General features: G+C 59.9%; 4 protein-coding genes across 8 annotated transcripts; 2 read left to right on the forward strand and 2 right to left on the reverse strand.

The window, feature by feature from the left end:
• The first annotated feature begins 8,838 nt into the window (after window positions 1-8,838).
• On the forward strand, window positions 8,839-59,800 carry BAIAP2 (BAR/IMD domain containing adaptor protein 2). 5 transcript variants are annotated; one of them, XM_065911035.1, is made up of 14 exons: window positions 8,839-8,876; window positions 10,418-10,504; window positions 32,078-32,139; window positions 32,623-32,694; window positions 33,269-33,406; window positions 42,077-42,229; window positions 44,921-45,145; window positions 45,294-45,495; window positions 46,148-46,349; window positions 46,856-46,924; window positions 47,272-47,434; window positions 49,230-49,264; window positions 51,732-51,779; window positions 58,182-59,800. In XM_065911035.1, exons 1-13 carry the CDS (start codon window positions 8,846-8,848, stop codon window positions 51,757-51,759), a joined length of 1,467 nt encoding a protein of 488 aa, XP_065767107.1. In that variant the 5' UTR covers window positions 8,839-8,845; the 3' UTR covers window positions 51,760-51,779; window positions 58,182-59,800. The 5 variants fall into 5 exon arrangements, with proteins under 5 accessions (XP_065767107.1, XP_065767105.1, XP_065767106.1 ...); XM_065911033.1 differs by lacking the exon at window positions 51,732-51,779 and having other exon boundaries at window positions 8,840-8,876; window positions 58,182-59,798; XM_065911034.1 differs by lacking the exons at window positions 51,732-51,779; window positions 58,182-59,800 and adding an exon at window positions 49,895-51,387 and having other exon boundaries at window positions 8,841-8,876.
• A 7-nt stretch (window positions 59,801-59,807) lies between these two features.
• AATK (apoptosis associated tyrosine kinase) lies at window positions 59,808-93,681 on the reverse strand. The gene is made up of 14 exons (XM_065911031.1): window positions 93,570-93,681; window positions 76,221-76,354; window positions 73,120-73,267; window positions 70,594-70,673; window positions 69,864-69,982; window positions 69,580-69,667; window positions 68,487-68,620; window positions 67,111-67,195; window positions 66,915-67,036; window positions 65,405-65,554; window positions 62,286-64,947; window positions 62,047-62,194; window positions 61,575-61,760; window positions 59,808-60,741 (listed from the first exon to the last, which is right to left on the reverse strand). The coding sequence occupies exons 2-14, from the start codon at window positions 76,263-76,265 to the stop codon at window positions 60,701-60,703; spliced, it is 4,008 nt and encodes a 1,335-aa protein (XP_065767103.1). The 5' UTR covers window positions 76,266-76,354; window positions 93,570-93,681; the 3' UTR covers window positions 59,808-60,700.
• Window positions 93,682-110,031: 16,350 nt separating this feature from the next.
• Window positions 110,032-111,936, forward strand: PVALEF (parvalbumin like EF-hand containing). Its single transcript, XM_065910505.1, is given in 5 exon segments — window positions 110,032-110,137; window positions 110,292-110,452; window positions 110,708-110,739; window positions 110,741-110,811; window positions 111,890-111,936. Coding segments are annotated over 5 exon segments (417 nt in total).
• Window positions 111,937-112,648: 712 nt separating this feature from the next.
• CEP131 (centrosomal protein 131) lies at window positions 112,649-134,567 on the reverse strand. Its single transcript, XM_065909075.1, has 27 exons — window positions 134,366-134,567; window positions 131,749-131,937; window positions 130,894-131,003; window positions 130,335-130,449; window positions 129,909-130,036; window positions 129,572-129,688; window positions 128,948-129,103; window positions 127,567-127,684; window positions 127,097-127,213; window positions 126,745-126,895; window positions 126,127-126,221; window positions 125,483-125,665; window positions 124,940-125,116; window positions 124,736-124,861; window positions 124,501-124,626; window positions 123,340-123,456; window positions 122,825-122,927; window positions 121,924-122,125; window positions 121,476-121,583; window positions 121,271-121,388; window positions 120,853-120,927; window positions 119,860-120,002; window positions 119,603-119,780; window positions 119,320-119,516; window positions 118,542-118,602; window positions 118,322-118,461; window positions 112,649-112,669 (listed from the first exon to the last, which is right to left on the reverse strand). The coding sequence occupies exons 2-26, from the start codon at window positions 131,920-131,922 to the stop codon at window positions 118,387-118,389; spliced, it is 3,270 nt and encodes a 1,089-aa protein (XP_065765147.1). The 5' UTR covers window positions 131,923-131,937; window positions 134,366-134,567; the 3' UTR covers window positions 112,649-112,669; window positions 118,322-118,386.
• Window positions 134,568-137,674: the final 3,107 nt, after the last annotated feature.

Here is a 137,674-nt window from a genome sequence, read left to right on the forward strand (position 1 = left end):
GAGCAGTCAAAGGGCCTCCTGCAAACCCTCAGGATGTGTGTGAGAGGGCCATGTGTCCTCTATGGCCAGTACCCTGAGTTGTGAGGCCCTGGGAATGGTTGGACCACAAGGAGGAGTCGGGGCCACCAGTTGGAACAGAGTATCTTTTTCTTGCTTGGGAAATTGGTTTTCTAGTTATGAAAACAGTTCTTTTAGAATTATTTGGACAGATGTTTTAAAAGTTGTATGTCAAATGCACATGAAATAAATTGGCAAGATTTTCCTAAAACCTCTCTAGATTCATTCAGAGTCTGACTCTAAGGAGCTTTGGTTCAGCTCACAGTTGTTCGTGTCAGAGCATCCCCTGAGCCCCACCTCTGGCCGTCCAGGTGTTGGTCATGGCGGGGTGGGGGAGTTCTTTCCAAGCTCTCAGACCCTTGTTCTGCCACTTTGTTTGCTGACATTTTGTTCCTTGATCGGAGAAGTTTCCCCCACAGTAGCCAGGATCTCTGTTCCTTCTTAGTCGCTAAGTGGTGTGTGGACGTAACGTCCCCGCTCAGCCAAGCTAGGGACAGCCATCAGGCAGGCCTGTGCGGGTGATGACACACACGTAACGGGTTGTGAAACTTGCTAGGATTTCACAGGTGACTGTGCTGTGAAAGAAGTCGACATCTTGACATCAGAATGAGGGTGGGAGTTTGGTAGGAGAGAGGGCATGCCCCCATCCCTGGGAGCTAGACTTCCATCCAGCAGGGCATTTGTGTCTCCAGGAGTCAAGCGTGGGCAGAGCTGACCTGCTGAGCCAGAGTGGCCTTTGCTGTTTCCAGCAGGGCTGTTCAAAGAAGGGGGTGTAGTGAAGGCTGAAGTGTCGCTGATGTGGCCCAGGTGGAGGGAACCAGGGGTCTCTCTACACCCACTGCTCCTCTGAGCCCACTCTGGGGCCAGTGGAGCCCCCTCTGACCTAGCGGACAGCCTGGCAGAAGCGATCTGTTGTCCACACCTCCATTTCTTCCTTCCTGCCCCTCCCACAGAAGTCATGTCGTTTGCACTCCAGGGGACTGATGGCGCTCAGGCCATGGCCAGCCCTGCCCTTGAGGATCCAGGACCTTGCTGGTCACAGCTGGGAGGCAGCCGGGGCCGCAGTCCGGTCCAGGCAGGCGGCCTGGTTGCAGGCTTCTTGCACAGGTCCCACCAGGCAGGGGACCATGAGGCTGGCTGCCGGGCCCGGACGGTCTCACGTGCTCTCATTCTGGCTCTGTGCTGGCGGAGGTGCTCTGGCCACCTGGGGTTTTGCGGTTGGCTGGTAATCCTGAATGATTGTGAAGAGCCTTCAGTGGGCCACTCTCCAGGTACCATGCTGGGAGTGGTGTGTGACCTTGTTTATCTCTACGCTGCTTCACGAGGGGCCCTGGGCGTCCCAGCGTGTGGAGGAGCCTCCAAGATGTGAAGCAGTGTGTCCCAGCCCAGCCCGGGTGCTCGACTGAGCTGGAGCTGGAACCAGGCCTGCCCTGTGGCTTCAAACCTGTTTTGTTTTTCCACTTGGGGGTCCTGCGGGCTTCAGGTGCCACCATTTCCTCTTTCACAATTAGCTGGAGCAGAGAACCCTTCCTGGCCACAGGGAGCATTAGGCTTTCAGGATGGAAAGTTCTTGGAGGAGCAGGTAATCCATGGTGAGGGCAGGGAGGCCCAGGCGAGGCCTCTGTTGTCGCTGTCTGATTTCCCGGGTGCCGAGGAACCTGTGTTCCCGCCAGCACGACAGCCTACTGGGCTGGCTCATTCCACCCAGCGGAGGAAGGCAGGAAGCAAGAGGAGCACAGCTCCAGAGTGTCCGGGGCTGTGTCCTTGCTTGCTCATTGAGGTTCCTCATCCAGCAAGGAGTCCAGCCTTGTGAAACTCAGATCAGAGCCTTCCCGGGGACAAGGACAGGTCAGGAGCCCTGGAATGTTCTAACCAGTCAAGCAGTAAACAAACGATAAGAGAACTGATGGCTGGGTCTTCACAGGGCAAGCGGGGATTGGTCCAGTCATTGGGTCTGCTCGGGCTACCAAACAAAGCACCATGTGTGCCTGAACAACAGACAGGTGTGTCTCGTCTGAAGCCTGGAGGCCGGGATCCAGGTGTGAGCAGGGTGGTTCCTCCTGGGCCCGTGGAGGCTGACTTCTGCCTGTGTCCTCACATGGTCATCCCTCTGTGTGTCTGTGTCCTGATCTTTTCTTAGAAGGAGTAGTTCTGTGCACTTGGGGTCCATCCCCATGACCTCGTTTTTACCTGCATTGTCCTTGGTGATTGTTTTTGGAGGGCGTCTTTACAATGAGATGCTGCGGCTGGGCCTAACACCTGAATCTTTAGGGGAGGAATTCAGTCCCTGACACCAGGCAGTTGTGGGCCCCCCACCCCAAGGTGGAGCAGGCTAGTACCTGGGGGTCATCCTGGGTGCTACTGTTTGAATCACAGGGACCTGTGTGTTTCCAGCACCTGAAGGTTTCCGTGTTACTCAGTCAGATGGCAGCTCTCAGTTCTTAACACTGTGAGGACTTTCCCAGGAGCACACTGGCTTTGCCATGATAGTGACTAGGGGAGCCTGGACTCCAGCTTAGCACTGACCCGGCACAGAAAGAGTTGGGAGGCATGTGCCCTGGGGCCTGGCCGAGCAGCTGGGGCAGGTATGGCTGGGCCTGGACACTGGAAGATGTCTGGGGCCTACTGGGCCATGCCCCACCAAAGTCAGGACTGGCCAGAGGTGCCTCTGGATAGGAAGGAAGTGGCTGGGCTGGCAGGGCCTGTGTTTGGACCCTGCTCTGCGACTCCTGGTCTAATGGATTTGCCCAGTTCCTGCGGGGGCGGCTCTCCCAGTGGGACAGTCCCCAGTCAGTGCCACTGGACCCCTTCCCCAGCCTGAGCCCACTTAGGGCTTCCTGCCCCCGGGACCTGTTCCAGGAGGGGCCAGGCTGGAGGCATCTGAGGATCCAGGTACCAAGAGAGAGCTGGGGTGAGAGTTGGGTATCCTCAGCCCTAGGAGTCAGTGATGATGCCTGGTCCCTGCAGGGAGCAGGGGACTTGGGGGGCCCTGCGAGCTTGGCAGCTCCTTCCTCACCTTGCACGGTCCATGCCGTTCCCCCACCCTCGGACTCGGACCAGGAGAGTTGGCCCGAGTTTGTCTTTCTCCTGGTGTCGCCTAGCCTGAGGCGCAGGGCCCACAGGGGTAACGGGCTGTGTTCCCCGGTGTCACTCTGGGCTCCGTGTCCAAGACACAAGTTGTCACTTTGTTCTAATGCTGGTGACTTCCCCAGAAGCTGACGGAGGCTGAGAACCTCCATTTTGCTGCTGAGCAGCCCTGGTGCCTTGGTTCCTGAGGCCGGGTCCTCTTGCGTGCGCCCTCCTCGGGAGGCTGTGGCAAGCTTGGCCGCTCCCTGCCCTGGTGGGACCCTGGCCCGTGCCCCCCCTGGAGGTTGTTGGGCTGAGAATGCACATGTTGGGTGGGGGCTCTTCTCCGTGGGGCATCTCCTGGGCGTGGGGGAGGGGAGCCTGGCACCGTTGCAGTGAAACCGGGCTCTGTGGAGCACTGTTTGGTGTGTTCTTGTTCCTTCGCGGCCTTTTCTGCAGCCACCGCCAGCTTTGGCTCTCCCGTCCTCCCCTCAGGCCATTTCATGTGGAAGTGGAAGCCGAGTCCGCTGTTTCTCAAGTGCAAACCCATTGTCGTCTTCTCTCTGGCTGGAGCCAAGAGAGCTCCAGCTCAAGACCCGCCTCCTTCAGGAAACCTTCCCCGCGCTCTCGGAACTTCCCCAGCTGACTTCCTTCCTTTGAGGAAGGTCCCCAGGACAGAGGTCCCAGTGATCATAGGGGAGCAGAGGCAGGAGTCATGCAGCGCTGCCCCAAGAGGCCAGACTCTCTGTCTCAGGAGGGTGATCCCTCATGCCCCTCTCACCCCACCCCTCCTTCAGTGTGAGCCGGGCCCTCTGCCCAGAGCCTCACGCAGTTGGTGCCCTGGAGGGGGGCAGCAGCCTCAGGCGAGGACAGCCTCCTTTGAGGAACGCCGCCAGCTTTCCCCAGCAGAGCGTGGATGGTGACACCCAACCGGGTGGGTTGTTGGCCCCAAAGCTGGTGCCCGTTCTGCCTGTGACAGAGGTAGGATGTGTGGGCTGGTGCTCGGGAGTAGTCAGGCCCTTGGAGGCTGAGGCCGTGTGTCTGGGGAGAGTGGATGAGGCAGGCACCAGGTGTCCTGGCATCAGCCTTTGCCCTTATGTTGCTAGAACGTGGCTCCTAAGGGAGCCCAGGGCAGGCCGAGTTGCCGGGTAGCACCTGGTTCTATCCTGCCTGCCTTGACGGCCTGCCTGGAGAACACTAAGGCCTGTATGGAGAGTGGGACAAGCTGGGTTGTGTGGCCAACCTGCATTGAAGCTGGGACTGGCTCTACCAGGACCCAGAAGACTGGCTCCTAGCCTCCCTGAACCTCCTCCTGTCCATCCGTAAAGTGGACAGCATCACCAGTCCAGTGAGGACTTGGGGTGATGAGGGTGTAAGGCCGCCCCCCCACCCAGGCCACCGGTGGAGTCCAGTGTGGTCTCATTGCCTGAGTTTTTCCTTCCAAAGTTTGAGTGTGTAGAGAGGGCGCAGCCTGGCTTGACCGCAGCACACATGCACACACCCACATGTGCACACACGTGCACGTGTGCATGGGGCGCAGGCGGACCCCCGGGCCCCGTCTTCCTAGACTGCACGAGAACTGGAGGGGAAACAGGAGGCACGTCACTTCCCTGAGCAGAGAAGCTTTGCTCTTTGTTTGTGGCAGTCCTGCCAGGAGAGTTTTGGAGGGGTTTGTCACCAGGAGGCAGAGCTGAGGGATAAACAGAATCCCCAGGATGGCGAGCGGGGGACCCTGGGCGCGGGCACAGCCGGAGCACAGTCCCTTGGCAGAGCTCCCTCACTCCTCATGACCCCAAGGTGGAGATGGGGCTGTCCTGCTGCCCTTTGTCCTCACTGGCCGGGCAGACCTGTGACCCAAGTCAGTCAAAACGGCGTCACTGCGCAGGCGCTGGGATGCCCAGGAGCCAGCCGGGCAGGAAGGCTCCTGGGGACCTGCCCATGCAGCCAGGCCTGGCCCCTCCCACTGACGCCCGTAGAAATGCAGGGCTGGGGGGCCCCAGGTGGGGGTGGGGCTGACCCTGCCTTGGAGATTTGCCTTAAGGCCTGGATTCCTGGGACCGCAGGGTGGCAGGAACATGGGCTGTGTGACATCTCGGCAAGAGGGCCACCAGGAACTGCGCCAAGCTCGCAAGTGTCTAGCAGGGACCCCTTCTCTTCCTGACCCTTCTGGAGCGTGTGTGCAGTGGGGCTGGCAGGGAGCCCTTGTGGCAGCCCCGCTCCCTGCTGGCACCTTGTAGATCCTGAGCCAGCCAGGGAGTAAGTAAAAGAAGATGCTGGTTCTGAACATGGCACTCAGCCCAGGACCCCTGTGAGGGGGCAGGCCCGGTCGCCATGTGCCACAGTGCCACACTTGAAGGGGTTTGGTCTCACTTGCGCAGCCCAGGCCTGAGTTTGCAGAAGGCGCTGGTCATTGCCCATGTCATTGGGTCTCTGTCCTGGCTGCAGGGAAGTGATTTTGGTGCAGGGCCTCTCCTGAGCACCCCCGAGTTCCACAACAGGTGTGAGGTTGGCCTCATGGTACAGAGAGGTGTGTGCGAGGAGGCCGCCCTCCTGGCCTGGACTTCGGTTGCACACGCCCTTTGGCATCAGTGAGGAAGCAAGCTCCCGTCTCCAGCCCCGGCACGTGCTGTGGGTTTGAATCTCAACTCCCTCCATCCTTCCAGTGAAGTCCCACAGAACGACGCCATCGTTCCCTCACTTATGAAAAAGTAACAGGTAGCGGAGCCCTGGGGCCTTCCTGGCCTGCTCACCAGGCCTCTGTTGGCCTCTGACTTGCCCCTCTGGGGTCCTGCGATGTGTGGAGGGGCTGCGCAGGCCCCTAGTTAGGGGAGCGCTCATTTGCAGTGGGGGTGCCAGGGTCCCACTGCAGGTCTCTGAGGGTAGGTTTGGGCCTGTCACAGGCCTGGGGACATCATGGCCTCCTGGGTCCAAGAGCGTCTGCCTGAGCCCTGGGACAGCCTTGGGCTCAGGCCCTGAGAGGGCCCGCTCCCACAGGGAGGTCCCCACGGGGAGGAGCCCCACCAGAGGGGCTGAGCCCTTCTCAGGCCTCCAGGGTCCCTCCGGACAAGATGGTCTTGGACCTGGCCTGTGTCTGGTGGTCGCAGTTCTGAGCACTCAGTGACCTGGAGGCAGCTGGGAGCCCGCTCTCCCACCAGGGCGGTGTCGGTGAGGAGCTGGAAGGAAGGACAGCTCTCCGGCCAGGGCGGGAGGGCCTCCTGCTTCCCCAGCCCCACAGCGTTTAGGTCGCTGCCCCTGCCTCAGGCAGGCGAGTCAGCAGCACCTGTGTGAGCAGGCAGTGCCCTGCCCAGGGGACCTGGCCGGCACCCCAGCGCCCCTCCTGCCCTGCCCCCTCGCACCCACATTCCTCGTGCATGAGCTCAGCTGCTGCACTAAGGAAGCGAAACCTGGCGGCTGTCCCCATGTGTCACTGGGCGGGTGTGGTCAGGCTGCTGCGGTGACCCCCTCTGTTGGCCTGGGCAGCCGCAGGCTGTTTTCTGCTGTCACTCAGGATGTTTGGGGCTCCGGGTGGGAGCTGCGGAGCCTCCTCTTCTGCCCTGGGGGGTAGCCCTAGAGCTCTGCACCCCGGGTCGGCTCTCACAGGCCCCCCCACCCCAGGGCTCTGTCTCAGCTCCATGCCTATCACTGCAGTGAGACACACATCTTACACTGAAACTGCATGCATACACACACACATATACACACTCACTTGTGTGCACGTCTGGAACACAGAATCGGGGTCAGAAGCTACCCTCACTAGGTCTATACTCTGCTTCGGGTCCATTTCCTTTGGACAAACAAACACATGCACCCGCCAGCATTTCTCTGCCCCAATGCAGGTTCGGGTGGTGTTGAGCAGCGAGGCGGAGGGCTCAGCCAGCCTGTGCGTGCACCCTCAACAGACAGTCTAACCTGGGGCCCCTCCGCAGCCTTCCTGGACACCAGTCCCTCGTTCACTGCCTGTTACCTGACACCCTGCCCTGACTCCAAGGCTCTCCTTGGGTTGGATGAATCTAGACCCAGGTTCTCCACCAGAGTGGTCTCCAGACCACTGAGCTCCGTCCCTCATTGTGATGGGGCCAGCTTTCCACTGAACCTTCACCTCTTAGGTTTCTGAGCAGCTCTGAGGAGTGGCCTGCATCTGAGTAGTCTTGGCTATGATCTGGTCTCCTTGGAGCAGCCAAGGGGTACATTTCCTTTTGAAATGTATCAGATGGACCCTTAGCTTCCCATCCTGTTCAGAGAAAGAGGCATCCCCACCACGGGCTGTGAGGCTGGGGGTTGGCCATTACGGCACCACTTTTGCCTGTTCTTCCCTCCCACCACCCTTTCCCTGGCTCCTGCCATCCTGCGCCTGACACCAGCAGGCCCTGGCCTCGGGGCCTTTACACGCACCTGCCTGAAGCCCTCCTCTGTCGACAACATGGTTCTCTCCCCGGTGTCCCCTCTGGGCTGAGCCGTGTCCTTCCCTCCTGTTCTCCGGGCGTGGGATCCTGCCCAGTGTGTGAAGTGGGCCTGTCTCCCCCCCCCAGGACTTGGTCCTTTGAGTCACTGCCGTGTCCCCCGTGTGCCTCAGCCCTGCTGCAGCACATGGCAGGTGCCCATCCCTTTGCCTTGTCCAGAAAGGAAGGTGCACCTGACCTGTGAATTGGGGCACATGTTGGGTGTGATCCCACAGCCCTCCTTGGAATCTGTGTTGGTCCTGCTGACTGAGGGCCAGGAACATGGAGGAGAGCGGGGCTGGGACTGCCTGTGTGCCAGGTGGGCAGGGGCTGGCACTGCCCATGTTCATGCAGAAGCGCCTGGGCCTCCATGGTCTGCCCACAGGGCCAGGCGACTTCCCCTCCTTGGCGGCGTTTGTCTCTTACCCTCAGGAAAGATCAGACGCACATCACAATAACTGACCCGGAGATGTGGGATGTGGCTGAGACAGGGTTTTCCTTAAAAGTCCCTTGTGGTGTTCTCGCTGGCTGGGGCTGGCACCCGACCGTCAGGGCACATTACCCAGTGGAGCTCACATTTGGCTGTTGTTTGTGTGCGCCTGTTTTTATGCCTCGTAATTAAAACATTTATTTGGCCTTCACAGTGAAAATCTGATTTCTTCAATCTAAGAACTGGTGCTATTGGCACCAAGACTTGAGTCCATCGGGTGCGCGGATCCAGAGCTGCTGGCTTATTCATCGTGCGGTGTTTGCAATCAGGCTGCGCGTTGCTCTAATCAGAGCTGATGTTTGGTAATTGATGTGTTGAGTGAAGATCGTGGTGGGAGGGGGCTCCAGGCGGCGATGAGCCTTTTGTGTGTGGCCTGCTAGGGGCCTTCCTCACTGACTCAGCCCTGCCAGATGGGGTAATGGCTCCTCAGCGTAGCATGTCTGAGTGCCAACTATATGCCGGGCATGGCCCCATGCATCCTGCACATGCTCACTTATTTGATCTGCCAGGCCCTGATGGAGCAGGTTCTGACCTTTCCCCCATTGTACAGGTGTTGGTACTGAGGCTGTGGAACGTCACTTGTCAGAGGACATTCAGCAGGGACCAAGCTGCAGTTTGGACCCGAAGCCCGGCTGTGGCTTCGTGGGCTCGACCCACGTATGACACCTGCGTGATTTTCCCCTCACCATTCAGGCCTCCAAGCGGCCAGGTGTCTTGCCCCTAAATGCTGTTCTCTGCTCTCTTCCAGACCATCATGGAACAGTTCAACCCCAGCCTGCGGAACTTCATCGCCATGGGCAAGAACTACGAGAAGGCGCTGGCAGGTGAGGCCTACGGGTGGGAGTGAGGATGTCTGAGCAGGTGGACAGCTTCACAGGCCCTGATGAGGGACGGACAAAGATGTTTCCAGAAGCCCGACATGGCTGAGCAAGGGTGTAGGCCGTAAGTGCTGCACCACAGAGGCCCGTGATGTTCTGTGCACACCGTGGACACAGGGCCAACTCTGGAAGTGGGTGGGTCAGCCAGCATGTTTCAGGCCGATAGTGGTTCATTTCCTGAAAGAAACATCCAAGGACATGTCTCACCCCTGTGGGCTTTCTCTTGGAGTGACGTCACGTCATTCTCCGCCGTGCAGGTCGTCGGCCTTGGGGGAACCCCTCACGGCCCGCCTGGGCTCCAGCTCCCATGCCCTAGTTGCTTGGATGTGAGGCACATGCCTCCTTCCAGGCCTCTCATCATTACCCCACCATGAGTTCTGTGTGGACCGGGGTGGGAGGAGGTCTGAAGGCGTCCTCCCCTCCCTGTTTTCCTGGACCTCCCCAAGGGACAGAGCCCCTCAACAGCCCTCGGCCTCCCCAAGGCCAGGCCGGGACTCTCTAGGCTTTCCTGTGTTGAGTGAAGATCGTGGTGGGAGGGGGCTCCAGGCGGCGATGAGCCTTTTGTGTGTGGCCTGCTAGGGGCCTTCCTCACTGACTCAAGCAGCGGGCACTCCAGCCCCTGGGGCACGGAGCCCGCACGAGCTCCCGACTGCGTGCACTTAATTGAAAACTACCTAAATAAAATTTGATTGAGTGCCCAGTTATAAGCCCCTAACTGGATTCTGGAGAAAACGGATTAGAAATTGTAATTATGGTGGATGCTCCCCACGGCCCCACTCTGGAGGTGCCCTCGTTCTCCTTCCAGCCTGAAGGGTGGTGTGGAGGGGGCTCCTCCAATGAAGGGGTTTGTAGACACTCCCAAGGTTTTTGAAGGGTCTTTTGAGTTCCTGAAGGAAGCTCTGTCCTGGGCAGCAGCCCCCGGGCTTGGTCCCAGGAAGTCAGCTGGCTTGGAGCTTGCCGTCGAAATCCCCCGCAAAGTCAGGTCCGCCTCTGGTTTGAGCAGAAGTCGCCGTGGGAAGTGGTGTGTGAGGCCCCACCCCCCACCCCCAGCCTGCTGCCTTTAGCCTGATTTGAGTGTGTGACTCACTCCCACTTGCACGGCTCAACCCTGAGACACAGGACATTGTCAGAGCCCTCAGCCCAGGCTGGCTGGGGGTGGTCTTCCTGTCGAAGCAACTTCGCAGGTCTCCACCCAGAGGTTGGTGCTCCTCTCGTCAGGGACACCGGGCCTTGTGGTCATGGTGGCACCCTGTAATTTGACTGGATTAACTCTGGACCTGAACAGTACACTGTGTCCTTAGAGAACGTGCTCTCAGCTTTGGGACAAGAGAACGTCAACAAGAGACGGGCGGAGGTCCTGCCCCGGCTGGAGCCTGCTGGGCGCAGGGAAGACAGCTGCGTGGCAGGCGGGCAGGGTGGCCGAGTAGGTGCTGCAGGTGGTAATTTCCTCATGAGGGAAGTAACCACCCCTTCCTCTCCTCTCTCAGGTGTGACGTATGCTGCCAAAGGCTATTTTGACGCCCTGGTGAAGATGGGCGAGCTGGCCAGTGAGAGCCAGGGCTCCAAAGAACTCGGTAAGACCCTGAAACGTGGCAGAGACCCCGGAGGTCCCTGCAGTCGGATGTCCCCAGGCAGATCAGGGACCCCACCCTGTGTTTGGTCCTTCTTTCATTTGGGGTCATGTTTTCCCTGTCCAGTAAGAAAAGACTTCCTAAACTGATAGACGATAGTTGCCCTCGGAGCTAGTGAGGGCTGTGGGGTGCATAGGGTGCACCGGGCGGCTCCAGGTCCCCTTAGAAGCGTGGTTTGGGGATGAGCAGACAGGCAGATCCACATTTATAGGTGTTTGTGGCAAAACTTGAATTGGCTGGCATAGAGGAGCCATGTGAAAAGGTGGACTCAGGTGATGGCCTTTGATGGTGTGGGGAAATGTTTCTGGTGTAAAAATTAGTGAGAAAAGGTACACAATCTTGGCATGGTGTGACCAGATTTTGTAAAAATACCCTGGGAACATGCTTATCTCATGATGGAGACCCCGGAAGCTTAACAAGTGGAGTTTCTGGGTGTGATTCTTTTCTTTCCACTTTTTCTGTGTTTGACACCTTTCCAACAGGAGGTCATATTTCTTTTATAATCGAGGCACACGACGTGGAATTTAAAGAGCCGTGGGCTCCTCAGAGCAACTCCGGGTTCTTGGCAGGTTGGAGGGCGTTTGGTTTCTCTGTGTGCCCATTCATTCTGGCTCCCAGAGGTGCCTGCGTCTTGCCCACCACGTGGTCTTCAGCAGAGCCCGCCCACTCTCGCCAGCAGTCCACCTTCAGACTTTTCACACCATCCTGCCTTGGAAGCTGGGCCAGTCCACCACAGGGCTTTGTGGTACCCTCTGCCATTCCCTTGTCTGAGGACACGGTGGCCCAGCTGGCCCCACCGTCCCAGCCCTGAGTCAGCGCCATCCCTGGCAGGCCTGCTGTGTGTGTTGACTGCCACCCTGGCAGAGCAACAGCAGCGTCTGGGTTTCCCTGAGGCCAGTGTAAAAACCAAAGCAACTCCGGGACCTTCCTGGGCTGGGAGCAGGGGCTGGCGACCATGGAGACGAGGGCAGGCAGAGTGAGTGGCCAGGCCCAGACTCCTCATGGGGGCTGGCTGCTCACCTGGATGTGGGCCTTCACTGTTTAAAGAGCTGGCTGGTCTCCAATTCTCCAGCTCTAGGTGGTGGTGGTTTAGTTGATAAGTCGTGTTCGACTCTCGAGACCCTGTGAACTGTAGCCTGCCAGATTCTTCTGTCCCTGGGATTCTCCAGGCAAGAATACTGCAGTGGGTAGCCATTTTCTTCTCCAGAGGATCTTCCTGACCCAGGAATCAAACCGGGTCTCTGCATTGCAGGTGGATTCTTTACTGACTGAACCAGCGGGGAAGCCCTCTGTAGCTCTAGAGGGACTCTCGTGGCCTCTTGGGGATGCCGAGCCAACCTGCCCTGGACGTCAGGCCTGCAGGCTTGGCCTGGCTGGTGACATGTTGGATGTTTGGGTGGATGGAGGCCTGAACTCCTTGGTGACCAGTCATGGCTGTAAACCAGCGCTGGCTCTGAGCTCAGAGGCCACTTGTGGGCCCCGCCTGGTGCTCCTGGGCCTCCCAGCGATGGCTCCTCAGAGGAAGTTTGGGTGTTGAGTGTGAGCCTGTGTGTGTGTACACAACTCCTGTCTGTGAGAGGGGCACTTTCTTATCACGTTTGATTGTGGTGGCCGGGAGGAGACGCCCCAGGGTGAGGGTGGACACGTGCAAATCTGTGTGAGATTCTCGAATTTCCCCTCGCTGAAGTCCTTGGGGGTTGTTACGGCAGGCCTGGTGAGCGGATGGCAGGCTCCTGCTGTGAAGTCTGCTCATGGAGGGGGCGGGGGCCACACTGGGCGTTGCAGGAGGGATGTCCCTCCTCCCACCAGTCTATTTGCTGTCTGGGCTCCGGCCTGAATCTGGGAACTTCTGGTTTACTTGTGGGTTCTTGAAATCTCTCTAGGGGTTTGTGGTCCATGGGGTCTGTCACCAAATGGGAATTCCCACTGTGTGTGTCCAGGAAGGCGCCAGCCAAGGGGAGACCCTATTTCCTCCACTCACGACAGTTCTGACACCAGATGTGGGTTTTCCAGCACCAGCGAGCCCTCCAGTGTCTGAGGACCCCAGCCAGGAGTCCCACAGCTCAGCTCACTTCTGACACCATCTCCCTGGTGTCAGTGTGGACCCTCGTCCTGAAAGACTGCACCCCCCCACCCTAGAGGCCAGCACAAATCGAGGGTCTCCGGTTCCCCACACTTCTGTCCGATTTGGCTACAAACGGGCTTCCCACCACTCCCTCCTCGGGTCTGGCTGTGTGCTGGAACAGCTCACAGAACTCAGGGGCAGGCTTACTGTCTTAAGGATGTCATGAAGGACCCAGATGAGCGGCCAGAGGAGCAGATGCCCAGGGCAAGGTCTGGGAGGGTGCCGAGCGCAGAAGCTTCTGTCCCTGTGGAGTTGGGGTGCCCTACCCTCCCAGTATGTGGGTGTGTCCACCACCCTGGAAGCTGTCTGAACCCCGTGTTTAAGGAGTTTCCAGGCATGAGCAGTTGTTAGCTCAGCCTCCAGCCCCTGTCCTAGAGGATGGGGTAGGGCCTCTACTTCTGATGCTGGCTGTAGCTGGGTCTTCCTGGTGACCAGCCCCCATCCAGGAGCCCAGGCAGAGTTGCCTCTTTGGAACAAAGGACGTTGCTATCACCAGGAGATAACGGGATTAGGAGCTCCATATCAGGAAGTTGGGGGGTAGGGGGGAGGCAGAGACCAGCGTGCCTGTCTTCTCACATCATTGCTCAGTTTTTTCTTTAGGTAACAGCTTTATCAGGACATAATTCACATGCCATACGGTTACCACTGAAAGTGTACAACTCTGTGTTTTCTAGTATATTCAGGAAGTTGTGCACCCATCACAGCTGTCTCATTCGCAAACTTTTCTTCATCCCAGAAATGCAAGCAGTCCTCGTTAGCAGTCACTGCCCCTCCCCCAGCCCATGGAAGCCGCTGACCTGGTGTCTGTGTCCATGGCTTTGCCTGGATGTTTCACACAGAAGAAAGCAAGCACTGACCCTTGGTGACCCGTTTGCTTCCAGCTTCTTTCAGTTGAAGAGGGTGTCTTCTAAGTGCATCTGTGTTGTAGCGTGTGTCAGCTCCGTTCTTTTTATGGCTGAATAATACTCCCTTGTCCACACAAGGGAATACTCTTCCATTCCCCAGCTGATGAACATCAGGGCTGTTTCCACATTTTGACCAGTTTCAATGCTGTTGGTGTCAGCAGTCAGCACAGATGTGTGTGGACACTTTGTATATCCCTGGAAGGGGAACTGCTGAGTCACACGGTCACGGTCGGGTTGAATTTTTATTAAAGCAGCACACACGCGGGTTTAAAAATAAGTCCCCCTGCCCCCCACATGCCTGAGGCCCACTTAGCCCTGCATATTGTCTGCCTGTGTTTGCTTCCATACGTGTAAACAGGCAAATTTGTGCTGTTTCTTCTGTTTCATTTTGGACATTATTTAATGAATCTTTTTTCTAGAGGATTTGGATTTAGCGTTTTTATATTGCTCCTCTCTCCCCACCCAAGAGAACAATGACAACTTTAATCAGTGCCCAACATAGCCTTTGTACGGTGCTGGCGGGAACCCTCAGCTCAGAACAGTCTGCCCACAGCACAGCGGACAGCAGGTCTGAAATGGAAGCCTGATGAGACAGACATGAGTGCACACTTGCCCAGGTAGCACACACCTGCCCAGGTAGTGATCAGCCCCGGAGAAAACCTCCTGCCTCTCTCGCTCCATGCCCGCCCCATTCCAGACAACCACTGTCGTGCGTTCTGCCCTGAGACTTGGCGTGCATTTGCTGGAGTTTCTATGAATTGACCCGTGTAGTGTGTGCTGTGCTCTCTTGAGTTTGGCCTCTTTTATCTCATGATTGTTTTGAAAGCCATCCCAGGGTTACACACACCTCCAGACCATCCTGCCTTCACGACGAGTAGTTTCCGCTGTGTGGACGTGCCCTGTTGTTTATACGTCCTTCTGTTGACGGACATCTGGGTTGTTTCCAGTTTGGGGCATTTCCACATCTATGAACTAATGACTTCGGGCATCTTTTCCTGTGCTGTTTGCTGTTTATCTTCTTCGGTGAAATGTCTCTTCAGGTCTTTGTGCCCTTGTTTTGGTTGGGGTTTTGTCTTCTGATTGAGTGTTTTAGGTAGATGTGCTCGGCGGAACCGAGCTGCCGTCTATGGGGTTGCACAGAGTCGGACACGACTGAGGCAACTTAGCAGCAGCAGCAGCTCTGTCGGATACACTTTGCAAATATTTTCTCCCAAACCCATTGGCCTTTCATTTTTGTCACAGTAGTTTTAGAACAGAAATGTTTAGTTTGTTTTTGTTTTGTTTTGTTTTTTTTTTTAGAAATGTTTAGTTTTAATGAAGTCCAGTTGAGTGATATTTTTTTTCCTGAGCTGTGGTCCATAGGCTTTCATTACTATTTTGACAGCTTTGTTTTTCCTAGAGTTAATAACTACCTGCCTTCATTTGCATAGTTGTCAGTTTGCAATCATGAACTCGGTCCCAAACCCGAGACTGCACTCTGGGGTTCCTCCCAGCTGGCAGTGGTCCCGTTAACCTGGCTACTTCTCCCCCTCTTGGAACCTGCCTCCTGGAGCCCCCCACACCCCCAGGGCCAGTGGCTGGGCTGTGCATGCATGGACCACCCTTCTCCAGCCTGGGACTCCGTTTTCTGCGTCCTGGGTCCTGTCTTACTTCCTCAGTTAGGGCGACCATCCTTCCTTTTAGTGGTTCCTCAGCAGGAAAAGGGGAAACATATTTCTGAACGCATGTCTGTCTGTGGATGTTTCTCTGTCTCATGCTGATGGCTTAGAATTCCAGGTGGAAGTTCACACCCCTCAGAGTTGGAAGGCATCACTTCCTTTCCTCTGACTCCCAGTGTTGCTGTCTTCAGTGTCTTGGTGGCTCATTTTTTTTTTTTCTTTAATGTGAGTTTTCTGTTTTCCCCCTTCTGGAAGCTTTTGGGGTCCTTATCCTTGGGTAGGTGCTATGAAATTTCCAGATATCGCTCCAGTGTGTATGTTGAGGGAGAGAGCCCCAGGGGGCCTGGAAAATGGAGCATCCCAAGGGTAAAGGAGGCATACGAACTCCGGAGCCATGGGAAGGGTAACGGGGGCTGGGGTTAAGCTGCAGCCCCAACCTGAGGACAGCGAGGGCACCGCGAGGGGTGGAGGACAGGAGCAAGGGTACGTCCACAAGTGCAGGGTGGACGAGAAGGAGGCACCCTGGGAGAGGTGGGAAAGTCTAGAACCAAGGAAGGGAGCAAGACTGAGGGTGGGAGTGGGGCTTCGCCCTTGGGAAGCCGGGTTTGTACGGCCTGCTTGTCATCTCTGCGCTGGGATCCACCGGTCTGCAGCAGCAGGCGCTGTGCTTTCACAGCTGTAGAGTATTTCATGAACATGTAACGAACACAGTGTGTTTCTCAGTCCTCTTGTCCAGTACCCAGGTTATTCCCCAGGGCAGGGGATGGGGCTGGGCTCCCACTCTGAGCAAGCTGGTCCTTGGGACCGTGATGCTGACCAAGCCCACCACGGGTGAGCTTCACGCGGTTCCACAACAGCCATGTCCTGGGTCTCTCCTTCCTGGCTTTGCCGTCCTCCCACATGACCCACATGATGATCCACAGTGCTCCCATCTGAGTGAGGCTGGGCACCACCGCCTTCTGCTCCCGTGCCCTCCTCTGTGTGGGCAAGTCTGACCCTGCAGGCCACCCCACTCCCAGGTGCCCAGGCAGCAGCTCTGGGCCACCTGGCTCCTGGACAGGAGGGGAAGACCAACCCAGGACCAGCATCTTGGACACAGCAGAATGACAGTTTGCACCTGGTTATAGCTCGGGCTATGCTGGGCACCCATGTACCAGGGGTGGACAATCCAGCCCAGGGGGGTGCCTATACTGGGGCTGCCCTGCAGTCACTTGCTGAGAAAGTCAAGGACTCTGGGTCCTTCTGCGCTGCTTACTTCTGCTCCCTGCTTGAAGACTCTGGTAGAAATGGTAGAGATTTTCAGATTTGGGACCCTTTGCTCGTGGCGGTAATGTGGCAGGGAAGGGGTACGCTGGTGCATTTTGGCCACTATCCTCGTGAAACTATCGCTTAGGAAACGTTCTCTTTGCAGCTCTTTGGGCCCATTGGCTCTGCCTGCAGCTCTGGGTGTCTGTATGAACTCCCCCTCCCCCAGTGCTGATCAGGACCCTGGGGAGGGGGGCCTGTGCTGATGACCGAATGATCCTGAATCGTGGATATTCATTGACAGGCTGTTTGGTCTGGCACGTAGCTCATGTTTATAGATGTCTGTAACGTTTGAAGAGAACTTATATCCCCCAACTAGTCCCTGATTCTGGGTGCAAGGTTCCTAACTGTGTTCAGATCTTCAGCACTTCCACTTCCTAATTAATAAGTAAGAGAGGTGTCCGTCTTACTCCCTAGGATGGTGGGCTCCTTGGTTTCTCTGTACGGTTTTTGCTTTACGTGTTTTCTAGCTGTGTTACTAAGTGCATAAACTGCGAGTTACATGCAGTTGTGTTTTCCCGACGAGCTGAACTTTGCGAGGGGACCCCTGTCCCCACCAGTCCCGTTTTCAGTCTGTTTTGTTTCATGCTGAGTTCGTTTTCCTCCGCCCTTCCTGTCTGCAACCCAGGGGAAAAGCTCAGTTTCTGACCACTTTCTTCTCAGCAGACCTTCCTCCCCTGCGTGGGAGAGAAGAGATGTGGGACCTCTACTTTCCCAGGGACGAGCCAGAGCCCTCAAGGGGAAGCCTCCGGGGAAGCGATGCTCCAGCCGAGGTGTGGCAGCAGCCTGGAGGGAGCTCTGTTCGCACTGGCGGCGTCCCAGGCTGGGCGCCAGGCTCCTGACCAGAGACGTCATCTTGATGGGGCTTCGTCTGCCTTCTCACAGCCCGCTTTCCGCCGGGATCCCTCTGGGTGTGGCCCCTGGCGGCTGTGGGGTCAGGGATCGCCAGCCAAGCAGTGGCAGACACCCTGGCCACTCCCCTCACCCTCCTTTTTCTGCCAATCCCTGCCCTGTTCTTCGGGTTCTTCCTGCCTTTTCTTTCCCACGAAGGGCAGGAGCTGTAGGGCTCAGGCTTTGCTCCCAGAGCTGGCAGTCTGCTAGGATGGTGTGGGATTCAGCCATGCCGACCCTGAGTGGACCAAACCCCCTCATCTCCCTGCGAGCCCTGGGCCCTGTCCTTCCTGCGTAGAATGAGGATCTTGAGCAGCACAGAGCCCTCAACACCACCATGGCAGCCGACCGTGTACTCCCCAGGGCTGGACCTCTCGTCGCCGGGGCAGAGGCTTCTGCTGTGTGGTCTCCTGCGCTGAGCAAGGCTGAGGCCCATGGAGGTCAGAGGTCAGAGCCCAGTCGCCGTGAGGCAGCTGAGCGGCAGCAGCTGTCCCTTTGTTCCCCTTTCCCGTGGAGAGCGAGTGGCCGCTTGGCCTTTGGTCCAGCAGCTGGGAAAGTGGCCTGAGGCTGCAGTTGCAGACCTCACAGCAGAGACGACCTCTCATCCTCACTCTGCCTGGCTTTGGATCGGCTTTGATAGGCAGGCGGCTTAGCCGGGGTGCCGGGATGGCCGCCTTTCCCATCACCTCACCTCCCTCCTGTCCCCTGCTGGCAGCCACCCACACTTGCGGTCGGCGTGTCCCTGGACCGCCACCCTCCCCGCCCTGTCCGGGCATGCCCGGGGCCTCCCGCAGCGGGGAATGATGTTGCTGGTCTGTGTACTTGGGTCTAAGGCCCCATCTACTCCCTCTCCTCACGGCTTTCCATGCTCGTGGGGCTCACCGGCAGCTCAGGGCAGGGGGCATGTGCTATCTGGGTCCAGGGCTCTAGGCCAGTCCCCACTGTGTGCAGAGCTGCGCCTTCCCCAGGCCAGGGAGCCAAGAGGGTGACCCCAATCACGGCACTCTGTGAAGGCTCACGCTCCAAGCTCATAGACCACGAATTAGGGGGTTGCTGAGATCTGGAAGTGAAAATGTTCATCCTCCTGCTTCTCCATCTACCTGGAGGCCGCAGGCTAGAGGGGGCAGGTGTCCCTTTGCTGGCCACAGCAGGGTGGGTGTGCCCCGCTCTCCCCGCCCCCTGACACGGGCAGCCTGAGATGCCAGTGTGGTGGGGAGCTCGAGGCAGAGCGTGGGTCTGTGCTCTGGTGTGGGCTCCGGGCCTGGTCGGGGAGGTCAGGTCTCCAGGTCAACTCCTTTTGCCCTGAAGGGGGCCAGTGCAGGAGCCATCCCACCCTAGGTGCTGTCAGCACTACTGTGTGCCCTCCAGGCTGTCCCACTGCCTTAAGCTTTAAGTAACAGGGTCCCTCAATCATGTCAGAGAGCAGGTGGGGACCCCCCCAGTGCCCGTCCCCTGCTGGCAGAGGCCAGGTATGGCGTCTCACCCATGCCCTGTGACTGCTCCCCTGGGGTGAGCGCAGTGGCTCCTCCTCACTTCTCCACCCAGCCTCCCTGTGAGCTGTCCCCAGGCCCTGCTGAAAGCACACATCCCCCAGTCCAGGCAGTGAACAGGCTGGCTTCCAGACCTTCTCTTCCACCCTCACGTCCACTTGTGCAGAATTAGCGTCTGTCTTGCTAGCTGGTTTCTTCCCCAGTGTTGGCTCCTCGGGGTGCCACCGTGGCTCTTGATCTGGTTCTTTGCGCAGGCGAGGCCGCCGTCCCATCCCCCTGACAGCCGTGCCACCATGTGCAGCAGCCCCCAGGGACCTGGCACACCTGAACGTGTCCTGCCCACTGGGCAGCCGTCTGCAGCCAGGCCCCTGGCTCCGCTCCCCAAAATGACTGTGCAGAGTAGAGCTGAGCCCAGCACGGGCAGGAGTGGGAGGTGGAGGCCAGGGTCCCCGTGCACCTGGGCTGCGGGCACAGGGTGCCCATGTGGGCAGGTGACTCAGGTGCTCTGTGCTGCAATCGTTCATGCACGATGGGGGTCAGCTAGCTCCTGTGGCTGTGCAGGAGGCTGAAGTGACACCCCCAGGAGCACTCTAGGCTTTCCTGGCTGGCAGCGCTGACATGAGGCCGTCATCTGCAGTGAAGGGCCCAACCTGCCCGGAGCCCTCTGTTTCCTTGGTGTGTGGCCGAGTTTCACAGCGGGCCCATCCCTCCAGAGCCACTGTCCGGGGCCTGTGCTCAGAGCCTCACCCTGGCCATCTTGTCTGTCTGTGCAGCTGAGGGCCAGTGACTGAGCAGCTGTTTTGTTTGGCCCTCACCATCTCCTGAGGCCTCTGTTGTTTTCTCTGCCTTTGAAGAGCCCGCTTGTTTGTGAACCCAGGCGTGTTCATACTTGCAGGTGCCCTAAGTACCCAGATCTGTCCTGGTGCCCAGGAGAGGGCAGGAGCTCCCTGCTGGGCGGGGCCTCGGGGTGGGAGGCAGCTCCCCTGAACCTGAAACTGGGCCAGGTTTGACCGTGAGTCACTGGATTAAGGTGTGGCCTGAACACTCCCCTGGGAGTTTGGCTGCTGTCCATGCCCAGCTGCCCAAGTGAAGAACAGAGGCGGGCCATCCCATGCCACCTTTGTAGACTTGCTCCGTGGGGACCCGGCTACCTCTTTTGGTTCCTGCTAATGCCGCCAACTTTCCCACGACTGCCTCATGCTTAGAGGCCTGAGGTGGCCAGTCCCTGCGTGCAGGTCACTGCAATGCAGGGGCCATATGGCCCCAAGGACCTTCACGACTATTACCGGATGATTCCATTCACAGAGATGGTTCTGAGATGGCACCACAGGTCATCCACAGATTGGGGGGCTGCCTGCCACGTTGGCTGCTGTGCCTTCCGGGAGGTTGTCGGGCTATATCATGGTCCCTTCCACATCAGGCAGAGCTGGTCACACCTGGCCAGGGAGCCTGAGTGTGTCCCAGCCTCCTCTGCAGGTGGGTGACAGTCTATCACATCCACCTTCTGTCAGATCCTAACAACAGGACATGACTGTGACTGCTGGACCCTCCTGACAAGACGCCGCTTGGAGGACTTATTAGAGCCTGCAGTGGGAGCCGTGTTCATTTCACATCCCTGAGGGTCCCCACTTGGGACCGTGTCACCCCACTCTGTGGTCCCATGCTGGCCACAGGCCCCTGTGTAGGATGGCGTCCCCAGGCCAGCCTGGAGTGGACGTCTTACCTACATCCTGCCTTCACCTCCCCTCCACAGCTGGAACACCACTGCACATGGAGGCGCTCTCCCTGACCCCCAGGGGGAGTGGCCGGCACACAGTCCCCAGAGCCCCAGGACCAGGGTCTCTGCTCTCTTGGCCTCCTTCAGGCCTCTTGACACCAGGCAGGACTTTTGTGGTGTTTCTGCCTCTGTGCTCGACTTTGTGTAGATGCTAGACAGATCAGAGGGGCTGAGCAGGGATGGGGGGCTGCAGTCTGAGGGCCTCCTGGACTCACACACCGGGCGTGAAGGGCTGGGGGCTCCAGTGTATCCACTTTGCCCGCCCCGGTGAGAGCTTTATGGGGCCGGCTCAAGCCTGTGTCGGGAGGGATTAATAAACATCTTAATTGGATCTGCCTGTTCTTGGTGGCTTTGGCTGTAGCAGGAGAGATGGCTCAGCGTGTTTTCATGCTTCCTCGGTGTCCGAGGGCCCCCTCTGGGGTGGCGACATCCGCAGGTTACAGCAGTGCGTGACTGGGTCTTCTGAAGACAGGCGGGGGACCCCGGGCCCTCTGACCTGGTTCCTGGGGGTCCTGCTGGGGAGGAGGGGAAGGGGGCCCTCGGCTGCGTTCATGCTGGTGGTGATGAGGGGCTGACGGAGTCTGTGAGGACCAGGCCTGGGCCTTATTCCTGCCGAGGGGGGACGTGTGGCCTGTCCAGGGTCTGCAGCCAGAGGCCCACCGAGGTGCAGCAGCACGCGCACGAAGTCTCTCCCGGCCTGGCCAGTCTGACTCGAGGGCCTGCGTGTCTGGAGGGCGCTGGGGGCCCCCAGTCCTGTGACCCCACCATGTCTCCCCCCGAATTGAGGTACCGCCTGCAGTGTGTGCTCAGTCTGCAGTCCCCCACCCCCACCCTGCAGGTGAGAGTGAGGGAGGGAGGGATCCTTTGTTGATCCTTTGTTGACCTGGTGCAACCAGGGTCTGCCTGGACCAAGGGGAGAGGACACCAGGTTGACCTGAAGTTCCTGCCTCCCTGTCACCCAGGCTCAACCCGTGTGCTCCACAGCCTCCCATCATCCAGTTCCTTGAAGCTGCATCCCCAGCTGGCCTGAGTGGCCAACCTGAGAACCCTGAGTGTGACCGTGGATGCCTGAGAGCATGTGAATCGGCCAGGGAGGCGTCCAAATGTATATCTGGTTCCAGGAGGTGTGGGGCAGGCTTGAGCTTCTGAGATACGAGCAGACTACCAGAGTGGCCGAAGTCAGTCCAAGACTGACCCAGTGCAGGTAGGGCGGAGGCCAGCCCAGAGGGTTGGGCCACATGTGGTCTGCACCTTGTTCCACAACACCCTGGTGCCCGGTGTCCAGCTGTGAGCACAGTACTGACCTCAAGGAGCCATCTGGTCTTGCTCCGCTCCAGAGCGGCAGCCAGGGAGGGTCACTGTCCGCTGTCATCACCATGGTAACAGCCATTGATTTTTGTCCTGGTTACCCCTCTGGCCACCTGCCATGTTTTGCCATTTTATAGGCAGGAGAAGAACGCTGCTTCTCCCAGGGACGAGCTGGCAGCTTTGAGGCCAGCAGGGAGGATGGGAGGTTGGTGGCTGATCCCAGAGGGGTCCCCCGATGCTGTCTAAGCTCCGCGTCCCATCCTGGTGGCTCCCACAGCCGGCGCGACATCTCCGCAGCCCCTTGGCTGTCTGTCTTCCTGGAACCAGAGCTCTGTATTCGTGCCTTGTTCAGGCGTATGCTAATTAGCTCTCAGAGGCGCCTTTCCGCTCTGGAAGCCACTAGAATAATTGAGCATTATGGAAATTTGCTTTAGAAGGCTTCAGTAGGCGGTGGGTGCTCCCAGCCAAGTTTGAGCAGCTGACCCCTTGGCTCAGAGCCCCTTGGCCACCGGCAGGGGCCGCAAGCTCCGGCTCCTCCTGGAATGACAGATCCTCAAGAAATGAGTGTTTTGGCCCCTCGGTCGCCGCCAGTGGCCCAGAGTTACACCTGATGGTGCGTCCTGCTCGCTGGGTTGAAATCTAGCTCTGGGAGGACAGGGCTGGAGTTCTGGTCTCCAAGGAGGGTCGGAGACCTTCTCTGTGCCCTGAGCACCATCTGGGGCTGCTGAGGACTACTCCGGCCTAGGGCTCTGCCTGGGAGGAGGTAAGGAACGCCAGCAACCCCGCCCACTGCACCGGAGCGCACACGTTAGGCCCGTGATTGCAGTCACGGCCCTGCAGTCTCAGTCTCGCCTCTGGCTAGGGTGCTCGTGTCCTGGGTTGGCACAGCTTGACGTCTGCTGGGGGCGGGGAGCAGCAGGTTACAGGACTGGCCTTCCGGGCTGCGGCCACCCAGGGAGCCCGTAGGGACCCACACGGGCAGGGACTCTGCGCTGGACATTCCTGTCTTTCCCACGTGTTCAGATCCGTCCTAGAAGCCTCGTGCGCTGGGAGTGCCCAGTGTGGTCTGGGATCACTGGATATTGCCCAGGTCCAGGCAGCTGGGGAGCCGGGTCCTCATCAGTGTCCCCCACATTCGTATTGCTGCTGAAGATACCCACTTTCTTGTTGCATTAGCTCCCCTGAACCCCAACACTGTGCCTTCCCAGGAGCCCCTCAACCCTGTGCTCTTGTCCACAGGGCCCTGTGCAAGGCCCATCTCATGACCAGGGTCAGAGACGGGCACAGTCCTCTTTCGGTGGGAAGGACACGGGTATGGGGTGGGGTGGTGAGGAAGAGAGCACACAGCCGGGACCCCTGCCCAGGCCGGACATGGTCACCAGGGAAGAAGGGCATAGACTGAAGAGAAAGGCCACCACAGGTGGGTGGCACCCTCCTGCCTGCGAGGGCTGGGCTCCACAGAAGGATGTCCTGTCTTGCTGCCCAGTTTCTGAACCACTGCACCTGCCCTCCTCCTGCTTCAAGAAGGAGGGTGTGGTGGGACCTCTGATGTCTAGATGGATGGTACCCAGCTTCTTGGCTGTCGAGGTCACTGTTACTGATGGGGGCAGACACTTGCCCAGCTCTTTCTCTGGGGCGGGGACTGTGCCGTGAGCTTTGCCAGTCCAGCCTCCTAATCAAGAGATCTGTGGTCTCACTGATTTCATCCTGGGATGGGGTACAGATGTGTACACGTAACCAATGAGACAGGTCAGCCCAGGCCTGGAGCCCTGTTCCTGGGATGCCCAGACTGTTGGAGCCTGTCAGCCCCTGGTCGCCCCGGTGATGGACATCCGCCAGCTGGTGGACACACAGCGGGGTGGAGGCTGGTCTGTGCTCTGGGGGATGGTCCTGCTATGTGGCACTGGGTCCCTGGGGAGGCCCGTCCATAGTGGTTATTGGACTCCCTCCCTACCCCCCAGCCAGGGCTCAGCCCGCCTGCGTCTTCCAGAGATGGGAAGTGCCCTCTATGACCTCCCCCACCGTGGGGCCCCAGCCTCCTCCTCCTGCTCATGTAAATCAGGTTTTAGAATTTTCACTGGTTGCCCCCTGGACACTGATACTGGAAGCATTGCTCCCCTGTGATGGTCACAGTGTTGTGGAGGGGGGACTGGCCCTCCATGCAGTGTGCCCAGCCTTGGGGTCTGGCAGCCAGGTGAGGACTGCTCCTTCATCCCATGCTGTCGCTAACCTTTGCTGGGGGTCAGCTCAGGCCACTGGCCGTCTCCATGGGAGCCAATGCGAAACTGGTTTCCTCAGGCCTGTGTTGCTTTGGCAAAAAAACATGTTCTTTTTTAAGCTTAAGTGGGTGAGAACTCAAATCCTTCCTGAAATCCTGTCTTCACTCCTTTGGGATAAGGAGCCTAGTGTTGTGGCCTGGGAGGGGGCCTCAAGTGGAGTCTGGCCCCCTCGGTTCACAGAAGGGGGAGTGGAGCTGCAAAGATGCCGGCCTGTGAACGGCCGGACCCTGGGGACAAGGCCCACCCCTCCCACCATCCTGGCTTGTTCCCAGTCTCCCAGATCCACACTCCCCCTCAGCTTCTTGTCATTTGCAGATTATAAGAACATGTATTTTTTTTTTTTTTTTTTTTTGCAAAAAAAAGAAAAGCAGACTGTCTTTAAAAATGTCAGCGTTGTCAGAGATGCAAGTGGAGAGGACTCTTCTGGATTTAAGAGGCTGAAAACTCCCGACTCCCGGAGGAGAGATAAGAATTCTGGTGCCGCTGGAGGTTAATTCCTCGTAACCCGTGATTTAGCCTGTTTATGACTGACTTGTTCCAGATGCTCACGGAGCAGCGTTTAGATAAACAGAACGCTGATTTATTGAGAGAAAGACCTGAAGAGCTGGGTGTGAGGTCCCAGCTTGGGGAGTAGCTCTCAGGTGGTGGCATGTCAGGGCACCAGGCCCCGCGATGCGGGCGCTGATGGAGGAGGATCTGTGTCGGTGGCCACCCTCCCTAGGTCAGGATGGCCGCGGGCCGGTGCACACAAGTCATGATCTCCAACTGTAGAAGCCGACGTGCTGGCCACACCACAGTGCCCACTACTGTCTTGGATGGTTCAGCCAAAAAGTATGTGCGTGGTACATAATGTACGTGTGTTGGGAAGAGAGCTGGGGAGCCTGGTGGAGGGTGAGTGGGTACCTGCTTTGCTATTTTTGCAGCTTTTGGGGGGTTTGGAGGGTGGGGCTGGGAGAAGTGTGTTCCGTCTTCTCAGCGCTGTTGAGGACAGATTGACGGTCCCGTTGATCGCAGGGCCGTGGATGGAACCTCTGGGTGTGGCTGTAGAACCGGCCTCCATTCAGGTCCCCTAAGAGTCAACATTCAGTGCCCTGGGGGACAGCCTGGTGTCTTGTGGAGCTCAGGTGGGAGGCAGGGCTGCACCTGGGCTGAGCTTGGGCTTAAGAATCAGTGAGATGAGCCTCCCCACCGAACTCCGCCCTGCCATCTCTGGATCATCCAGGGCCACAGGCCTCCTTTGTCCTCCTGGCCCGCAGGTGGCTCTCCTTCCTGACCTGCCTGGCCCACTTGCCTTTCACCCCACCCCATTCCTCACCGGTCCATGGTTTGTCTGCCTCTCCCGAGAAAGAGCATGGCCACCATGGAGGCAGGGCCTCTGGTTAACCGTCTCACCTTCAGCGGCACCTGCATGGAACACGTGCTCACGAAACAACCGTCAGAGGGGTAAGATGAAGGTGAGCGAGTGCCCCAGGCTGCGAGCAGGTCACCTTCGTCACAGTAACAACTCCCACATCAAGACACCAGCCTACAGTTTCTAGAGTCTGTGCCTTTGAAAAATCTGGTACATGTAACTTTCTCTAGTCTCCTGGCCTCTTTCATCTTTTCCCAAAGATCCCAGTTTGGGGAAACACTTGAATGTTTCTGAGATCTGAGATGTCAGCGGTGGGTCCTACATCCCCGAACATGTGTAACGTGAGTGAAGACATCTAACTTCTGACTCTTGCTGCTCCTCGAGTATCACAGCGGGGCCCCGCCCTTTGGGTGTCCAGACCTGGCCTCCTGTGGGCCTTGGTCCTGCTCACACTGCTCAGCTCAGGGTCTGCCCCGCTGCCGTCCTCCCAGGCGTGGGGCCTTCCCACACCAGGGCCCCCTTTTCCTCAGCCGTGCCCTCACCTTCCAGTACATCCCCACACTGCCTCTGTGCTGGCGGGGTCTCTAGTTTATGCCTTCTCCTCCCCTTGGTGGGGTGCCTTTAGGCCCCAGGGGCTGGCCAGCACTCACCCTGGCTGATGCCGGGCCCTTCCACCTTGTGCTTGTACTGAGGTTCTTGCCAGGGGCTGTGCACCGTTCTTAAGAATCTGTTGGGAATGTCTTTGCATCAGTGGTAAAACCGAAGCAGAGTGACAGTCCTGGCACTCTCCCTGGCTCTCCATCCCTGGGTTTGGTAGAAGCCAGCTCCTACTGGGGGGCCAGTGGGGGCAGTCTCCCCTGGGGACAGCCCTCGCCCTCCTGGCTGAGCTCTGAAGCAAGAGGGATGCTGAGTCACCCCGACTTGCTGGAGAGGCAGGCTCCTCGTTGTGGAATCAATTCCTATTAGTATCTGCAGCGTTGTCTTCCCAGGAGATTTGGACAAGCCTGGAGCAGGGAGCAGGACCCGCAGAGATGGCAGTGGCCAGTGCCTGGGAGGGGCGCTGGCTCTGGAGGAACCTGGGAGGGCCTGGCAGCACTGAGGCTCCAGCCCCTGACGTGGTCACGGTGCTGGCCAGAGGCCCCCTCTTTACTCAACTACCCTCCCCCTGCCAGGATCTGCTGGCTGGTGGACTTTCTTTCTCTAAGAAGATGGGAAAAACCTCAAAAATCATGTTGTCAAAAATCATGTTGTGAAGATTGTTTACAAACAGAATATAGGGTTGTTATAAAACTGCTTCCTAAAGAAAGAGCTGATTGTCACAGCAGCAGTGTTTGTAACAGCCCAAAAGTGGAAACACCCAAATGTCCACTGGCAGACATCAGTGGATGACTAGGTAAAGTGTGGCCCCTTCCCTGGAATGTCATCCGATTGGGGCGGGAATGAAGCCCTGACACAGGGCCACCGGTGAGCCTCAAAAACCACAACGCTCGGCGAAGAAGCTGGACACAAAGGTCTGTGTCATGGGATCCCGTTGATAGGAAACACCCTGAACAGGGAGATCCGTATAGACACTAGATGAGTGGTTGCCCGAGGCTGGAGGGAAAGGGGAGTGACTGCTGATGGGGACAGGTTTCTGGAGTGATGAGAACCTTCTGGAATTAGGAGCGGCGGTTGCCCGACCTTGTGACTGCCCTTGAGGACAGAGTGGCCGGTTGCGGGCCCCACAGACCTGGGCTCCCCAGCCCGCCCTGCCCAGCCACCCTGGCTCCAGTGCTGTGCCCCTGTTGGGGGCCACGTCCCTACTAGGAGGCTAGACCAGTTCTTTCTGCGTCTGTCACCCGGGATAAGGCCACTACCTTGGGGGCCAAGGGCCCTGCCTGGCTCCCAAGGCCACCACCCTGCCTCTTTTCAGGGGTCCACACACCATCTGCAGGACGCTCGGGCTTCCTAGCCCCAGGTGTACAGAGCAGAGGGGTGGCGACTGTCCTGATCTTGTCCTGTCCTAGTTGCACCAGCCTTACTGTGATGGAGGGAAAGGTGGTGACCGGCACATCGCCTGTGTCTGTGAGGAAGCACAGCTCGTGTGCTGGTGTGTGTGTGTGTGTGTGTGTGTGTGTGCGCGCGTGCGCTGGTGTGTGTGTGTGTGTGTGGCGCATGTGTGCACTGCCCCAGCCCCCGCCTTCCCCTGGGGGCAGGGAGCTGCCGTGTGTGCCGGATTCCACTCTTAACCCAAAGCCGGGAGGCGGGTGTTTAATGAGGTTACCGGGAATACCAGGAATTTTTAAACTCCGGTGCTGAAGGGTGTGCAGCCGGAGGTGACTCACCCCTGACCTGGCGGCCTCCTCGCAGGGTAAACACTGGGTGGCGGGGCTGAGGAGGGCGTCGCCCGGTTCTCAGGTGCCTGTCTGGGTTTCTGACGTGGTTCTGTCCTGGGTGAAGCCCCGTGGCACCCGTGTGTGCCCTTCTCCTGTCTCTGCTCCCGGCGGGCCACTCTCGAACCCTCCTCAGTGCCAGGGTGGTCTGCCCACTGCCCCCACTGCAGCACCCGGGGGCCTGGCCACCTGCCCACCACCCCCCATGTTCACACGTCCCGGGACCCTGGCAGTCCCACCAGGGGGTAGCGCTTGAGCTGGTTACCCTGCTCGCCGCTGTTTGCTCTGGTGAGGCCAGGTTTGCGCTGCTATCTTAAACCTGGTTTTTTGAGTTCAAGGCCCACCTGCACTGTCGACCCGGACCTGGATTCCCAAACAGGCCTGGTTCAAAGCCCGCAGCCTCCTCCTCCCTGGGCGGGGTGGGCCTGCGAAGGTGTGCCCCCTCGTGCTGTCCTTTGAACTCAGAGAAGCGGGGAGGTGCGCAGAACCCAGGGACAGGATGTGGCTCTGGCTGGCCGCCTGGCTCCAAGGACCCAGAAGGCACTTGAGTAAAAAAGGACCAGTGAGTGTCCACGCTGATGCCTGAGGCTCCCTGCTTTTCTGGGGAGCCGAGTTCGGGGCACAGCCTCATCCCCGGACAGAGTGACCATCCCCTGCAGCCGGCCCAGTGCCCCGACCGTGCTCTGGGTCCACTGCCCAGTGGCTTGCACACACACACCACCACCTTGCAGACGTGTTCACGGGACTTACTGCAGCGGCATGTAAAACGCACTGTGTAAGTTCCCTGTGTGGACTGACTTGTGCAACCACTGACTTGCAGCTCAGAGCCATTTGCCAGTTCCCCACATGTACCCCCGGGACAGGGGGATCTCTGGCGAGCAGAGGCAATGGGGTGTGTCCCAGTACATTGATGGAGCATGGGGTGTAGGGGCCAGAATCTCCACATACTCTTCTTGGCAACAAAAATTCCTTTTTTTTAAGGGATTTGCTGTTTGTTGTTGTTTCTGCTGTTTTTCAAACATTCTTGAATTGGTTGTGTACGGCCTTTTAAGGAGATACGTGTTTTCATTTTGAGTCGGATGTTAATTTATGATTCTGGGGCCTCAAGTATGTCCAGCAGCGCCACTTGCTCTGTCTTATTTATGGACTTCGTGTCACTTGAGAGAGTCCTTGGGGCCCGAGGGTGACCTGTGGGTCCGGACTTCGATGCACACCATTCTTAACACAGTTCAGCATCCCCACGGAGCAGATCAGATCTGGGGGGCCTCACCCCGCTCGGGAGCTGCAGGTCTGTGCCAGGTGGGTCAGGGTGGCGGCAGCCTGGCCTTGTCCCCTGGGCTGCCCACTTGTATTTGTCTCTGTGGTTCCTTTTTCAGCCAAGGATGGGGACCAGGAACCTTCCGTCCCCTGTTGTCCTTGGCCAGGGGAGAAGTGGATCAGGGCTCGGAGAGGATGAGTGAGACTCGAGCCATATCCTGCTGGGGCAGGTCGACCTCAGCTCAGCCCTGGGCGTGTGGTTGACCATCAGCCATGCTGACCATGGGCGGCCACAGTGGAGGCGGCACCTTCCTGCCCCCAGGCACCCTGCGCCAGACGGCACCATCAGACACAAAGTCAGGCTGCTCTTTGGACCCTGAGGGAAGTGACTCCCAGGGACTCTTGATCCCAAACGGGTGTCGCCGGCGTCCTGGTGGCTCAGTAACATTTATCACCTTGGGTTGGGGGTTATGTCCCAGGAGCTCCGGGCTCTGCCCCCGTTCTGGCACCTCCCCGCCCCGCCCTCTCATTCCCCACTCGTGGGTGAGCGTGGTCCTGGAGGCAGACCCTGCGTGGCCCAGCCCTGGTCCCCCCGGTCCCTTAGCTTCCTGGAGCTGCTTATCTACAGGAACATCGCCCTGGGGTGCTGCTGGGAGAGAGAGGGGAGATGGAGGCTCACGCACACAGCCACAAGTGTGCCCACTCCACACCCACGCGCAACATGGCCACACACTCTCACACCCACTCTCTCTGCATTCACGCAGGCACTCACTCCCACACACGCTCACACACACACACACCCTGTGTACCCGCATGCACACGCCTTCCCCCACTCACACCCACACAGACACTGCGTTCACACCCACGTGCTTGCTCACGCTCATGCTCTGTGGCGCGGGCCCTGCCTGCGAGCACCCTTCGCAGCCTCAGGCTGGGCCTGGGCTTCTTCCTCTCTCCACAGCAGCCGTGCACAGCCTGCTGCCTTTGGTGCCAGCCTGGGGTCTGTGTTTCCTCACGTGCTGCCTAGGAGGGGGTCTCCCCTCCACTGGCACAAGCAGCAGGCTGGACATTTAGCCCAGGGCCTGGTAAGCCCCAGCCATGTGTGATCTGACCTCATGACCAAGGGGACCTGCCAACACGCTTGTGGCTCCCTTTTTGACCTCACGGTTTGCAGGATCTTCGTTCCCAGATTAGGGATTGAACCTGTGCCCTCAGCAGTAAGATCACCGAGTCCTAACCACTAGACAACCAGGAAAACCACCCCCGCCCCCAATGTCTCTTGATGGGGACACGCGGTTGGCTTTGCCTGTTCCCTAGCACATGACGGCTCCTCCCAGCTGCCAGATAACCCTGGGGCTCCTTCAGAGGCGCTCCCGTCTCTTCCTCCTCCCTCAACAGACATCCATGTGTCTGAGGCAAAACCAGTCTTTTGGGAACTCAGTCCAGCGGCACCCTGAGAGGGAGAACTCAGAACTCAGACAGGAGGCAGGGCACCTGATGGCTGGAGAGGCTGCCCTTGTTCAAACAACAGGGAGAGACCCTGGGAGGCAGGGCTCCAGGGCCTGCAGGGTGGAGGTGGGCACCGCCGCCGCCTAACAGCCCACTGACCTTGGGCAGCCTGCCCCAAGGATTGGTGGAGATCTGACCACATGTGGCCAGTGGTCACCGTGCCCTGTGGTCATCAGGGCTGAGAGCAGCTGGTAGAATGGCCCGAGGACCAGGAGGAGCTGGCCTCCCCCAGATCCTGCCGTGCTTCTCGGAGGGAACATGACCCCGGGTATCACCTGCGTGCCATCCGTGTGACCTTGGAGGGCAGACAGCATCATCCCTTTAGGGCAGGAGCCACAGGAACTGTTCTGCTTTCTAGGAAGCCTTATGGAGACCAGGGGTTCTCCTCATGGCTGCCCACCCAAAGAATTCTCTGGATCATGTGAATCTGCGTGGCCTGGCCATGAGGGGAGGGACATCCTGGTGTAAGCAGCACCTCCGGGACAGTTAGTCAGCAGGTCCCGAGGGCAGGGACGTGCCTTCCTCCATGTGGCCACAGTGTGTGGTAGCACCTGTTTAGCAAATACTCGCCAATGAAATGAATGCAGCCCACACTGCCCGTTCCAGACCCACTCTCTGCGGAGGAGGAAGTGAGCCATTTGTCCAGGGAGGTCCTTTGTGCTGACTTGGTGGGTGTGGGCAGTGGCCCTGAGGATCATTGGAGGCAGTTGCTGTGTGTGCCCCAGCCTGGAGCTTCTATACCATAGTGTAGATTTGGGGTGCTGGGTGTTGGGGCTCTGCTGACCATAGTGTGTATTGAGCCATAGGGTCCTTCCCTCCACAGTCACCCCCCCCTTCCACACCATGTCCTAGGACACAAGGGCTGCTCATCGAGGCTGCCTGGGCCCAAGGTGGGTGGGCCAGTGGTAGTTGGTGCCTGTGAGTGAGAGGAGATGCCGGTGCTCGTGGGATCGCATGCAGGGTTGAAACCTGCAAAAGTAGGGCCTCTCATCTGACCTCTGCCATGAACCTCAGCTCCAATGCAGACACCCGCAAGCCCCCAGAGACACCAAGGAACTGTGCATACTTGTTGTTCTAGAATTTCCCATCTCCTCTGGGTGGCATCACCTGGAGAGGCACCCCTCCCCCTGCCCCCAGCGCACCCCTGCCTGCCTGCCAGTTCCCAGACCATGGCAACCCCAGTGCCTGGCCCACCGGTGCGTGCTCCCCAACTGTGGAAGGGTGATGGGGTAGTGATTCTGAGGCTCTCACTTCCCTTCTGCTTTTCTCTCCGGCCATCTGCCTTCCAGGGGATGTTCTCTTCCAGATGGCCGAAGTCCACAGACAGATTCAGAATCAGCTGGAAGAAATGGTGAGTCGCAGCCTCCCAGGGAGGCCGGGGGAGGGAGGGGCAGCTGCAGGTGGGCAGGTGCTGTTGGAGGGGAAAGGAGGAGGCGAGTGTGTGCTTCTCTGTGCATGCCCTAGGGAGGCATGTGCCGCCCTGTGGTCACGCTCGGGTCTGGGGCATACCTAGGGCCCAAGACAGAAGTCACATGTGAAGGAGGTGACGATCGTGGGGCATAGGGGTATACAGAAGGACCTGGGAGAACAGGGCACAGGCCAGATGGGGTCTTACACTCAGCTGGCCATGAGGGGAGGCTCCAGTTCAGCACTCTCTCCTGGGGCCACCTGGTTCCACCAGGGTCATTGGCTCACGGGTCAGACAAGCTCCTCTCTTCCATGGGGGTACCCAGCGTCCTGGGCACCCTTGTCTTTGTGACCGGCCCCCTCTCCCATTCGGCTCCTCCCTCAGGCTGTACGTCAACGCTGACCTTTGTTTTCTCTCCATACCCAGCTGAAGTCTTTTCACAATGAGCTGCTCACGCAGCTGGAGCAGAAGGTGGAGCTGGACTCCAGGTACCTGAGTGTAAGTAGCCCACCCGTACCTGCTGGTCCACCTGCCCTGCTCAGGCTCTGTGTAAACACTTCCCTTGGTCCAAGGGGTTTTCAGCTTCCCGTGAGCTCTGCATCCTGTAGTTTCCTGCAGCTCCTCTGACATTCGTGCCCCTTTGCGACTACCCATGGGTGGACTCCTGCATCGGATGCCCTATGTGCCCTGATCCTCTGCCCATGCCTCTCAGCTGCTCTTAGTAACAACAATGATGTGTAGCGGCCATCATGTGGAACCTGCACGAACTCTTCTGATCTGCTGTCATGAGTTTCCTTGTCCTGTCCCCTCCCCCAGGTCGACCAGAAGGGCGAGGGGCCTGACTGCCAAGTGTTCATTACATGAATTCACACCCTTCCAGCCCTGGGTGGGAGAGGAGGCCCAGCTGGTGGTCCCAGCCCTGATCTTTATCTCCAGGGTGCGCAGAGCTGAGGCCTCAGGTTTGCAGCTGCGCAAGTGCTGCCATCCCTGGGCTCGGGCCACTGTGGCCCTGTGGAGAGTGGGAGGGGTACACTGGCTCATTGCCCACATTGTTTTGGCATTCATTTCTCAGGCTGCACTGAAGAAATACCAGACGGAGCAGAGGAGCAAAGGTGATGCACTGGACAAGTGCCAAGCTGAGCTGAAGAAACTCCGCAAAAAGAGCCAAGGGAGCAAAAACCCCCAGAAATACTCGGACAAGGAGCTGCAGGTAAGACTCGGCTGCATGTGCCGGGCGCTCTGCCTGCTGGGGCACGCCAGAGGGCTCAGGCCCCTGCTACAGTGTCAGGACTCTTGGTCCTTTCAGAGAGCAATGAAGGGCAGGCCCTCCTGATAGATCAGACCCAGGCTCCACTCTCCTGGGGGATTTCCGGTGGGGGTGCCCTACATCCCAGAGCTAGCAGGACGGCAGCCCTGTCCTGCAGCCACGGTGGGTGCCATGGCTCTCTGCCAAAGGAGCAGAACCCACAGGGAACCTTCCCGCCTCAGAGAGAGACCTCAGACCGCTACTCTGATTGAGTCACAAATGCCTATGCCCAGCATGGGCTCAGAGCCTCCAGCAGGCAGACACTGCCCGGTTCAGCATCTCGGGAGCCCTGCGTTATGAGGCAGATGGCGTTGCAGGACATGGGAGGGGCAGCCCTGGTTGCAGGCATTGTGTGCTGGGGTGGGGGCAAGGAATCAGGACAACGCAGCCTGTGACAGGCATGGCCCCAATACACCTGACTCACCAGAACCCCGCCGCCAATTGACATAGATTGGGCCCAGACGCTGCTCTCCAAGGTCATGCGTCCGAGGAGGAGAAGCAGGACAGCCACCCCCTGACCTGGTCAGCAGTGGAAGCTTCCCCTGGGCACAGGCATGGGGTGACCTCTGGCGTGCACTCCTCTGCTCCTAACGCCCTGCTCTTCCTGCCAGCCATCAGGGCAGCAAGTCTGGAGGCACCACGTACACCATTGGGGCCTCCCTGCATGGCATGCACCCTGGTGCCAACACCACTGCCCTCAAGCGCCTCTGGAGCCCTCAAGGGCCACGAGGCTGGTCCTGGCCACTTGAGTAAGGCGTGGACAAGCAGGCGCCCTGCTCCCCCGGAGCGATCCGGCCTCTGCGCCCTCTGCGCCTGGGGCTCCCGTGGGGAGGATGGGCAGGGGGCACCAGTTAAGTACCGCAACCCGCCATGCGGGAAGCAGCCACGCCTGCAGGGGAGCGGGCTTCTGCAGCCCCTTCCTCAGGAGTTTCTCACCGAGTTGCAGTAATGACCCAGCTCCCGCCTCTCAGTAGCGTCTTTCACTTTCCCAAGCCCACCTCTACCCCTCTTCTCTACCTGCCCCTTAACCTCCTGAGGGTGCTATTGCAGTGTTAATAGCCTCAGTTATTCTAGTCAGGGGCTGGGTAGGGCTGTGTTCCGCCCTGTCCCTCCCGGTGTCCAGCTCAGGCTGCTCGCGTGGTGACAGGCAGTACGTGACGTTGTTCCAGGTGTCCTCTAAGGGCGGGAAGCAGAGCAGCAGTCCGACAGGTGTTTCTTGTTCCCTGGTGACACTGAACCTGAGAGGCCAGGCTGGGGGTCCTCAGAGTCCCTCACCCCGTGTCGTTCAGCAGGGGGCGGGCGCTTCGTGTGCTCTGAGCCGGTGGAAGGCATGCGGCTGCCTGTCCTATGGATGGTTCTGGTCTGTCTGGTGGCCTTGTGGGGATGCCCAGCCCACCCGGGCATCTGAGGGCCCCCAGCACCTGAGGCTCTTCTTTTGATTCTTGAAATCTTTGCAGACCTGACCCAGGAGCCAGGATCTGATGTCTGCTTTGAGGTGTGGCTGCTGGGGGCTGGGAGGGCCCTGGAACCTTCTGGTGTGACAGCCCTCCTCTCCCCACTGTTTCCCCCAGAGGAAGTGCCTGGCTGGCAGAGCAGGTGTGCTGAGTTTGCCTGGCCCTTCACCTTAGCCAAGGTCCTGCGAGTCACAGGAAACAGCTTGTTAAAGATTCTTTTAGTGGGGGAGAGCAGGACTCTGCTCTCCCCGTCTTGTTTCTTAGAATGCCCCTCCACCTCCAAGGCTCCCTCTCAGGCCGCGCAGTAGCAGACGAGCCGTGGGGGCAGCTCCGTCCATCCAGACGGTAGTTCACGGCCCTGCCCTGGAGAGCCCGGCCTCACCTGGACCATAGTAGACCCAGCTGCTAGACCTGCTTGCTGCAAGCAGGTGTCTTTGTGCACCATCACCGAGTGGGGGTGGATTCCGGACTGAGGATCCCTGGGGAGGTGGGGAAGGACCCCAGGCACCAGAGACCCCCTGCTCCCTCGGAGCCTCTGTGTCCCGAGTCTCTTGCACCCTGTGGACCTTCACCGGGGTCTGGGCTGTGTGTGGCCCCACGGGCAGTGTGTGCAGATAGTCGTGGTCCCAGGCCCCATGCTGGCACAGGGGCCCCGCCTGGGCATCCCCGAGCCACAGCCTGGGCTGACCTGAGCTCTGACAGCCCTTGGCAGAGGAGATGGGACCCCCAGGCTGATGGAGCCCCTGCGGCTCTGGTGCAGCCCAGGGCTCCCACAGGCGGGTGACTCATGCTTCCAAGACCGGCGGACTTGCCTGTGTCAATCTCTGGGGTCACCTGTGAGCCTTCTGGAGCCCCTGGCCCACGTGTTCCGCTTCTGACTAGAGCTCAGTGTGGACAGGACACTCAGCAGGGAGGGTAGAGAGGCTTCTGGCACCTGCCAGGCAGAGGTCGACCCACAGCGCCTCTGCTGCCGCGTGGCCCGTCTGCACTGGGCACTGAGGTGGGGCTGTGCCCGCGGGTCACGCTCCAGGGTGGTGTGGGGGGAGACTGACGGCCAGTCAGCCTGTGACGGGTTCCCCATGAGGGGGGCTGGGTCAGAGCCGGCCAGCTTCAGGAACTGCTGGTAATTGAGACTGTGTTTTGGGATTTCCATGAACAGAACTGATTTTAGGTCAGGAAATAGGCACTTAGAGGCATTTGGGGCGCAAACTAGGACGCAGGCTTCTTTCTAGAAGTAGTGAGCACACCACGTGCTGACCATGCGGCGCGGTCACCCTCCACACCTCTGGTCACCGTGGCGCTCACAGGCGCTGACAGAGCGCCACAGGGGGCGGTCGGTGGAGGACGCACCCTGTGTCTGACAGTGTGGTCACAGGTCTCGCCTGGCGTCCTGTCTCTGGCCCGGGGTACTCCTCCCCAGGCGTGGGTGCATAGCTGTGTTGTAGCCTCACCGTCAGGTTCTCCAAGCTTCAAGGTGATTCTGATGGGCAGCTGGCCCCCCAGCTGGTCGGTGGTCTCGGTGGCTTCTGACAGAAGGGTCTGGGCTGAGGTGTGGCTGTGCCATGAGCCGTCCCAGGTGAAGCACTGTGGGAAGGTGAGCTGGCCAGGCTCTGGGTGCACGTCCCCCTTACAGATCCTGCAGGACTGGCCAAGGATTTCTTCCATTTCTGTTTCCCTTGGCCCCACCCCCAGCCCAGCTCTGATTAGGTAGGAGTCCTTGTCCTCCGAGGGGCATCATGACTGTTAGAAAACCCAGCAGTCAGCGTGCCTTTGGGATTCACATTGGTGTGTGATGTGTGACCAGCAGGGGTCATGGGGACACAGCATGTCCTTCCTGCCCGTTTGCAGGCTCTGAGGGAGGGGCCGCTAAGACCGCAAGGAGCGGTGAGAGCCCAGGAAGAGAAGGCTGGAGGCAGATGGGTGGGCATAGATGTGGGGCAGGGTCACACCCAGTATGGGCCAAACTGGCTTCCTGAGTGCAGCGGACCAGGGCCCTTGACCATCCCTGCCAGCCGAGCACCAGGTCCTTGGCAGCCTGGTCCTTGGAGCTGCTGACCCTGGCAGGCTCCTGCTGTCAGGAGGGCAGATGGCCCAGCCACCCCAGCCCACCCACCCACCTGAGGTTGGGGTTGCCGGGGGACCCAGAGCTGCTGGGAGCCCCGCTTGCGTCCTGAGCCGTCCTTCGCCCTCCCTCTCTGAGATGCCGGGAGCCAGGCCTTGGGTGTTCTGGCTGTGGGGTGTGGGCTGTCGCAGGGGCCTGTGTTGACTGAAGCAGGCGGTTCCGGTAGTCGGCTCCCCCTCCCCGGGCTCCCTTGTTCCAGGAGGCACATCCAGATTGCGGTCTGAGAAAGGGGAGAGATTCGTTCTATTTAAAGGGATGTGTAATTAACAAAGCAAAAACAAAATAACCATAATTTAGATCTTCAAAAAAGATAATGGCAGAGGCTGGTCCCGATAACACGTGAGGTTTGACGGCAGTGGTTTAAGCCCCTTGTATGTCTGCTGTTCTCATTTTAAAGAGCTCTTCAGTGCAAAAGGCATCTATGGACAAGACATCCCAGCAGTGGGACGTCTTCTTTCCTTGGAGTATAAGCAGAGGTCCTCTGGGTAAAAGCAACTGAAAAGCCAAGTATCCTCTTAGGGCTTCTGTGTCCAGAGATGGCATCAGCTGCTCATTCCTCTGGGGGACTTTGCCCCCCCCGCCACCCCGTACCTACTCCCAATCCCCCAGATCAAGCCCCCCAGTGGGCTGCCTGGCTGGATAACACCATGAGAAATCTGGAGCGTCTTCTGCTTTCAGAGCTGGGAGGACTTTGGGGGGCAGTGCCAGGCACATGGCACCTGTCTTTCTGCACTGAGAGGCGGACACTTAATAAATGTGATACGGGACAAGCGTTTTACTGGGCAGAACATGTCTAGAGTGTTATTTAAACACGTAATCATTACAGCAGATACTAGTGAGGTGTGTTGTGTTTGTTTCTTTCCTGCTGAGTCTTTGAAATTGGGTGTGAATTCCGTACCTGCACAACCTCTGGGGTCACGTGAGGAGGGGCTGCCATTACGGGTGGTGACATTCTGGCTTAGCCCCTGAGGAACCTGAGGCCCGAAGGCACCAGAGACTTGGCCACCCAGCAGGTGGGCACGGGAGCCCAGGCTCCGTCCTCCTCCAGGTCCCAGGGCAGCCCAGCAGACCCCAGGCCCAGGTGGCGTGGATCCCCAAAGCCCCTGGGCTCCCCAGCAGCCACCGAAGGCCTTGACTCAGGGTGCTTGCAGATTACTAAGACCTGTCCCCTTGGGCCTCAAGGCCTTTGTCAGTGTGTCCTGCCCACTGGTGTGGACAGAAGTGGCCCCACATTCCCTCCTGGGGTCTGGGCGCAGGGATGCTGTGGGCACGCCCCTCCCAGCATATTCTTCCTGGACTCCGGTGGGTGAGTGCACTGGACAGGGCGTGGGCGGTGGGGTCTGTTTGGTCATGGAACCCTTTGCTGATCTAGTGATGGTTGTGGGCCCCTTCTCGGGAAAATGGGCAGCCCAGATCCGTGTCTCCTGAGAGGGGCACTGTGCTCTCTGCCTGAGAATGTGCCCACAGCATTTGCCCTGTACTGCTGACTGCTGGCTTTTCTGCCTGCTCGCCTACGGGAAGGAGGGTGCACTTGCCCTCGACTCAGCCTTGGTCCCCAGCCCTGCTCGGAGCTTTTGTGCTTAGAGATTCTTAACAATCCGCTGAACCGAAGGCTGGCCGTCCTGTTCTTGGCCTGGGTGCAGGGTGCATCAGACCGGAGAGGGACACAGGTCTGGTCAGCGGGCTCCAGGGAAGCCACTGGCTGCCCCCAGAACGTACCCAGTGACTGGATGCAGCTGGAGGCATCCCATTCCGGCTGTTCCTTCCTGTCCATCACAGCTGCCTGGGTGCCCGCCTTGTCTCCTTGGAGTGATGGTTACGGACAGTGACAGCTGAGGGCCACGGATCCCACTGTCACTCCCCAGCTGCAGCGGTTAGGGATCTCATGCCGGTTCTGAGAAATTTGGAGAAACGTGGGAAAACTGGGTGGCCTATCAGGTGAGGGAGACCAGAGCCCCGGGTGTTTTCTAGAGCGCCCCTCCCCCGCTCTGAGTCACCGGCCCGCTCCGCAGAGGAGACGTGTGTCCTGATCACTTTTGTCTTCTCGGATTACAGGGCTGTTCAGCCCAGGGTGACTAAGTGGGAGCGTTCCGTGGGTCTTAAATGCTTTCAGCTGGGTGTTTCTATAGTGCCGTCACCATAGCACCCGCTAAGCCAGGAGCAGGGGTAGGGGGTGGGGAGGCAGGACGCTGGGAGCCTGGCCACGGTGCCCGCCTGCGGTGGGGACAGGCTCAGACCATTTTCTGTGGCCTGTTTGGAACTCCTCAGGGCTGTTGGGTGAGGCTCGTTCGGTCCCAGAGAGTGCAGGCACTCCTGCATGTTTGGGAATGTCCCCTGCCCACAGCAGCCAGTGTGACCTGGGGCGTCCTCCTCTCCCACCTCTTCAGAAGCAAAGCTCCTCACTTGGCCTGGATTTCTAGGGTCTGCCCTTCAAAGTGGTGGCCTCTCTCTGCAAGGAGGCAGCGCTGGGGAAGGAGGTCAGGAGGGCCAGCAGTCATTCCTCGACAGAAGTGGCAACCTGGGTCCTGGCCGGATGCGGGGTGAGGAGGAAGGGGCAGCTCTCCTGGGCTGGGCACCCCAGCCAAGGCGACATCTCTCCTGCCCCGTCCTGGGCAGGTGTGGTCCTGGAAAGACACTGCGTGACTCCGGGAGCCCCCAGGTCCCTGCCTGAGACCTGAGCTGCTTCTGGCTGTTCTGGGGGCTCATTTGAGTAAATGGAAATCTTAAAAATAAACCGCCGCTTCCTCCCCTGGCATGGGAGGCTGCCACGCAGCTAATGAGGCCAGCGCCCCGTGCCAGCTTGCCCAGAGCCGGTTTCTCTCCCCTCCAGGGAGCGGGAACATTGAGGTGAAAGACGTTACCGCAGCCTGAAAACCCAGAAACCGGCTGCAGGACAGACAGGGCCGCCGGGCGGCACGAGGGGGAGCCGTCCTCGGCAGCGGGCTCAGGGCGGGTGGACCCGGGGGGCCCGCGTCCCGGTTTACACCGCTGTCCTGGGGTAACCGCTCACGGAGGTGCCTTCCCCTGCCCCCAGGGTCTCTTTAGGTGACCGCGGGTGCCTCCTTTGGGCCTTCCTTCTTGAGGCTCTGTGCTGATTTCTCAGGGTCTCAGCCTCTCTTACCCAGTCACCCCACACCCACCCTGCCTCCCAGGCCTGCCTGGCGCTGGAGCGGCCCCCAGGAGGGCGGGAGGTGGTGACTCCAGGGACCAGTTGACTGGGGCTTTTACTGGGGTTAAACCCCAAACTTCTCCTTCTAGAGCTTTGCAGAGACTCTAGAAGCCCCTTAGGGGGCTCTCGGGATCACAGCCAAGCCCAGATGCGCCCGTGTACTCGAGAACAGGCTGAGGGAGGCATCTTTGTTCAGGGCTGGTTGAAGCCTGCAAAGCCACACCGATGTTCCACTGTCCCCCAGAGTGGGTAGAACAGCCACGGAGCAGAGTGGGCGGGGGCCGTCTAGGGGTTTCAGTCTAGTACCAGGTACTGCTTAGGTGATGGGGCACGGGCAGCAGGGGCCTGCATCAGCGTCCCCGTCTCTGAGCGAGCCCTGCCCCTTCCAGGCCCTTGTGTCCAGCGGGTGTTCCCACCCTCAGGCCTCTTGTCCACACGGGGGCTTCGGGGTGTGAGCCAGCCCCTTGGTGGGCGGCACCTAAGGGGTCCTTCCACACAGCACGGCCTTGCCCACCGTGGCACCCCGCATCTGCAGACTCCCCTGCTTCCTGGAGGAGCCACTCTGCAGGCTGGAGGGGCAGAGGCTGGAGGTCTGGGTATGCACGTGTTTCATAACGTGGGGCTCCAGGGCGGGGGGCGGGGGGGCGGGGGTTGGAAGCAGCCAGCAGGGCTGCCCTGAGGGCCTGTCCCCTCCTGCTCGGACTTTGTCCCCGGGCACACCTCGTGGCCTGGCCAGCCCTGCGGCTGCTCCAGAGGACCAGGGCAGAATCCTCCAGGGTAGGGGAGTGGGCTGGCCACGTGGAGGCCCATTTAAGCTGCTCTCTCAGGGCGAGGAGAGTGGGGTTCAGTGTTGAAGGCAGGGTGGTCTACAGGTGCAGGGGAGCAGAATCTCTGTGCTGGTAAGAGTGCTGGGCAGGCAGGCTCACGCTGGCAGAGCCTTGTGCTGGGGACAGCGCTGGGGACGACCCACGCCCAGCAGGCATTTGCCCTCCAGCTGAGTGCCGCTACGAGGTGGGGGGCAGGGAGGGGCCAGGAACAGCCTGCACTGCGCCCACCCAGCTCTGCACCGCCCACCCACGCTGAGTCAGAGCTGTGGGGGGAGGCGGTGAGTCAGGCGGGGGAGGCCGCCCCCTCGTGGCCCGGGTCTGCCCCTGCCGGAGGACGGGGCTTGATTCTGTGAAGGCTGGTCCCCTGGCCAGCCGGGGCCATGGAAAGGGATCCCAGTTCGGGACAGAGGAGTCTGTGCCCCTTGTGGAGCGCGGGGTGGGCGTGGAGGAGAGAGGGGAGACAGGGAGGGGGCTGGAAGGGTCTCCTGTGTCCCAGAGGCGGGGCCGCACACAGGCGGAGGACCCGCAGGCCTCACTGGGACAGCTGCCCCTGGTCTTGCTGGGACTGTTACTGGAACTTTCCATCCTGCAGAACCAGAGCGTATTCTGGCGTGCCCTAGCATCGCACTGTGTGCTCTGCCCACCCCCGAGGGATCCGCGCGTGAACTAGTCATTCTCGAGTGCACAGTGCCAGCTGAGCTGTCCTGGTCTTCCGACTATAAGGATGGCTTTTATGGTTGGTGTCGGGGTCTGAGGGAGGTGCCACACCAGCCTCACCGGGCAGTCTGCCACGTGGTCCCCCACGTGCAGCTGCCAGGGCACCAGGGGCCGTGGCTCAGCAGGGCAGCCTCATGGCCACAGTGAGTCACACAGCCAAGCGCCCACCCCAGTGGGCTGGTGGGGAGGTGTGCTCCCCTCCACAGCCTGTGGCGCTGCTCAGAATGGGAAGTGATGGGGTGTTGTCCCGCTGCGGGCTCATGTACCTCTCCCACCCACCCCCAGTACATCGACGCCATCGGCAACAAGCAGGGTGAGCTGGAGAGCTACGTGTCCGACGGTTACAAGACCGCCCTCACCGAGGAGAGGAGGAGGTTCTGCTTCCTGGTGGAGAAGCAGTGCGCCGTGGCCAAGAACTCCGCCGCCTACCACTCCAAGGTGGGTGCCTGCTCTGCGCGGGGTTGGGCCCTCATTGGCACACACTGCCTCCCTGAGGAACACGGGGGCGTGCCCCACCTTGAGCTGTGAGGAGGGAACACTGTGCTGAGCGTCCCGTGCATTTTCGATCTTCTCGGGGGAGAGTTCTGGAAGGACAGTTACCAGGTCAAGGTTGCAGATGTTTTACAACTCCCAGTAGAAATTGCCAGGTGCTTTTTTTGAGAGCAATTACACCAGTAACTCAAGCTTTCCTGGTGACTCTGACAGTTAAGAATCTGCCTGCAATGCAGGAGACCAGGGTTCAACCCCTGGATCAGGATAATCCCTTGGAGAAGGGAATGACAGCCTACTCCAGTGTTCTTGCCTAGAGAATTTCATGAACAGAGGAGCCTGGCGAGTTACAGTCCACGGGGTCGCAAAGAGTGAGACATGACTGAACAACTAACACTTCAACTTTCACTGTTCATATCGCTCCTCCAGGGAGCGAGCTCTTTTTTGGAGGCACTGCAGTGCCAACACCTATAGAGGCTGGCGTAGCCCCCTGAGGCCAGCAAGACCCAGAGGACACATCTCCACTGCAAAAACAGTTTCAGTGGGATTTGTGTTCCCTGTAGTCCACAGGTAGGAACTGGAGTGGGGTCAGAGCTGTCAGCTAGAACATTCCAGAAAGTTCTGAGAGTTTAGGTGTGGTTTGGCAACCCAAATCAACCAGGGAGGCCCTCATTTGTGTCCTTTTTCCATAAAGGGGTTCTGGGGGCAGCACTTCACATGTGTTTGATCCGACTCAGCTTCTGGTCCCCAGGCTGGGGCTGCCCAGGGGACAGATGCCCTCAGCCTCCACGGAGAGGCTTCTGCCTGCCTGGGCCTGCTGCTGCCACAGGTGCAGCGCACGGACAGTGACGGGCCTTGTGTCCTCTGCAGGGTCGGGGTGGGGCCACCCTGCCGCGTGAGACTTTGCGTTCAGGTCCTGTGCCTGGAGGGCTGGCTGGCAGCAGGGAGGCGCTTGCTAGAGCCGCAGTGCTCCGGCAGGGCCGCCGCAGCGCCCACGCGGCTCCAGCAGCCGTGCGGCAGGCGTGTGCGCCCTCTGGCGGCCGCTGGGCCCTGTGGCTGCTCAGGGAGAGCGCGGACTCATCTGTGCTGGAAGGAAGGCAGGAAAGCCATCCTTTTCCAGGATGCCACCACCTCTGTCTCCTGCGGGGTTGCAGATCTTGTTTATGTGAGATGACTTCCCAGGAAACTGGACCCCCAGGAGGTTTGAGAAAGGCACAGGCCCTGGGTCTGGGGCACCAGGGCGTGAAGGCAGGACCCCACCTGCTATTCCAACCAACAGGCAGCCAGCATTTCCCTGGTGCCTGGGTTCAGGCCTAACAATGGCAGGGCAATCATCTGAGTGGGAGCCCTGAGTTATCCCTGTTGGTGCGGGTCCCTGCTGACCCAGTTTCTCAGCACCAGCCCAGACCCATGAACTATTCCTTTCAGCCATGGGCTGGATTGTAACTGTCTTCAGTTTTGGCCATTGCACCGGGAACGTGGCCGCTGACATGTAAACCAACTGACCTGGCTGTTTTCCAGTTAAACGTTCCATGCAGATGAGCAGCCAGCCCTCATGCAGTGTCTGCTGGCCCGTGGTCTAAACCAGAAGGTGGTGGGGAGACCCTGGCCTGCCGAAGGGCTGTTTGTCCAGCATCTTCCAGTTTTCTTATGTGGGCGCCACCTCCCTGCCCCAGACAGAGGCCAAAAGAAGTGGGAAGATAAGTGAGGAGAGACAGTGAGGGCTGGACAGACCCATCCGAGGTCCTGGAGACCTTGACTGCCCTCAGCTCCACCCGGGGTGGGTCTGGGATCTGCATGGAAACACAGTTATATCACGTGTTGCATGTAGGGTAGCCCACTTTGGCCAGAGGGCCAGGACGGGGGAGGCACAGCCATTTCCAGGGCCCTAAGTGTGTCCATGCCGTGGATTCAGGACCCCTGAATGGACTGCAGGGGATCTCAGGCTAGTATGTTGCTTTTGGCCACACCTGCATCCTGGGACCCTGCTCAGGCCTGTGGCTTCCTCGTGCTTTGTCAGATCCTTGGGCCTATGGTCCCCTGTGTCCTGGGCAGACTCTGGAACACTGGAGGGACAGCTGGGCTCGAGGGCCCCGGGTTAGGGGCCAGACCACAGTTGGGCCCTGGGCAGCTCTGTTCCTTCCCCACAGTCCCCTCTCGGTCCCTGTGAGGTTTCCTGGCCCTCAAGTCTGCCTGAACAGCACTCTTCCTACTACCTCATGGTTGGCCCACAAAGAGCCTATTCCTGTTCTGTGGCTGAACACGGGAGCCCCTGTTCTTTCAATTCCCTCAGGCCCCTGGGGAGGTTCCTCTCGGGTCAGGCCTTGGTTTGACCTCATTCTGAGGGGTCTCTCAGCTGGGGGGCTCACTGTACCATATCCGGCCCCTTTCCCAGGTCTTAGAGGTGTCTCACCTGGTGGAGGCACCCCACCTGGCAAAGAGCAGCCCCAGCCAAGTGTGCCCACCTGGGGTCGGGTGTGTCTCTTCAGGAGCCACCTGGTACCAGCTGGGAGCCGAGGGGCGGTGTCTGTGAGGTGGGCGAGAGGCCCTGGCCTCTCCCGGCCCTGCAGGGAGGCCCCTTGGCTGCGGGAGCCTGAGGCTGGCCCTCACGCCCGCCCTGTTCGGCTGCTTCCACTCCAGGGCAAGGAGCTGCTGGCACAGAAGCTGCCGCTATGGCAGCAGGCCTGCGCCGACCCCAACAAGATCCCCGACCGCGCCGTGCAGCTGATGCAGCAGATGGGCAACAGTAACGGCTCCATCCTCCCCAGTGGCCTGTCGGCCTCCAAGTCCAACCTGGTCATCTCAGACCCCATTCCGGGGGCCAAGCCCCTGCCGGTGCCCCCCGAGCTGGCCCCGTTTGTGGGGGTAAGTCCTTGCTGCGGAAAGTTCTGTGGGTGTGGGGAGGGTGGTTCCCCTCGCTGCCGGTGGTTGGCGCCCTGGGGCTCCCTAACAGGGGGCCTTGCCGGCCCGGGCCCTCCTGCCACACCACACCCACGCCATCCCTTCTCGACAGCGGCTGTCTGCCCAGGAGAACGCACCCGTCATGAACGGCGTCTCGGGCCCAGACAGCGAGGACTACAACCCGTGGGCTGACCGCAAGGCCGCCCAGCCCAAGTCCACGTCTCCCCCGCAGTCTCAGAGCAAGTTGAGCGACTCCTACTCCAACACGCTTCCTGTGCGCAAGAGCGTGGCGCCCAAGAACAGCTACGCCACCAGTAAGCACTCCACTGGGGCCCTGGGTCCACCCAACCCATAGCAGTCATGACATCCCTGAGGGGAGGCTGGGGGGAGCCCGGAAGCTCACGGGCACGCGTGTGTGCAGCACCCTGGGTACCGCTTTGAGATTTCCATCCTGGATCCTTGAGCTTGACTGGGCTTTTCTGCTCAGTGAGTGTGGTAGGGCAGGGCGGTGCAGGGATGCCAGCAGCTCAGCCAGTGACAAGAGCCCGTGAGGGACACTGAGAGCACCTTGCTGACCGTGGGACCATTCCTGTCCCCGCCTCCAGCCCGTCTGCCAAGGCCGGCACTCCCCATCCTGCAGCCCCACCAGTGGGCCTTAGCCTGTGAGGTCTCCGCATTAGCAGATGGGAAAGCTGAGGCCTCAGGCCCAGAGAACTGCCCCAGCTAAGGGGCAGCAGGTCAGAGGCCGCATCCACATGCACCCCAGCTCCCAGCTCCTTCCGGAGTCTGAGCCAGACAGCCCTGGAGGCCTGGCAGTCATCCATCAGGGTGGACTGTCCAACTCCAGGCCCACCTGGGGGCTCCGAGTGTCTCACAGTCAGACAGCCGAGCTGATGGGAGGATGACCGCACCCTTCCCTGCTCGGGACGGAGATCCCCCTCACACCTGCCCTGTTGTTCCCGGCAGCTGAGAACAAGACCCTGCCACGCTCGAGTTCCATGGCCGCTGGCCTGGAGCGCAACGGCCGCATGCGGGTGAAGGCCATTTTCTCCCACGCGGCCGGAGACAACAGCACCCTACTGAGCTTCAAGGAGGGCGACCTCATCACCCTGCTGGTGCCCGAGGCCCGAGATGGCTGGCACTATGGAGAGAGCGAGAAGACCAAGATGTGAGTCTGGCGGGGGCGTCAGCCTCCTGACCCGGGTCTCTGCGTCCTGGCTCTGGGTCCTCCTTCAGACCGATTATCCAGGTCCCACGGGTCCATTAGGAGGGACAGACATGGCCGCAGGCCCCTACCAGCCCTTGCTTCCACGTCCCTTGACTCAGCCTGGCACCCCACCTATGCGCATGGCACCCTCCCCGTGGCCCCGTGGTGGCTCCAGGCAGCGTCTCCTGTTGGTGCCATGGCTTTGCAGCCATGTGGAGCTGAGCCAGGAATCCCATCATGCTTGTTGAAGAAGTTAGAGCCCTGCTCAGTCCTGGCACCTTTGCTCACTCACAGCCTCACTCCCCTCCAGGGCAGGGTGGCTCAGAGCTGGATGGATGCCCGAGTGGGGTCTCCTGGTCTTCCTGGAGTGTGTGCACACGCCCCCTCCTCAGATGCGTGCAGCTGGGCTGGGGAGCGGGTGGGACCTGGGGCCAGAGGACGTGCTCTGACGGGGCCTCCTCTTCCAGGCGGGGCTGGTTTCCCTTCTCCTACACCCGAGTCCTGGACAACGATGGCGGGGACAGGTTGCACATGAGGTGAGCATGCTGACGGGGCAGGTGGCTTGTAGCTCGGGGCAGGGGCTGCATGTCTGAGACCCTTGGGTCCAGGGGTGTGGAGGTGCTGTGAGGGGTGGAAGTGTCTGAGCTGTGTGGGGAGGGGGGGCTCACCTGAGATGTCAGCAAGCGTGACTCGGCTCCCACACCACCCCCCCCCCCCAGCAGGCCTCACACTCTGCTCTTACGAGGGGGTGGGGTGGGGGCCAGGGGAGGCCCAGGCCCACCCGGGCAGCACCACTGCCGCCTTCTGTTCCTCCCTCCTTGGGGGGCCAAGGGGCGCAGGGAGCCCAGGCGGGCCTGGCTGACCGCCCTGCCCACCCCCACAGCCTGCAGCAGGGCAAGAGCAGCAGCACGGGCAACCTCCTGGACAAGGAGGACCTGGCCCTCCCGCCGCCCGACTACGGGACGTCCTCCCGGGCCTTCCCCACCCAGACGGCCGGCACCTTCAAGCAGAGGCCCTACAGCGTGGCCGTGCCCGCCTTCTCCCAGGTGAGTGCAGGGCCACGGCGGGGGCTGAAGGTGGGTGGGTTCAGGGTGCCTCCACCAGAAGGCCTGGTGCTCTGGGGGGTTTGGACTTGGCCTTCACACTGCTGTGGTGGCCTGCTCAGGGGTCACGGCCCAGCATCCTCTCTAGTCTCAGGGCTCCAGGGACGCACAGAGGCCCCTCTGCCCGCCCTCCTCTCAGCCTGGGGATCACTCTGAACGCCACCTCTTGGGAGGAGGAGCCCCTTCTCTGAGACCCAGGAGGCTCCTGCCGTCGTGGGTCTGAGTGTAGATGGGTGGCTGCCTTGTCTCTGCCTGAGAGGTGACCAGAACCTTCTAGTTAGCGTGTGTCTGGGCTCTTAGGAGGCAGGGCCAGCATGTGTGGTCAGCCTACCTGGAACCAGGGAGCCAGGGGGAAAAGATCAAGGCTTGGGTACCTGGCGGGTCCTCCCGTGCAGGGTGGTCTTCAGGTCAAGGTGGGACTGGGATGTGAGTGTAGACGGTGCCCCCAGCTCTGCCTGGGAAGCTCGTGGGTGGGAGAGGGCCCAGACTTCCAGGACTTCCAGGACGTTTGCTGTGGTGGCATGATGGGCAGGGGCCAGCAACTTTGTTCCATGCTGGCCTCCAGGTGGGGGCCTCACTCCATCTCGGGGCCGGGGAACCCAGGTGGGGGGAGAGGAATCAAAGAGCACTCCTGTTTCTCTAGAATTTGGGCAGCCAGAGAGTTGACCCAACAGCGGGGGGTGGGGGCGCTCCCGGGGGCTCCCGTGTTGACAGCGTGACGTCAGAAGCGGGCAGGGCAGGGAAGGGCTCTGGGTGCGTGGTGGCCGACTCGCCCTGTCCAGATGTCTGTGTGTGTGTCCCGAGTGGCCTCACCCACCCCTCCCTGCCATCAGGAGGGCTTAGCTAGTGCTATATGAGGTGTCCAGGGTGTCTTCAGAGAATTGATGATTAGGCTCAGGGAACACGTGATTTAAGATTACTTAGGTGGTGGGTGGGGCAAGGCCGGGTGGTGTGGCTGGGTCTTTGGATGGAACATTTTGGAGATGGTGAGGCTGGGTCAGGACTAATGGCAGGGAGGGCAAGGCTGATCCAGCCTTGGGGAGGCATGGCACCTCAGTGGTCATGGGGCCGGCCTGCAAGACACCCCAGTCCCTCTCCAGCCCTAACAGGCCCCATGGCACAGCTGGCCAGGCCTGGAGGGGTCTGATCACTGCTTGCCGCTCTTGCAGCCCAGTCTTTGGACTTGGTTTTGAGGCTGAGAGAGCTGAGGAGGGTGTCCCCAGTACCCCTCAGTGACTCTGGGGCAGCAGCTTCTTTGGGGCCAGGCAGCTATATAGTGGGCATGTTGGGGCTCAGGGGAATGCTTGGCCCAGGGTCCAGCACAGGCTTGCGTGAGGCAGGCTGCCTTCCCTGCATCAGCCTCTGCCAGCCCAGCTTCCCCACCCAGACCCCACCCTCCACTATCCACCCTCCACGGTTTCAGGCTCTCTGTTCCCCAGGAAACCCTTACATACCAGGTTTTTAATCACATGACCCACACGGCTGAAGGGCCACAGGGAACATGTGCGGAAGGGGGTCATCAGGTGACCTGTCTTGTGTGAGCTCTCCGTCAGCCACTGGCCAGATGAGGACGCATCCCTGTGAATCAGGAAGGGCCCTGCTGGGGGTGGGAGGGGCCCTTCATGTTCTCAGCCGCAGGCAGCATCACACACCCTGGGATCAGGAGGGGCCCCCGTCCTGCAGACCCCGCCTCAGCCCCTGGTTCCCCAGCCTGACCTGCTTCTGTCTTCCTCACCAGGGTCTGGATGATTATGGGGCACGGGCCGTGAGCAGGTAAGAGATTTTCAGACTCGTCTTCGGGAGCTGTGGGCGGTGGGGAGCCATCCCACCGGAAACTGGAGTCGGGTGGTCCCTCTCCAGGCCTGCTTGGTTGGGGCCGGGCTGGAGACCACAGTGTCTCCACTCCAAGACAGTGAGCAGGGCCTGGGGCGCCTGGTCTCTGACCCTCACCCCGCTGTGCCCTCCCCAGTCCGCTCTGTAGGGCAGGACCCTCAGTGCAGGATGCCCTGACCCCTGGCAGCAGCTGGGGGTCCCTGGATATCGCCTGTTGGGGGAAGTGGCCCCTCCCGGAGCTGCCTTCACGCTCCCCTTGTGGGTGGGTGGGATCCAGGCCTGGCCCTGTGCCCAGGCTGGAGCCAGGGACCCACTGCAGCCGCTCTTGGGCCCCTCATTCTCTCCTGGGGGGGCCTCCGGGCTGCCCACCGCCGCCGCGCGACCCCTTGGCTGGTTGCTCTGCGGCCCAGCTCTTTCCTGGCAGCCAGGCGGGGGGCTCGTCTGCCCCCTGTGCCCCTGACCGGGGCCCTGGCCCGGGCTCTGGGGGTTCCCGCCCCCGCTCCCTGAGGACCAGCTGGCCGGCCGCGGGGACGCGTGTGGCCCGGCAGCTGTCCTCTGCTTTGTTCGCAGCGGCAGCGGCACGCTGGTGTCCACAGTGTGAGGACGCTGACCGGGCAGCCGCTCGAAGAGCCCCGCCGCCCCCGCCCCCGTCTGTCTGTCTCCATCGGTTTCCTCCTCCGCTCTCGTTGGTTTCTTCCTCAGTCGTTTTTCTTTCCCACTTGCCCACTCCCCGCCTTTGGTTGGTGACCCCAGACTCTGTGATCCCCCAGGGTCCATGGTGCTGCCCCATACCTGCTCCCCGTGTTTACACACCCGCCCCCGGCTCCCTGTGTGTCCCGCCAGGCGGGGCCTGCCGCCAGGCAGCGCGGGCAGGGCGTCCTCACCGCAGCCCCCCTTCCACCGCCGTACTCACAATGCGCTGTCCCTCTTTGAAGGCTCACCATGAGCCAGGTCTAAAGTTTGAAGAAAAAGAAAAATTCAAAAAAAAAAACAACAAAAAGGTGAAAAACAGGAAAAGGACTTCTTTTTTTCCTGAACAACAAAAACATATGCATGGACTCCGGTGTACGTACTGTTATCTCGCATCCGACCCCCCAGCGCACACTGGCATCTGTGTCGGGAGAGGGGGGTGCTGGGGGCTCCAAGAGGCTCTGGACCCAGGGGGCGCCCCTCCAGGCCGCACCCAGAGAGGGGCTGGGGCCAAGCTGGGGGGGCCTCCTGAGGAAGCTGGCCGCTCCTGTGAGGGAGGCCCCGGCCCTGCCCGCCCGCCCGCCCGCCGGGCCCCTGACGGCTCCCTGGTCCCGGACGCCGCTGAACAATGTGCAGACCAGAGCGCGGTGCCAGCCTCGGGCACCATGGCCGTGACCGCACAGGGCGCTGGTGGGGAGGGGGCCCAGCCGCACTCGGACATTCCAAAGACCTCCAGAGACCACCCCCGCCCCCACGTGTTCTGGAAATCGTTTCTCTGACCCGCCCATGTCGGAGTGAGGGCGGCTCCGGGCGCCTCCCCGCACCCGCCCCGTCCTCCCTAAACGCTCTCGTGTGTCTCGGTGGCTTCAGAAGCAGACACGCTGGACCCACTGGCTCCTGCTGTTGCCCTTCACGCCTTGAATCTGGGAAGTGAGCGAGGGCGCAGCCGCTCCACCCTTCCCACCGCAGGAGCCCCGTGAAGCTGTGGACCTTTTTCTGATGTGATTTAGCCAAACCCTCCCGCCCCCTCCTGTGGACTAGGACGTGCCTGGTAGCGTGTGTGAGAGAAGCAGCTCAAGACGCAGACAGACCCTGTTTTATAATTTAAGGAGAAAACAAAGCCAGAACACGGACCTTTGTAAAAAAAAAAAAAAAGAACCTTCTATGTTGGTGTTCTAATTTTGCTAAAAGATCTCAAATCCAGGGGATTCCATGCTCAATGGATGAATGTAGACACAAACCCGCAAAACTTGTATGAAGATGTAAAAGTGCTGAAAATATTTTTCCTGTTTCCTTTCCCTTTTTTTTTTTTTTAATCTGAATTGTGCCCTGTACTGCAGTTGTTTGAATAAAAGTTTTATTTATTGCATCCAGTTGAGTGTGCGCCTCCTTCCAGCCCTGCTGCGTGCTTCTGGGCTGTGTGCAAGCCTGGCCACCTCGCCAACAGAATGAGGTGCAGACAGTCGCATTGGCCCACATGTCTCTCCCTGGGCACAGCTGGGGAGGCCCCTGCCCCGGTGAGAGTCACGTGGGTTTGATCCCGGGATGCCCTCCCAGGGCTGGACAACCAGCTCTGCCCTGCGTTCAGTGGGTCTGGCTCCAGGCAGCGTGCCTAACTGCCAGGAGCCCCCATCCTCCGTCCAGCTTGCGTCCCCTCGGGGTCCTCAGTGCTCCCACCCCTCTACCTGCACCAACCAAGCCTTGTGTTTCCTTGCAGTGCCGATGTGGAAGTGGCCAGATTTTGAGCGGCCCCTGACTAGAGTTAGTAAGTTGCCCTGGTTTTCTTGTGCTGGTCAGCCTGTGTTCCCAGCAGCTCCGGAGACCCTCTGACCCAGGCCAGAGCAGGGTCTGGGGTCTGCTGAGCCTGCCTCCGCTCTCGGCTCCGGCCTTCGCTTCCCTTGGACCTGTCCTTGGGCTCTCGGGTTTCCTCTCTCTGGAAGCTGGCGGGTCTGGCCTGGCCCTCTGTCTGGGTTCCCTGTGCCTCTGCTGGGTGCTTTGGCCACAATCGGGGTGGAGCCTGGTGATCAGCTGCCAGGCTGGCTTTGGGCTCCTTGGGCTGAGTGCCCTTCAGACCAGTCTCTGGGCATGGATCTGAACCTGGCCTGGCTGGCTCCTGGGCTGGTGAGTATTAAAGTCCCTCAAGGGCTAGGGACCAGGACGGGTCTGGGGACAGTGCCATGGCTGTGGAGAGAGCCACAGGTACGCGCGGGGGAGCAGGCGCACACCTCTGCCCGGCAGTTGGTGGCTCTGCTGCCCGTCATGCCCATGCACACATCCCCTCTGCCCTAACGTGGCCAAGGGGCTACGTCAGGCTTTCCAGCTTCCACCCCAGTGGCCACCTCTAACTCCCACTTGGTGATGGTCCTTTCCCTGGTGCCCCTGGAAAGCAAGCACCGGCAGCCAGGTGGGGAGAGCCCACCGCTCTGGGCGCCTGTGCCTGGGTCAGGGCCGCGCTGCTCCCTCCGTCCCACCCCAACCCTGTTCCCTGGGAAGATTGCCACGTGAAGCTGGCACATGGCCCTTTACAAAGACGGCAGTCCCTTCACCCCCTTGCTTGTCACCGTGATGCTGACCTCCCTATGGGCAGCTGGGCCACTCTAGCAAGGCCTGGACCCTCCCTCTTCTTTGCTGCCTTTGTTAGGTTTGGGTTTGGGTTTGGTTTTGGCCACACTGCGTGGCTTGTGAGATCTTGGCTCCCCATCCAGAGATCAAACCCAGGCCCCTGGCTGTGGGAGTGCAGAGTCCTAACTACTGAACCACAAGTAGTTTATCTGTTGTTTGGTGTTTATTTATGTTGCTACCCTTCTCCTGAGCTGCAGTGTGATTCCTGAATAACTGGAGACGAGTGCTCCTCAGATCACGGTGTGGGGGGAAATGACTTGGACGGCGGCTTAGCACGAGCATCCTGGGCCCTCCTTCTCCCCTGCCTCTGTCCCTCCCGTGACGAGATGCTCTTGAGACACCTGCATCTCCTGCCCCCAGCCGAGCAGCCCCCACTCTGCTGCCCTTGTGGTCCCTCTGAGTTATCAGGGCCCAGCAGATCTGCTCCCCTGGAGGTACTGAAAGGGGGTGAAGGCCCAGGGAGGCTGGTGCGGCCTCTGCCTGGAGCAGAGCCCCAGGGGTACGGTGAACTGGGGAGCGCACAGCCCAGCGGCCGCGGGGCCTGCCTGTCCTGGTGGTTCTCCCAGGGCAGGGGGGGTCACAAGGCGCTGCTGGTTGGCTGCGGGACCTTGCTCGGCTTTGCCCAAGCTCACAGCTCTGGGGAAGAGACCAAATCAAGTCCAGAAGGGCCGACGTTCTGAAGCTATGGAAGACACGTGGTAAGAGAAAACCGTCTGGGCCAAGTTGGAATACGCGCTGTAACTGCCCTCCATGCCTCCTGCTCCGAAATCGCTCCAGGGTACAAGCTGCACTTCGTGCTTCCTGGGTGTTCTCAGAACCACCTCTTTTCTCATTCAAGAAGTGGATTCAGAAGATAACCCAAGGCGATTCCCCCAAATCCTCAGTGACCAACGTCTTCGGGAGGCTGAACCCGAATGCTGCTCGGCTGCAAGGGTCCCACCCTGTCAGGCCAGGCGGTCTGCAGAGGACTGGGCAGTGGGGACAAGGGGCAGGGAGCTGGCTCACTCCTGCCTTCACCACACCCAGGACTTCAAGCCTGCCCCCATCCAAGAATGCAAATGGATTCCATGTAAAAGCTGCCACTGTCCCCATGTCCCTGCTCAGGAGGGGGACAGAACCCAGCCCCTCTTCCTCTGCCAGAGTGCTTCGTGGCCCTCCTTGGGGGAAGAGCCCTGGCATCCTGACAGCTCTGACCCTCGCACACTCCGACATCTCCCGTTTGGGTTAAGAGGCGCTTGTTCCGGGTCTGGGTGGTCTGCTGTTGACTGGCCCCAGCATCCGCCCCTGGCCGTGACAGACATTTGCAGGACAGGAAGATCAACAGTGGCCCCAGTCCAAATCTTGTCCTGTTTTGTCATCCCACCATTGACCCCAGCCACCCCCCCTGGGTCACTAAGGTGTTCTTGGAATGGCTTATAAGCTTGTTCTTTCACAGAATGTTCCAGAAGGTAGTGGGCACCCATGGAGGCCTTGCCCTTTCCTCTGGTGCTAAAGGGTAGGGGTGTCCCACCCTGGGGTCTCTGGCCAGGGCTTGCAGGAGAGAGTTGCTCCAGAGGCCTGGAGCAATTGCAGCAGCCACCTGCTTCCTCTAATCTTGCAGGCTGTACACGGCACATGCTTCCACGGACACACTGTTTTCCCTGCAGACTGTACACAGCACACGCTTCCACGGACACACTGTTTTCCCTGCAGACTGTACACAGCACACGCTTCCACGGTCACACTGTTTTCCCTGCAGGGTGTACACAGCACACGCTTCCACGGTCACACTGTTTTCCCTGCAGGTGTACACAGCACACACTTCCGCGGTCACACTGTTTTCCCTGCAGGCTGTACACAGCACACACTTCCGCGGTCATGCTGTTTTCCCTGCAGGCTGTACACAGCACACACTTCCGCGGTCACACTGTTTTCCCTGCAGGCTGTACACAGCACACACTTCCACGGTCACACTGTTTTCCCTGCGGGGTGTACACAGCACACACTTCCACGGTCACACTGTTTTCCCTTCAGGCTGTACACGGCACACGCTTCCACGGACACACTGTTTTCCCTGCAGACTGTACACAGCACACACTTCCACGGACACACTGTTTTCCCTGCAGACTGTACACAGCACACGCTTCCACGGTCACACTGTTTTCCCTGCAGGGTGTACACAGCACACGCTTCCACGGTCACACTGTTTTCCCTGCAGGTGTACACAGCACACACTTCCGCGGTCACACTGTTTTCCCTGCAGGCTGTACACAGCACACACTTCCGCGGTCACACTGTTTTCCCTGCAGGCTGTACACAGCACACACTTCCACGGTCACACTGTTTTCCCTGCGGGGTGTACACAGCACACACTTCCACGGTCACACTGTTTTCCCTTCAGGCTGTACACGGCACACGCTTCCACGGTCACACTGTTTTCCCTTCAGGCTGTACACAGCACACACTTCCACGGTCACGCTGTTTTCCCTGCAGGGTGTACACAGCACACGCTTCCACGGTCACACTGTTTTCCCTGCAGGGTGTACACAGCACACACTTCCACGGTCACGCTGTTTTCCCTGCAGGGTGTACACAGCACACGCTTCCACGGTCACACTGTTTTCCCTGCAGGGTGTACACGGCTCACGCTTCCACGGTCACACTGTTTTCCCTGCCGGGTGTACACGGCACACGCTTCCGCGGTCACACTGTTTTCCCTGCAGGGTGTACACAGCACACGCTTCCACGGTCACACTGTTTCGGGCAAGGAGATAAAGACAGTTGGCTCAGAGCCAGGCAGCCTCTTGGGGAAGATCTTCCTGGTGCAGGTGACACTGTGGATTTGCCACCAATCCTTTTTTTAAATTGAAGTGTAGTTGATTTATAGTGCTGTGTTAATTTCTGTCATATCGCAAAGTGATTATTTTATACATATATATATTCTTTTTTATATTCTTTTTTGATAGTTTATCATAGGGTACTTAATCGCCTGCGCTACTGTAGGACCTTGTTTATCCATTCTGTAAATAATAATTTTCAACTGTTAATCCCAAACTCTGGATCCATCCCTCCTCCCCCTTGGCAACCACACCTCTGTTCTCTATGAGTCTATTTCTCTTTTGTAGGTAAATTCATTTGTATCATTTTTTAAATTCTACTTATAAGTGGTATCATATGACATGTCTTTCTGATTTACTTAGTATAATTTCTAAGTCTATTCATGTTGCTGCAAAATAGCATCATTCCATTCTTTTTATGACTGAGTAATATTCCATTGTATATATAATCATTTTTAATTTATTCATCTGTCAATGGACATTTAGGTTTTTCTGTGTCTTGGCTATTGTGAATAGTACTGCTATGAACATAGGGGTCCGTGTATCTTTTTGAATTCCAGTTTCCTTGGGATATATTTGCTCAGGAGTGGGATATTACTAGATCACATGGCAACTCTAGTTTAGTTTTTTGAGGAGCCTCCATACTGTTTCCCATAGTGTCCGTACCAATTTCACTCTACCATTTCTTATTTGTAGACTTCCTAATGAGTTTGGTACCTCAGTGTAGTTTTGATTTGCATTTCTCTAATAATTAGTGATGTTGAGCATCTTTGCTCATGTCTCTTAGCCATCTGTGTGTCTTCTTTGGACAAACATCTACTTAGGTCTTCTGTCCATTTATTGATTGGGTTGTTTGTTGTTGAGGTACATGAGCTGCTCGTATATTTTGGAAGTTAAGCCTTTGTCAGTCATATTATTTGCAGATGTTTTCTCCCAGTCCATAGGTTGTCTGTTTACGGTTTCCTTTGTGCAAAAGTTGGTAAGTTTGATTAGGTCCCATTGATTTGTTTTTGCTATTGCTTGTTTCCTTGGGAGACTAAGAAAACATTGATACGGTTTATATCAGAATATTTTGCCTATGCTTTCTTCTAGGAGTTTTATGGTGTCATGTCTTATATTTAAGTCTTTAAACCATTTTGAGTTTTGTTTTTGTATAGGGTGTGAGGGTGCATTCTAACTTCGATGACTTACATAAGGCTGGTCACCGACCCTTTCTGATGAGACTGATGGGACACACTTGGCCAGCGCACCCTTCTGGCCCCCACTCTAATCAGCACATGTGCCATCCTCCCTTCTCTGGGTCCCCGGCTCTGGATGGACAAACCTGCCCCACTTCTAGGCCCCCCGGGACTGCCTGCCCTGACCCTGGCTAGGGACACCCAAGGACATAGAGTCCTCCTCCAGGACCAGAGTCCCATCAGGGCAGCAGCCCCCATGGCTGCCTTGCACCCTGTCCCAGGGGCCATGACCCTGGTCACAGCAGAACTGCCAGGCAGTCCCTGCCCGAAGCATATCTGCACAGACCAGAACCAAGGAGACCAGCGAGGCCCTGAGGGAGGGAGCCCGCGGCCCCACCAGCTGGGTGCAGATGGGCCAAGGCAGGGGTGGAACCGAGACCGACATGGGTGCTGCCAACTGTCGGGCAGCATCTTGGAGACGCGGAAGCCACGCTGTGCTGTGTTGGCCTCTTCTCCCTAGTTGTCCCTTAAACAGCTGAGTCCAACGTGCCTCAGTGTTTCAGAAAGTGCCAGGTCCTCAGGCGAACACGAGGGTGCCCCTCCTCGTGCTCCCTTCCTGGGCACCTAGATGGAGTGCCTGCCCAGCTCCCACGGACGCCCGGCCACGCCGGAGGCCACTGCCGCCCCAGGTAACGGCTCCGTTCGTGCTGAGCCCTCTGTGTCCTCCGTGCCATCTGTGCTGCCACCCCGGCACTGCCTGCTGTCCTGTGTCATCCCCGCCCCGGGTGGTCCTCTGAGCCCACTGGGAATGCGAGGAGGAGCGGCCTCTGTGAGCTTGAGGCCAGACGCCGGCCCCACCGTGTGCTCCCCTCGTTCTGTCTCAGCCCCTTGTCTGGCGCATCTGTCTGTCCATCCACCGCCGTCTTAGCACCCAGGGGTGGACACAGCTCCTCTCTGAGGAGACCGTCAGCCCCTCTGCAGGGGCTGTGGGCGTCCACCCCTGCCAGCCCCTTCGCCACGACTGTGCCTGCGCCTTCCGTCTGTCGTGTGGGTGTGGGGCCGGCCGCTCCGGGCCCCCGGGCTGCATGGGCCGGGCTTGTGCGCTCTGCTGAGCTGTCTGTGTGTCGATGGCCGTGTCCTTGCAGACGGGCTCAGGTGCTGCTCAGGCAGGTGGCGGGGGGGACACTGGGCCTTGCAGGGTGTTCTGCACGCTGAGCTTGGATGCAGCTCGTGGGGGACTGCCTCAGGCCACAAAGAAAGGACTGGGGCACATGTGGAGGGAGCAGAGGGCCCCCTACGCTGACCCACCCTGCCCTGGAAGGGTCTGCGGTTCAAGGCAAGACAGGTTTTGGGAGCAGAGGGTGGTGCACTGGGGCTCTGCTGGCCTTGCAGGCGAGGCCAGTTCCTGGCTCTTGCCAGTGGCCTCCACTACCCCCAGCTCTGAGCTGGGAGGCTGACCGGGGGTGGGGTTGGGTGCTCTCCACAGCCATGGGGCAGCACTCAGTGCCTCTCCTGAAAACCACTGAAACAGCTCTTCTCTCCTCTCCCCAGGAACCCCTTCGCCAGCGTCCAGCTAAAGCCGACAGTGACCAATGACAGGTCTGCCCCGCTCCTCAGCTGACCGCTGCGTCTGCGCCCACCGCCTGTGGGGACCCCTGCCCTGCCCTGTAACCTGTTTTGTTACAATAGGCTTGTTTCCTGTTAGAGAATTCCCTCCTTCCAAACCCTTCTGCCCCCACCTCAGTCTAGTCTGGGCTGGACCCTGGCTCTTGCCACAGGGTCAGGAGGTGGCACCTGGACCGTGCTTGAGGAGAATGAGGGGGGCTGGCCCCGGGCCCTGGGGCCAACTTTTCGGGCCAGGGATGTCTGTTGTGTAGGCCGGGGAGCCTCCAGGGTGCATGGAAGGCCATCCCATCGGCTTGTAGCTGAAGGGGAGCCCCTGTCCGGTCAATCACAAGGCCACTCACCTGTGCGTGCCTGCAGGCAGGACACAAGGGCGCGGGGAGCGGAGGGTCTGCCCCTTTTTCTCAGAAGACGGATTTATTAAGAACACGTAACCTCCTGGCAGCCTCTTGCCTGGGGCTCTGCTGGGTCTCCCTGTGCCCACTGGCAGTTTGGGGGGCTTCTCCCTACCCATACCCAAACTCCTACCCAGAAATGGCTGCAGGGGCCTGCCTCTCCTCCCTGGCCCCAAGGAGGGGGTCAATGTTGTGTCCTGGGTCCCCGAGCTGTGTGCCATTGAGGCGGTCCTGGCCCAGGACGTCTGGGTGGGCTTCCCCCCTTGATGCCCTGGCTGCTTCCCTATTTCAGCTGAAATACAAGATTTTAGAAACTTTTCTGGGTCCATGGTATTTGATGTTTGAGGCTGAAATACACCCAAGCTAACCACGTTGCTGATAGCAGTCCTTACCTCAGGCGATGTCCCAGGCAGTGCTCGCTCACCTCCCAGACCCTCCAAGGAGGTGCTCAGGAGCCCTGCACCACCTTCAGCCTGCCCCCACCCCAGAACACAAAGCCGGGATGGGGTGAGGGTGCTCCAGAGGTCTCTCACCTGGCGGAAGCTGGAAGCGGGCCAGGTGGGGCAAGACGAGGTCCTAAGACAGATGGTCGAGGTGGGGGTGCACAGGTGCCCCACCTCCTCACACCCCACCTTGCTCCTGGTTCACCACCCCCTCCCCCTGCCACCCCATGCTGAGGGAAAGGGGGAAGAGCTGCCCAGAGGGGGTCCCCCTGCTCAACCTAACCTAGGCAGGGCCAGCTTACCAGGCTGGATGTGAGGGCTGCAGGCATCAGTCCCTCTGCCCTGCTCTGGGAAGACACCCCCACCCAGGCACACTGGGGGCCCAAGGTCACTGTCTCTCTCACCAAGGTGTGCCCAGGACACCGGGGTGAAGAGGGTGGCCTGCCTCCTGCACCCACCCAGTCACAAGGGACTAGAGGGACCCCCCCAACCCCCACCCCACCCAGGCCCCGTTCTGCCCAGGGCTTCATCTGCAGACTCCAAAAGAACCACACGCTTAGCATGAAGGCTTTTTCCTTAGCTTTGATTTCTCTTAAAAAACAGACAAAAAAGGAACAAGATCATTGTACCAGCATCCTAAGCCTCAAACTAATAAACAAAAACCCCAAAACAAGTCCCCGCCCACACCCCAAAAGCAACAATAAACTTTACGTCTCTTTGGCAACAATAACTTAAAAGCGTCCCATTTCAGTTCGCTCTGACAACAGCAGTTACAAAAATATTCCATGTGCTGCCCCACCCCTTCCCACTGCCCCCACTCCTGCAGCAGCAGCCCCCTGACGCTGACCGTGGGGTGCACCCACATTGCTTTGGCAGCTGGGCAGGGCTGGGCACTGCCTTGCAGAGGGGAGCCATGGGCACCTCCAGACGGGGCTGCAGCGGCAAGACTGCGACCTGAAAGCCCCCCATCTTTCGGGCTGCCCAGCTCAGCCCCTTCGCAGGGCTCCAGTGGGACCGACAGGAGCCGGCCCAGGCCCTGTAGGAAGGGAGAGCTTACGGTCTAGCTGATTCAGTGGAGGGGAAACAGCCACCGACTTGGAGCAGGGACACGTGAGCCAGGTGACCTCTTCTTGCACTGAGCAAACCCTGAACCGGCAGAAGGGGCGAAGCAGGCAGAGGCCATCCCAGCGGGCCTGTGCCTGCCCTCTGGCCTGCAGCGGGGACACAGCGGCCTGCAGTGCACCATAGGAACCATGGGCAGGGCCAAGCAGTCTGACAGCAGGGGCCAGGGCGGAGGGGGCAGCCGCGGGGGGTGGGGGGGGGGTTGTAGGGCATCCCTAGGGGCTAGCAGCAAACCCAAGTGTCCAGGACAGATCTTGCCCCCCAGGGCAGCACGGACTGCCGTGCACAGATGCGCCACCGTCCAGGGCCAGAGAGGGGCCTCATCCCGCCCTGCTCCTGCAGGGTGCGGCAAGGGGGTCACCAAAGCGCTGGAAGCTGCTGCTGCTGACCACGGCCAGGATCAAAGTCCCCACCACTCAGTCCATCCTCGCTGCTGCCAGGGACAGGACCAGCAGAGGCTCCAAGGGGGGCAGGGGCCGCCTGGGGCTCAAGCCTCTTTACAGCTGCCCCCAGCACCTGCTGCAGGACCTGGCAAACACATGTGTGTTTGAGGAAACACGGGATTCAGGGACTCCCACCTGGCCTCGATCCCTGGCTTAGGGGCCACTGAACAGCTGAGGCTGCAACAGGCCTACCAGCCTGCTTGTCTAGGTGGGAGCTAATATAACCTTCCTACTGCATCACCAAGCACCTGGCCCAACAAAACTCAGCATTAGGCCTCTGAAATTCTCCTAACAGACCCAAACAGTACTGGGCTGGCCAGGGTCACACACCCGCCTCCTGGTGAGCTGTGCTTGCTCAGACATCCATTAAGGACACTGTGTGACAGGCGGGCAGGTCTTTCCCTAGTAGCTGCAGCCACAGGTCAAGGGCAGCTGGGGGAAGGGCTGGGTCTGCCTGGGGGACAAGACGACTAAGGGCATCCTAGTGGAGCTGAGCTTTCTGGGAAGCCCAGCAGAAATGGGAGTGGGAGGTGAGGGCAGCTGGGCAGGGATGAGCCCACTTGGTCTGAGGCTGACAGGAGCTTGGAAGGAGGGGTGAGCTAAGGCCCCTAAGTAGGGCCTGAACCACCTGGGAACCTGAACCACCACCACCACCACCTCCCCTGGACAAGGGCCATCAGATCTGAGATGTACTGGGAGGGGGCGGGCACCTAGCCTAGTCCTAGGAGGGCCCAGTCAGCTCTGTCTGGGGCACTACATCTCCCCAGGGAAGAGAGGACACACGCCAAGGTGGCCACAACAAACAGGCCAGACGTGACTTGACCTCTCCGAGCCTCCGTTCCCCCATCTGAAAACTGAGCTTGTCCAGAAAACAAGAAATAATGAGCACAGGGCCTCGGCGCCCAACAGGTGCCTTACCTCCCACGGACCCGGAGTCCGAGTCGGAGACATGCGTGATGGAGAAGCGGGACGCAGGCGCTGGTGACACGGTGAAGCGCGAGAAGGGGCTGGGCGCGACGGACTTGGGAGTCTCGGCGGGGATGCGCGAGGCCGGCTCCTGGGCCGGCGTCAGCATGAGACCATCATTCCACTCGAACTCTCCGTCTGCGAGAAACCTGTAGTCAGTTGTGGATGGGATGGGGAGACCCCGCCCAGAGTGTAATGTCACGCCCCGCCTCCACCAGTGTCCGCCCCTCCGCCTCACCCCGCCTCCACAAGGGCCCGCCCCTCTGCTTCGCCCCGCCTCCACCAGGGCCCGCCCCTCCGCCTCGCCACGCCTCCACCAGGGCCCGCCCCTCCGCCTCGCCACGCCTCCACCAGGGCCCGCCCCTCCGCCTCGCCACGCCTCCACCAGGGCCCGCCCCTCTGCCTCGCCCCGCCCCTAGCTCACCCTGTTCAGTCGCAGGGCCTTCCGGGGAGGGGTCAGCCCGCCGTGTCCGGCAGGAGGCACTGGGGGAGCCTGGGCTGCCCGGTGGGAACGTGGGGGGTGACTCCTTGGCACCAGGGAAGGGCTCCCCGAGCTCTCGGGTGGGGCTTTCCTGGGGGAATCAAAGCGGCAGTTGTCACCCAAGGCTTCCAGTCCCACCGCAGACCCCCTCTCCCCACGCTAAGCCCAGGGCGGCTGCCCACCTGGTCAAAGAGGTAGACAGTGACGTCGTCGAAGAAGGACACAGCTTTCTTCTTGCGCTCCAGGTCCTCGCAGAAGGCCTCGGACAGCAGGCTCGGCATCTTAAGCAGACTGCGCAGGTTGCGCGCGCTCTGGCTCTCCGCCACCACCACTGGCACGGGCGGCACCTCCTCCTCGCTCTCTTCGCTCGGCTCCTGGATGCTGTAGCAGCGGAGCTCTTCGTCCGACTCATCGCTGTCCTCGCTGTCCTCCTCTTCCTCCTCCGGCCGCCCCTCCGGGGCCGCGGGGAGTCCGGGCAAGGTCAGGCAGAGCGGGGTTCTGGAGGCACCTGGGCCCCCCGTCTGTTCCTGCAGGTTCGACCCTGACAGCAGTCCCAGGGTCTCCTGGGGCTCTGGGCGGTGGCTTTCTGAGCTTGGCCGGACTGGAGTCAGCAAGAAAATCTTAGAACTCACGGGGTTGGGCACGGGCGGCACCTGGACTGGGTCTTGGGGCCAGGGAGGCTCCTGCCTGGGGCCTGTGGGGCAGGCGCTTGGCTCTGGGGAAGAGTCCTCAGGCAGTGACAGTGGCAGTGGTGGCACCTCCCTGGGGCCAGCGCCCTGTGCCTCCCCGGGGACCCCCAGCTCAGGGGAGGGCTGTGCAGGCTGCAGCCTGGGGCTCTTCGGATTTTCCAGATCAGGCTCCGGCCTGGGGACTGGGACACCTCCATGCTTCTCCTTGGGACCCACAGGGGGCTCTGGCTCCGTGTCCAGGTCTGAGAAGTAGGCAGAGTCACGGTAGGGATTCTTCTCGCTGAGGCCAACTAGGGAGGCAGAGAGCCGAGTCTCGGGCCCCGGGCTCTCACCCTCTGAGGCCAGCTCCCCAAAGGCCTCGGGCTCACAGGGCTCATGCGCCTCCTTGAGTATGAACTCCGGGGACTCGTAGTTCTCCGTGTCATAGCCGCTGTCCAGGGCTCGGAGCTGCCCACCAGGGGTGCTGACAGCTGATGGGCTGAAGACCTCACAGCCGCCATCACTGGCCGAGGATGGGATGTCCAGGGAGTCCAAGGAGTCAGGGGTCCCCACCTGCTTCTGCAGGGAGCGGAAAGCTGGTGTCACGTCTAGTTTCTCAGCCTGTGGGCCGTCGCTGGACAAGTCAGTGAATACACCAGAAGTGGCCTCGGTCGTGTCATCGTCTTCACTCCCTGGAGCCTCCAGCTCAGGGGAGCTGCTACCACTGTCGCTGTTGAGGGTCTGGGCTGGCTCAGTGGCAGGTGCCTGGCTGCCAGTGGGCGTGGGTGAGGCAGGCAGGGTGGGCGGGGTGCTGGCCTCCTCGGAAGGAAGTGGGGCTCCCTCTTGGGATGGGGATGGGATGGAGGGAAGGGGCAGTTGGAGTCCAGCAGACCCCTCGGCCTCCTCTGCAAGCCTGGGCTCTGCCTGGGGGCTGTCACCCCTGCTTATGGCTGCCTCTGTCCAGGGGGAGGCGACCAGGCAGGGGGCAGGTGTCAGGCCCTCAGCAGGATACAAATGGGGGAGGCCAAGGCAGTGGCCCAGCTCCTGACCCAAGGAGGCACCCTTCGGCCCAAGGAGAGACTCTCTGGGAACCTCTGGGGTCAGAGGATGGCCCAGCTCAGGGATGGCCCACAAAGTCTGCTTCACACCAGGGCAGCAGTCCGTGTAGCCTGAGAGGCCTGGGAGCCAGGATTCCGGCTCTCGACTGCCGCTGTTGTTGTTGGCAGACACGTTGGAGCTCCAGTGTCTGTACTGGGCAGCTCTGGACGCCTCAGCCTCCCCCAGCTCCTCCCCACCTGGGGATAGTCGGTCCCCAGAGCTCCGCGAGGGGGATATGCCCAGTGGGTCCTCAAAGAATGGGGGACAGAAGGCCCCCACGCCCCAGTCGATATCCTCGGCTCCAGGCTCCGCCAGCATCGGTGTCTCTGGTGAGGGTGAGCGGGAGGCGCAGGAAAGGTCACGGGAGTGGCTCTTGCATGGGTAGTAGTCGCAGTGGCCCCAGGGGCCATCCGCGGGCGGCGCGTGGCCGAGCAGCGGCTCCATGACTAGCGAGGCGGCCGTGCTCCCGTCGGAGTCTTCATCGTGGTCACTACCATCGGGGCGCAGGGCGGCGGCAAGCGTGCTGGGGGCACAGCCAGTGCAGTCGGGGTCATGGTCCGCGGCAGGCGCGGGGTCTTCCAGGCGGATGAAGTACTCGCTGCCCACCGAGGGGCTGTGAGCGCTGAGTACCGGCACCACGCCCGGGGGCGCGCCATCAGGGACACAGAGCTCCTGCAGGCGCGCTTCTCGGCCCGGGCTCAGGGCGCCCTCTGGTGGCGGAAAGGCCTCGGCGCCGCGGCCCGCTTCCCACTTGTACTCGAAGTTGAGGCCGTGGCTGGTCTCAGTCACTGTCAGCACGTCGTCGCCCTCCGCGTGGAAGCCGTCGCCAGCGAACTGTTCCAGCAGCGGGAAGGAGGAGGTGGCGAGCAGCTCACCCGTGCCCCCCAGAGCCAGGCCTGCCACCCCTAGCCCGGCACCCGCGCTGCCCCCACCGGGCCGCAGTGAGCGCCAGCGCCGCTCGAATTCCTCCTCCGCCTCGGTGGCGCCCTTGGCGCACAGGTAGGACAGTAGCAGGTGCACCTCCTCAGCCGTCGGCCGCTGCTCGGGCTGCAGCCAGCAGAACTGCATCACCTCGTACCTGCGGGAAGGGATGCCCTGGGGCTCAGCCCCTGCCTCCCTGCCACACACAGGTGGTACTGCCCAGCCAGGCCCCCAGCCCCCAAGGAGTGAGCCAGTCTGCCCCCAGCCAGTCTGGGTTCCCCTCCTGCTCACACTCAAGAGCCCCTGGGGGTAGTTAAGGGAGTCTCCTAAAATGGGCTCAGTGATGTGGGCGATGGCATGGATCAGGGCACGGTTCCCTGAGCCCATTCATCCCTGCCAGTCCTGCAGGCAAATTTGTGTTTTGGGTAAAGAAGACATTCCACCGAGGGCACGGAAGGTGGCCCAGAGGTCACTGTTAGCCAGGGGGCAGCCAGGGTGAACTGGAAACCCAGGTGGTCAGGAAGAGCCGCTTAGGCTCCAGGGACCCAGAGCACTCTCTGCCTTGGCCTTCCCGCCAGGGCCACCTCGCCCCTGCCTGGCCCCGGGGGCCTCACCAGCGGTCGGAGAGGGTCAGCTGCAGCTGAGGCTTAGGCAGCTTGAGCTGCTGTTCTCGGACAGCATAGGCCAGCACCTGCCGGTCCGAGTGGTGGGGGTAGGGCTGCGCTCCCAGTTCGAAGAGTTCCCAGATGGTCACGCCTAGGGACCTGTGAGGATGACGGCTATCAGAGGGCTGTCCAAGTGTTCTCGAAGCCTTGAGTGCCAAGGGAAGCTCCCATCATCACACCCGTGACCAGAAGACAGCGCCTTCCTTCAGTAAATGGGCAGGACGTGCCACCTGGGCAGGTCCGAGCCCATGCCCAGGGTGCCTGGACAAATAAAAGCCAGACTGGCCTCCCACCAGCCAAGTCTGTTTGTTCATTCATTCATCCCCGAGCCGGGCTGAAACTCGGACACTCCCAGGGGCAGAAGGTGCCCTGGAGAAGCTCCCAGTCCCACCAGGCTCCTGCGGAGGCTGGAGGAAGGGATTTGGGGGGCCTAGGGACACCCCAGCCAGCATGAGTGGGCCAAGGGAACTGGCCGGGCAGTCAGCGCACTGAGGGCTGGGAGAAGGCAACTGGGATCCTTCCAGTGGGTGGTGGCTTCCGCCAGGTCCTGGGGACTCCAGGCCATCCTGGGAGGCTGGGGGCACGAGGGACAGACCAGGTTTGGCAACAGAGAAGTCACAGTGGCCTTGGCCAAAGTCATCTGGGGACAGCAGTCAGTGTGGGTGAGCGAGCAGGCAGGGGAGAGTCAGCCACGTGGAGAGTCGAGCGGGGAAATGGAGTGTCCGTGTCGGGGGCAGAATTAATGGCTCAGGGGAGACCCCTGGAGGAAGGAGGGCTTGAACCCTGGATCCAGGCCCTGAGGGTTCATCAGGAGCAGAGGGAGGCCGGACAGGCCTCAGGCTGGAAGGGCACAGGAGGGGAGAGCAGAGATGGGTCAAGGCCAGGAACGGGGGACCACCATGGCCAAGCCTCTAGAGGCTGCAGTACTGGGTCCAAACACCTGCCCAGCCTAGTGCCTCCAGGCTGTGGTCACAGGAGACCCCTAGCCCCTACCCACCCCTCTCATGGGAACAGGTGCTACCACGACGCCCCATGTCTCAACTTGCTACTCTGACCCTACCATCTCCGGGCATTGGCCCAGTAGATCCTGGGAAGGGAAAGGGGGGCAGGGCTTCCTCCACAGGCCCTGCAGCTCTGCCCACCCCGCTGCCATGAGCCTTGGTCGTGGCTCCAGAACCGCCACGACCTCACCTGGGGCCGTGTTTGGCCACCTCCTACAGGGCAACAGGGCTGGACAGACAAGCACAGCCTCCCACACATGGCCTTGCCTTGAGTGGCCAGTCTGCATCCCCTCCAACACCAGGGAGCCTGCGGGTGGGCAGGTGGGACTCAGCCCCTCAGTGCCCCGGGTCCTCACGGGACATTCACTTGGCACCGGGCGGAGCTGCCGTGAGGGCTGCGGTCGCAGACAGGCAGAGCGTTGTGGCGTCCTCACGGGGACCGCCGGGCTCACACTCACCACACGTTGCTGGCCTTGGTCTGGTCCACCACCAGCAGGTTGCAGTGCACCTCGTCCACCAGCTCAGGCGCGATCCAGCGCAGCGGCACCCACAGCTGGTCAGCCGTCACGAAGTAGTCCTCCTGCTGGCACGTGGGGCAGGGTCACCCCGGGCCCGCGCGGGCAGCCCTGCCCTGGTCCAGCCCCCCCCACTCACCCTGTATTTGCCGTGAGACAGGCCGTAGTCGCCGATCTTGACCGTCAGGTCAGCCGTGAGCAGACAGTTCCTCAGAGCAAGGTCACTGGGGGGCGGGAGGGTGGGGTCAGCCGGCAGTGCCGGGTTGGGGCGCCTGGGACAGCAAGGGGACTGGGCCGCTTGTCGCCGAGGGTGTCCTGGGCTCAGTTTGGTGGGTGAGGGAAAAGGGGCATCCAAGAGCCTTCCCACCCACCCTCCCCCTGCCCAGAGCCCCAGCCTGGACATTTCGAGGGTCTGAGTGGACGGGGCAACACACATTAGAATGCAGACAAGGAAAATGAGGCCCAGGGCCGGCTGCAAGGTACCCAAGGGCTCTCCTTGGGTGGGGCCTCCCTCACTGGAAGCTGATCCACTCCCCTGCTTCTCCTCAGACACCGGTCTGCTGACCTGTCCCTTGGGGGCGCCCCAGCCCGGGGACACAGCAGTCTGCTCCGGCCCACTACACTGCCACCCTCCGCTCCCTAGAGGCAAGCGTCAGTGGAGAAATGGAGAGCCACGGGTCCTGCCCTGGCCCTGTCCACACAGGGCCCCAGGCAGGGGGTGCTGTGGAGTGCCCGCCCAGCGGGACCGCTCGTGCCCACCTTCATCTCCCACCCAAGGCCAGCCTTGGCTACTGGCTTCTCCCCTGCCTGCCTGATGGCCCCATGGGAGTCTGGAGCCCGAGACACCGGGGCAAACGTGGGCTCAGCACATCTCGGCCAAAGTGCAGCTGTGCTGGGGGCCACAGATGAGTGCTTGGGGTGGGGTGGGCTGGGCTGGGCTGGCCTGGGCTCGGCAGGCAGTCGGGAGGCTGGCAGCTGCCCTCTTCAACAAAATCACTGATGCTGGAGTTGGTGTGTCATCACTCAGCACCAGGATATTGTTGGGGAGGACGGCCCGTGTGCTGTCCGGGGCTGGCGGGGCCACGTCCATCGCCACTTCTTCAGGCACGCCCCCCTAGGCTGGACCCTGGCCCATCTTTCTGACTTTGGGGGCCAGGGCAGGAAACAGGACAGAGCCACCCCTCCCCCCAGGCCTGAGGGAGACAGAGGAGAGCGGGGGCCAGCATGGGGCCACTGGGCAGCGCTGACCACCGTGGGGACAAAGGACGGGTCTCAGCCTTACCACGTACCTGCCCAGGCTAGCCAGACAGTGCGCGTCCCCTCGATTAACCCTCCTGCAGAAGCAGGTGTCCAGCTCCCCTCTGCCTGGTGCTTTTTATTTGATAAAATCCCTTTGCATGGTGGTCCCGAGAGGCTGAACAAAGACTAACCAATTCACTGAGGGCCCCCCTCCCGAGGCCCCCAGAGCAGGGGTGGAGGCCAGACTGAGAGCCCGCGGGCCGGCCCCACCCTCACCTGTGCACATAGTTGTTGCGATGCAGGTGCAGGACTCCACAGGCCACCTCGCAGGCCATGCGCTGCAGGGTCAGGGGGTCAGGTGCCATGGACTCGGCCACCCGACAGCTCCGCAGGTAGCCCTTGAGGTCCCCCTGTCGAGAAGGGCAGCTCTGTCACCTGCCAGCGGGGAGCGGCTGCCCGCCCCCCAGGCCCTCCCTCCCCAGCAGGGCCCGTGGGAGACCAGGCATCCTGCTAACTCTGCGGGGCTACTGCTGCCCAGTGAAGGCCCTGTGTCCGCCCCCCAGAGGCCAGCCGTCAGCAGGATGATCCTACGGGCAGCAGACACTTTCCCCAAGCTGACTCCTGGCCTGAGGGCCAGCAGGGCCACATCCCACCTGCAGACTGCTGGGGCCAGGTGCTCGCGACCCCTCGGATGGTGGGCGGCAGACAGGCCACAGAGGCCGTGACGCCGAGCCTCAGAGCCGAGAGTCAGTGACCAGAGGGTCCACGGGCAACTCCCTGACCAGCTGACACCTCCCAGCTCCAAGGGGCCCCGACCATTCTGGGGAAGCCCTGGGAGTCCAGAAACAGACAGCAGGGGGGACTCACATCTGAGGAAGAGCACCTCCCTGGGGGCAGGCGGCTCAGTTGTGCATGTGTGTGTGCGCATCTGTCCATCTGTCTGTCTGTGAGGGGCCCTGCGAGACCATTAGCAGGCAGTCACTGCTGGAGACTAAAGTATGAGCGAGGCTGTGGACCAGACGTCAGGGCTTTGAGCCCCCCAAGCAGGCCGGGGTGACCCTCGGGAAAACCGCTGTGACTCTGAGCAGCACAGGCAGATGGGGACGCAGCTGCCCCCACCCCCACCCCGGGCACCATGGATGCCCAGCCAGGACAGCCGCCGTCTCTATGGCGGTGGGGTCACCTCCCTCCTCCCCCCGGCCACTTCTGGAAGGCAGTGGTGCAGGGCCACCTGGACCCCACTTTGGGGGGGTCTGAGGTCCACAGGGCGGGGCTGAGGGGTCCCCGGCTCCGCCAAGGCCCCTCTGCAGGATGCCAGTCCCATGTTCCGGAAGTGCAGGGCAGGGACTGGGGGGAGCGGGCGACTCACCATCGGGCAGAACTCCATCACCAGCAGGTAGGGCGTCACCTCGGCACACTGGGCCAGGCACTGGAGAAGGTTGCTGTGCTGCAGGGCCCTGCGGGAGCCAACAGGCCACCCCTGACTCGCACTCAGGGCAGGGAGGGGGCGAGGGGGCGGGGGGCTGGCGCTGCAGGGCCGAGGAGAGCAGAACAGCACAGAGCCTGCCTTTGTCTGCAGGGCCCGCACCCCCGCCTCCTTGGCAGTGCCCCACCCCAGCCCCTCCAGCAGAGCCGATCCCCTGGGCCACCCACCTGTAGGGCTGTGCCTCCTCCAGGAACTGCATCTGCTCTTGCACGCTGGCGCTCGCCTTCAGCTCCTTCACCACCACCTGGGTGCTGCTGATGCCCGAGTTCACCTCCCCCAGGAACACCTGCAGGGCAGGCATCGCCAGGTGGGCAGACACCACCCTCCCCAGGCTCCGCCCCCAGCCTTGCTCCTCCGGCCAAAGCTTGGCTCATTCTGCGCCTCAAGTTGAGTGTGTGCTAAGTCGCCTCAGTCATGTCCGACTCTGCAACCCCATGAACTGTAGCCCTCCAGGCTCCTCTGTCCATGGACTCCTCTAGGCCTCAATTTACTCATCTGCAAAATGGTTTCTGGATCCCTCCTAGGCAAACCCTCCTGGCTATAACACTCTATCTTTGGTGTCTGCCTCCCCCAAGGTCCCTAGCTGTTCTCAGAGCTCTGGGGGTCTGCCGTGAGGAAGACGGACCCACCGTCCCCCACCCCCTGCCTGGTGCTCAGGGCGAAGCCAGGACCCAGGCGCTGCTCCCTGTCCCTGCCCAGTCACAGGTACCTCCCAGCATGATACCAGGATCTGCGGAGAAGGGGTGCCAGACCTGGAGGCCCCCAGGGAGGGCTCAGTGGGTGCACCTTAAGAGAAGACCCCAGAACTGGGGAGGCAGCCTGCCTGCTCCACCTGCCAGGCAAAAGGGACCACGCTGCCAGCCTCTGCCCCCACTGACCCCGGGGACAGCAACTCACCTTCCCAAACCAGCCGTGGCCGATCTCCTCCAGGTACAGAAGGCTGTGCCGGCCCAGGTCTGTGGACTTGAGCAGCTGCACTGTAATAGGGCAGGGGGCTCAGGGATGCCAGCTCGGCCTCCATCATCACCCCACCTTCTCTCGCCTTTCCCCTAAAGGGGCTGCCTGCCTGGCCTGTTCTGGGAAGCCGCCCAGAGCCCCCTGCCCCCTCCTGATGGGGGCTGCCATCAGGAGCAGGGTGCCTGCTGCCCAGGGAAGCTGTGGACCTGCAAGCCACACCTGGGCATGTTTCCAAGTGGCTCTGGAAAGGCTGTGCCCCTGGCTACAGGGACAAGCCAGGCTGCAGACAGCGGACCCTGAAGCCGGGACCAGCGCATAGGCAAGGCCAAGCAGGCAGTGTGGCTGGGGCGGAGGCCTTGGGGAGGAGGGCAGTGGAGTGGCCCGTCCCCTCACCCCTGCCACAGGCTGGCATTCCAGCGCCAGGCACCCCAAAGGCTCTTTTGTTGGGGGCTGCTTGGCACAGCCCTGTACGGAACACACTGGGCCCATTCTCCTGCAGGCTGGGCCGGGTGAGGTCAGCAGGGAAGAAGGGTCAGTGAAGGCCCCAGAGGAAGGGCCAGAGCTGCTGAGCCCACCCACACGCCGCCTGTGCCCCAAGGGATTCCCCGAATTCTGCTCCCACGCTAGCTGCCCAGAGTGCCCAGGAGGCAGGCTGAGCTGGCCAGCCAGTAGACTCCAAGGGTGAGGGGCTGTTCCTGGGGACTGCAGACCCCAGGCAGTGCTGACCTCGATGCTGAGCAGAATTGGGGGTAAGGGATCCCACTGGGCCCTGAGTTCCAGGGCTCCTCCCCCTGGGCCCCAGCCTGCTGCCCCTCCATCTCCAGCCTGGGGTCTCCCCAGGCAGGCTCAGCAGCCCTGACAGTGGACCCTGGGGCAGTGATGGAGGAGAGCATGCCGACTGCCAGCCAGTGGAAAAGCTCTCTCTCCTGGCAGCTGCAGGGGGCAAGGCAGGCTGGGCCAGGGGTCTTGGGGTCTGCACCCAAGGGGCAGCACCCACGGAGTCAGGCTAGGGAGCCTGAAGACTGGGCCTGGCTGGGCCATCTTCCCCTGCAGTGTAGAGGGGTGGCCCTTGCTGCCCAGGTTTTAAATCCTTAACCTCCAGGGGGGCTACTCTCCCAGCTTCACCCAAATCTCTCTCCCTCCCCAGAAGCAGGGTACCCAACAGAGAGCAGAGCAGAGCTGTAAAATGGAAAATGTGATCACTGCCCTCCCCTGGGTCTCTGTCCCCCTCATCCCCAGAGACAGTCCCCTAAGGGATGGAAGAAGCTGAGTCTCAAAGATTCCTCAGGGTCCCAGGCACACACACTGCCAGGGGCAGTTGTCAGGCCCCGGCCAGGGGTGCAGTGTCCCCTGAGGGGACCCCTTGCTCCATACTGGCTCCTCCCGGTGTCAACACAGGCGGAGACTCCCACGGTCACCCAGGAAGGTTGGAGGGCCTCCAATAGCAGCTACCCCTCCTTCAAGATTTTATAGGGTGCTCCTGTGGGCCCTGAAATTCCTGCCTACCTGGTGAGTTCTCCTCCAGTGGGGAGCGAAAGTCATGGGGCCTGGGGGCAGAGCCCAGCCCTGTATCTTGGAAGCCCCCAGCCCAGGATGAAGGTTGGGCTCCAGGGTGGGCAGCAGTGTGGGCACGACCCAGTCAGGCCCAGAACACAAGCCGGTGGGACAGGCCGAGCATCACAGGCCCCGATGCCAACAGAGCCCCCCCCGCCCAGCGCCTGACACCCCACTCAGTGCGCCTGGAGGAGCTGGGGGCAGGCCTGGCCGTGAAGCTCTCAGGAAGGGTTCCTGGGGCTGGAGACACCCCACCTGCCTCCAGACACAACTGGGAGTTCTCAGAGCACTGGATCAGGCAAGTGAAGTAAAGTGAAGTCACTCAGTCATGTCTGACTCTTTGCGACCCCATGGACTGTAGCCTACCAGGATCCTCGGTCCAAGGGATTTTCCAGGCAAGAATACTGGAGTGGGTTGCCATTGCCTTCTCCAGGCAAAGGCAGGTGCAAAGCCCAGCTTGGCTACGGACCTTTAACCTCTATGGTTTGGGCCCTGCATCTGCCATGTTGGTGGCCACCCTGGTGGGGGACCACGGGATGGGGCGAGTGGGAAAAACAGCAAGGAAGTCAACGAGAGGCCCCGCCTGCACCTGCACACGCCCACCCAGGCCTCTCCTGCCCCCTCCCAGGGTCCTGAGCAAAAGGCTCCACCCCGAAGAGCCCCTCCCCGCAAGGGGTGGGCCCTGCCCCCGGAGCCCTCGTCCTAGGGACCACAGAGAAGCCCCTCCTCCCAGCACACCAGTGCCCCTCCCAGGACCAGACGGAGCAACCCCTGCCCCTTCGCCCAGCAGCCCCAGCTGGCCCAAGCCTGCTCACAGCGCCCCAGGTCCCAGCAGAAGGGGATACACACCAACCCCGTGCCTCCCCCGAGCCTCCCACCTGGGCCCACGGGGCGGGGGGGGCCGTCACTCACCCGAGCGCCCGGGCTGCTTGGCCATGGGCAGGGAGACCTCGGTGAGCGGCAGGACGTACACGTCAGGCCCGTTCTGAGCCGCTGCGGCCGGGGAGCCCTGTGCCGAGAAGTCGGCTGCGTACTCTTCCCCCTCGGCATTCTCAAACTCCTGGACCAAGCAGTGCACAGCGGTGAGCTCCAGGGCTCCCCAGAACGGGGAGGGTCGGGGGCAGGGCGGGGAGGGAGCAAGGGGTGCAGGCCAACTCTGAAAGGCCCCTTTCTTCCCAGGGCCCAGCTCCCACCAGCACCCCTGCCACTGCCTCCTCCACCCACCTCCTCTCCTCGGAGCAGAGAACAGACCCCGCTCCCTGCCGCCCCCTCCCCCAGGGACACCAGCTGCCCCAGGAGGGCAGGGTTTGTTTTGTGTTGGTTGGGAGGTAGGTGGGGGTTTGTCCCCGACAGGCAGAGCCTCAAGGGAGGGGCCCATGAGCCCCAGGGCAGCCGCGCCTCCCCCGGCCTCAGCCTGTCCACACCAGGCCTACCAGGCTCAGGTCGAGGCGGGCAGCACCGGCCCCTTGGTGGCAGGGAGTAGGGTGGGGTGCGTCTGGAGGCCAGCTGCCCCGGCCCATCCAGGGTCAGCCCCCTACTCGTCTCAGCACCCCACTTCCCTGCAGCCTTTGCCCTGGGTGGGGCACCCATGGTCAGTCGCTTCAGGGTCACGGCTGGAGATCCAGGACGTGGTCTCCATCACACCCCCCAACCCTGCCCCAGTGAACAAGCAACTAAGTGCCCCCACCCCTCCGGGACAAGAAGCACTCCTGACAGCCCACCTCCCCAACCAGTTCCGCCCCCGGGCAGGCGCTGCCACCTGCCACAGTCGTCTGCCTGCAGGGCCCTGGGACCTGACCCAGGCAGGCCAGCATCCATCCTGTCCCCAGGCTCCTTAAGAGCCTGGCCCTGGGCGCTATAGATCCTGGATCTGGCTGCTATGTTGAACTTTACAACCTCCCACCTGCCTCTGTCTGAGGAAGCCCCCCTCACATTCCTGAGCCATGGCCAAGTCCCCCAGGAGCCCCAGGCCAGAAGCGGAACCCCAGTTCCAGCACCACAGGCCTATCTGACCCGGACTGACCACCGCCAGGCGGGAAACAGAAGCTGAGGGTCGCAGGACTTCCACGGAGCTGCAGTGGGGCTGCCCCTGTGGAGAGGCAGCCGGCCTGGGACCCAGGAGGCCTGGGTTCCTCCCCCAGTGCTGAGACCCAAGGACCCTGCTTTCTCTGGGCCTCGATTTCCTCGGCTGCAAGGAGGAGGCTGGGAGCCCTCTGGGGTGTCCCTGCGGGCCTGGACTGCACCCTGAGACAACAGAGCCTCTGGGGGCGGGTCTACAAGGGATTCCCCCTCCCCAGGCGACCACTCTGGGGCCGTCAGAACCACTCTCCTCGCCCTGTAATCCCAGACGTGACTCTGAAGAGGGCACAGATGCCCACTCCCACCCCCAGGGGCCTGGCCCCAGCCCCAGCTGGTTACCTGACGCTGCCACCTGGAGGCCCGCCAGATGGAGCCAGCGCAGCGGGCGATCAGGTAGGACAGGGTGAGCATCGCGGCCCAGCCCCTTCCCCCAGCGCAGCTCCAGGTGGGGGAGCCCAGGCAGGGGCCCGCTGCACAGGCCGGCCCTCCCACGGAGGCGCGCTGGTGCTGGAATGTTCCGGGCACCATGTCCCCAGGAGGTGAGGAGGCCACGGGTAGGAGGGGGCCGCGCTGCCCTTGTTTGGGGCCTTGTTCTCTCAGCACCCTGAGGAGGGGCTGACTTATACAACCCGACCCGGGCCCCCGCCCCCAGCCCAGCCCTCCCCCCGCCACCGCCTCGCCTGGCGCCAGGATCCTCCAGGAAAATGCCAGCATCGCCTGGCCCAGCCCACTGTGCCTGCAGGTCAGGGAGACGGTGCATGGGCTCGGGTGTGGGCCCAAGGCTCCTGGGGCCATGGCCTTGATGCCCAGGCCCTGCGCTTCCCCGGTCCACTCCTCAGAGGGCTCAGGGAGGATGACCCGGCCATGAAGTGTGGCAGAGACACCTTGGAAAAAGGCAAGCACTGGGAGGACTCAGCTCTCCTGGCGCCCAAGTGATGAGACATGTGGGGAGGGCACTGTCTTCTAAAAGGAGGGTGGCATGGCTGCAGTGTGGTCACTTAGAATGGGAACGGTGGTGGGGGGTGGTGCTATGCTGGGCCACAGGACAGCCCTCCCCCCCGACCTTGCCGGCCCAGGAATCTGACCTCCAGCCCAGGGTGGGGCAGCTGAGGGGGCGGGAGAATGACCACAGGCAGCAAAGTCTGCAGAACTCGGCCCACGGGGCTGGGGGCAGGGGCCCTAGATGTGCTCCGCAGTTCCCAGCTTTTTCTCCTGGTCCTGCACGCTCAGAGGACCAGAAGCTGAACATGGGGGCAGCTGAGGGTACTTGTAGGATTGGGGAACAGCACCCCAGGGAATGCCCCTCAGCTACCCTCCTTAGGAGGGGCACCTCGGCCCTGGGATCCAGCCCAGGATCTTAGCCCCACCAGGGCGGCCTGAGGGAAGGCAGCTCAGCGTCCAGTCGATGTTCCAGAAACAGCAATGATGACTCCTGCTGTCCCTGCTCCGTGATTCCTACACAGTACACAATCCTTTCCTCACAGGGCAGAAAACCCCAGGGTGAGGTGACCCCAGCCAGAGAGCTGCTTGGCAAGGACGGCAAGTGTGTCTGGGCAACTCTGGTCTTCCTTTGCCGATTTGAATGAGCAGAGATTCAAGGAATTGCTGAGCACAGAGCCCCTGCCCCCCACCAAGGCCCCTCCTCACTGTCCCTGGAGGCAGAGCCCACAGAGACCCGGCCCTGAGCTGGGAGGTGATGGTAATGAGCCCCTGCCCCCATGGAGGGGACTCAAACTGGGGGAGGCAGTGGGAGGGGTCCCTGACAGCCCCTATACCTCTGTCAACCGCCCCCAGAAAAGAGGCTTATGGGGTCCCAGGCCTGGGTCTCCTTGGTCCCCAGGCGGCCCCAGGAGGGAAGGCAGGCCAGTGCCGAGTGGATGCCAGAGGGCCGGTCCTGGGGATCCTGTCCTCAGCCCCCCACCCCCAGCCCTCACCTTGAACCCGATGCCGCCCTTCTTACAGCACAGGCAGGCCAGCATGAGGGCGATGACGGTGAAGAGCCCGGAGAAGGACACGGCCACCACAGACAGGGAGGACGACCAGGAGAACTCGCTGAGCGGGGCGCCGTCTGCCGAGGGAGAGAGCGGTGACGAGCAGCTCTGCTTCCCTGTCCCAGGTGCACGCAGGGGCCAGCTGGACCCTATCCCTGGCTCTGCATTCCCCCCAGCTTGCTGTGGTCTGAGCCTCAGCACCCTCACTGTTGCTCCAAGACCCAGCACTTGGAGGCACAGCCACCAGGCCCAGGGCAGGTGGACCCTGGGGGCAGCCACGGCAGCCCAAGCATGCCATCTGCGGCCGGCCCCTGGGCACCGCACTGGCCTTGCCAGGGGACACAGGGCTGGCAGAGCTCCCATTTCTGGGGGTTCATGGACAACCCCCAGGGAGCTCAGGCTCTCAGGGCTGCAGGAACCCCCTCCCACACCAGCCCCTCTGGAGCGGGCCCCTGGGGCTGTCACATTGCCTTAGCTCTGGGGTGGCACTGGTAGAGGCCGTGAGACCTTGGGGGTGTAGGAGGGGGACCCAGGCTCCACTAAGTGGGAGAGATTGAGGACCTGGCTGCTGGCCACATGCCAGGCTCCGGGCCCGGAGACCCAAGACCTGTCTGATCTCCGAGGACGGGGATGTCCCTTTCCCCAAGAATGACAGACAGTAGAGTTCTTCCATGTAGCCTGCCGTTTCCAAGTCACCTTCTTACTGACTGCCCACCGAGGGCCCCCTAGTGTTGTCCTGAGGGCAGTGAAATCCCGTCTTCTGCAACACCTGCTCCATGTGAGTCCCTCATGGCCCACCCTCACCAGATGGGGGAAACTACAGTGCCCAGGACAGCACGACATGATCCCCCAACACACAAGCATGGCCCCCAAGCTGGGGGTTCCAAGCTGCCCTCACGCCCCCACTGAGCCAGAGCTCTGGGGAAGCTCAGATCATCTGGTGCCCACAGGACGTCATGGTCAGGACGTTGTGGGGGGGCCAGCCAGGTGTCCCCTAAACTCTGGGCCTGCAGCCCCACCCCTGGGCTGCCCCCCTGTCCCTCCACTCCAGCTCCAATATACCCCTTCCCCAAGGACTGTCTCTGTCTGCCCATGTACCATTCAGCCCCTGAGGTTTCCTGCCTGCCCCCAGCTCCTCTGCCCACTAAGCACCCCAACCTCTCAGTTCCTTATAGGTGATCCCTCAGGGCCACGTCACCCCACCCAGCACACCTGCCATCACTGGTCCCTCAGGTCACAGCAGGTCTCAGCAGCACCTCACTGGGTCCTAATGGGTATCTAGGTGGCTGCCATGCCTGTCTCCACTGAACAGGAAGAAACAGAGGCTCAGTGAGGGTGAGGAGACTGCCCGAGGCATCACAGCTGACCTCTGACTGATGTGCCTCTGCTCCCGGGGCTTCTGCGCTGCCAGCTAATGGGATATCTGGGAGGGCTTCCTGGAGGCAGTGTGAGCCCAAGAGGCTGAAACAATGGCAAGTGCGGCCTGGACCCCTGCTCAAGCCTCCGAGCTCATTCTGGATATCCACACACAGGAGAGAGAGGCAGGGCTGGGGGGACCAGGTAGGAAGGGTCACCACGGCAAGGGAAACCAGCTCAGCCTGCCCCTGGAAAAGACCTCGGAATGCGGGCTGTGTCCCCCAGTCATGTGAGCATGATACCTTCACAGGGGCCTCCACAGGCCAGGCTTCAGGTGTGCATGCATGCTGACGTGCATACGTGCATGGGCACATGTGCAAACACAACCCCCACCCACTGTGTAAGGCCGCCCATCCCCAGACTGGGCTTTCCCACCCAAACAGCCTGTACTTGCAGAGTACCAAGCTGCACTGGCTGCCGCAGGAAACCGCAAAAGCCCCCAAGGATGTGCCGTTGCCATGGTGACCCATGGGCACTAAGCGGGCTCCCCTCCCGCCACCTCCACCAGCACACGCACCCCTGAGCCTCCCTAGCCTGGCTGGTCCCGGGGCCCGGAAGGAGGCAGCAGGCAGCCGACAACCTCAGGTGGCCAGCCTTAGCCTCCAGCCTCAGTCTCCTTGATGGTGCTAGTCCTGGGGTGCAGCCCTCCTGGGGGTCCCCCCAATCCCTCTGCAGGCCCTCGTCACAGAACTGGGCTGAGGGTAGGGGTTATTCAGCATGATATTCCAGACTCAGCAGCAGAAGGAGGGTGGCAGGTGGGCCTCCCCCACCACCCAATGCCCACGTCCCTGAAAGTGGACCTGCGGGGATGGGGAGACCAAACAGACGGGCAGAGCCAGGAGTGGCTCTGAGAGGCTGCAGACTGGAATTTTCAAATCTATAAAACAAGCCAGTTTCTGGAGCCCCACCAACGCTGGAACAGTCAAAACCCTGCCCCCCGAGACTGCAGCAGGTGACAGGAATGTGACCCTCAGAGCCACTTTGCACATGAGGTCATGAGGCCTGTGGAAGCTAGGAGACTGCTCTTGGTCCCCAGGGAGCGCATGCCCTGCCCTCCGTGGTGAGGGGATGATCCTGGGGGGAGAAGGAGGGTTCCAACAGCCCCTGGGCAGCAGGCAGACCTGTCCCCTCCAGGGTCACCCCCCAGACTCCAAGGCCACACGGGGGAGCCACTCAACCGCTGCCCACACGGAGGCTTCACTCACTCAAGTCCTGCGCCCCAGCCACCCCCATGACGGAGCCGCCAACACCCTCAGCACCTCCGGCTCTGGCTTCCAGAGCCCTTCTCTGCGCCCACAGGCAGGTGCCTACAGCCCAGGCCCTGCTGGCCATGAACTCGTGAAACAGACCAAGGTCTGTTGTGTCACCACAGCATGAACACACTACAGGTACTATGTGTACACACATATGCACACGCACACACACCCTTTCTCCCAGTCCCCTCAGTAAGTCTGCTCAGGAAGTATCATCATGCCCACTTTAGAGGTAAGAAAACTGAGGCTTGAAGAAATTATGAACACATCCAAACGCCGACAGAAATGGTCCTTGAGGGCCTGGGTGGGCCCACTCCTGACTCCAGCTCACTGCCCCTCCGCCATCCGCTAAAGACGCCTACAGGGAAGGCCTCACAGGCACCCTCAGGATGGGCACCCACTAACAGCCAGGGAGACCCGTGTGGGGTCTTGCTCATGCCCCACCTCTTCCCAGAGGGCAAGAGGGGTCAGCACCCCGTTTCATTCTTGTGACAACCTCAGTGAGAGGGCTGACTGCCAGGGACGCTCTCTGTGTCAAGGGCCAGGGGGACACCCAGGACTGGAAATACCAAAAGCTATGCTGACTGACAGCGGAAAGGGAAGGGGACCAGGACCACAAAGGGCACCGCAGTCCGTCAGGTCTGAAGCTGGGGCAGTGGGGCCACGGGGAGCGGGCAGAGCAGCTGTAGGAGGGGATTCAGCTCCGCAGAGCAAATGAGCAACACCCTGCAGCCAGTACAGGGCGGGGAGCAAGAAGAGCCCGAGGTGCCACTGCAGGTGGCGGTGTCCGGGGTCATGAGCACCCGGCACACCTACGGTGCACGGGTGGGTACGGATGTATGTCTGTGTTTATGCACCTACACACGCATTCTTCCTTGCTCTGTCCCCTGAGGGAGACTTCCAGCATGACCCTGCAACCATCCCCCCAGGGCCAGGCCCCTCACACAGCAGAATGATCATGTCATCACCAGCACGACACCGCAGGGGCCCAGGAAGACGAAGGCAGCAAATGACTTTGTTGTTTGTTTCAAGAAGGAAAAACCCATTTAAACAAACCTCAGGTTGTCCAGCTCTGCAGCAGCGAGTGTCCAGCCACAGCTTTGCTCCCAGACCCTGAGCCCTTCGCCCTGCTGTGGCCTCTCACCCTAGTGTGACTATTAACCCCACTCGAGCCCAGCACAGAAGGCCCACTTCCAACCAGACCCCAAGCCCAGATGCCTGCCGCCCTGCCTTGTCCTGGGGACGACTCCACGGGCAGCGGGAGGGCAGGCCGGCTGGGTCCTGGTTCCCGCAGAGCCCACCTGAGCCGTGGCCAGGGGCACACAGGACCCTTGGCAGGGAAGCACCAACTGGTGGGGTCCTTGCTGCCCACCAGGTGGCACTCTCTGGCCGTTTTATGTCCAGCGGTTCAGCCAGCAGAGCCTTCCTGAAGACGCGGGTGAGCAAGGATTGGAATGCCAGGCCCTGGACGTGGGTGTGAAGCCCAGCACACACGTCACCCCGCCAGCTCCCTTCTGTGACCATGAGGGGCTCCAGGACTGGGGCTGGGGGCTGCAAGGCTGTCAGGCGCCAGGCTCCCTCCAGGTGGCCAGGGTAGACCCCTGGATGTGGGAAACAAAAGCTCTGCTTGGTGGTGGGAGGGATTGGCTGACATAGCGGGGTGCATGCCACTCAGGGGTCCAAGCTTGGGGCTGCTGGATCTGGGACCCACCAGCGTCCTGGCACACGGCCGCAGCTAACATCCCTTGTGACAGGAGTTCCCTAAGATGCTGCCCCGCTGGCTGGCTGTGCCTGGGCCCCATTCGGGGTTTCCCCAGGCCTCCATGGGTGTTTCTGTTCACCATCACAGGACCCACATCTGCAGCACCGTCACCAGCGGTCCCATCCCTGACCCTAAACCCTACCCCCAAAGCGGAAGGGAAGGCCAGAGCCTCCTGGCGCCCACAGCTGCGGTCCAGCCCCACAAACACAGTGGCCGTGTGTGAACAGGCACCACCTCGGAGGGCGCTGGTGGGAGCAGTGGCTCCCAGGGCAGCTCAAGGTCAGGGGCCGCAGGCTGGGGTACCCAGTGCAGCTCCAGGAAAGGGGTGGCCGGGGCCAGGGGTGACGGGGGGCCTGCTAGGCAGGGGAAGACCAGCCCCCTAAGAAGCCTCCCTTGCCTTCTGGGGCACTCGGCACTGTGGGACCCAGCTCTCTGGTTCTCCCCACCACAGATGGTTACCTGGCATGCCTGCACACCCTCGTGACCTTGTACCAGTACCAGGGGGCTCCGGGTTGTGGTGGGAAGAGGCCGCTTGCTCACCCTCCCCAGGCTGGGCTGGGGCAGCTCCAAACCAGGCTGGGAGGGACAGGCAGGACAGCGGTCCGCGCAGCAGGGCTTCCCCGGGCTGCCCCTCACCAGCTGTGTGGCCCTGAGCCTCAGCTTCCTCGTCTGGAAATGGAGCCACCCCACCCTGAGCGTGCAGTAGAGTGTCCCCTGCCCTCCGCCTCTTCAGTCCAGCCCTGGGCAAGGGGTGGAAGGGTGGGCTGAAAGGCACAATGCTGGCTGAGCAGAGGGCACACTCCTGCCCAGAGGGCCCACCAAGATTATAAAAATAACCCGTAGATGGGACCTTCCTGGGGGCCCAATGGTTGAGAATCGGCCTGCCAGTGCCGGGGATGTGGATTCGATCCCTCACGCCACAGAGCAATTGAGCCCGTGTGCCAGCACTACCGAGCCCACACTCGAGTCCACGTGTCACAGCTACTGAAGTCCGCGTGCCTAGAGCCTGTGCTCTGAAACAAGAGAAGCCAGTGCAATGAGAAGCCCAGGCACTGCAATGAAGCGTAGCCTCCACTCATCGCAACTAGAAGAAAGCCCGCAAACAGCAACGAAGACCCAGTGTGGCCAAACATTTTTTAATTAAATTAAAAAACAAACCTGCAGACCCAGGTGAAGTCCAAACCACCGAGACCACCTGGGAGTGGTCGGGGGTGGCCCTGCAGCCTGAGCCCTTGGTCGTACCCCATTCAGTGAGCCCCCCACCCTGCACCTGCCCACCTCCAGGCAGGAAACGTAGCCCCCACGAGCACCCGGATCCCAGAGTCCCTTCGGGCCCCACTTCCCCAATCTCCGTCCAGCTGGGATGGGGGAGGGCTCGCTCAGCACACACACGGCAAGGCTGGCAGGACAGCAGGAGGGCTGAGTGCTGGAAAGTTCTCTCTTAGGGTCCATTTCACTGTCCAGGTCTGCCCTGGGGCTATGCAGACCTCCTCCTGGCTGTGTCCAAGCCTCGGCGCCACCAAGGCAGGGACAGGACACTCACGGGGTGTGGCTCCCATGGAGCGGGGTGAGGCTCTCACTGCTCCGGCTCACGCCTGCCTCCTGAACCCTGGACCCTGCCTTCCAGGGTCTCCGGGGTCCACTCACTCCCCATGTGCCCCAGTCAGTCCCTGGAGCCTCCTCCCCAATCCCCAGTGGCCCGCGACACCAGAGCTGCTCTGCAAGCTTCCTTCATCTGAGCCACCCTGGGCAGGGGCAGGTGGCCTCAATCTGAGCTGCTTTAAGCAGGGACAGGTGGCCAGAGAAGCCCTTCACCGGGAGGGGGCTGGGTGGCGAGTCAGCCCCACGCACTAGGTTCCTGCCAAGCAACCGTGGGTGTCTGCACGCACCCTTCCACCGCTGCAGGGCTCACTCGCATGAAGCAGTCCCTTTCCCCTCCAGGGCACTTGCAGCTAAGGTCACTGGGCAGGCACACAGCCTGCCGTCCTGCACCAAACAAAGAAACCAAGGTGAGGAAGCTACAGACAGGAGCCTAGGGCCCCCAGTCGGGACCCCTGCCCGCTCTGTGGGCAGAACTGGGAGCAGGGGGCCAGGAGACTGGGAACAGGGCGGTGACATCACAGGGAGAAGCAGTGCTTGTGGGTGGCTGAGAGCACAGGGCAAGCCCTGGGCCCAAACCCCTGGAGGGGCCACGGCAGCCTGTAGGGCTGGAACAGGCAGGTGCTGGGCGGGGATTCTGGAAGGAAACCTCACAGGGGGCGCGGGTCTCTCGGGGAAGGGCTCCCTGAGCGCAGCTGCCAGCCCACCTCCCCACCAGCAGGGGCCATGTTTCTAGGAGTAAGAGCAACTCCTTTTTGTTGTGATTAGGCTCTATTTAATCAGATAACTTCACATGGGAAGGGAGTGAAAGTCCAGCTCCCTCACGTGAAACACAGGTTGTAAAAGCTGTCATCCTGCAATACAAATGCCCGTTAACAATCACAACAAAGGTGGTGCATGTGGAGCCACGAGGCGCCTGTCCCATCTTCCTGCCTAGGGTAGTAGGCAGGGAGCATTCACACCCTGGGGGGTTGGCAAATGTTCCCCAGCTCACCTCTGACACCCACCAGCCCCTCACAACACCCACAAACACACCCAGCAGCAAGCAGACCTGAACTGCCCCATGTCCCTGGCCACCCCTTGATCTGAGATCCCGCCTCAGCCTTGCCCTCCTGGGTGGACGATTGATGGCCGTGAACCCTGTTTTATTATCCTTTCTAAAAATAATAATTTCATCTACTGCAAAAGCGCCAGACATCAAACTCCCTGTAGACGCAGCAGGCCCATGGCCTCCATCTCTGCGGCTCAGATGGGACCCTGCCCTCCTCGCCGGCAGCTGGGGGCCTGAGCACTACTGGGCACCACCCAGCCATTGCCAAGGAAGCACCATGTTCTGTAAAACTGCACGGCCACATTTAGGAATAGGGACTCACGCTTACTGGGTGTCCCAACAGTCTCCCAGGGATGCCTTCCCTGCCAGGAAGGGCCACTTTCCAGTTTGTGATGAGCAAACGGGTTCTCAGAGAGGACCCCACCAAGGTCTCCTGGGTCTGATCTCACTCCCACCACCCAGCTTCCCCCCCAGAACTGCCCTTCTCTGGCCCTGCCCCACCACCACTCAGCCAGGCACACATAGGGGTCTGACTACAGCCTGTTTCAGGGTGACAGTCCCCCAATGCAGCTGCAGCCAGGCACATCTCCCAGAGCAGGGACCCTGGGTCCACCAATGGGCCTCCACCCCTCCCTTCCCTCCCCATCCCCCTTTGTGCTTTTCCTGCTGTTTTCAAGTTCAACACGTTCGTTTGAGGATTCCCCCTCCTGCCCTCCAGATCAACTCAACGGCCCACAGCTGGGGTAGGGAACCCAGGGGAGACAGGTGGGCCCGGAGACCCCCCAGGGCTAGGGTCCTGTGTTCCCAGGCCCTCTTTGCCTCCTGGACATCCCACAGCCCCCCATAAAACCTGGCAGGTGTTGCCTCTGGGACACTGCCCCTGCCCTGTCCCCCAAGTACATGACAGTAACATCTGCCATGCGACAGGCCCTCTCCAGGACCAGCCCAATACTGCTGAGAGGGCAGGTAAGTAAGGGGCAGGAGTAGGGTCTGGGGTCCAGGACTGGGCGCGAGTCACACCCACCTTTGGCCTTCAGTGGATGCACGTGGAAGGGGAGGAAGGACGGAAGCTGGTTTAACCTAGGGTGGGGGCTGCAGGGCCAGAACCTGGGAGACCCTTAGGGGGATACCTAGCAGAAAGCAGATCCTCCCATGGCCCACACTGGAGGTCTCAGGGCCCTTCATCAAGGGGCTTCTGTTTTGGGGGGCCTGGCCCTGCAAGTGCTACAGGAGGGATGCTCCCCAGAGCAGATGGTCGTCAGTACCCCTCTGGTGAACAACCCTCAGTGCTGGCGTTCTCGGGTCCTGGCCTTAAGTCTGTCTCCAGGGAGGGCTCTGGGGGGCTGGCAGGAAGATGGGAACAGAGCATTTGTGGGATATGGGTGCCGCTCCGGACAGATCGGGGCCAGGCCAGGCTTCTGGTAAAAGGAGTAACTTGTGGGAATTCCCTGGCAGTCCAGGGGTGGGGGCTTGGCGCTTTGTTGCTGGGGGGAAGTGGGTTCCAATCCTTGGCCAGGGAACAAAGATCCCAAAGCTGCGTGGCACAGTCAAACTTTTAAAAAACAAATTAAAAAAAAAAAAAAAAAATAGGAGTTAAAAAAAAAAAAGAAGTCACTTGCACTGCCAGTGAGTTAGGGGTAAAGTCAGGTGAGTGGAGTCCATGATAGGACTGTCACATGGCCTGGGTCACCCCACCTCCCTCATCCCTTCCCAGGCACCCATCAACAAGATCCATGGCCTTGTAACAGACGAAGCTCTAAACAGGAGAGAGAAGCTAGAAAATGTGCAGAGAGAGGGATCTTGCTTTTCTAGGTTTTAACATGCCTAAAAGCCACAATCATTAAAATCACATGGTTCTGCAGCAGAGATGGGCCAACAGGTAAGGAACAGAATCACAGCCCAGAGCCAGGCCTGGCCTGTGTGGGAGATTCCCACCCCCACCCACACAAAACACCTGGCCCCGTGACTTGAGAGCGGGCCAGGGAAATTAGCTGTCTCCTCTCAGACCACACTCCAGAATAACTTCAGATCGACATCAGTGAGTCAAATTATAGCATCTGAGAAAAAGTAGGTAAATATCAGCGTTCTTCATGGAGAGGGATTTTTAAGCTAAAAGCAATGGAAGGCATCATGAAAGATCAATGGGTTTGGACACATAAAAATGTATGTTCCATAAGTGAAAGTGGCTCAGTCATGTCTGACTCCTTGCGACCTCATGGACTATACAGCCCATGGAATTCTCCAGGCCAGAATACTGGAGTGGGTAGCCTTTCCCTTCTGCAGGGGATCTTCCCAACCCAGGGATCGAACCCATGTCTCCTGCATTGCAGGTGAATTCTTTATCAGCTGAACCGCAAGGGAAGCCCAAGAATACTGGGGTGGGGGGGAGGTAGCCTATCCCTTCTCTAGCAGATCTTCCCGACCCAGGAATTGAACCAGGGTCTCCTGCATTGCTGGCGGATTCTTTCCTAGCAGGGAAGCCCATAGAGCTCCAAATTAAAGGCAAGCAACAAACCAGGAAGAATGGTTGACGGAAAATTTGTCAGAGACTGATGTTACTACTTTGGGGGGGAACACAATCAACAAAATATAAAAATACTTTATGACCTCAAAACATACACAAGCAAACTATACACAGTCGGCCACAAACAAGGAAATACAGTTTGTCTAGTCCACAAGAAAACGTGCAGCCTCATCCACAATCAAAGAAATGAAATCACACCGGATATCAGCTTCCCGACCACAGGAGTTCTTAGAAGTTGGTGTCTGGCCAAAGCCCGCACACCAGGATCAGCTAGCTACCCAGACACCCTGGTGGATATAAGTCAGATCAGCCTTTAGAAAGCAACTTGGAGACATGCGAGAAGGCCCTGGGAGACCTGCCAACTCCCAGGCCAAGTAATTCCCAGTCTGGGAATTCAAATGAGAGAGCAGCCCGGATAGCACACAAATCCAGAATAAAAACAAAGGAAGGAGCACGTTAATGACGCAGGCAGGACTCACATCTCACAGAGATGTTCCTTCCAGTGGTGTTTATAAGAGTAAAAACAGCCTAAATAGTCACAATAAAAGAAGGATTCAATAAAAAAACAATGGTACATCTGCAAAAGAACCCATAGAGAGTGAATTTAAGGAAATGTTTTAAATAAACAAGGAAATAACAACTTTGTGCTAATTTTTAAAAAGGAAGGGAACTTCCCTGGTGGTCCAGGGTTAAGAATCTGCTTTGCAATGCAGGGGAGGTGGGTTTGATCCCTGGTCAGGGAACAAAGATCCCACATGCCTGGGGAGCAACTAAGCCCTGGAACGGCAATAGAAGATCTCACATGATGTAACTAAGACCCAACGCAGCCTAAATAAATAAATAAAAAAAATTTTTTAAGGGGAGGATACACAAGGAAACAGTTGGGCTCAAAGCAAATGCTTGTTATTTGACTATGGGGTCAAGGTTTCATGGGGGTCTCCCAAATAAATATATTTCATGAGTTTTGATATATCTCTACACCAAAATCCATCAAATCCCATACTTTAAACATGTGCAATTTAGTCTGTTTCTATTATACTTCAGTAAAGCTGAAAACAAGAGGCAGGACATAGAATTATTTATAAATCCTGATCACAACCATGTAAAAAAAAAAAGGAAGAAAATAACTCAAAATGTGAACAGTGATTGTTGTCTTGGGTGGTAGAATTCTGGGTGGTTAATACCTTCTCGTCTGCAGTTTTCATATTTTCTACAGAAAGCATGTACTACGTCTAGAATTAGATGTGTATAATTTTGTTTAATTATCACCCACACCTATCCCCATCACTCCCGCCTTTAAAGACCCCCACGGACTCACCATACAGAGACTGGAGCCCAGACCTTGTCCTGGTGTTCCAGGGTCCTGGGTCTCCACAGGTCCGTTTCTGCCGCCCACTCCCACACTCAACCCCCAGTCGGGGGAGCCTTCCTGGTTGGAGGCAAGCAAGGTTTCCCCAGGGACAGAGGTGGAAGGTGGAGGTGCCCTTGATCAGTCAAGAAAAGGATCAGAGATTCCAGGCATCCTGAGGTCAGTGGACCCACTCAAAGGGTCTCTGTTTGTGGCCACATCTCGAGGCCAGAGTGCAGGAAGGACAGCAGGTTGGACTGTGTTCTGGGTCCTGGGATGGCCCCCACACCCTCTACCTTCTCAGCCACCCCCTTCACTGTTCTTGGCTGGACCCCCTCCTCCTCCTCCCCAAGTGGGCCCAGGCTGGGCCTACACCCCTTCCCTGACCCCATCAAGGCCAACTCCAACCCCACCTCATACCCTGGTCCCCAGTTTCCTCTGGGGTCCCAGACCCCAATGGCCACCTGGCCCCAGCCCTTCCCTTGGGTGTCCTGGAGCACCTCAAACCAAACACAGCGTAGAATCCACGTCAACCTCAAGGCAGACCCGCTCCCCGGGTCCCTCCCGTCCCTTCCCCAAGTGGGATACCCCAGCTGCCTCTGGATCCCTCTTGTCCACTGCCCAAGTCCAGCCCCGCTGAGGCCCCTGAGTTCCAACCCACGGCCTTACCCTGCCCAAACTCCTCAGGGCTCTGTGGCTTCCAGGTGATTCTTCACCCAGGACTGAAGCCATCTTCCAAAAGCACCACCCGTAAGTCCTCTCCGAGCCCTCTACCTGCCCAACTGCCCTTTGGTGGCCACCCCCCTACGGCTCCTTCACCCTCGCTGTACCCTCGGCCTGGCTCGATCTCAACATCCTCGGGAGCCTGAGACACACACACTCAGGAAGCATTTCCAGTTAGCCCAGTGCCTCTGCTGGAAGAAGAAGTGAGCCATCTGAGCCACTAGGACGGCCATGATCTTCAAAGCGGAAAATAACCAGTGTTGGTGAGGATGTGAGAAAAGACGGGCCCCGGCACGGCTGGTGGAGAAGCCGTGGGTGATTTCTACAGCTCCTCCACAGCACCGCGTGTCCAGAACAAGCACGTCCAGTGGGCAGGGGCTGGGGGCTCTGGAAATAGAGCCGGAAGCTGCACAGCCCCGTGAATGTACTAACACTGAACTGTACCCTACAAAGTGATTCATTTCACGTCATATGAATTTAGGGCTTCCCAGGTGGCGCTAGTTACAAACCCACCTGCCAGTGTAGGAGACTTGAGAGACACGGGTTCGATCCTTGGGTCAGAAAGACTCCCTGGAGAAGGAAATGGCAACCCATTCCAGTATTCTTGCCTGGAGAATCCCATGAACAGGGGAGCCTGGTGGGTCACAGTCCATAGCATCACAAAGAGTAGGACATGGACAAAGCAACTTAGCATGCACACATGTGAATGTCACATGAATTTCACCTCAAAAAAAAAAAAAAAGTTAATTAGCAGTCTGACACCTATAGAGACCAAGTCAGGGGTGTGCCAACCCTGATGGGCCCCAAGAGTGGGCACCCCCAACGTGCCCCTAGATGACTCACTGCTCCCCCCAGAGCTCCTTCCGCCAAGCCCAGACAGTAAGTCTGGCTTTGGGGAGACGGCCACGCACCCCAGCATTTCCAGCGCCCCAGCCTCCCCGCCTGGAGCAGGTGCAGCCGAAGGGGGCTCACACTCAGCGTCACCAGCAGGCCTGGGGGCCCAGGCTGGGCATCTGAGGACATGCTGACACCAGTGCCCCTGTCCCCCAAGCCCGGTGATGCAAACAGGATCTTGTACAGGAAGGAGCTGTGCAACCAGGCAGGCGTCTCTGAGTTACGAGGCCGCGGCAAGCAGACAGAGGGAGGGGAGGAGCTCGGCCTGCCCAGACCGTCAGGAGCCAATCAACTGGCCCTGGTACCCCCACCTCCCGACCCCAGCTGAGGCAAGTAGCAAGAGTCTAGGGCTTCCCGGGACAGGGGCCAGCAGAAGGGGCACCCATACCCCACAAACCATCCGGAAGGCGGATCCAGCGCCAGCGGGCCCATGGGGCAGTTTCTTGGCAAATGTTTGGCCAAGGGCCCAGACATGGAAGTTCCTCCCAAGAGGAACAGAATCCTCAGATGGGGACGCGGTGGCCCTCTGCCCAGAAGAGGAAGGGAAGCAGGTCACTGAGCTTGTGTGGAGCCTCCGAGGCAGTTCCCAGGCCCACCTCATCTATGTCCTTGCTCCTCCCTCCCCCAGATGTCTGGGGGCAGGTGGAGAAACGAAAGGACACTGGTGACTGAACTCAGAGACCCGACAACTCAGATGCACTGGCCGCTGGGCCCCAGCATCCCTGCCTCCCCTGGGGCCTCCCCAGATGAAGGTGCGTCTGCAGGAGGCCCGCACCCCAAGAGCTGGCACTGCATCGGGGGCAGTCATGGACAGCCCCCAGTCCCAGCTGACAGACACCCCTTCAGGCTCACCTACCCCATCTCAGGATACAGCTCTGAGCAGGGGTGCAGCCCCCCACCTCCACAGCTGCCCAGACTCCATCCCCAGCAGGTGAGAGGGGCCCAAGGGGCACCCGGGTGGGGAGGCTGTGCCCCCTGCCCCCACCCCAGAAACTTCCAGACCCCGTCACTGCCTAGTCTGGATGACCTAATGTACAGAGACAGGTGTGGACGCCTCTGCTGCAAGGACAGAGGGGAAGGGATGGGTGAGCAGGTAATCCGGATGGTCTTGCACCCCAAGCACTGACAGGAGGGCTGGAAGGTGGGGAGCACTGCTTCCTCCAGGGAAGGGAAGTCAGATGTCCAACAGCTAAGTGGCTGCAGCCACTCTGCCGGCTTAAGAATCAACCTGAATTGAGGGATCCAGACCCAGCAAAATCCACGGACATGCGAACAAGCAGCTGGGAGGCACCACCCCGCGACAGCCACGGGTCACATGGGTCACGGTAGCTGCCCACACAGGAGGGCTCTTTTCCCAGCCCTGGACCACAGACCCTTAGCTTAGGTGGCTGGACAGTCAGTATGGCAGGCGTCAGCCCTGCTCCTGCCATCTAGCGGGGTCAGGAGCTACAATATCACCCAGAGCCTAAGAGAGAGCCCAAGGGGTCTCACCCACCAGCGGCAGAGGAGAGCCAAGGGCCTGGGCCTCCTCCCCAGAGAACCAGGGAGAAGACACACTCACACACACGCCCCCATGTCCTCACACTCACGTATACATAGGCGCATATGCACTCACACGTTTACACATGTGCTCACCTACTCCCACCCACATACTGCCCCCTACGTCCCTGTCCCTCTGTTCCCAGGGGCACTGCCACCAACACTGTCCCCCCTGCACAAACTATTTCCCCGCTGGTCCCTCCGCAACCCTGCAGGGCCCTAAGGACAACCCCCTGGGACGCCTGCCCATCCTGCTCACCTGGGGACCCTACCCTGACACCTGCGGGGCATGGGGTCACCTTGAGGGTCCTGAGTCAGATGAAGGAGTCCCTCTCACAAGCCTGGGCAGGGGAGCATTGGGGAGCAGCTGGGCAGAGGCTAGAGGCATCAAGGCTCAGACCTGGTGCAGCACTAGACCCAGGAGGCATCGCAGGAACACACTGCAGCCACAGTGAGTCTAAGAGAGGACTTGCAGGACCACCCGTCACAAGAAGGAAAAATAACACAGAATCTAATGTGCTGGCTCCCACTCCACCACCAGCTGCTCAGGGAGGAGTGGGCAGCCCAAGCCCAGAACTTCCTGCCATCCAGGCCTCCAAGTTTCTGCCTGGACCCCACTGTGGGGCAGAAAGTAGTGTGAGGCGAGCTGGGGAAGCAGGAGGGCAGGGGCAGGGCCCAGGCCAGGTGTGCCCTCAGCCGTGAGCAGGAAATCAGGCCTGGCCCTGCCCGCCCAAGCAGGCCCTACCCAGGGACTCCCTCCAGGCTGAGTGGCCCCAAGAGGAAGCAGGACCATCCCTCTGAGTCATTCATCCCCAGGGGCCAGAGACTGCCTCTTGGGGATGCCTGCCTCATGTCAAAACGATTCCAGGCAGCTTTCTGGGATTAACAAGCTAGCCTAGGGACTTCCCTGGTGGTCCAGTGGCTAAAACTCTGTGCTCCCAATGCAGGGAGCCCAGGTTCGATCTCCCGTCAGATCCCACATGCCACAACTCAGAGTTAGCATGCCACAATGAAAGATTGCACACGCTGCAACTAAGACCTGGCCAAATAAATAAATATTAAAAAAAAAAAAAAAAAAAAACTGGCCTACACCCCTGATTTTCTCGTAATGCTTAACAACCGGCTTTCTGGAAAAAAGAGACAAAAGGGGATTTCCAACGTGGAGCCTTTGCGGGCTCCTGGGGTGCAAATTCTCCCACCACAGCCCCTGTCAAGCCATCAGTCTGATGCTACTGAGCACGGGATTGGGAAAGACTCACGCCAGCGGCGCCTACACACCCTGCGGCTACTAGGGCCCCAGACCAGCGAGATGGTGAAGACGTGGAAATGCCACCCCAACGCCCATCTCTGACCAAGAGCTTGACTCCAGAACATATAAATGCCACCCACAGCTGGGCAGGCCTGGCTCCCCCAGGCAATCCCAGACGATGACTCCAAACGGCCAACAAGCCCCCAGAAGGGCACTCGAGGCGTCTCCTTGAGTGTGAGTCAGGCTGGGGGAAGAGGTGAGTCAGGCTGCCCCGCGGTGCTCCTGGAACAGCTCAGGGGACAGGGCCGCGAGGCTGACTGCTGGGCAGGGGTCTACGTGGGGTGACCCCACCTTCGGCTTCCACGAAAGCTACCCCCAGACCCAGGCCCACTCCCCTCATTCCCACCATAGAACCAGACGCATGTGGAGAGAGAGACAGACGGCCCTGAGCTGCATGCCCACAGGTAGGAAACATCCAGATGGGCGACCTCCAGAGATGGGGAGCAGGCGGGGGGACAGAAGTGTTCTGAACCGTGGTCATGGCCGCACATGTCTGTGTGTACAGTGAAAAGCACACTGGAAGTGGATGAATCGTACGGTACAGGAATCATATCTCAATAAAGCCTGGACAGACAGGGAGAGATGGCGCTAGGGTGCCCAGAGCTGGGCAGAAGGCTGTGTCCGTCGATGGCTGGGCCGAGAGCTGGGTCGTCGATGGCAGGGCTGTTTCACTGCCAGTATGGAGCGACCCTGGGGGTGAGGACCAGTAGGACCAGTGAAATTCATTCGTATGTACACCCTGTGTGTGCGGCATCCCCTCAAAGTGGGAGTCCTTCTTCCCAGGGCGGTCCTGGGACATCCGGATGAGCCTCATAGCTAGCAGAGCCAAACCACCGGCCCGGGATCACAGCAGCTCCCCACCGAAGGGAACCAGCCTGTGACACAGGTACCACGGCCCCCTACGAGTGACTGCCTGCCCAGGGCCCTCCCAACTGAACCCTAAGACTGGACAGGTTGGCCCCAAGTAGGAGGACCAGCTGCACAATCTGCAGCGTGCATGCATGCTAAGTCGACCAGTCGTGTCCGACTCTCTGTGACCCCATGGACCTTAGAACTCCAGGCTCCTCTGTCCACGGGATTCTCCAAGTAAAAATACTGTAATGGGTTGCCATGCCCTCCTCCAGGGCATCTTCCCGACCCAGGGATCGAACCCACATCTTTATGTCTGCTGCATTGGCAGGTGAGTTCTTTACCACTAGCGCCACCACCTGGGAAACCAAACCCGTCAGAATCTGAGGGCCCAGTGTGAAATCATTCAGAATTTTACAATAGCAGGAGCAGAACATGAGTCCTGCAGGACCCTCTCCACAATGACCCCCATCCGTACAAAGACCCCCCATGGTGCCTGACAGCATCCGAAACATCACCCTGCTGCCCCATCCTGCTGCCCCAACATCTCCCACGCCAGCCTCAGCACGCAGTGACCTCCGCAGAACCCAGGTATGGGGCTCAGGTCCTGTGCCCCTGTCCTGGCTCCCAGGAACAGGCAGGTTGTATCCCTGGCCACCCATGGCCAGCAGGCCCACGTGCCCAACCCCCTCCCAGCAGGACGAGAAGGCACCAGTGCACCCTCACCAGGAGTGAGCAAGGCCAGGCCCGGCCACATCCCACCCTGAGAGGCGACTCTGCCCCAGCCTTCAGATGCTGGCCAGCACCCTACCACCTCCCCTTACACACCCTGCAACAAGTGCCCCCCAGGCTGCCCAGCACCACCCCCTGCCCTGGCCCTGTTCATCCCTGTCCCACCGCTTCCTCTGGCAGAGCTGGAGCAGGGACTGAGGGGTCTCTCGAATACAAGCCCCCATCTGCTCACTGCCCTCCAGCCCTGGGCTGGCTGTGAGGAAGCCCACAGGCCTCCAGAAACCCCCACATACCCAGCTCTGCGTGGCTGCTCCCGTGTGGCTCCGACTGTTGGTCTAACCCCAGAGTCACCCTTCGCAGACCTTCCCCGAGCCCGGGGCATCTGGCCCGGGCCCCCCAGCCTGACCCTGGTGGAGGAAGGCAGGGACCTGGCGTGGACACTGTCTACCGCGACGCGCCAGACAGGCCGCCTGGGAGCTGGCTCCGGCCCGGCGTCCGCTGCCCTCATTTCCTCTGCCGGCTTCCTCTGCCGGGGGCGGGGAGGCCATGGCCGCCTGTCCTGTTAGGGCTGGTTCCTCTGTGAGAGGCAACCAGAGGCTGGAGAGTGAGGCCCCAAGGTGCCCAGAGGAGGGCGCGCTGGTCCAGGCTGAGGCCGCCCTCCCATCACCGCAGTCCAGTGAACGCGCGTGTTCAGAGGCGCCTACACACGTGTTCCCTCGCTTGCCTCCAAAGACGCCTCCAGGTGGGCAGGGCTGGCCCAGTTTACACAGAGGAGACAGAGGCTGGCATGAAGGCACAGGCAGGCTCGGCCCGGGCCCTGGCCCCGTGGGGCTCAGAGCTGCCCTGCAGGAGTGCCCTGGGGCTGCTGTCAAAATGTGCCATAGACTGGGGCCTCAGCGTACAGGACTGTCTGATGCTCGGAGGCCGGACATCCCATGTGAGGGCCACGCTCCTTCCGGAGGCTCCAGGGCATGACCCTTCCCACCTCTTCCAGCTTCAGGCCTTCCTTGGCTCGTGGCTGCATCAGCCCATTTTGCCTCCATCATCACAGGGCACAGGATGTCCTCGTCTCTCCTGAGTCTCCCCCAGCTCTCTTGGAAGGACCCCAGCCATAGATATAGGTTTCCCTAAGCCAGAATGAGGGTCTTCCCTGGTGGCTCAGACGGTAAAGAATCCACCAGCAATGCGGGAGACCTGGGTTGGCAAGATCCCCTGGAGGAGGGCATGGCAACTCTCTCAAGTATTCTTGCCTGGAGAATCCCATGGACAGGGGAGCCTGGTGAGCTACAGTCCATAGGGTCACAAAGAATGGGACTCGAAGGGTCACAAAGCGTGGGACACGACTGAGTGACTGAGCACAAGCCAGGATGGCTTCATCTTAACTTACGACAGCACCAAATGCCCTATTTACAAACAAAGTCCCATCCTGAGACTCCAGGTGGGCATGAATTTGGGGGAATACTATTCCACCCAGGGGCTTCCCAGGTGGCACTAGCAGTAAAGAACCTGCCTGCCAGTGCATGAGACATAAGAGATGTGGGTTCGAGTCCCTGGGTCACGAAGATCTCCTGGAAGAGGGCATGGCAACCCACTCCAGTATTCTTGCCTGGAGAATTCCATGGACAGAGGAGCCTGGCAGGCTATAGGGTCGCAGAGTCGAACACAACTGAAGCGACTTGGCACACACACACACGCATTCCACCCAGGTGCCCTCACCTAGGGAAGGTAGGGCATTAGGAGGATAGAGACCCAGCGGACATGCTCAGGGACAGTGACGGCAGGTGGAGGGGCCAAGGCTCGGCCCACCCTGGACAAAGACAGCCAGGTGACAGCAGGGCAGTCCTTCAGGCTCAGCCACCGGGAGGGACGGCTCCAGGCCCCCCAAGCCTCAGGACACCAGGACCCGGTAGCTCAGTCCATCTCTGATGTAAGGCTGAGGGCCAAGAGTGAGGGTGGATCAGGTCTCCCCCCACCAAGCCATGCCCTTGACCGCCCGCCCCCAGGGGACCACAGCCCCGCCTAGGCTCTGTGCATCATTATACACATGAGAAGGCATCTGTGAGCATTCGTGTGTGTTCATGTGTGTGAGCCTGAGCACCTGCGTGTATAAAGCTGCACAGGGATTCGTGGGGGAGAAACAGCCCCTCTGAGAGAAAGGCATAGTCTGGCTTCCTGGAGAATGTTCCAGAACACAAAGAAATTGCCCTGGGGATACTGTGACCTCCCTCCTGCCCTGAATTGGCCCCGCCCCTAGACTCAGCCCAATAGCTGCAGCTTCCACCCTGGAGCCAGTCTTTCCCGGGCGTGGGAAGGGGCAGTAACACACATCAAAGGACTGGCTCTCGATGCCCTCCCACCACCAGGCCAAGCTTGGGAGCATCTGCCTTCAGCCAGGCCCCATGGGCAGCAGGCAGTGAACGGTGGGCCACCAGTTTCGAGAACTACCATAAGCACATGTCCATCAGCCATGGAGCGGGACCTCCAGGGCCGCAAGAACTCATTCCCGGGGTCCTTCTCAGCCTTCAAGTCCCCGAGTGCACCCGTCCCCATGCAGGTCAAACCACACCTGGCTGGAATGCCCTCCCTGTGCCCTGTCCCCCAATGCCTTCATCCAAGGGCCCGAGCCTGCCCAGCCCTGAGCTGGCGCTGCACATGCGTTAACGCCAGTGGAGCGTGCTCCCGGCAGAGCCAGGCTCAGGGCGAGAATGTGGGCAGGCAGCAGGATGTGACCAAGAGGCTGGGGGCTGCCTTGGCTTCCATGACTTTCCTCAAACTCCAAGTCCCCTCAAATGGTCCACAGTGACCCCTGCCCCAAGGTCAGCCTTGATTGGCACTGTCTGGGGACTGGCCTGCACCCAGCACTCGGTGGGCACCACAGTAATGCCCACCTCCAGATTAATGAACCAGATTAACGTTCCAGATTAAGAACCAGAGGCACAGAGAAGGCCATGGGATCAGGGAGGGGTTGGTCCACTACCTGCCCCACGGGTCTTGAGACAGCTCCAGGCCCTGGGCTGCAGAGCTCTGACTGAGGCCTGCCAGGCACCTGCTGAGGGCCTGGGCTGCACCCAGCCCACCCAAGCCTTGAGAAGGTGAGAAACAAGGGTGGCCCTCTGCCTCAGAGAGTGCAGGAGAGGCAAGCCCCGCCCCCTCAAGGCCACGCCTCCCCCACCAGCTCCGCCCAGGTGCTCCTGGCTCCCCAGCGACACCCTCCTCACACCTCAGTTCTTGGCTTCCATATCCCACCCACCCAGTCTCCCCAGAGTGAGGTTTCACCTGTGTGGGGCTGAGTCTCAGAGAGGTTGAGTGACTGGCCCAAGGCCACACAGCACTGAGGTCAGAGGTCTGTGACTGCCCAGAAATCCCCCAAAGTCACCCACATCGTGGGAAGAGCTGAACCCCAGAAGAGGCAGCCCTTCCAGATGCCTGCCTGTGCCAGGCTGTGGTCCCAGGAGAACATGCTCAGGCCTGGCCCCCTCCAGGGGCCTGCTCTGCCCATATATGATAGGTGATGGTGGCCCAGGCAGGAGATGAGTTTAAGTAAGGTCCCCCAACACCCATACTGCACTCAAGCACATGCCTAGAGCCAGAGCCTCAAACTCAGCCCCCTTCACTCTATATAACTGCCACTGTTGTCACCACCTCTATGGAGAACTACCATAGAATCCATGATGGACACAGAACTGGCAGTAGGCAACAAACCTGGCCTGGTGACACTCTGAGGACCCTCAGCCCAGGCCGGGTCCCTCTGTCCACCCCAGAGTGTTGAGCAACCACAGAAACAAACTCCGAGACGGCCACAAACACGACTATCCCCTGCCCTCTGAGTTTGGTGGATCCCAAGCAGGGTCCCCATTTAGACAGGAGTCAACCTCAAAAAAACCATCTCTCCCCACTTTGGGGACAGAGGAAATCCACATGCCACTGTGGCCTTGTCTCCATACACCAGCCCCTCCAAAAGAGCAGCCAGTGTTCATTGAGGGTCAGGTTTTCATAGGGTGCTTAACCCCTAACCGAGCCCGGTGTAGGCGCTGCTATCCCCTTGTACAGATGAGAAAACTGAGACTCTAGAAGGCAAGGGGGGCAGGGGGCACCCCAACGGGTGGGAGCTGGGTTCTGAATGCTAGGAATTTAGTGGGAGGGCAGAAGACTTCACCTCTCCTCCTTCCCAATGCCCACATGGGGGCCAGCATGAAGCCGAGGAGTTCTGCACCCCAGCAGGCAACTCACCTTTACTATCCAAGGGGGCCCCTCCCACAGTGGGGCAGGGCTCTCCCCTTCATTACACCTGAAAAGAGCAGACCTCCCCTTGCCTCCTGGCAACTTTTTCCCCTGCTAAGTCCTTAAACCGACACATTATAATTACACTGATCACAGCTGTTAACAGAAACATTTGCAAGAGGAGCAAGCTTAGTTGTTTCTCTAAGATGGGGGAAGGGTCTCGTGCTGGGATACACCGGAGTGTGTGTTTGGTGGGGGAGAGTGTACTGAACCCACACAGGGGATGTCTGGGCCCTACAAAGAGTGCAAGAGGCAGGGCATCAGGGAGGGTGTCCTCCATCCCCGCGTCGGTCCTGGCACACACACCCCCACCATACCTACAGTTCCAAGGTTGGACCCTTGCTGCCCAGGAGCCACGCTGCCTGGAACACTGGCCCAGAGCAACCTGGATACCTGTCCCAAAAGGCTGTCTGAGCCTGGGACTGATTGCTCAGCAGGGCCACCTCCACCCCCACCTCCAACCCCCACCCTCAGAGTCCAGCCAGGGCTGTCACTGCCAGGTTCGGGGCCATCCACTGTGACTCCATGTTCTCCAAGCTCTGGGAGTCGCCTTGAGAAGTCATTTCTGAGCCAGGGACACCCACATCCTCAGTCCAGTAGAGAAACCTGCTGTCTGCTCCCCGCCCCCAAGACCAAATGCCTTCAGATGGGGCCGGACCCAGAGACCCTGTGCATCACTGCACGAACTGGTCCCTACTCCAGGGAGGGAGACCCAGGAGAGCCCATCACGTGCTCACCCGTCTTTGTTTTGGCTGGATTAGCCTGTGCCAGAGCCCCAGTGACAAGTGGGTGGGACTCTGGGCCCTTAGGCCACGGCTCCAGGGCAGGGGCTTATCTCCCACTAGGGCCAAGGAGGGGCGGGTGGCGGGGCGTATGAAGGCAGAGGGAAGAAAGTCTACCACCTTCTGGCGACAGAGACAGGGCTTCAGCTGCCCCCAGCCCCTCTGCCCACCACGGTGGCCCACTGCTGCCAGGAGGTCAGGCAACCATGGGTAAACAGGCTGGCAGAGCCGCCAGCCTGGGGGAAGGGGGGAAAGAGGCCTGGCCCAATGTCCCCTGCAGCCAGCTTTGACAGCGCCACCTCGGCCTCATCCCTCTGTCCCGAAGGGCTGGGCACCCACTGAGGCCCATCTCTTCTGAGCCTGTGCTCAATGGGCTCTGTCCCGTGGGTCGGCTACAGCTCCCACCTCCCCATGCAGGCGGCTAGGTGGCCTGGCAGGGCTCTCCAGAACGCACTCCCAGCCTGGGGAGGAGCCTGCCACGCTAGTCCCGGCAAGGGGGTCCATGGGCCTGGGGGGGCAACACTCCCACCCCTCCCTGGAGCCCTTAGTCCTGGCTACCTCCTCCCCTGGACACCTGGCCCAACATGGGCCCTCCTGCCCCAGATACCCGAGATCGAAGCTTCCACAGGGACGAGCAGTGCCCCCACTGCCCACCCTGGCTGCTGGAGGCCTCGAGCAGGTGCCAACCCCTAGGCCTGCCCACCTCCGGGCCTCCAGGGGGTCCTGCGGGAAAGCAGTTCCGTCTGCAGCTCCGCTCAGAGAGAGGAAAGGGTTAATTTCCATGCAAAATAGGAAACCAGCGGCTCAGGAAGCATCAATGTCCGCAGTTAGGCAGGTTAGGGGCAGCCGCAACGGGCAGAGGACTGGCAAGGGGCGCGGCCAGGGGACTCACCAGGGTCGAAGTGCGAGCTGAAGGCGAAGCTGGGGTTGAAGAAGGACGACGACATGGCCAGGGCCAGCAGCGCGGCTCGGCATCCCCCGACTGGCGCTGCGATCAGCTCAGGACGCCCGAGGCCCGCACCGCGCCATCACTCGAGCGGCCGCCGCAGGTGCGAGCGCGCCTTGGCCGCCGCGCCCGCTCAGCACCCACAGCCGCAGCCGCGGGGCCGGCGGGGTGCGGGTGCGGGTGCGGGCGGCGGCGACAGACGAGGCGCCTCCCCCGGCCGGTGCAGTCCGAAAACACCGGCGGGAGCGCGCGCGCGGGGTCGGCGGGGGGGTTCCCTACCAGGCTGGTGGGGGGGGGGGCACGGAGACGCGCACCGGGGACCCTAAGGCTGAGGGGGCATGGAAATACGGGGGGGATGAAGGCACGGGTGGCGGGACACAGATGCAGAATGGGAGATTCGGAGACGCGGGGGTGGCACGGAGGATGGGGGACACGGAGGCTGGGGGGCGCTGGAAGGCGAAAGGTGCACAGAAACGCGAGGAGGGGTATACTGAAGCCCGAGGGGGGCTCAGTGACGCGGGATGGGAGACCCAAAGGCTCGGGGGCACGGATAATGGGGGAGGGGTCCGTGGAGGCGAAAGGTGCGTGGGGGGGGGCGGGGGCGGGACGGAGACTCGGGAGGGGGCCACCTGGAGGCGCGGGGGTGGGCAGAGAGGCGTGGGGAGGAGGAGCGGGAAGGCGGGGGCACGGCTGCGCGCGGGGGGGTGGGCACGGTGGCACGCAGGAGCAATACGAAAGCGCGCGCGGGGTGGCCGGGAGGCGCGGGCCCCGGCACGCGAGGGTCGGGGGCTGGCACGCGGCCTGCACACGCCGGTTTCCGAGGCAGCTCCGGTCCTGCCCCGCGCCCTCTGGGCGGCGCCCGCGCCGCCGGGGTGGGGGGTGGGGGTGCTATTTTTGCACAAACCGCCCGCGCCTGTGCCACTCTGCGACAACCGTGGAGAAGGAGCGGCCGCCCCCGCCCGGGAGGGAACAGCGCCGGGCGTTTAGGGCGGGCGCGGCGGCGCCGGGCACCGAGGAACCGTCCCCTCCCCGCCGGCCGCGCGCCCTGCCGCGCCATCTTGCGCGGCTGCGGCTGCTGCGGGAGGGCCGGCGGGCTGAGCGCCCAGGGGGCTGGGGATCGGCCCCTCCCCACCCCCTGGGAGCGGAGAGAGTTCCAGTGTAGCTGGGATTTGAGTTTTATGTAACTTGGGTCACTCCCTCTACATCCATCCATTCATTCTCTGGCCAGATGAGCAAAGCCGCTTGGTTGACCCAGCTGGAGGACAGCGGGGTGTGGGGGCCCGGAAGGCTTTGGGGAGAGCAGGGATCAATGGCACAGGGTTGGGCAGGGACAGAAAGGATGGTGAGGGCCAGCCCTCAGGAGAGGGTGCCGAGACACATTCTTCTTACTCTAAGGGGGCTTGTGTAGACAGTTCCCGCATGGGCAAAGGAAGGGATCTCCTTTCCTCTCAGACTTGGGGGGTCCCCTGCCATGGGTGGTCCCAGGACCCTCAGGCCTGTGGAGGAGCATGAGGCATCCAGAACCTTCTTACTGGCCCTGATGGTGTGGCCACTACTCTAAGCAGCTTTGCCCTACAGGCCGCAGTTGAGGCAGAAGGAGCTCCTTCTAGGGGGTGGCCAGTGGGAGGGGCAGGGACAGCTGAGGACTGTGAAATGGGAGTGTGCAGTGTTGAGGGGGTTGGATCTCCAGTGGGGGTCTCCCCTCCCCACCCAGGAGGAAAGCCCAACACTGCCCACTCGCATAGCACGGACCTTGCCTCTGCCCACCAGGAAGGCACCCCAGACACCTGGACCTCAATGCCGCCGGGGACTCTCTGGGGACAAGCAGGGGAAATGCCCAGTGGCCCTAAGTTGACCCTATTCAGACTCTCACGGCCAGCCTCAGTGACCAGGGTCAGAAGACCCTCTGTGCAGACCTCTGTGACAGGCCGACCTGTGAATACACATGTGTGTGCACACACGGGCAAACAGAAGGCCAGACCCCAGGGGCATTAGGGTTGCAGATGTCCTCCGGGGTCCAGGTAGGGCAGGAGAAGTCCACCAGGGCTGCAGGTCCAGCACTGTCACTCCATCTGACCCGAGGGACACCTTCCCCTGCCCGAACCAGGAGCCCTGCCTGCTGTTTCCACGACCTGGTGACTATTGAACCAGGGGTGCCCTGAATCCCCCTACCATTAATCCAGTCCTCTGACCAGTGATTCCGGTGTGTGGCTGGCCACCAGCACTCACTGGTAACCAGTGAGGGGGCCAGAAAGCTGGGGCTGGAATTTAGGGGGGAAGGTTTATCTGTGCTCTTCCTGGGTCCCCTGATTCCAAGGCCTCCAGGCCAGCCATGAGCCTGACCCTCCGTTGGCATGACAAGTTCTAATGGACAGGACGGGGTGCTGACCACTGGGTAGGGCAGAGATGAGAGGCTCAGTGCGTGGGGCTCTGTCGTCCTCAGCCTCAGGACCTGAGGGCCTGTCCCTAGCACAGGCGCACATGTGCGCGCATGCACACACACACACACACACACACACACACACACACACACACACACACACACACACACACACACACACACACACGTCTCTGAGAAAAGACAGAGGAGGTAGAAACTCGAGCCCCAGGGGCAAAGCCCCCACACTGAGAGCCTGGCTCGTCCAGTGCTGGGGGCAGGGGGCGCAGGGGTGAGGGCTCACAGGGTGCCCAGTGGCCAGCCTGCCTCAGGACTCCCTTGAGAGAGATCTCTGAAGATGTGGCCCCCCCCAGGGAAGCGAGGGGCCCCAGACCCCTCTGCCGCCCAGGCAAGGGCCAGGCCCAACAGCGGTGAGGGCCGGGCGCCCCACACCGAGTGATCACTGCCTCAGGCGCCTCCACCCTCAAGGCCAGGCTAGTGGGGCTGCCACTTCCCCACTTCTCTCTCATGGACACGGGGCACCCGGGCCCGTGGAGACCAAGGCCTTGGGCAGGAGCCTCAGGGAAGACAACATGGGGTCAAGGACAAGCCGGGTATAGTTGGGGGGGGCACCTTCCCTAGAAAGAGCTGCCTGCCCCCCAGGGGGTCTGGACCCAGAGAAGGTCCAAGAGCCCCTGGGGACAGAGGGAGAGGCCTCGCATGTCAGGAACGGCACAGGCGCCAGACTAGGGCATCAGGTGAGCAAGGGAGGCACCGAAAACTTTTAACAAGTCCAGCAACAGATGGATACACAAAGCCTGGTGGGTCCATACAGGGGAGGATTGCAATCAGTGAAAAGGAGTGAAGCGGGGGGCTTCCCTGGTAGCTCAGTGGTAAAAAAAAAAAAAAAATCCACCTGACAATGCAGAAGACGTGGGTTCCATCCCTGGTCCAGAGAGATCCCACATACTGCGGTGCAGCTAAGCCCGTGCACCACAGCTGCTGAACCTGCGCTCCAGAGCCTGGGAGCCGCCACTGCTGAAGCCCATGCATCTGGAGCCTGAGTTCTGCAACAGCAGAAGCCACCACAGTGAGAAGCCTGCACACTTCAACTAGAGGGTAGTCCCCGCTCACTGCAACGAGAGAAAAAGCCCACACAGCAACAAAGACGCAGCCCGGCCAAAAATAAATAAATAAATAAAAACTTAAAATAAAGGAATGGAGCACTGACATGCACTACAGCATGGATAAACCTCAGAAACAGTGCTCAGTGAAAACAGCAGAAGGGTAAATACCATAGGATTCCACTTATAGGAAAGACCTAGCCTATTCAAATCTATGGAGATAGAAAGAAGACTGATGCTTGTCAGAGGTCCAGAGGAGGGGAAAATGGGAGTATAGAGCCTCTTTGGGGGTGTTGGAAATGTTCTTGGGTTTTATAGAGGTGATGGTTGCACAACCTGGGACTAAAAAACACTGATATGTAGGCTCTAAAATGGTCAACTTCACAGCATGTGAATTATATCTCAATAAAACCGTTAAACTTGGCCATTGAGTAACTGTTATTTTTGCAATATCTTGGAGACAGGAGACATGGGTTCCATCCCTGGTCCAGGAAGATCCCACATACTGCGTATTATGCAATATCTTAGATAATCAAAATTATTGAGAAAAATCCATGATGAGCAACATATCCCACATTTGAATCAAGGCAGGAGTAGAAACTACTGAGCCATCTGGAGCCTGAGGCCAGGGAAGCTCAGGACTGCTCACCTGTTGGCCTGGCACCCCTTAAATTCACAGGCTGGGGGCTTCCCTGGCAGCCCAGTAGTTAAGAATCTGCCCTGCAATGCAGGGGACACCATTTTGCTCCCTGGTCTGAGAGGACCCCACATGCTGCCAAGCAACTAAGCCTGTATACGCCACGATTACTGAGCCTACGCTCTAGAGCCCACGGGTTGCAACTACTGAAGCCCGAATGCCTAAAGTCCATTGCTCTGCAACAAGAGAAGTCGCCACAATGAGAGGCCTGCGTGATGCAATGAAGAGCAGCCCCCACTCATGGCAACTAGCAAAAACCAGCGTGCAGCAACAAAGACCCACCACAGCCAAAGAATAAAATAGATCTTAAAAAATAAAATCCAGGCTTCCCTGGTGGCTCAGTGGTAAAGAATCTGCCTGCCAATGCAGGAGACACAGGTTCGATCCCTGATCCAGGAAGATCCCACATGCTGCAGACCAACTAAGCTTGTGCATACCACAAAACCACTGAGCCTGTGCTCCAGAGCCCGGGAGCCACAGCTACTGCAGCCCGTGCACCTAGAGTCCATGCTCTGCAACAAGAGAAACCACTGCCGTGAGAAGCCTGTGCACTGCAGCTAGAGAGTAGCCCCCTCTCGCCACAACTAGAGAAAAGCCCGTGTAGCAACAAAGACCCAGCACAGCCATAAAAAAAGGAAAAAAAAAACCCACAGCCCTGTTGGGCACCTGCCAGCCTGGGGGACGCAGCTGCCTTTGTGTCCCTCCGGGCCCCAGGCCTACATCCTACTCAGGTCCTCACCTGATGCTTGGGAAGGGGATCAGAGTAGAGAGTGGGCTTGGGTGGGGGCCAACAGCAGTGGGAGACAGGCCAGAAGCAGGGGAGCATGAGAGGGTCCCTGGGAAAGCAGGGGCTGCTGGGGTGGGGCTTCAAACAACCGAAATGGATACTCTCTCAGTCCGGAAGCCAGAAGTCTAAAGCCGAGGTGTAAGCAGGACTGGGCTCCCTCCAAAGCTCCAGGGACGGGCCCTTCCTGCATCTTCTAGCTCCTGGTGGCTGCAGGTTCTCCTTGACCTGTGGCCACATCGTCGCAACCTCTACCTCTGTCCCTCCATCGCCACCTGGCCCTCCCCTCTCGTCTGTGTCTCTCTTCTTATAAGGACCCAGTCACCAGATCACGGCCCCTCCTCACCTAGTGTGACCTCGTCTTAAGGGTCATGTTGGCAAAGACCCTGTTTCCAAACAAGTTCCCATTCAAGGTCCTGGGGTCAGGACACAGACATACCTTTTGTGGTAAGGGACACGGGGGCAGGGCAGTGGGGACGACCAGCACCTCTTGAGTCCTTCCTATGACAATAACCCACACCAGCATCTCTGCATGAAAGGCTGCTTCACATTCGGCCCTCAAATCCACTGATTTGAATCCACTGATTCAAATCCCAGGGGCACCCCTACCTGCCAGGACCTCACCCTGCTAGGAGGCTCCCTTGGGCCACCCCTTCCTGCTGCACAGGGATGTGACTCCTGCCTGGGGTGGGGGCGGGTGTCCTTGTGGTAATCCCAGGTCCCCATCCCCGCCTCTGTGTACACGGGAAGGGGTGCAGCTGCCAAGGGTAGAGGCCGGCCCCCACCCACACTTGCCCAGAGATCGGCCCCAGCCTCGGGAGAACCTCTCTCCCACAAGCCCGCCTACCGCAGCTGTGCTCTGCGAAGTGGGGGTAAGAGGGGTTCCAGCATGTGCCAAAGAGCCCTCAGAAGGCAAGTGCAGCTGCCAAGGGTACCCTGCCCCGCCCCCCGGAAGGGGGAGATGCTGCCTGGGGTTCCCAGCCAGCCGGGGGGGAGACACCAGGCCCTGAGGAGGCTGTGCCTTGAAAGAGCTTTGTGCTCACATAAAAACGGCTCCCTGGAAGAGAAGAGCTAATTCCTCTATGTGTCTAACACTCATGTCACGGGCAGGACCGCGCTGCAGGTTTCCGCAGGGGTTTCCAGGTTCAGGAGGAGAGGCCCAGAGCAGGCCATCCCCCTCCCGCCAAGCTGTTTCAGGCAGGCCCGGTGATGGCGGGTGGGCAGTGCCAGCCCCACAAAGGCCTGAGTGACCAGAGCCTCCCAAAGGGGCAGTTCTTGCCGAGCCTGGGCACAGAGGACAGTGGTGTCCCCAGAGCTGTGAACGGGACCCTGTGGCCCCCTCATACCCAGCTCAGCCCAGAGTGAGGCCAGTAAGCTAGGGCCAGGGCTTCAGGAAGAGGCGGGGGGCGCAGCCCGACAGAAATGAAACGGGAGGGGCTGCCTGGGCGACTGGCCATCTGTCAGCTCCGACTGGGTGCTTTCCAGGAGCCCATCCGCCCACTCCCCACCCCTCATCTTGTGGCCTGGGCAGGGGTGGGCACGGACGGGGGCTTCCAGAAGATGCCCTGGAGGGAGTGCTCAGACAGTGTAAGAGAAGCCATTTTAACATGAACAATTCCATGGCGTTTTGTGCATTCATGATACTGCCACCACCCCTCTCTAGTTTGAGAACATTTTCACTATTCCAAAATAAACCCTGTACCCATTAGACAGTGACTCCCCATTTCCCAGCAAGGCCCCCACCCCCGCCACAACCATCAATCTGCCCTCTGTCTGTATGGATTTACCTCTCCTGGACACTGTGTACAACTGGCGTCACAGACTAAGTGACCTTTTGTGACTGGCTTTTTTCATTTGGCGTGGGGCTGTCGAGGCTCATCTGCGTTGTAGTGTGTTGGTGCCTCATTCCTTTCATGCACATAACATTGCACTTGATGGACAGACACATCGAGCAATGTCCATGATGCCTCCTGCAGGACCAGAGAGTGTCGGGCATCCAGGCTAGGCTGGAAAGCTTTAGGGTAACCCTTCTGGAGGAGAACGCGGCAGGACCATGGAAACTTCCATCGTTCGTCCTGGCCATCCCAGTCTGCCTCCCACCGTGTCTCTGATGACAGAAGCACTGGGACCTGGGACTTCCTTGATGGCCTAGTAGTTTAAGGTTCTGCGCGTCCATTACAGGGGGCATGGGTTCCATCCCTGGTTGGGGAACTAACATCCCACAGGCCCCACAGTGTGGCCAAAAAAGAAAGAAAGCGAAGCACTAGGACCTGTTCCAGATCCAGCAGCAGCAGGTGGTCAGTTAAGGAAGTTACTAGAACATCCTCAGCTTGCTGGCCTTACATCATAGGTGAGTCCGGCGATACATTATGCACTTTTGTGCAGGGAAAGCAGATCACTGAGCTATATGAGCGCCATGTAAAATGACGGGGGTAGAGACCCCCGCAGAGGACAGCTGGTGATAAGGGGTTGCAAAGAGTCTGCACAGACATCTGCCATTAGGGGCACCGCTGTGTGAAACATGGGGGCCGAGAAAGCAGGCCATGGCCAGAGGGGTTCTCAGCAATGCCTGCCTCTCTGGTCCCCTTGTCCTCACCCTGGGGACTGCCCTGTGAGGTCCCTACCCAGGGAGAGAGGCCAGCCCTGCCTGGGGTCACGCAGCCCTGTTCCCTATGGCTGCAGGAGCCATCCTCCCTGACAGAGACCTCCCTCTCCTCCCCTCGCCTTGAAGGCCAGCCCTGGCATAGCTCCCCAGCTCCCAGCAGTGACCCAGAGACAAAGGATAGCTGCCCGGCCTGGCTTCTCGCTGGAGGAGGCCAATGGTCCAGACTTCTGCTGCCGCCTTGGACACGTTGGCCAGCCCGGGTCATCTCCTGGATGGCCACCCCCTCCCACCCCCCATGAGGCCAGCAGGCAGGGTGGGACCTCTCGGGACAGACAGGAAGTTCATTTGCTCACCCTTGGCTTGGGGAGGCCACGCATTGCTGATGATCAGTCTGCCCAGCCCGATGTGGACCTGCCAAGTGCCAGCGAGCCCCTGCAGGTAGTCAGTGCCAGGCTGGAGTGCCGGGAGGGATGGGGGACAGCTGCAACCCCAAGCAGTAAACAGGCCAAGCAGTTGCAGATATAAAAGCTGGAGCCCCCTGAAGCCTCTCAGCACCCCCAGTCTGACCCAACTCCCCAGAGCCCTCAAAGGAAACTGGGTGGAGGTGAGCCCTGCCCAGGGAGGGGAGGTTGTGGGCACCCGGCTTGGCCAGAGCTGCCTGAGCTGCACTCTGGGAGCTTGAGGCCTTCTGTAGGATGAGGGGAGGCCCGGGGTGCTAGGGGACCCTAGGAGGTCTGGGGGGGCAGAAAAAGGAGGAGGAAAGAGAGGGGCAGCCCCGAGGCAACTGGGTCTACAGGGGTGGGCACACATGTGCCTATGCGGGTCTCTGAGAGCATGGCTGTGGGGTGGGGTCAGCAGTGGGAGACTGAGACCACCTCAGAGGGCTCCCGGTGCTGAGTGGGGGCTGGCAGACAGAGACTCCAAAACCCCCGGACCCGCCAACTCTGGCAGGCCCACCAAGCCAGTTCTGGGCCCCTATGCCCATCTCAGTGGGCCCCACTGCCTCCACCACCCCTGCTCACCTCCCCCCAGTCCAAGAGGCATTTATCACTCAACATCTGAATTTGTGATCACTCACAGGTGCTGACCTCAGCCCCCAGGAAGGTCAGGCCCCTGAGTGGTCCAGGGTGGTCTGGGGTTAGGGGAGGGCACTGCCCCCCTTGGAGGGGGCATCCAGGATACAGCAATACTGGGGATATGTGGGGGCCTGGAGGCGCTTAGCTAGGCCTTCCAACTACAGCCAGCTTTGGCTGTGGAGGGCAGTGAGGTGGGAGGAGAGGGTGGAAGGCCTTTTCAGGGGGAAGGAGGAGGAGGGCAGGGTTCTTCCAGGCGCCGGGAGCACCCCAGGAGGCTGGGCAGGGGCTGCAGGGCTGGCTCTGTGTGGTGCCTTGTAGCCCCCTCCCCAGACCCCTCCCCACCCTGACTAGGCATGCCAAGTGAGACTCCATCCCAGACCGTGGACCAGGCGCTATAAATACACTAACCACAGCCCCGTGGCCCCTGCCGTCCCCAGCTCTGATCGCAGGCTCCCACGCCTTCAGGGCAAGGTGTGGAGATGCCCCAGACGGCAATGGGGTGGGAGCACGGTGGTAAACAGCCCTGCCCAGGGCTCCCACAGCACTCTGCAGTCAGGATGTTAACCCCAGGCTTGGCCAGACCTGGCCTGGAATTCGCTCCAGTCCCACCTCCAGAAGAGGGTGACACTGGCCCCAGGCAGGGCATCCCTTCCCTCCAGGATGGACCCCAAGATTCCAGGGTAGAGGGGAGAATCAGGGTCACAGCTCAGGACGCAGGCTGGTAGTGTCTGTCCTGTCTCCAAGGCCCCTGCCTTCTCCTGATCCCAGCTGACCACCCCTGCCCCACCTTCCCGACTTGCCGTAAGAACTGACCATTATGAGTGACACGTGGAGGACCCAGTTCCAGGCCCCCCACAGGATCCGACACCCTTTCCCTACCATCTCCTTCCCTCCTGGCTCCTTGCAGGACCCTGCAAAGGGGTAGGGGTGGGCAGGGATCTCCCCCACTTCACAGATGAGGAGCCTGAAGCCCAAAGCAGCTGGGGGAGGGCCACGCCCAGGGTCTGGAAGTAGGATGCAGCACTGGGCTGCATCCAGCCCTCCCTGCCCTCCTGCTGCAGCTCGAGTTGCAACCTTTGACCCAGGGCTTCTCTACTGGGAGAAAGTATCTTTCAACCACTGTCCGGCTGGCTTTTGCACCAAAGGTCAGGGAGCTGCCTCGCCTGGCGGCAGGAGCAGATTCCAGAAGGCTCCACCAACTTCAGAGAGGGCCAAGGAACCTCTGAAATAGCTGCTCTGCTACAAGCCCCAGAACCCAACCTGCCCTGGGGACGGCAACCTGAGAGTGCTGCAGGTCACGAGCTGCGGCTGTGAGGGCACAGGACGGCCTGGTCCCTGCCTACCGACCCCTCGGCCTGTGCTCAGACCCACAGTCCTAGCCTCCCCCAGTGGCTCCTGCCTGACTCTCCCGGAAGCGGGGTACCGTGCCCTGTGCACATACGCTCAGGGCAGATGCACCGCCTTCCTGAGCACCTGGGAGTCGGGCACGGTCATCCTCCTGGAGCCGGTCTGGGTCTCACTCAGTCCAGGACCAGCTCGAGACCATCCTGCACACAGCACGCCTCCCAATTGGCAGTTTCTGTCCAGCCAGGATGACCAGGGCCCACTCGTCTGGAGCCTGGGAGAGACAGAGAGACCAAGGCCCTGGGCCCTGAGTCCTGCAGGAGGAGCTGGTGCTTCAGGTAACCAGGAAGGCTTCCCAGAGCAGGCAGCTTTGAGAGGAGCCTTGAAGGATGGAGGAAGTTGCCCAGCAGTGCCTAGGGGTCAGACAGCACCACCCCCACCTCTTGGGAGCAGAGCGAAGGACCTTTTGTGCATCACTTACTGTCTCAGAGCCTCAGTCTCTTCTTCTGTGCAGTGGGGTAATACTTTATGGTGGCTATCTACCAAGAGGCAGGGCTCAGACACATCTTTCTCAGGGCCTGAGCATGGGGGCCTCTGCAAGGCTGCCCTCTGCAGCCTGGTCTGGGTGCCTGGGGTCCCCACTCTAGGGCCCAGAGCTGGCGCCAGCAGGATTTAAGGACAGCATCCCCTCCTGCCCAGCATACCCGCTGAGCTGGCTCCTGTCCCCTGCAGGGCCAGAATGGACGAATAGTTATCCTCCCAGGTGAAGAAGGTGGCCTTGGCCATGGGCACATCCCTGTCAGATAAGGACACAGATCTGCTGACCATGGACGTGAGGCATCACAGTACTACCTGTTTCCAGACCGCCCTGGGACCGCCCCCTATGGGCGCAGGAGCCCCTAGGTTCAGGGAGGGCATGGGAACCATGGCCCCCACCCCAGGGCAGGAGTCTCCCTCTGGGCCCAGGCCCTGCTGGCTGATATGCCCATCCATTCCCAGGCTCCTTCAGCTACATCAAGTTCTTCCAGTACATGCAGAAGTTCCAGGCCTCAGGGCAGCTGGACAGCGTCATCTGCAAGGCCTTCCAGACCCTGGACAAGGACCAGAGCAGCTTCAGCGAGTGGAATGAGATAAAGTACAGCCAGAGCCAAGGACAGGGGGTCCTGAACCCTGGGGCCCTTCCAGCCTATGGCTACCATGCCCACCCCAGAAGACCTGCTACCCCTATGGTGCTCCAGCAGGCCTTGTAGGAGATGGGGCCAGGCCAGACGCAGCACTGCGCCCAGGCCCAGAGACCCTTCTGAAGCTGGGCCTCATTTTCCCCACTGTAAAGTGGGGAGCAAGCACCTCATAAACCATCAGGCAATGGACAGATGCCCCCTCAGTTCTAACCTGAGCCCACCCCTGGCCCTAAGTACACCCTGTCCACAATCCCCAGCAGGGGACCCACCACTGACGGATGAAGAGGCTGAGGCTGTGATCCAGGCGGCCAACACGGATGGGAGGATTGACTTCGAAGGTGGGGCAGCAGAGATGATAGGGGCAGAGGTACCTCTCAGGACCTTCCTGCCCCCCACCCCCCATCACTCACACTCAGGCAGTTAGCTCCATGTCCTGCGCCCATCTTGGTGCAGGGCTGACCAGCCTCCCCACGGCCAGGCATGGACCCCACCCCCCCAAAGCTTACAGCCCCCTGTGGTGGTCACCATCATCCCCAATTCACAGATGGGGAAGCTGAGTCTGGGGGATGCCAAGCAGGCTGAGGCATTTCACTGGGTCCAGGGGAGCTGCTGCAAGTTTCTGAGCAGAGGTGGGGGGGGCCTAAGCCGGCTTTGGTGAAGGTCAAGGGAACACAGAAGATGGGGGGGCAGGTTTCCTGAGATGCGCAGGAGGAGGTTTGAAGCAGGGACCAGGGCCTGAGAAGTTGCAGAGGTAGGTGCAGAAGGAAGGAGGTTGCCCAGGAGAAATGGCATTCGTGGGGCTTACAAGCCTTCCCTGGAGCTCCCCATGGCTGCCCTGGAGGTCTGCATCATCCTGCTGCCCACCCGCCCTCCCCAGATATTGACTCCAAGCCTGGAGGATGACCCTGGGAACAGGCAAACACAGGCCAGAGCCCCAGACAGAGTGGGGGTGGTGCCTGTCCCCACCACCCCAAGCCTTTACTTTCTGCCCTCAAACGCCAGCAAAACTTGACTTGTAGGTGGTCACGAAGCTTAACCGAGGAGCAGTCTGGCCAAGGGGTCCATTTAGGACAAGCCTCCCAGCCTCTCAAGACCTCGGTTTCCCCACTGAAGGTGGGACGGTCACAGGAGCACCTGTCTGAGGCTCTGAGGGGAGGGTCCATCGTAAGACCCAGGGTGGGTGAGCGCATCAACACCAAGAAGGCTGGACAGAGGGCACATGGAAGCAGCGCGGGGCACTTGGGCAGCCAAGTTCTGGTCCTTCCTCCTCCACACCCAGGACTCGGGAAGACAGGGTGCAGGGCTCTCCTGCACCGTGGTGTCCCCCGTCATAAAGGAGGCTTCCCATGGGGCCTGCAGGCCTTGGAGGGGTACAGCCAGGGGGTTATTTACTAGAAAATCTGTCTCCTGCTCTAGAATTTTCTGAGTTGATCAAAAAGGAGAACATTCCAAAGAAGAAGTAGCGCCACGCTCAGCTCCAGTCAGCCAAGTGTCCCCCAAGCAGCATCATGGGATTCGAGAGTGCCCCAGGGAGAAGGCCGTGGCAGTGGACACAGCGTGGGCCAGGAAAATGGAAGAAAAACAGCATGAAATGAATTGAAGTTCATGTATTTGTCAGGGGTGTGCAGCATCAGCTGGGACAGGGACAGGGACAGGGTCATGGGTCTCTGGGCGGCAGGTAGGGAGCAGATCGGTGCGGGGGGTGGGTACAGGAGTGAAAATGGGAGGCCGAGGGGTGGTGCGTCCAGCCTCTGCCCCTTCTTGTTCCTACACCTTTGGAGGGTGGTCTCTCCTCCAGCCCTGACCCCTCCCGGTTCAGCCCTCCCAACCCAGTGCTTTCTGGGCACAGACCTGCGCCACCCATCCCCATATACCCCCTGCCCCAGGCTCCACTGGGCTCTTCAAAGGTTGCTCACCAGGCTGGGTCCAAGGCCTCCTGGAGTCCACAGCGAGGGGACAGCATCAGCCCTGCCCTCTGGACAAGTCCAGGACTCAGATCTCTGCCTCCTCCTCCTCCCCATGAGACCCCCTCCCTTCTCTCCAAGCCCTGCCTCCTGGAGGAGTCCCCCCACCCCACCTGGCCTGCCCCAGCCACTGCTCCACCACACCCGCCCACCTGGCGGGCTCCCATCTTGCAGTTTCAGCATCTCTTTCTGGTATGGCAGACCCCTGTATCCATTCTGGCTACCTGACGCCCTGTGTCGTGGGATGGAGGCGTCTCAGACTGAACCTGCCAAAGGCTGAGCTCCCAGCTTCCTCCCGGAGCCCCACCCTTGGTCTTCCCATCTGTCAGAACTGTGTCGTTCCTTGGTTGCTCAGGCCGGGAGCCCCATGGTCACCATGCAGAGAGGGTGTGGGTGTGCTCCCCACTTCATCCTGGGGCTGGTGGCTGGGGGAGCACTGGGCCCCCATCTCAGCCCCCTGTGTCCACGGGGGTGTGATGGGTTCTCTCCTCACAGCTGCATGGGACTCCAAGGCCCTCTAGGATGGAGGAGTCACAGGTGGCTGGGTCACCCCAGCGTGAAGGCACCGCTCTCAGGAGCCCCAAGTGGGCTACTGCAGGAACAGCAGCCCATGAGCCAAAGAGCCAGCATCCTAGCTCCTCGCCCTTCCACACCCACCTGTAAGGTAACCCCACTGCCTCTGCCCTCCACATGCATCCAGAGCCCCATTCCCCCACCATCCAGGCCACCACCAGCTCTTGTCTGGATGACGACCCTGGGCCCCCAAATGCCCTCCCCACCTCCACCCTCCAACAATGCGCTCTCAACATAGCAGCCAGAGAGGTTCTTTTAAAATACAAGTCAAACCTGTCACTTCTCTTGGAACTTTCCAGAGGCTCCCCTCTCATGTAGTTGAACCAGATCCTTGGGATGCCTGCATGCTCCCTGACTTCAGACCCTCCCACCCCCACTGCAGACACACCAGCCTCCCCACTGCTATCCAACCAGGAGTCACGCTGCCCAAGAGCCTTTGGGTGGCTGTGCCTGGGCCTGCCACGCTTCCCTAGGTATCTGCATGACTAACTCCCTCATCTCCTGTTTTCCTCAAATGTCACATCTCAGAGAGGTCAGCCCTTACCCTGTTTCACATTCCACTCTCTTGCCCAGCATTCCACATTCTTGTTCTATTCTCTCCATAGCGCTCCCATCTCCTAATATGCCACATGCACACATGTCAGTCGCTTCAGTCATGTCTGACTCTTTGCGACCCTGCGGACCATAACCCAGCAGGTCCCTCTGTCCATGGGATTCTCCAGGCGTGAATACTGGTGTGGATTGCCATGCCCTTCTCCAGGGGATCTTCCCAACCCAGGGATCAAACCTGCGTCTCCTGCATTGGCAGGCAGGTTCTTTACCACTAGCGACAGCTGGTAAGCCCCTAACATAACACATCACTTGCTTATATATTGTTTATTATGAGCAAGCAAAGCAACATGAATTCTGAGATTCCAGAAGGGAAAACCCAAGAAGTGAGCCTGACACTGGCACAGGGTCCCTGCCAAGGTTTGAAATTGATTTAAGACACTTGCTCCTTGGAAGAAAAGCTATGACAAACCTACACATGTATTAAAAGGCAGAGCCATCACTTTGCCAACAAAGGTCTGTGTAGTCAAAGCTATGATTTTTCCAGTAGTCATGTATAGATGTGAGAGTCAGACCATAAAGAAGGCTGTGCTCCAAAGAATTGATGCTTTCAAACTGTGGTGCTGGAGAAGATTCTTGAGAGTCCCTTGGACAATAAGGAGATCAAACCAGTCAATCCTAAAGGAAATCAACCCTGAATATTCATTGGAAGGACTGACGCTAAAGCTGAAGCTCCAATACTTTAGCTACCTGATGTGAAGGGTCAACTCATTGGAAAAGACCCTGATTCTGGGAAACACTGAGGGCAGGAGGAGAAGAGGGCAACAGAGGATGAGATGATGGCATCACTGATTCAATGGAAATGAGTTTGAGCAAACTCCAGGGATGGTGAAGGACAAGGAAGCCTGGCATGCTGCTGTTCATGGGGTCGTAAAGAGTCAGACACGACTGAGCAACTGAACAACAGTGAGGGAGAGGCTGAGTGGCTGAGGAGGGTGTCCAGTAGTCTCCCAGGTCTTCAACATCTGCTAGAGAGGAGGGTCTTTGCTTGTGGATCCTATGGGGCTAGGAGTGAGGGGTGAGGACGGGGGTACCAGGTCAGTCCTCATGGAGACTGGAGCCCAGCCTCAGCCAGCCCCGTCCCTATCCTAACTGCTACCAGAGCAAAAGTAATTCCCCTGAACTGAGGTCCAAATTCAGCTCAATGCAGACCACACCTGACCACACCCATTCGTCTGCATGTTGTCTGTGGCTGGTTTCATGCTATGCTTAACTAGGTCACAGAAAGGCTTAAAAAAAATCGCAAAGATACAACATGCAAATGCCATGTAGAGAAAGTTGATGTGGCGGCTACCATCAGATGAAGGGTACTTTAAGGTAAGATGCACTGTTAGGCAAAGAGGGACGGTCTGTAAAGACAAAGGGTCAACTCACCAGGAAGACACACTGCTGTAAATTTGCACGCACCTACTAACATAGCCTCAGAATGCATAAAGTAAAAATGGGCCAACTAATATGAAAAAGAGATGATGCAAAATCACTGTTGGAAACTTTAGCATTCCTCTCTTAGGAACTGATACAGCAAGTAGGAAAGAAATCAGTAAGGATAAATCACAATGAATTAACCAGAGGAGCTAGAAAGCCAAGGAGATTTTCCTTTGGAGGCTGGAGCCTGAGAGACAACCCCCTACCCAGAGTACAGTGCCACCCAGCCCACAATCCCTACCCCAGGGAACAGGAATGGCATCTCAGTCCCCCTTCTTTGAGGCACACCTGAGCAGGTGGAACAGTCACAACAAGGCAGGCCCCCCCACCCTACCGCCACCATTGTAGCCTCTCAGGAACACATTTTCACCAGTTGGGATGTGTGAGATGCCACCACAAGGCCAATGGGCAGGTTATGGGCAGGACAGAGACCCCGGATGACACAAAGCCCCAAGCCAGTTAATGTCAGGAGCAAATTATTATGGCTGACAACAAAAACTTGAATAAAAGTAAAGTGAAGAGCTCAAATAATATTAGGTTGGTGCAATGTAATTGTGGTTTCAGACCATGAATTTTAAATTATAACTAGGCTCAAACACATCTTTATTAATCAAAACAGGAACCATCACAATCAACACATTTCTGCCAACGAGAAATAAGTTTGTTTATTCCCATAGCATAAAAATCCGTGCTTCAGATTTGATGAACTCTTACAAAGCATTCTCTGCCTCCTGTTGGTTGTGAAAGCATTCTCCCTGCAAAAAGTTGTCAAGACCCTTGAAGAAATGGTAGTTGGTTGGTGAGAGATCAGGTGAATATGGTGGACAGGGCAAAACTTTGTAGCCCAATTCATTCAACTTTTGAAGCGTTGGTTTTGTGACATGTAGTCGAATGTTGTTGTGCAGAAGAATTGGGACCTTGCTGTTGAACAATGCCAGCTGCAGACATTGTAGTTTTCAGTGCATCTCATCAATTTGCTGAGCGTACTTCTCAGATGTAATGGTTTCACCAAGATTCAAAAAGCTGTAGTGGATAAGATGGGCACAGACTACTACACATTGACTGTGACCTCTTTTGGTGCAAGGTTGGCTTTGGGAAGTGCTTTGCAGCTTCTTCTCAGTCCAACCACTGAGCTGGTCATCGCTGGTTGTCATATAAAATCCATTTTTTGTTGTACGTCACAGTCTGATCAAGAAATGATTGTTGTTGGGTAAAGTAAGAGAAGATGACATTTCAAAACAACAAATTTTTTTATTTGTGGTCAGCTCATGAGGCACCCACTTATCCAGCTTTCACCTTTCCAATTTGCTTCAAATGCTGAATGACCAGAAAATGGCTGACTGAGTTCTTCGGCAATTTCTCATGCACTTGTAAAAGGATCAGCTTCTATGATCCTCTCAGCTGGTCATTGTCAACTTCTGATGGCCAGCCCCTGCACGCCTCATCTTCAAGGCTCTCATCTCCTCTGCAAAACTTCTTGAACCACTCCTGCACTGTACATTTGTTAGGAGTTCCTGGGCCAAATGCATTGTTGATGTTGCAAGTTGTCTCTGTCATCTTACAACCCATTTTGAACTCAAATAAGAAAACTGCTCATATTTGCTTTCTGTCTAATATTATCTCCCTAGTCTAACATAAATATAAAATAAATAGCAAGTAATATCATCATATCAAAAAAAAGCAAGAAATGTGCATTATAATGATATATAACATAACTACATTTATTTAAGAATGTATTCCAATATCAAACAGCAACATTCAATAATGTAAAACCGCAATTACTTTTGCACCAACCTAATAGCAGAGGTGAGGGAGTGTAAGGGATGCAGAAATTAGTACAGAAGGGCACCCAGCCTGTTCTCTGAAGAGATAAATGAATGGATGGATGGATGGATGGATGGATGAACAAACAAATGAACAGATGAATGAAAAGCTGCAAATCAGGATCTGGGGAGTCAGGCACCATCTTCCTCATCAGAAAGCCACCACCATCCATTTCCTGGCTGCTTCTCTGGCTGTCAAGTAAGCCATCCCCCTGTCCCACCAACTCTGAAAGCCACCCCCAAGTGTCTGTCTTCCCTCGCTGAAAACCTCGCTTGCAAAAATACTGTAGTTTAGTAGTTTACAGTCTCCCCCTAGCAACTCCCAATAACAGCTTCAGCTAAAACTACATTTTGGGGGAGGATCAGAGGACCCAAAGGTGTGTCAGAACAGGCTGCTTCTCCCAGAGCTGGTCCCTACCCAGTCCCCAGGGCCCTTGGCCTGGAGACCAGCAAGCAGCCAGCTCCCTCTGCTTGTGTGGCTGCTTGTGGGGGAGGGGGCGGGACCAGCATCTGAAGCCAGAAGGGGCCATGCCCAGGGTGGCCCTGCTCTTTCACTGCTGCATCTGGCTCCAGCCCCAGGTTCTGCGAGCGACCAGCTCTGGCACAAAGGAAGGAAGCAGCTGTCCTGTGCAGATGAGGAAATTGGGGCCCTGACACCCCAAGGCAGGGACAGGGGTGCCAGGAGGGCCCTCAGGTCAGTGCTCCTGTGAGCTGCTTCAGGCCCGGGGGAGTCTGGCTCTGCCCTTGTGGCCATGTCAGCAAGAGCCCAAGCCCCAGGACCTTCTGAGAGTGCAGGAGGGTCACCACCTCCACCAGGGCCAGCCTATGCAACCCCACAAGTGCTGGCTCTCCCCCGTGGGCTGGTCTAGCACCCTCGGCCAGGGCAGTTGCGGTGACAGAGTGCCTGGCAGGAGGGTGGGGGAGGTGAGTCCCCAGAGGAGGAGCCTCCCCTTTGCTGCCCCCTAGCTCCCTTGCCCAGTCCTTCCAGGATAGGTCTCTACCCTTCTCAGGGCAAGGCTGGTCCAGGGCCCATTTCTCGAGGGCTCCAGGCTGTCACACCTCCAGGGAGTGTCCTGACTGGGGGAAGGAAGGACAGGGCCTCAGGGAGGCTGGCTGGTTCTCTAGCCATGAAAGCAAGAACAGCAGCCTGTGCAGGGGCTGGGGAGGAGGCTCAGAGCGCCTTCCCTGCAGGTGGGGGGGGTGCAGCAAGGGGGGACAGGTATCACAGATCTTGTCCAGGCCCAGGCCGGAACAGGGGGCCGTTCCCTCTGCTTGGGACCTGGGGCCCGAGCTGGGGAACCGCAGGGCCAGGCAGGAAACAGGGAGGTGGGGGAAGTCGAGAGCAGAGCTGGGTCAGGAACCCCACACCTGGACCCGAGGGGCCTCCATCCCCACCACCCCAGGCGCCGGACCAGGAGAGACGAGTCAGGGTCGCACAAAGTATTAAAAGACACCTCTTTACTGTTACCACGCAGCCTCGGTGTCCTGCAGGGCGGCCGCAGCCTGCTGCAGTCGGTGGTCACTTGGTGCTCGGAAATGGCCGCCTGCACTGCTCCAGCAGCTCCTCCAGGTGGTCAGCCCGCTTCATCGCGGCCTGCAACACCCGGTACACCCTGGTCAGGCCAGGGCCACCCCCACCTCACCCCACCAGGCCGGTCAGCCACGGGGACCCACCTGGTGCTGCTTCCGGAGGCTGCTCACGGCCTCCTCCTTCTTTGCCAGGGCCATCTTCACCCTGCGGGGGAGCGGACGGTGTGCGTCTGTGCGGTGTCCAAGCCAGACCCCCAGGCCGGCCTGCAGCTGAGTATGTCAGGGTGGGTGGTGGGAGGTCTCCACTCCCACCCCGCTCCCACCAAAGAGCAAGGGGAGCCACTGCCCGGCCCAGCCCATCCCAGTCCTGCTGACTGGGGCACTGTGTGGCCTGGAGGAGCTGACAACAGGATCTGTGACCCCACAGCTGACCCCACGTGAAGCCACGCCCTTTGGGAAGGGCTCCCTGCTGATAGGAGGCCAGGAAGCCCCCACCACATGCCTGCCTCAAAGAGCACCCACGGAGCAGGGGCGAGGGCCAGAGACCTGGGAAGGACTAAAGGATCGCTGGTGGGGAGGGGAGGAGAGGGGTCATCCTATTTGCACAGCACCCACTCCACCCAGTCCCCAGGGGCCAAGGGCCAGGGAGCTCCTCTCTGGACACCCATATGTGGGGCACCTGCCCTGGTGTGGGATGGCCGGGCTTCCTCCCACGCCCTGGGGCCAGCATCACACAGAGAGGACAACCGAGCCTCAAGAAGGGAGCCCCAGCTGTGGCTGACGGATGCATTCCACATCAGCGGGAAGGAGGGAGCGCAGTCGTTCACCGTCCTTGGCCCAGCATCCGCTTTGGAGCCACAGGGTCCTGCCTTTCTCCCCTGGCCCTGTGCTCCCCAGGACCCCTGTCAACCCAGCAGCCCACCTCCCGTGAACCTCCTCCAGCTCCGCTTGCTTTTCCCGTGTGAGCTGCTCCAGCTCGAGCCGCTGGCGGGCCCGCAGCTCAGCCAGCTCGGCCTTGACCTGCCGGTTCTCCTCTTCGGACGTCGCCAGCCGGTCGGCGAACTCCTGGCGAAGGACCTGGGCCAGGCTGCTGCGCTCTCCAGTCAGCTGCTCGTTCACCTGAGGGACATGGGGACGACAGGGACGGTGTGAGTGGATGGCGGTGACTGGGGGCCAGGGCTTGGGTGACTGACCCGCCCGCTCACCGCCTTCACGTCTGCCAGTTCCTTCTCCTTCTGTCGCACCAGGCCCTGCAGACGCACGTTCTCCCCTTCGGCCTCCCCGAGGCGCCCCTTCAGCTCCGCACACCGCTCCTGGAGCTTCCGCTCCGACTGCTCCAGCTCCGAGAGCTCCGCCTCATACTTATCCCGGAGGCGCTTGACCCTGGCGGCGGGAGGAGCTGGGTCAGGGGCAGTCCCGTGGCCCATCTCTGGGCCTTGCTCCGGGCTTCTCGGGGTCTCACCGGTTCTCCGCGGCCCGTTCGCTCTCCTCCCTGGCCTGCGTCATGTCGGCCTCCAGCCGGTGGATGACCAGCTCAATCTCCTTGTCCCGGCCTTTCCGCATCTCCTCCTTCAGCTCCCGTTCTCGGTTCAACAACCATGCTTCCTGCAGGGGAGGCAAAGGGGGCCTGGGAGAGGGCCAGCTGAGGGTGGACCTCACCTGTCCCCAGGGCTGAGGGCCATGTCCTGTCATCAGGACCCAGCAGGGGCCTGAGTGGGAGCTGTCGGCACAGCCTAGTTCTTCCCCCACTCGGAGACGGTGTCTGCTGCCAAACTGATCCTGATAAAAGAAGGGACCTCATCTGGCTGCTGAGGGCAGGGTGGGGCACCCACAGGGCCGGGGGGCCCCCATCCGGGGGTGAGAGCATCAGTGGGGCAGCCTCTTGGAAGGCAACCTGGAAATCCCACCAAGTTGAACATGCCACGCCCTCTGACTCAGTCAAGTCTGGGAATGTATCCCACAGATACGTGGCTGTGGGAATGGGACAGGGTGGCCACTGGGCCACTACTCAGGCTTTGTCCCCTGGTTGATGGCTTGTGTGGCCCTGGTGTGCCTTTCCACCACCACCTCCTTCCAGGACAGGAGAGCATGGTGGCACAGCCTATCTGAAGAAAGGCATGAGAGGGTAAGGAGAGACCTGCTCCCAAGTGGGCCCCTCACACTGGTTGTGGGTCAGCCTGTCAACTTTCAGAACAGTTACCTGTGCAAGGGGAGGGTGAGGAACATTCACCACCATCCTCTGGGGTCCACTCCAGTCCCCCCAGTTTCTCCCATGCCCATCTAGAAGTTCACTCAACTACAATCAGAATCACACCACCAACCCCAGGCAGCCAGAACCCACACCCGCCCAAAGGGAGGCCACCGACGTAGGGCCTACAGGCCTGCTTTGAGGCTGGGCAGGAGGGGAGAGGGAAGGAAGCCCCCACACCCTGCCGCGGCCTCACCCGCCTCCCACCTCCTTCTTGGCGGAGTTGGCTTCCCACATCTGTCTCTCCACCTCCAGCTGGTCCTTCAGGGTCTTCAGTTCCATCTGGGGGCAGGCAACAGTGTAACAGCAGCTTTGCCTGGCCCCTCCCCACCCAGAGCTGGCTCTGCCAGGGCCTGGACGGGCCTGAGGTCAAGCTGAGAGTTTGTGGTGAGCTAGCTGGGGAGACCCCTAGTGTGAAAGCAGGCTCAGCACAGTGCTTCAGGCAGCTGCTACCCTGGCAGCGGGGAAGCTGGTCCTGGTGGTTGCCCTTCTCCACCCCTGGTGGGCGCTTTCCTGCTAGGCGGGGTCCAGAGGGGTGGGGCGGGGCTGGGGGCGGGGCCTTGGAGGAAGGAGCCTGGTCAGGGTGGGGCCGGGGGCGGGGCGGGGCCGGGTGGGCGGGGCTGACCTGGTGCCTGCGCTCCTGCTCCTCTCTCCCCTTCTCAAACTCCGCCCTCAGGGCCCGGCCACCTGCCGAGCTGCTCTCCTCTAGCTGCCGCCTCAGCTCATCCAGCTCTGCCCGCTGCCTGCAGGTGAGCCGGAGTCAGTCCTGGGAGGCTAGATAAGGCTGGGCAGAGCAGGGTTGGGCAGGGCTAGGCCCCGCCCCGCGGTACCTGGCGGCCTGCTGGCCCAGCCGCTCCTTCTCCTCGGCAACCTCGTTGTAAAGCCGCCGCCGCTGCTGCTGCAGGGCCCGCTGCTCCTGCTCCAGGTGCTGCTCGAAGCTGTGGACACAGGACTCATTGGCAGGGCCTGGGGAGTGGGGCGGACACAGGAGGACCTCACACCACAGGGGCCCAGGGCAAGCGCAGCCAGGACAGGCTCAGAACGCACCAGTGGCCCCCCGCGCCGTCCATCCCAGCCGCCCCCCCAGAGCGCATCCTAGGAACTGAACTGCCCGGTACAGCTGCAGCTGCCCTGCCCCTTTGAGTCCTGAACTAACCCCCATCCCCCCAGATTTCTATGATCCTGGAGGGAGGCCGCCAGGAAGGAGGTACTGTTCACTCTGGGAGTCTGTGCACACCCCAGGCCTCGCTCCCCCACCCGTGTCCCCGGGACCCCCACCGCTGCTGGGCTCGCTCCCACTCCTGCCGGCCCAGCGCCTCCTTCTCCCGCTCCAGGTGCTCGCGGAGCTCCTCCGCCTGGCGCCCGTAGTGCTGCGCCGCGCGCTCCTCTGCCTGCAGCAGCTCTGTCGCGTGCAGACCCTTGAGCTTCTTTACCTCCTGCTTGTGCTTGGCGATCAGCTTCTGGATCTCAGGCTCCAGGCCTGGGGGTTGGGGGAGTACTGTGCTGCAGGGACCTCTGTCCACCACTGCACTGCAGGGGCCCTGCCCCATACCCGCCTTAACTGTGGGGCACCCCTGACCTCTGCCCATTGGAACACCAGGGCTGCGGACCAGCCACAAGACCCCCTCCAGGGGCTCCAGCCCGAAGCACAGCTGAGCCCACCAGTGCCCACAGCACTACTTCCTGACCGCTGCACTGAGGCTCCTCACTTGGTGCTCTGGCCTGCAGAGTCTTCCTAGAGGAAGGTGTCAATGCAGAGGAGGGTGCCCTGGGCAGGAGGGTCAAGCGTGGGCAGGCACAGTTGGGGCTGCCCCATCATTCCTTAGAGGGCTGAGTGGGGGAGGAGTGGCAGCCATCCTTCCCCCACCAAGACCACCCCCCCGTCACTCCCCTGGAAGCTGGAGGAGGCAAGAAGACCCATCAAAGGGAGCCTGGCCAAGGGAAGGCTAGGCCCCCAACCCGAACGGGGCCCTGTGTCAGGATGCTGGTCTGTGGCCAAGCTTGTGTGCCGCCAGCCTCCCCTGCTCCTCCCAGCCTTGAGCCAGTGGGGCCCCATCCCTGGGTCTCACTGCTTCCCAGGAAGTCTCCACACCACATGTGCAACTGGAACTACTGTCCTCACTCGAGACCCCCATGACTGCCCCGCCCACGTGGTGGCTCCCAGCACGATGGCCTCTACCTTTGACCGTGATCTCCTTGATCTTCCGGGTTTTCTCATTGATCCACTTCTCTCTGCGGACTTTCTCCGTGGCGCTCATGAGTTCTTTGAGTTTCTTAATCTCCTATCAACAAGGAAACAGGAGTCAACAGAGGAGCTGTAGGAAGCAGGAAGATGCAAGGACACCCTGCTCCTGGCCGCCCCATGGGTTTCAGGAGCAGCCTTTCAACAGTGACCATGGACAAAGCAGGAGGCATCAGGGACTGCGGTCCTTGTCTGATGAAAGCTGGGAGGAGTTAGTGGGGTCCCTCTGACCAGGGACCAGAGCTGTAGTAGGTCCCCGGTCACCTCCTCTGAACCCCACTTCCTTATCTGTGACACAGAAAGAGTCTCACAAGTCCCTTGGCCCCCGTGGCCAAGCTTTCGGGAAACAGCTAGGAGGCCGAGGAATGAGGCGCCGGGGGCCGCCTGTCCTGGGGTCCCTCCCACAGGGCCCATGAGGCCTGGGCCAGGTGGTGGGAGGGCAAAGGGCTCACCAGTTCATGCTGCTCCTGCAGCTGGGCCTCCCTGTCCTTGCGCCTTTGGTCCCCCAGCTTCAGCTCAGCCACCAGGGCCTCACACTTCTCGCCCAGAGCCTTCTTGTCTTCGATCAGCTGTGACCAGGGGTGGAAGTGAGGCTGCTGCCCTGTGGGGCCAGGAGACCCAGCCTCCCCTCACCTGGGAGGCCAGCACATCAAATCCTGAGCCTCGCTTCCCTCCCTGGTCTGAGGGAGGATCCTGGGTCCTGGGGAGCACGCACATGGACAAGGGCAACAGCTGCCCAGGCCCTCAGTCCCCCTGGGACCTGGCTGGTGTCAGCAGAGTTCGGACAGTGATGGTGCCTTGGCTACAGGGCTCTGACTATGGCCACACCAGGAGCTTCCTGGAACGGGGGTCATTCTGTCAACCCCGTCACCCGGCCTGGGAGAAAGGCCTGCCCACTGCCTGCGAAGGTGTCTCCATGAAGCCCTCAGGAGGGCACCCAGCCTCATTGAGGACTCCAGGCAGACCCCTGATTTGCAGACACCTATGACCACCAAGCAGAGTGTGGCTCATGGTCACTGGAGCCCACTTGGTTCCTCTGGGCTCTGTCCTCTCTTCACGGACCCCTCACACAGAGTTTTCCTCAGAAAAGGACCCAACGGGAGCTCCGCTGAGCACAGGGTGGGTGTGAAGCTTCCACCACCCTGGCAGGGGAGCTCTGGCTGCCCTGCCAGCCCCAGCAGACCAGGGGTGGCCTCCCCAGGACACAGGGAGGTTCAGAGTCTGTCCTGCTGGATGTGTCCCCAGGCCCCCAGAGGACCAACTGGTCCTGAGTGACCCCACATGGCCGGGCCCCCCCAGACGTGCTCTGCCCACCTGCTCCTGTTGCCTGCCCACCATGCTGGATCAAGGAGCGTGGCCATGGGCCGAGGGAGGGTTATGGCTGTGGGGCGCATCACTGGGGGCAGGGGGGGGCAACACCGTGGGGCTGGTATACGTTGGACCCGCCCTGGTCCCCACAGAGGGAGCTGCTGTCTGTTTCTACAGAGGGAGAAGGAGGCCCACAGGGGAGGCCTGTGGGTCCAGGAATGTCCACCAAGCCCGAGCTGGTCTAGAACCCAGTCCTGTCCTCCTCCTGACCGCCTTGCCGAGCCCTGCCTCCCAGGCAGCGCCACCTGGTCGATGAAAGATAGGTGCCGCTGTATGGTGGCCTCGTAGTGCTCCTTCTGCTGCCGCAGCTGCCGGCCCAGCTCCCGCTCCGTCTCTTTGACCCGCCGGAAGGTGAGGTCTCGCTGCTGTGCCTGTAGCGGGTGTGGGAGAAGAGACGGAGACGAGGCCCTCAAGGGTCAGGCCAGGGGCTTGCTCTGGCTCGGGCCCCGGGGACAGACGCAGTGCCGGTGGGGACGTTACCAGCGCTCTCTGCAGTAGCACCATTGCCTGCTTCTTCTCCTCCACCTCCAGCTGCAGTCGCATCACTGATGTGCTGACCTCGGATGCAGGCTCCAGGCGCCCCAGCCCCTCCTCCGGCATGGGCCCCTGTGAACGTGGCTATGTCAGGCAGGCCATGGTCACGCGCTGATGACCTGCTGTCCCCCCTGGAGACCCCTTCCACACCTGAGGGGCTGAGGCCGGCCGGCCCTGCCCAGACTTCTCCATCTCGTCCAGGAAGTTCATGATGCTCTGCAGTTTGGCCTCTGAAAGCAGGGTCCCATCCTCAGGGGGGCCAGCGGCTGCACTCAGCTTCCCAAATTTCTCCAGGTTGTCCGCTGTCAGGGAGCTGGCATCGTCCTCCTGCGTGGGAGGGGTGCAGTGTTAGGGGCTGTTGGGACAGCCGAGGACTCTGGGCCGGCCTTCCAGAAGCTGCTCAGGGTCCCCCGGGGTAGAGGAAGGCCTGGTCTGGAGGGAGGGCCTCTCAAGCTGCCCAGACCCTGGCAGGGGGTACCACTGGCAGAGAGGCGGTACCCACCCCACCTCCGCCCCTAGGTTATTCTGAGGGTCCTAACCCTTAGTGAACCCTGGGATAACTGGGGAGATTCAATCAGGTCCCATCTGGCCCTCGTTAGGGTCCTTACTAGAGCAGAGAGGAGCCTGGTGGACTTCCCTGGCCCCCAAAGCACCCCTGGGATCTGGATGGGCAGTGCCAGGACCCGTGGTCACCTCATCGGTCCAGGCATATTTGTCCTTGTGGTAGGCCTGGGGGCAGGGCAGCGGTTCAGGTTCCTGCTCCAGCAGCTTCAGCGTGTCCAGCAGCTCGTCCAGGGTTGCCTTTGACTTGGCCCTGCTCCCAGCAGGGCCCATGCCCTCCAGGCCCTCACCAGGCACGTCCTGGAGCCTGGCATCCTGTAGAAGATTGGGCCGTTAGAGGCAGAGACCACCAGAGAACAGAAGGGTGAAGCTTTCTCCACGTGAGCACGTGCCTGCCCAGCCATGGAGACTAGGCTCGACGTCCCCCACCCCGGCTCCCTGACCCACCTCCAGGATAACAAAAAGGGTGGCTTGGTGGGAGGGGTCTCCAGAGGCTGGAGGCTTTGGCGAATGCCTAACCTGAGCTTCCAGCTCTTTTCTATGGGCCTGTAGAGGTGCCACCCCAGCATCCATGAACACCCAGCAGGATTCCAGAGCAACCATTGAGACCCCTGCCCTCCGCTGGATCGACAAGACCCAATCTGGGTGGCCTTTCCTGGTGTGAGTGACCCCACGGCCAGGGAGGGACAGCAAAGAGGCAGGTGCCAACCACCCCGGCACTGACGCATCCCAGAGCCAAAGGTGGGCAGGGTGGGTGGGAAGGGATGTGCCGAGACCTGAGGCTTGTCCTCGGAGAGCTGCTGGGGCTCTGGGGACGAGCCAAGGGCAGGCTGGCCAGCGTCCTCTAAGCCTGCAGTGCGGAACCTGGCCCCTGCACAACAGAACACAGCGTCAGCCCACCAGGGGGCTGCAGACATGGAGGAGCCCTTGGGAAGAAGCAAGGCACGGGGGAGGCAGGCCTGGGGCAGCACATGCCACAGTGGACCTCATGGAGCAGTGGGGACACAGGGGAGCCCTGACCTTCTGGAGTGAGAGGTCAGGGAGCTGATGCAGCTGCTCTGAAAGGACCCTGTGTCCAGCTCCAGAGTAACTGGGACAGGAGTGGAGGAGCAGGGCCTGGGGTCTGCTGAGAGCAGCACCCCTCATTCATGAGTGTAAGCTGCCAACGAGGCAATGGCACAGGGCGCCAGGGGATGTTGGCAGAGGCTGCACCTTCTTAGCCAGGAGCCTTCCTGAGGGAGAGGGATGCGGAGGGCTGGGGAGGTCTGGACAGGGGGCATCTGACTTCAGGGATAACTCCAGGAGGTGTCACCATATTGGGGAGCCCACACACAGAGCCGAAGGCAGTGGTGGGTGGACGGCAGGGCAGCCTCTGGGCTCTCAGCCCTGCTCACCAGTGTTATTGGCCTTGTGGGTCTGCTGAGCGGTGCTCCCTGGCCTCACGGCTGGCTCCTGAGTAGGCTGGGGCTTCTCCGTCTCCCCCGTTCCCTTCAGCAGCCCAAGGTCAGCATTGCCTGATTTCTGGGCTCGCTTCTGCTGCAGTTCCTGTCGTGGGGAGCCCCTGTGAGCAGCCGGGGCCAGGGGAGAAGGCAACTCCTCTTCCTGCCCCCAGTCACACTGCCCAAGGCCCCGTGCCCAGAGTCTCAGGGAAGGGGGCGGGGGGCCCCCAGGAGCACAAGTGGTCTTGGCACAAGGGGGTCCCCCCTCAGCACCAGGCTTCCCATGCGGCTCAGGCCACCCCCTCACTTGGATGGCTGCCCTCCGAGCCTGGCGCGCCTTCTCCTCCCGAGCCTTCCTCCTGGCTGCCTCTCTCTGTTGGTGTTGGTCCAGGAGGGTCCCCTCTCCCAGGCGCTGCCGCTGCCCCTGAAGAAGCCAAGCCACAGTGCGTTTGACTGGAGAGATGGGGTGGCCCCATCCTGCCATTTCTTTGCCCCACAGAGGACAAGCCCCCCTCTCTCAGGTGGCCACTGGCTCCTGCAGGTGGGAGATGGCTTTGCATCCCAGCCAGAAACCACCCCACATTTCAGCAGGGGTGACCCAGCACCCAGGTCCTGTGACCGAGCAATTCAGGAGGGAGGAAGCTGGGCCCCCAGATGAAGTGGCCTCATGGGGCAAGTCTAGGTTCAAGCCCACTGGCCAGAAACGCTGCCATACACAGCTGGACCCCTGGGATTCATGCCCACCCCACAGAGTGTGGCTCACACACCCACACTGACCTCTCGCTTGGATGCCAGCAGGCGCTCCAGGCAGGCGGCTCCAGCCCGGCGCCGCTGCACCTGGTGTCGGTACCAGCGTTGGATGGTGACAGCGGCCTGGTTCACCTGGTGGATGAACCTGCCAGAGAGCGGAGTCAGGATGGAGGCGGCTGAGTCACAGCCTCCCTCCCTGGGTCTCCAGGAGGCCCGGTGGGCAGAGAAGCGGCAGTGCACGCGGCCCTTCTTCAAGTGCTGGCGTTCCCCAGGGAAATGGAAAAGCTCATCCGCACAGACTATTCACGATCGATAGAAACCGAAAGGAACCCAAAGGCCCACTACCACCTGTGGGCGAACGCTGTGTGCTCCTGATGGTGACACTACTCAGAGACAAAGAGCAACAAGTCAGAGACCCTGCCGGCTGAGCACAGGAGGCCACAGGCTGGGGGTCCATGCATGGCCCACCAGGGAAGGCAAGCTATGGGGGACAGGCTGGTGTGGCCAGGGTCTTGGCCAGGAGGGGCTGGGTGAGAGACGTATGAGGGGATCCCAGGGTAGGGGTGATGTTGTTCCAACTACACACACATCGAATTCATAAACCTGTGCCCTCAGAGGGGCATCCTGTTGTGTGTGAATTATACTCAGTAAAGCGGGTTAAACACAAAGCCTTCACCTGGGCTCTTGGGACCCCTTGTCGATTCACTTGGCAAAGGCTAATGGACCATACAGGATGTGAGTGGTCACCAGCCATGGAACATGCACCCAGAGGGGTGTCCCAATGGGGACACCCAGGCCTTGCCCAGCTCCTCCCGCTCGTCCACTTCCAGGGCCTGGTTCTGAGCTCTGTTGGGACAGCCGTGATGACTGCTCAGCCAGGTGGGGCTCTCAAAGCCCAGGCTCTGATCACTATGTGGTTCCTGACCAAGCACAACGTCACAGACATGTAGAAGCAGAAGATCCTGCCGCGCCCACACACCGCCCTCCCCCGTGGCCAGATTCCAGGGGCAGACCCATCAGTGTTGTGACCTTTGCAGTTTTATATCTTCCTTCTGTTTAGTGTTTTTTTACTTAGCAGTTTACTGAAGTGATTACATATTTATAAAACTCACCCATTCAGAATATACCATTCAATGATTTTTAGTAAATTTAGAGAGCTGTATTATCACCAGCATGATCCAGTTCTAGAATGTTTCCACTGATCCTAAAAGACCCCCTCTGCACTCCTCTGGCCCCAGTCAGCCACTGCTCTACTTTCTAATTCTGTAGATTTACCTTTTTGAGGCTTTGTATAAAAAAAACTGTACAACATGTGGTCTTTTCAGCCTGCATCATCTTAAAACAATTCTTACATGGACATTTCTCTCCCTGGCACCTCAGGCCTCCTCCCAGCCCTGGCCATGGTCACCTCTCAGCCTCCTCCTCGGTCACCTCCTTCCGTCTTAGCAGGCTGGCAGTACCCCCTGAGTTATTCTGGACCACGTGGTTGCTGCGGGCCACGTTCTTCTGCGGCTTCCCGAGGCTGCTGCCCTCACCCTCGTCTGTGGCTGCCTTGATGATGTTGCTGACCGGGAGGGAGGAGAAAGGTTCATGGCTGCCTGACCCGGCCCCCTCTCCCAGCCTCCAGAGGACGGCTCTGTTTGTGGCTTTAGGAGCCACCTCGGCCTTGTCCTGGGGCCTGAAGACCCCAGGAGCAGGTGAGGTCCTGTTCCGACGTGCTGGTCATCCTCAGGGTCACCTACTCCCCCACCAGGGCCCATCTGGTGGCACCCAGGGTTAAAGAGCACCACACTTAACACAGCAGGCTCGCAGAGTGGGATAGTGACTTGGGACCCACAGGCCGTCCCTGACCTGAGCATGCTATGCACTGAACACACGGGTGAGGGACTGGGGCGGGGCTGCTCTGCTCAGCCTGCTCAAGGTTCGCCTTGGCTTCGGTTTCAGGTGGGGACTGGAGACTTGCGGGGCAGCTGTGGTTTCCTCAGTGGAACCCCAGATAAAGATGAGCCTGGGCGTGCCTGTGCAGCCTTACTTGAGGGAGGGAGCCGTGTGGTTGGAGCTCTTGGGGGGCGGCGGCACCTTTTCTGATGGGGTGTAGTGATTGTGCACCATGGTGGTGACGCAGTTGCCCACGGCACCCTTGTTGCTCCTGCCGGGAGAGAGGGGGTGTGGGTGGTTTCAGGCTCTGGAAAGGACCCCCCCCATTCACATAGCTGGTGCCAGGGCTCACTGTGACACTATCCCAGTGTGCCTGCCGGGCCCCCTCCACGGCCACCATGCCCAAAAGTGGGGCCCATCTCGACCCAGGGAAGCTCCATCAGGGTGTTCTGCCAAGTGGAACCCAAAGTGTGAGGGTGTAGCCAACGCACCTGTTGTTGGCGGTGAAGTTGGGGGCCAGGGGCACCGTGCACTCTCTCCTCCTCGGGCCCACTGGCACGTCGAGGGCTCCAGGACTCTGGGCATCGGATGGCAAGGTAAAGGCCCTGGGCCGGTCATCCTATCCATGCACACAGGCAACAGTCCATCACCCCGCTGCACACGCCTCTGACGTGGGGCCCCTGCCCTGCCCCCACCGCCTCACCCACACATGGGGAGCTGTGAGATGACCCAGGGGCTGGGACGGTCTTTGCTCCTCCTCACACTGACCACTGTGGTCAAAGCTGGCTAACTAACACTGATGCCCCCTGCCCCCCACCAGCCTGTTCCACAGGGCAGCGAGAACAAAGTCGGAACCAGGCATCAGCCCCAATGAAACAGCGTGACGGCCTGTCGACTCAGCTCAGCTGCAGCCTCACCAGCACATTCCACGTGGCTCCCTTCTCACTGGAGGCTTTGCTCAGACTGGCTGGCCTTTTTCTCCCACTGGGGCTGCCCTCGAAGAGAGTCAGGAAGTCAGGGGGCTCTGCCGGCCTGAGTCACAGAGGGGATGGCAAGCAAGGTCAGTCACGGGGCCTGGGGAGCCCAGCTCCAGGAATCCAGATGGCAACTCATCTTACGAGGGGACAGGAGGGGCCAGGTCACTGACGGGATCTCCCACTCCAAAGCTTGCAGCATGAAATATCACTTCTCAGCCCCACTCTGACAACCACGCCCAGAAGAGGCGCTCACACCCTGTCCTGTGGCCACCATGACAGCCCCAGGGGAAGCACAACAAAGACAAGGGAGCAGGCAGGGCGGGTGGGCAGCAGCCTTGAGGTTCACATCTCTGCGCGGGAAATGACAAAGATTCATCCTGCCTGCCTTGCCCCGGGCTGGCCCCCAGTCCAGCCAGTGCTCACACCGGTGAGGCTGGGAGAAGGACTGACCGAGGCAGGGGAGAGCAGGATGGGAGTACCTGGGGGGGTCAGAGGTTACCTGAGGGGGCTGGGCCACGCCTGGTTGGCTTGTGGTTGGTTGACCTGCGTGGCGCTATTAGATCTGCGAAGGTTGTTGATGGCCCGGGAGCCTCCGGGCCCTGGGTTCTCCTGCAAAAAGGAGAGAAGCAACTGACTGTGTGGCTGAGGTTTCAGACCCTAGTGAGTCCCCTCAGGGCCAGGCCAGGCTTGCACACAGATTGAATGAGAGGCTCTCCTAGGTCACACGTAGGCAGGTGAGCAGGTGACAGGTGGGCGGGGGAACACCCTGGGGGCCCTGGGTTAGACCTGCTGAGGCGGGGCAGGTCCCCAGCCTCTCACATGAAATGGGAGCGCCTCACCCCTGGCAGGTGGAAGGTCCAAGGGGAGGCGTGTGACGCCTGCCCAGGCACCACAGCAAAGGCTACCGTCCTCCTCATCACCTTCTCACCAATGAGCCTGGCTGTTCACTACCCACGGCAGCTCTCGTCCCAAAGTTCCTGCTGCCGTCCAGCTGCCCACCTGCCACCTACTGCCTGCCCTGCATGGGGAGCTCCTCCTTCCCCACACATCAACCTCATTTACAGAGGAATCACACAAATCCAAATGTTGCTGGAACAGGAGGGATGGAGGGCTTGGCGCTGGCAGGATCTAGACTCTATGTAGGGCCAGGTGACCCTAGCAGTGACCTCTTGGTGAATCAGCTCCCTGGTCTATGAGCCAGAGTCCTTCCTGCCCCCGGATAGCCCCAGGGATGAATGGACAATGGACATGAAGGTGCCTGCCGAGGTGTGCAGCTCACCCAGGAGTCAGACGCCACTCCAAGACAGGGGGCCCTGAACAGCCCCCAGACCTGACACCCAGCTCTGATACGCACCAGCGTCTTCCTCCTTGGCTCACTGCCAGTGACCACGGAGATGGAGCGGGTGATGGGCTTGGTGGTGGAAGCACTACTGGGGCGCCGGTTCATGGGTGGAGGGAGGCCTGTCAGACTCAAGTCCACGCCTTCCAGGCTGCCCTCGGGGCCACTGAGGGCCCTGGAGCCTTTCATGGTGGACAAGTGGCCCTGAGAAGAGAATAAGGGAGGTGAGGAGGCATCCTCCGAGGAACCAGGTGGTGCGCACACCCTCTCCAGCTCGGTCGCAAGGGCCCAGGGCTGCGGGTCTGAGTCTGCATGCCACTCAGCATCCCAGAGGCCTGCCGTGCCCACCACCCTTGTCGCTCGGTGGCGTTCTCCTTATCAGGAGCAGAAGTGAGTGGCAGAGCAGGACGCTGAGCATTAACAGCAAAAGGAGGCCCTCCTGGGGTCAAGAAGACCCTCCCTGGAAGGGCACTGCCGGTGGTGACCCTGGGCTGCTGAAAGTCATGGGTATGAGTCCCCGTTTCGTGACAGGAACTCTACCTGCCTGGGCCTCATATTCTTCATCTGTAGATGGGCCTCATATTCCTCATCTGTAAAATGGGCCTTCAAAAGTGCCTCCTCACAGGATTATCATGAGGTTCAGACAAGAGGGCCATGAGCCTGGCCTGTGGTTAGCACCCCACAGGTGATTTTCAAACTGGAACTTGTTAAAGCCCCTAAAGTTATCTGGCCATGGAACACCCTCCGTCTCCTTAGAACCATCCAGAATACCCACGAGCTCCTGGGAGGCAGCATCTGCTCTCGTGTCCAGGTTCCCCTCCTCCCCTCCTACGGTGGCACTTCCACAGTGTCCCTTGCTGGCCCTTCTCCATCCAACTGCTCAGCCCTGGGCCGCTCCCCTCCACCCTAGGGGACAGCCTCTGGCCTCCTGGCGTCAAACACCATCTCTGCATGGCTGGTTCCCACAGGCATAGCTCTCACCCCCTTATCCTCTAGTTCCCAGCTTAGCTGACCATGCAGTACATGGCACCTCAGACCCAAACAGACTTCTGACTGCCACCTCCAGCTGCCCCTCCCCAGCGGGCATCTTCTGAAACTAACTCAGACCAAAAATTCAGGTCTCATCCTGACCTGTTCCTCCTCTCACCTCCGCACCTGCCCCCTCAGGCACCCAACTGGTGCCCCTTTCCCATCAGTCCCTTCCCTCCACAACCCCTGTCTGAGCCCCCATCTCCTCAAACTGAACAACCACAGCACCTCTCCTCTGGCCCTGCCTGACCAGCCCTGCATCTCCCCACACAGCAGCCTCAGCTGATCTTTCTGAACCGGGTCTCAGATCAGAGTGGGAGGACACTCAGGCAGGGGGAATAAAGTCACCAGACCTAGACTGAGAATAACACCCCTCAGACCTGACCCCGCTCTCTGTGACCTCCTCACTGCCTCCCTTTCCCACCTTTGATCTGCTTGAGACCCTTCCCTGGGATGTCATGAGCACCATCCCCCCGCCACCTTCATGCAGAGGACTGCCTGTCCCTGTCACTCCTCACTCCCTCATCCTGCTTCACTTGCCTCCCTTGGCCACTTGCCCACACAGGTTGGTCTGTGCACTGCCTGATGCCCTCGTAAGAATGTAAGGTCCATGAGGGTGGGGACTCTGCAACCCCAGAATCTGGCATGTGGCACGTGCTCAGGTAACCAGAGATGAGCTGGCACCAGGAGTGACCAGAAAAGAATAAGCATAGCCCTCCATGCCATGGAGGACTCTGGTGGGCCAGTGGGCACACACCATTGTCACCCAGGGTCAGCGCTACATCCTCCTTCAGCCCCAACACCCACAGCAGAGGCTTTGGCCCCTACTCTCCAGAGTGAAGGCAGAGGCTGTCCCTGCCACTCACTAGGCCCGTGTCCTCGGGTATGTGTTTCCGGTAGTGTGAGTGAAATCTAACACCCTCCTCTCCTCAAGGCACCAGCCACACCCAGCCTAACTGGGTCCACTCGAGGGGCTGGCACCCTTGAGCAGCAAGGAGTGTGGGGGGCTCTGGGATGGTAAACAAAGACTCTCCGTGGAACCCTCCAGACTAGACCTCATCTTGCATATAGAGGTGTCCCTCCCAGGATCTGAAGGTGGTGTCCAGAGTCTCCACCTGGACCCCTCAGAATGAACTGTCCCAGAACCCCAGGAAGCTTCCCTGCGGGTAGCTCCCCATGTCCCTGGGGTTTGGCTCAAGGTAGGGAGATCATCCTCCCAGGAAGGCGATAGGAGCTCATGGGTCCTGGGGCATGAGCCCCTCCTCACCTGTGTGGGAGCACTGAGGGGCCCTTACCTGCACCTTCCCCCTCACCTGGGCACCCTCAACTGCACAAGAATCCCCTTCACTTGCATGAACCCCTTCACCTGTGTGAGTGCCAGGCCCCCTCACCTGCGCTGGCCTCCCCACCTAGGCGGGCCCAGGACCACCTCACCGGCACGAGGCCCACTCGCCGGCACATTCCACCTCACCTGCACAGCCCGCGATGCCCTTCCCTGCGCGGGCCAGGGATCCCTTCATCTGCGTGGACCAGCCCTTGTGCGCGAGTCCTGGACCCTTTTCACCTGCAGGGGCCACCCCCAACTGCACAGGGACCCTCTCACCTGCGTGAGTCGGGCCTGGACTCGGGGCCTGTAGGACCGAACGTCGATGGATGCGCGGGGCCCTCCAAGTGGAGACACGGGGAGCCCAGGCTTCGGGCCGACGACCTCGGGATCTCGCGCCCTCGCGCCCCCGGCCCCGGTGCCGACTACGAGGCCCGGTGACAATGAAGCGGTCGGGCGAGCGGCGGCAGCTAGCAACCAAACAGCCTGGCACCTCCTCCCCGTCCGTCACGGAGGCCCGCCTTTCCTGCTCGCGCCTCTTCTGGATTGGTCCTCTGGCCGCCCACTCCGGACGTCCCGGAAGTTCATTGGGTGACTCGGCTGTCCTTCGAGAAGTTCAAGCGTGGGAGGAGCCGCAGGGAGCTGGGGTGGGGCCTGTGGTGGCGGCGGGCTGCCGATTGGATATGGCCACAGGAGGAGGGGTCTCAGCTGCGGTGGGGGCGGGCCCTAGGAGGAGCCTCTGAGGAGGGGTGGGCGAGGAGGAGAAAGGGGGACGGTGCGTGAGGAGGGCAGTAGAGCGCGCGGGGTAGCTCCGCGCTTCTTCTTATCGTGGGCCCAGCCAGCCTTCCGGGCTCCAACTCAGTCTCAAGGCCGGGCCGTCCCCCTGGCTCCCATGTCGTCCCGCGGATCCCACGCGGTCCCTGGGCTCTCGCGCGGTACCCGAGCTCCCTCCTTGCCCAGACCCGCCTGGACACCTGGGTCCAGTTACCCTCTGAAAGCTCCGTTTTGGGGTCTGGACCCGCGAGTCCCAGGGAGGCCCGCCTGTGAAGCTGTCAATAAGGGGCCCATCCTCGGGCGACCCTGACACTTACCCTCACCCTTAATGCCCGCTCCCCTCCTTACAACCCAAGACCGCGCGGTGGCAGCCTTGTCCCTTTTTTTCTGTCCTTTTCCCGTCTTGACAATGCCATCCCTTTTTCTTTTTTTTGCCTCCTTCTCCGAAGTTTTAATTCCCCACCTCCACTCCCCCCCACCCCCCCACCCCCCGCCAACCGCCTGGAGGTTGTTTCCTATCTTTTCTCATGTCCAGACCACTGTCCCCGCTGGCAGGACCTCTCCTCTTTGGCGTCCCGCGTGTTTCCCTACCTTCACTGTGCGTCCTTCCCAGCGCACAGGTGGACCCGGCACACCCAGCTCAGCGCTACACTGTAGCTACGCTATACCCCTAATCTGTGATCCCTTCAACAGGAAAGCCCCCTCTCCTCCAGGAAGCTTCTGGCCTCTCCAACATTTTTCCTTTCAAAATAACAAATAGCACATTGCTCATTTTTGTCCCATTTTTATAAATCAAATACTATTTTTACTTCAAAAAATTCTAATTTATATCAATAAAAATCATATTTTTAGGTGTACAGCTGAGTTTTGACGATGCAGGCTTCCCTGGTGGCTCAGACAGTAAAGGATCCCCCTGCAATGCAGGATACCCGGGTTCAATCCCTGGGTTGGGAAGATCCCCTGGAGGAGGGCATAGCAACCCACTCAAGTATTCTTGCCTGGAGAATCCCCATGTATAGAGAAGCCTGGCCATCTACAGCCCATGGGTCACAGAGTCAGAATTGACTGAGCAACTAGGCACACACACAGAGAGCTGTTTTACCACCACCACAAACAAGGCACAGAACTTTCTCTCCTCTCCCCAAATCATGGGCTGCCTTTTTGTAGCCAAATCCTCCCCACCCCTTGTCCCAGTCACCACCAACCTGTTGTCTGTCAGTCTATCACTATGGTTTTGCCTTTTCCAGCATCTTAGAAATGCAATCCTGTGGTGTGTATCATTTTGAGTCTGGTTTCCTTCACTTAGTCATGTGAGTCTTCCCTCTTCCTCTTCATTGCTGACTAGTATTCCACGGTGTGGGTGAACCATCCTTTATTACTCAGCAACTCAAGGACCTATCGGTTGTTTCTGGTTTGGGGCAATTATGAATGGAACTGCTGTAAGCATTTACTTTTAAACATTTGTGTGAACTTAAGTTTTCATGTCACTTGGGCAGATACTTAGGAGGGGACTGCTGAATTGTATGGTAACTGTCTAAGATACTGCCAAACTTTTCCCAAAGGTGATGTAAGTTTTCATGTCACTTGGGCAGATACTTAGGAGGGGACTGCTGAATTGTATGGTAACTGTCTAAGATACTGCCAAACTTTTCCCAAAGGTGATGTATCTTTCTATTAATGCATTCTCACCAGCAGCCTGTGAATTCCATTTGATTCCCCTTGGCCTCACACTTGGTATTAATGGATTTTTAAATTATTATTTTTAAGTAATACTAACAAGTGTCAGGACTTCCCTGGTGGCCCAATGGTCTTTGCAATGCAGGGGACACAGGTTTGATCCCTGGTCAAGGAAGATCTCACAGGCCTTGGAGCCAACTAAACCCACACACTGCATCAAAAGATCTTGACACAATGAAGAGACCAAATGCTGCCAACTAAAATAAATATTCTTAGAAAATACTAATATTTTCTAAGGTGTGCAGTGGTATTCCACATGGTCTTCAACGGCATTTCCCTAACAATGTTGAGAAACTGTGTGCTTCTCTGTTCGATATCCATATACTTTCTTTAGCAAAGTGTCCATCCACATCTTTCACCCACTTTGTAAACTGGGGGTTGGTTTATGATTGAGTTTGGGGTGTTCCTTATATGTTCTTGATACAAATCCTTCCTGAGAGTTGGGATTTGCAAACATCTTCTCCAGTCTGTGAATTGTCTTTTTGTTCTCGTGTCATTCAAAATAAAGTTCTTTAAGTTTGATGATGCCTAGTTTTTTCTATTACAGTTTGCACTTTTTATATCTCACAGAAGCCTTTGCCTAATCCAAGGACAGAGCATTTTCTGCTAGGTTTTCTTCTGGAAGTTTAATTTCTAGGTAGGTTTATGACTCACTTTAAATACTGTGTAAGATATGAGAAGGGGCCAAGGTTCATTCTTTTCTTCCAGTTGTTTCAATATGTGTTTTCAATATGTGTTGAAAGTCTATCCTTTCTCCATTGAATTACCTTGACACCTGTGGAAAACCAACTGACCATATCCGTGTGGCTCTGTTTCTGAACTGTCTATACTGGCCCACTGATCCATGTCTAAACTTTCATGCATCCCACAGTATTGACTAATGCTTCTTGACAGTATATTTTCAAAGCAGGTGCTGTGAGCCCTCTTTGTGCTTTTTCAAAATCACCTTAGCTATTCTAATTGCTTTGACTTTGGTTGTAGCTTTTAGGATCAGTTTGTTTCCATTTACCAAAAAATATATATAGATATAGATATAGATGGAAATTATGTTAAATCTGTAGATCAATTTAGGAAAAA

Source organism: Muntiacus reevesi, chromosome 18 (assembly GCF_963930625.1).
Source record: "Muntiacus reevesi chromosome 18, mMunRee1.1, whole genome shotgun sequence".
Taxonomy (NCBI): Eukaryota; Metazoa; Chordata; class Mammalia; order Artiodactyla; family Cervidae; genus Muntiacus; species Muntiacus reevesi.

Excerpts from the sequence above, each read along its gene's own strand:
- BAIAP2 (XM_065911033.1), top strand. The coding sequence starts at position 8,846 with ATGGGCAAGAACTACGAGAAGGCGCTGGCAG. Across the intron at positions 8,877-10,417 it reads CTACGAGAAGGCGCTGGCAG|GTGTGACGTATGCTGCCAAA; the intron begins GTGAGGCCTACG and ends CTCCTCTCTCAG. Across the intron at positions 46,925-47,271 it reads GGGGACAGGTTGCACATGAG|CCTGCAGCAGGGCAAGAGCA; the intron begins GTGAGCATGCTG and ends CCACCCCCACAG.
- AATK (XM_065911031.1), bottom strand. The coding sequence starts at position 76,265 with ATGCTGGCCTGCCTGTGCTGTAAGAAGGGCGGCATCGGGTTCAAG. Across the intron at positions 65,555-66,914 it reads ACCAAGGCCAGCAACGTGTG|GTCCCTAGGCGTGACCATCT; the intron begins GTGAGTGTGAGC and ends TCATCCTCACAG. Across the intron at positions 60,742-61,574 it reads GGACTCCGGGTCCGTGGGAG|GTCCTGCAGCAGGTGCTGGG; the intron begins GTAAGGCACCTG and ends TGTGTTTGCCAG.
- CEP131 (XM_065909075.1), bottom strand. The coding sequence starts at position 131,922 with ATGAAAGGCTCCAGGGCCCTCAGTGGCCCCGAGGGCAGCCTGGAAGGC. Across the intron at positions 127,214-127,566 it reads TGCTGGCATCCAAGCGAGAG|GGGCAGCGGCAGCGCCTGGG; the intron begins GTCAGTGTGGGT and ends TGGCTTCTTCAG. Across the intron at positions 122,928-123,339 it reads TGCAGGAGCAGCATGAACTG|GAGATTAAGAAACTCAAAGA; the intron begins GTGAGCCCTTTG and ends CCTTGTTGATAG.